Source organism: Carassius auratus, chromosome 28 (assembly GCF_003368295.1).
Source record: "Carassius auratus strain Wakin chromosome 28, ASM336829v1, whole genome shotgun sequence".
Classification (NCBI taxonomy): Eukaryota; Metazoa; Chordata; class Actinopteri; order Cypriniformes; family Cyprinidae; genus Carassius; species Carassius auratus.
The window spans coordinates 6,312,589-6,456,767 of NC_039270.1; the positions used below are offsets into that span (position 1 = coordinate 6,312,589).

At 38.2% G+C, this 144,179-nt stretch overlaps 6 protein-coding genes across 10 annotated transcripts; 2 read left to right on the forward strand and 4 right to left on the reverse strand.

Moving 5' to 3' along the window:
* The first annotated feature begins 2,662 nt into the window (after positions 1-2,662).
* LOC113046587 (ras-related protein Rab-37) lies at positions 2,663-15,768 on the forward strand. The gene is made up of 9 exons (XM_026207425.1): positions 2,663-3,232; positions 4,399-4,509; positions 10,209-10,250; positions 11,280-11,346; positions 12,165-12,217; positions 12,396-12,461; positions 13,902-13,958; positions 14,068-14,144; positions 14,727-15,768. The coding sequence occupies exons 1-9, from the start codon at positions 3,122-3,124 to the stop codon at positions 14,833-14,835; spliced, it is 693 nt and encodes a 230-aa protein (XP_026063210.1). The 5' UTR covers positions 2,663-3,121; the 3' UTR covers positions 14,836-15,768.
* Positions 15,769-17,762: 1,994 nt separating this feature from the next.
* On the forward strand, positions 17,763-45,616 carry nherf1b (NHERF family PDZ scaffold protein 1b). Its single transcript, XM_026207426.1, has 6 exons — positions 17,763-18,441; positions 33,169-33,339; positions 37,349-37,502; positions 41,387-41,430; positions 42,990-43,115; positions 44,299-45,616. Exons 1-6 carry the CDS (start codon positions 17,962-17,964, stop codon positions 44,443-44,445), a joined length of 1,122 nt encoding a protein of 373 aa, XP_026063211.1. The 5' UTR covers positions 17,763-17,961; the 3' UTR covers positions 44,446-45,616.
* Positions 45,617-48,436: 2,820 nt separating this feature from the next.
* Positions 48,437-50,328, reverse strand: LOC113046589 (GTPase IMAP family member 7-like). Its single transcript, XM_026207427.1, has 3 exons — positions 50,246-50,328; positions 50,108-50,164; positions 48,437-49,631 (listed from the first exon to the last, which is right to left on the reverse strand). The coding sequence occupies exons 1-3, from the start codon at positions 50,298-50,300 to the stop codon at positions 48,802-48,804; spliced, it is 942 nt and encodes a 313-aa protein (XP_026063212.1). The 5' UTR covers positions 50,301-50,328; the 3' UTR covers positions 48,437-48,801.
* A 3,454-nt stretch (positions 50,329-53,782) lies between these two features.
* LOC113046590 (uncharacterized) lies at positions 53,783-58,983 on the reverse strand. 2 transcript variants are annotated; one of them, XM_026207428.1, is made up of 11 exons: positions 58,393-58,983; positions 57,598-57,781; positions 57,165-57,384; positions 56,779-57,052; positions 56,519-56,696; positions 56,319-56,395; positions 56,036-56,216; positions 55,652-55,900; positions 55,388-55,559; positions 54,829-54,977; positions 53,783-54,653 (listed from the first exon to the last, which is right to left on the reverse strand). In XM_026207428.1, exons 1-11 carry the CDS (start codon positions 58,663-58,665, stop codon positions 54,424-54,426), a joined length of 2,187 nt encoding a protein of 728 aa, XP_026063213.1. In that variant the 5' UTR covers positions 58,666-58,983; the 3' UTR covers positions 53,783-54,423. The 2 variants fall into 2 exon arrangements, with proteins under 2 accessions (XP_026063213.1, XP_026063214.1); XM_026207429.1 differs by having other exon boundaries at positions 54,506-54,653; positions 54,829-54,870.
* Positions 58,984-60,939: 1,956 nt separating this feature from the next.
* caskin2 (CASK interacting protein 2) lies at positions 60,940-116,828 on the reverse strand. 4 transcript variants are annotated; one of them, XM_026207431.1, is made up of 22 exons: positions 116,501-116,828; positions 112,161-112,694; positions 89,450-89,501; positions 80,879-80,976; positions 79,300-79,445; positions 78,721-78,816; positions 76,933-77,063; positions 74,094-74,202; positions 73,679-73,787; positions 71,820-71,914; positions 71,097-71,214; positions 70,658-70,843; positions 68,629-68,706; positions 68,102-68,235; positions 67,404-67,467; positions 67,036-67,130; positions 66,561-66,671; positions 66,358-66,459; positions 66,133-66,268; positions 63,484-65,121; positions 62,677-62,926; positions 60,940-62,590 (listed from the first exon to the last, which is right to left on the reverse strand). In XM_026207431.1, exons 2-22 carry the CDS (start codon positions 112,252-112,254, stop codon positions 62,494-62,496), a joined length of 3,939 nt encoding a protein of 1,312 aa, XP_026063216.1. In that variant the 5' UTR covers positions 112,255-112,694; positions 116,501-116,828; the 3' UTR covers positions 60,940-62,493. The 4 variants fall into 4 exon arrangements, with proteins under 4 accessions (XP_026063216.1, XP_026063215.1, XP_026063217.1 ...); XM_026207430.1 differs by having other exon boundaries at positions 66,133-66,271; XM_026207432.1 differs by lacking the exon at positions 68,629-68,706 and having other exon boundaries at positions 66,133-66,271; positions 116,501-116,827.
* Positions 116,829-127,065: 10,237 nt separating this feature from the next.
* On the reverse strand, positions 127,066-137,948 carry LOC113046593 (alpha-N-acetylgalactosaminide alpha-2,6-sialyltransferase 2). Its single transcript, XM_026207434.1, has 9 exons — positions 137,700-137,948; positions 135,758-135,809; positions 135,492-135,663; positions 135,238-135,400; positions 129,381-129,519; positions 129,191-129,294; positions 128,361-128,444; positions 128,181-128,277; positions 127,066-128,057 (listed from the first exon to the last, which is right to left on the reverse strand). The coding sequence occupies exons 1-9, from the start codon at positions 137,876-137,878 to the stop codon at positions 127,824-127,826; spliced, it is 1,224 nt and encodes a 407-aa protein (XP_026063219.1). The 5' UTR covers positions 137,879-137,948; the 3' UTR covers positions 127,066-127,823.
* Between the last annotated feature and the right edge of the window lie 6,231 nt (positions 137,949-144,179).

The window sequence follows — 144,179 nt, forward strand, 5'->3', positions numbered from 1 at the left end:
CCATTAACAAACACCTCGACTGATCTCTTGATGAGAAAGCCGTCCCCCCAAACAAACTCTTGTTGACGCCAGTAGCAGGTGTCGACATGAAAGTGACTAATCTGCCTTTACAACTCTAGCTAGGATCATCTCCGCCGTGCTAAAGCTGGGGCTCATTTATTCATCACAGTTCAGCTGTGTGGCAGAAATCACACTATGTGTGTTTGAGTATGCAGCGAAGGGGAAGTTAAGACATTTAATTATTCCCTGGATTTGTCACTTGTCTGAATGTTAGTTCGTGCACTTCACGCTGTATTTTTAGCACATGCTTTGAGAATTTAGTTTTGCTGTATGCAATGTTCTATATTTTATACAGAATACATGTAACGTTATAGGGACTGTTTACCCAAAAATGAAAATTCTGTCATTTACTCACCCTCAAGTTGTTACAAACCTGTATGAATTTCTTTATTTTTCTGGGAACTTTTTTCTACTAACACACTGATCCAGAAAAACCCAGCATCCATGTTTGTTGGAGTTTGTTCCGGCAATGTGAACTCAGCCTAGACAGTATAATAGCAAACTAACAGACATCTGTGTTCAAAAGCAGCAGGGTGTTTTCTCTTCTCTAACTTCAGCTGTTGTTTTGCAGTGGATGCATGAAATCAGTTCCCCTCAAGTTCACGCAGGCGTCCTAACAGAGGAACCGCAGGAGCAGAGAATCCTGATCCACTAACATCTGACAAGCACATAAGAGTCACAATACCTTTGTCTTCATTTGACCCTCCGTCTGTTTGTGCATCTGTCCGTGTCTGTCTGTTGCAGACCATTCTAGTTGGAGACAGTGGAGTGGGGAAGACGTCTCTGTTAGTGCAGTTTGACCAGGGAAAATTCATCTCAGGATCCTTCTCTGCTACTGTGGGCATCGGCTTCACGGTGAGTCTCTCTGCAGAAGGTCACAGATCAGTTTTTTTTTCCTCAGAAGAGTCAGATGACTTCACTGACAAACATAAAGAGAGACAAACATTAAAAGTTAACTGCTTGGAAACTAAAAAAGGAGCACGAGAGGTTTGTTTTACCTCAAATTAAATTGTAAAATAAGTATGCACGATTTTGCATTATATTATAGTGTTACATTTGTATAAATGTAATTTTTTTATACAGTTTGTAGGAATTCACAAGGAACAAATTCTGTAACATAGGCTAAACAAGCTAATGATCCCCCTATCTTCCTCTTCATGCTAACCTCATATCTAAATATGTCACTACTAATATGAAACGCACATGTTTGTGTTGACTGACACATATATGGGCTCTTTCTGCTGTATTTGCTCTTCTTTCTAGTGTGGTAACTCCCTGTAGAGAGCCGCTGGGCTTTCTCAACACAGAGCGTCTGATTACAATAATATGATAATCATCATTTTACTGTAGGCTCTGATTATAATTACAGAGGGATCTGTCTGGCCTCCACTGTATAATCACTGTTTGTTGTTGCTTTTTCCTTCATATTTTGTAATTAGTCTCAGTGTTTTTGTGTGTTTAATATGTGTGCAGAATATGAGCAGAGTACATTGTGGAATTACACACACACACACACACACACACATACACACACACATATGTATATTTTTCTTCTGTGCACAAATACCTATTTAGGTACCTATTTAGGAAGACTGTGCCAAGACTGAGTTTAAAGAAGACATGCAGAGCAATATTCCTGCAGATAATAACGAGAGAGAGTGAGAGAGAGTAAATGGATGACAGTGGATGTCATTACACTCATTGGTCAGTAGGGGGCGGACTAAACACACACTTTTAAATGGGAAATAAAAGCTCGATTAATTTGTAACACTTGTTAAAGTTGTAACGTACACTGTTGGAAATATTACATTTTAAATTTCCCTAATGGATTCAAATGCAGGACAATTCACCGAACATGAATAAAAGAGCAAGAGGTGTTTCTATGAGGCGTTCATATTCCAGGTAAGTTATAATAGGCAGCCTACACAAAAATAAGTGCCCTTTACGCATTTGACATTACAATGAGCCGCATTTTGTCAAACCTCATCTGCACTGACCGCGAGCGCTGCGACAAACCACAATATTAACCCAAACTCTCTCATAGAAAGGAAATGATCTGATAGAAAGAGACTGAAACTAAATTATGAAAAGGGCGGGGCTTGACAGCCCAGGTAAGACGTATAAAACAACAATTCTTATATTTATATCTATATTCTTATAAATTTAATTTACATATATTATTAGTTTCTTAGTATCATTATTCGGTCATAAATAATTAATGCCCAGACCTTATCAATGTCCGCTTCTGAGGCGCCTCAAAAGTGGACACTGTGTTGTCACGTGGTACGTGTTACTTTTCACCGCGGTGTTTAAGATGGATAAATCGCAGTCGTTTGCGATGTCGTTTCTCTCCATGTAATTATTATAGATTGCTGGTTCGGATGTTTGTGTTTGTATTTCAGGTGCCAGCGCTTGAAATGAATACATTGGAACCATTAAAGGTTCTTCAAATGCCTCTATTAAATCAAAACATATTCTCAGATTTGAATGAAGTTAAACGGAGGATTTCGCTTTCTGAGCCCCGAAGCACCCCCTGTAGACAAAAAAAACGGTTTTATTGCACACAGAAAACATATTGGTCATCATTCGCCGCTCAACAGACGCGACGCGACAAAACCACAACGCTCCTATTATAATGAACGATGCGGCGCGAGGTCGCAGATTATAATGGGCTTCTCGCGTCTGGTTTAGTCGCGTCGCGTCGCTTGCTGGGTGTCACTGGTCGCTCTCCTCCTCTCTCTCAATCAGTGTGATCTGGCACCTGTGTGTGTGTGTGTAACCCACGGGAGCCTGTTGCTCATGAGCGATCTTCTTGTGAGATTATGCGCGCAACTGTACGATAACGATCATGGTCTGCGGTTTAAGATGATGAAGAGGACGTTTTTTGGATAGATGCATTTTTTTCTGTGTGTGTTTCTTCATATATCCGCATCCTCAGCCAGCATCTGGTGAAGTTTGGGCGCGTTTAAGATGCACTATGTGATGCATTCGTGATCTAGTCACCGGCGCGTCTTGAGAAGAACATCAACGAAAGCAAAGATCCTCGTTATTTGTTTCCGCGATGTCAAACAGAAAAGCAACACTGAAGGAGAATGGGGTTAAAAACGGAACGTCGAGAAACGTGCTGGAGCGATGCGCCTCGGTCAATGAGTATTTCGATATTGCCTTCAAGGTGTGAGTTATATTTTATTGTTAAGTTTATTTCTGGTGTCATGATTTGTGTTGAGACTGAGAAATGTTCCCATCATTTAGTTGGCACCTGTGGCGCGCGCGCGTGCGTGCGGCTTCTACTTGGAAATCACTTTTCAAAAACGCAAAGGCATGTTCACAGCCATGCAACTGTATGGATTCTCTTTAAATGGCTGCGGACGTGTCGTTTTGCATGCAAATGTCATAGTAGTTCACTGTCTAATAGTAGAATATAGCAGTGGATCTTCAGCACTGGTTTTGCGTTTGGACCAAAGTGGTGACAAACGCAGTAGATAAATGACTGATTCAACAAAAGTAAAGAAAATAGTCATTCAAAGTATAATCAATTTAGTAAAATTATTAATATAACATAGTAGATTTCTCCCATTGGAAAATGAAACCTTTTTTTTATTATTATTATTTGATGCATTACCTTTAATATTTAGGTAATGCAATAGTAGTTTGACTTTTCCCTCACTGGTGGATAAATATTGACTCAGGGAGGGAGTCATCTCAATGCATCTGAGGAGACACAATGATACAAGTCTCAGGGATTCCAGAATGATCCCTTGAGGATTTATTTTCGTCCAATAAGAGGAGCTGTTTTTGCCTCTGTCTTACTGTATTTCAAGTGAAGAAAATGCCTAGCTTTAAAGTGATAAACAATATGCAATGTTGGGATTGAGCAACACTAGTTTCTGCAAAGAACGTGATGAAATGCCAGTAAGACACAACTGGGCAAACACATGTCACAATTTGAGTTTCCTTTCCATTGCAAAGCATTTTCTTCGGTTGAAAACAACTGCATTTTGGTGTTAAAGTCAACATGGAAGCAAACATAAAAACCCTGATTACACTTTAAATGCATGTTTCTGGTTTATTGTGCATGATTTGTGGCTGTATGATACTCTCAATCATTTTCAAACCTGTCACACTTTCCACACTGTGGTCATTTATGACAGATAAAACTGATTCTCTCCTGACAGTTTTGTCTTGTTCCCCTTAGTGTCAATTTATGGAAGTAAAGTGGCTTGTGAATGTCATTCCGTGTTGACTTTAACATAAAGTTGGTGAACAGTTAGAGCTCATTAAACAGAACCAGGATGTGGTTGTAGGCCTAACAGCTGTCTCTGACCCTGATGCCTTTAGGTGATGCTGCTGGGAGACTCTGCAGTGGGGAAGACCTGCGTCCTGGTGCGCTTTAAAGATGGTGCCTTTCTGGGAGGCAACTTCATTGCCACAGTGGGGATAGACTTTAGGGTGAGCCAGCAGTGGATGGAGCTGGTTTGCTTCTCTTTACACAACATGTTTATATCTACTGATGGAGGTCATGATAAATCTGTTCTAAAATAAGCTTCTGATGTATTGTAAGTTTCAGAGCTAAAAGTTTTTTTTTTTTTGAATTGGCTCGCAATGTTTTTATTATGATCAATGTGGTTTGTTTTTGCAGTAATAATTGAAACGTTAGTTGTGAATGTCCTCTAAATGTTCTGAAACCAGAACTAATGTCTAAAAATGTATTAGAAATGGAGTGCATCCTTATTAATTGTTTAAAAAAATTCCATGAACACTATATAAATAATGCATTTTAGAACTTTTAAACAACTTTCAAATGAACATTCTGTTTACATGTTAACCAGTGTTCTGAGAACATTCGTTAGCTGGGTTCTCGTAGAATAAGGAGGGATATACGGCTTTATACAGTGGTTATAATCAACATCATAGTTATCGTCTTTAACGAACAATAGAAGTATGCTCATGATGTCAAAAAAAAAAGAGCTGCTCAAAAAAAGGTCCATGATTGTTTCAGTCTCATCTTAACAGTTTGAGCTGCGCATTTCAGAGCAGATTGTTTTCTGAATCGCACAAATGTCACAATATAATGCCGCTTCGCCAAGAGGCTGTTGTTGAAGGATGAGACCTCACAAACGATATTAGACCCGAAAGCGAACCCGCAGCTCACAGCAAAGTGCTGTTGCTCATTTCACATGTGAAGAGGATGTTTATTCCACAGATGTAAAGAGAGAATTTACCCAAAATTGAAAAATCTGTCATCATTTACTTGCCCTCGTGTCGTTCCAAGCATGTCTTAATTTCTTCGGTGGAACATAAGAAAACAGATTACTTCTTTTGCTTTTTTGTCCATTCAGTGCAACTCACTGGGCACAAAAAACAGCATTTTTTTGTTACCAGCATCCTTTAAAATATTTATTCTTTAATTCTGAGATTATTCATCAAAATCTAATAAAATAAGTGGACCTCGGAGGCAAAAAACATGATGCTTAGAAAAATATGATATGATCCTTTAACACTTACATCCAGCATCTAATCAATAAGCTGTTCTGGCACTCCATCATAGAGAAGGTGTGTGTGTGTGTGTGTGTGTGTGTTTGCTTTCACTCTCCATTGGTATTTAACTGTGCAAATCTCTGTGGTCTTCTGAAGTGGTGCTGGTGCAGTCCAGCCACCTCTCAGACAAATCTGTGAAGCCATTGTGCCACTCAAGATGACTTGGAGTGTTTGGATATAACAGGTCAATCTGATGCTCGTTCACGTTTCAGTCTGGCTAAATGATTAACCTGTCGCCCCATGACTCTTTGGGTCTTGAGCTGCACCTTCCAAGCACTTAGGGAGAAAAAGAGAGTGATTTTGGTTAAAACTGACCTGGGGTGTATTTAAAGGGGTGGTTAGGTGGTGGTGGTGTTGTTTTTTTTCTAGGCTTGATTGTTTTTATGGGGTGCAGTCCAACATTTTTCACATACATTTCCTTTATTCCACACTGCTCTGCCCCTTCTCTGAGAAACGTGCTGGTCATTTCTTTATTTTATGAAGCCCCTCCCTCAGAAACAGGCGATGGGCTCTGATTGGCTAGCGAGCCCAGTGTGTTGTGATTGGCCAAACCACCTCTAGTGCGTGTCACCTCAGTGGCATCAGCTCCAGTTGTAAACAATGGCGTCGTTGATATCGATTAACAGTTTGAGCTTGATTGAGACGCAGAGGATATTATTGAAGAGGATCGTGCAGAACCTGTGCAAGCACGGCTTTTAATGGTAGGCCTATGTTTATTGTTTGTTGTTGTCTCATACTTTTAGATATGCTGTTATATGTAAATGCTACTGCTTATGTTAGCTTTTAATATACGGTTTTATCCTGATTATAGCTTTAATACAGTACGACAACTGCAAGCACGGCTATGTTTAACGCTTCTCATAGCTATGTGAAAATAAGTGTATAATTGTAACAGTTCAATGCAGAATGACAGAGAGAGATGCAGGGCGACGGTATTAAGAACCTCTGCTTTAGAACATTGATTTTGAAACTTGTGAATCCATTAGAAAACAGAATCGCGATTCATATATGATTTCGATTTTTACGTGCACCTCTAGTTTTCTCTTCCTCTTCTCTAAAGCAGCAAAGCATGACCTCGCCCCCTTTACTATCTTTTCCCGATGGCGTTTTTTTACCAGGGTTTGTGATGTCACGAACCCAGGAAGTAACTTTTTAGTTTTTGTGTTTGTAGGCATTAAACTGGCAGAATTTTAAAAGATCTTTCAGCTTTGTAACTTTGCAGATATTATTCATGCTCAAACAGCAACATTACACTCGAACTAATGTTAAAAAAGTGAAATCGCAAAGTGAACCTCCCCTTTAAAGTCAGCCTGAGATGAAAACTCACGTGTACTGTTTTCTAAATGCATGTTATTTGTGAATGATTCATCCATGCATATATCTTTTTTTGACCTTTCAATCTGACATATGTTGGACCTCGAGTAATTTAGTCCACTTAAACCCCGTCCCTCCACAAAATTGACTGCAAGCTACAATTCGATTTTTAGTGCAACAGCCACATCTCAAAATCCAGTAAACAACCAATGGATAGAACACTACCAAGTCTTGCATTACATTACCTTTTACAATAAACTGTTGCACTTTGTCGCAATATGTTAGAAAAGAGCTTTAGCTACTTCAGTATTATCAATACTTTAGAGACCCAGTGAAATGATGCATCTCCTATTAAAACAGAAAGTTTGAGTGTGGCCTATCAAAGAGCTCATTGGCCTGTATATCATCATTCGCTAAAGGTACAATTACTACCGAAATTTTCATTGTAGAGAGCATTTGAAAACAAAAATTGGCATACGCCACTAAATGCAATATTCGTCATCAGTATTTAGGGTTTATTTTTTCAAACTGAGAATTTAAAATGTCAGAGTCAAGTTTTCATTTTTGGTTAATGCACCAACATGCTAATGTAAGAGACTGTGGTCAGTTGACGTTAAGGGTGTGCATGTTAGTGGAGGAAAATAAAGTTTGTCATGCTCCACTAATAGATTTTCGCCCTCAAGCAAAGACAGTCAATTTGGTTTCACAGTATGTGTTTTTGCAAGGAAGTGAACGTTAGCATAAAAGACCTTGAAACGGTCAAGGCTTGACATGTGATGCGGACTGGTTTTGAATGTCAGATTCGAGTCGAAAGTGCCAGAAAGTGCCATGCTTTCAGTTTTAAACCCTCATTCTTTGAAAGCCTGCCAACAACGTCGAAATTGAAAAGAAGCATCTTATCTGCTGTGGCTCAGGGAAACAGTGAAGCGTTTCTGTGCTGGTATTTTTTTTTGAATGGCACAGCGGCAGCACTATAGCCTGTGTCTATTTTGGGCTCTTCCTTGTAGCACTTGCTCAGCATGAGGATGTGTGGGAGCCAGAGCAGAGCAAGTACGATGCCAGAGAAATGGGAAGCCATTACAACAAATTGATTGCTATGCTTGATTTATGCTGGATAGGCAGAGGCCCTGAAAGATGTATGTTTTTCATAAATCCATATCCTTTCCGTTGTCAAAAGAGCCTTGCACCTGAAACAAGGTTGGGTATCCATTTTTCAAATAATAGGTTGAGACTTGGAGAGATCAAGCTGATTCCTAGAACAACTGATAGATGAATATCCTATAGTCATATATCATCACCACTGCAGGTTTGGAAATTGTAAGGAATGTAACGATTCTGGCTTTGATCCCAGTCTTTTAACATTTCCATTATTGATTCTTTTAGGACTTTCAAGGAAGTACCATCAATATTTGTTCATGACTGACACTGATTTAAAGGGATAGTTCACCCCCCAAAAAAGATTGTCATCTCACTTCGTCGCGCTTCAAAAACCAACCATGAAAGAAGCGCAAATATTCATATGACTCACTATGTTGTTCGCTGTAAAACTTTGGTTGTGCGGTAAAGTCAGTTTTAATTATAACAAATGTTTTCGCTCAGTAAACTTGCACTGAAATCGCTTAAGTGATTATAAAAGAAGCATTTTTTGCTCATTATGTACATATGATTTTTATTTTCAAATGTCACTTTTGTGTTCATTAAGTAAAACGCAAAGTGGTCACTATGTCTTTATTATGTTTTTAACTAGTGCTGATTTTGCCATAAACAATTCAAATGTACATTTTAACAGATTTCCACATCATACATCTGGCAACGTCTTTACATTAATCTTTTTTTTTAAATGTGCGTTTATAACATTGTACTTTTGTTTTTCTGTCTGACGATTAAATTACATAACGAGTAATGGAAAATTTACGTCTTCTGACCAACGTAACCCATTTCTCTATTTTTGTTTCTCTTTTGTAGACATAGAAAGTCTTTCATAGATTGTTTTTCCTTGCTATTGGAACAAATAGGACTGCCATAAAAAAAATTTTCCATTTAGCATGATAGAAATTCACTTAACTATGATGACTTCTGCTTAGGAGAGACCCAGAAATGTGAAACTGGTCCATTAGCTATTCCATCCAGCCGAAGAGAAGAAAACCTTTTTGATTGTTCATTTATTTATTTTCGAGAGCAAATACAAAAACATCAACACTTGAGTATTGTTAAAATTTGGTATTCTAAAAGTGAACCCATTTTCAATTCCCAATCCTAATCATCACCCACTTGTAAGTGGATTTCATTTCATCTTTTTCTGCAGCTTTTGTTGGCCTGCCCTTGTAGAAACAATGAGACAGCCGAGCTCTGCTGAAGACACTTCTGTCAAGAAAAAGATTTGTGTTTTCATTCAAGTCCGCTATGCAATGGGGATTGAAGGAACAATGGAGACATACTGTACCTGCGTTCTTACTGAACCGGTTAATGTTCTCCTCGAATTGCTTTGTGCTCCGCTAAAATTTAATTTATGCAGAACTTCCTGGAAGGAGTACGCAGCCAAAGTGTGTCTTAGTGATTACGATTACTCTATAGTCCACCACATGAGCAGTTTTGTCGTCATTTACTCTCCTGTTGCTGAAAATGTGACATGATGAAAAGGTGAATGACGCGGCTTCTGTGTAAATGGTGGCACCTACAAATCAAACTACTTTGTGTTTTCTCTGCATGTTAAGCTGAGAAAGGAGCAAGTGGCGAAAAAATGACATGCTTCAACTTTAAACGCCTACGTTTTTGATGCGTCAGCATTAACTAAAGTCTCTGTGTAGAGATTCAGGATTGAAAGATTGTTGGGACTAAACGGGTGCCTGTATGTGAATGTCTGCGGTTGATAATTACTCATCTCTGAAATTCTCACTTCCATTTGTGTGACTGACGTCTCTGACTGGATTGCCATTTGGTGCATGAAAACATCTGATAAGTCTGGTCCTCTCAGTGTAGAAGGTGTCATTTTTAAAACATTTAGTTTACAAAGGAAGTAACGGCTGACATAAACAGGAAATTAAGCAGCTGGTCTGTTATTTCATCTCAACTGTATAATTAAGTCTATGTGTAGAGCCTTGCAACACAAAAGCAGAAATGTTCACTTTAGTAGCAGCTATATTGTTTTCCTATTTGGCCGTGCTTGATTTCCTTAAATAGCAAACTGTATACTGTTCATTATTTTGTCTTTCACTTGTGAAAAAGGGAAGTGTAATGTGGTTTCCTAAGTACTTTTGGTGTTTTAATGGGTTTCTTTTTCTTCCTGTTGCCTGCAGAATAAGGTGGTGTCTGTGGATAACATGAAAATCAAACTCCAGGTAAGCAAACAAGACAAGCATCATTATTAATTACATCGAGTGTTGAACTCCTGTCTTGTTCTATCTTGCCTCAAATCATGCAACTTGAGCAGATGTCTGCTGTTATGATCAGATGATAAAACGGATTACAAAAATCCCAAATGTCTAGAGGGAAGAAAGGAGTCAGTACGCATTTCAAATAACACCAGATATGTAATCAGATTACTTTTTTCAAGTAACTAGTAAAGAAACACAAGAAAATATGAGTTAGTTTTTCAGATAAGTAACGCAAATTACTTTATTTTCCAATTTATTCACTGATGTATCTCTTGTCTCCATGTTGTGAGAAACTGGGCGTATTGGCATTTTCTTTAGCATGATGTTTATTTATTTCTTTTGTTGTAAATGGGACTTTACAGTCCCCAAAAATTATACTTTTTTTCACTCAATTGTTATTAAAAATGAATGAGCAAGCCCAACTCAGGTGACCAAAAAAAAAAAAAATGCACAAGTAATGTAATGATTACTTTCCATAAAAAGTAACGAAGTAACGCGATTAAATACTTTTTTATGAAGTAACGCATTATTGTAATCCATTACTTTTAAAAGTATCTTTCCCCCACACTGGAGGGAGCCGAGCTGTATCTTCAGACCAGAATGTCATAAAGACTGAGGAGTGAACTCTTGACTTGGAAAATCACTGATAACACCCTAGCAACCAGCTAGGAATGCCCTAGCAACCAGCCAGACTGCAGGTGGTGGTGTGTGGTGCACAGGCAAGCGCCGCTCACATTTTCTTCACAAAATTCAATTTGGCCGGCCTCCTGCCTGTTCAGAGATCAGGTTTATTACATCAGGACGAAATCACAAAACAAATTATTCTTAATGGTTACAGCTTTGTCTCTCTCTATAATGGATTTGGAAACATTTCAGACGTGGTTCAAGTTGATACTCCGGTTCAGTTCAGGTTAACTGGGACAGAACCCCCCCCCCCCCCCCAGTCAAGTGTCCTAAATGTACCGCTTCATGACATCTATGGTTCACCTGCAGATTTGGGACACGGCCGGTCAGGAGAGGTTCCGCAGTGTTACTCACGCCTACTACAGAGACGCTCAGGGTAAATATGCCACCTTCATTTTACTACAGGTCTTTTTAAAGCAGTAAGTCACATAGGGCCTTGCATTACCGTGATTTTTACAACACAACACATTTTATACAAAACAGTGACATAGACACACAACGTTTAAGTTAGAATACATTGCATTAATGAATCGAATTCCTGTTGAGGTAACAGAAGTGAGCAGTGTTGTCTTTGTAGAGATATCTAGTCCGCTCCAGGTGTAGAGTAGATATCAGTTCATCAAACCATAGTTTGACAGCAGGAGGGTTAATTCAAATGTTTTCAACCAGTGTTAAGTATAAATACATGTGCATTTTCCACTTTACAGGGTGGTTCGACTCTCCCATTGTCAATAGTCGGGCAAAAACAAACTTTTTTTTAAATGTTGTATGACAACAACATTTTATAACATTGCACTTTCATTGTGGGATTGTTGTCGAAACAGTGCCACAATGAAAGTGCAATGTTCTAAAAACTAAAGGCGGTTAATGAAGGAGTAGACTGGACAGGCAGTGTAAAGTTGGCTCAAGCACATCGTGTTTTCTAATATATGTGTGTGGGTCGCCATCTGGATTTACTCAAATATGCATAGATACCATATATATATATATATCTCAAAGGGTAAAAACGATATCTCAGCAGAGCTTTTCATTGAGTTTGAGTCTCTGTGGGAGATTCACGTTAAACACTGCGGTCAAATGTTCAGTCACCACTTCTGAAGAACACTGCAGACTTTTGAGTCAGTGTTTAATTACTATAAAGTTCATCTCTGAATCATACGCAGTCATCTGAACATGCTGTCCTTTCCGTTGCAGCTCTGCTGCTGCTGTATGACATCACCAGAAAGTCCTCCTTCGACAACATCAGAGTAAGACAAACTAACCCATCAGGACGTTTTTTGATATGTATTTATTGGAAGTCATCTCCTTGCTGTCGTTAGCGTGGGTTGTGAAATGACACGCATTTCTACAGCTGAAGCGTTCCTTGTACTTCAGAGTGTTTTAATGATTAATTTATTTGTGTTTGGCATGTCCGTCGCTGCACAGGCCTGGCTAACTGAAATTCATGAGTATGCACAGAAGGATGTGGTCATCATGCTGCTCGGCAACAAGGTAAGTGGGACTTCCTGAAAGGAGTGGACAGAAATAAACAGACCCTCTTTAAAGGTGCAAATAATGTTTTAATGGACATGCAAACACGCACACACGGAGAGAGAGAGAGCTTCAAATCAGTTATGCCTTTATGCTTCTCTACCTTTTGTGTTTCAGTGTGTCGTTTCAGGCAGTAATTCATTTTAGACACAAGCATTTTCACCACCTTTAGTCGTGTTTAACTCTGTCTTGATGAGTGATTATGATGTGTTCTGGTGAAACTGCTCTAACTGGTTTTAGCACCCCCTAATGGAGCTAATAGAGCCAGAAATCCTCCTTGTTACACATTACATGTACTTAATATTATAATAACAATTAATTATGCAAAATTACATGCAATTAACCCTAAGCCAAACCCTAATCCTAATCATATATTAAGTACATGTAGTTAATTCATATTACTCGGTACTTAAATGTATAATTATACTGTAACAAGGACAACTTAAAATAAAGTGTAATGAAAAAAAATTCACGTTACATCAGGATTTGACATATAATGCAGTGCAATGCAATGATGATGGAGAGATGAATAAACTTTCTTCAAAAGCCTGATGGAACGTTTGATTCGGTCTAAAATTAATGTATGGAAAATCAAACAAACCTAAGAAGCTCTAGTGCAGTAAATATTACCAACAATATTAAAGTTGTTCTTGCGTTTGTTCTAGAAAAGATTTCCCAGCACATGCATCACAACCTGAAACAGGATGTATTGTATGTACAATAGTACTAAAAGGCCTTTTACTTGCTAAAAAAAAAAATCTAAACTATCAATCAGATGACAGAAGACATGTAATAGACAGGTTTTACAGGAGAGTTTTCAACGTGTTGTTAATTTCAAGCACTTGGGTATTTGCATGTCAAATATGATGCAGAAGGCTTTAATGGAAAGAGCATTTGTGTCAAAATGCAGTTAGCACAGAATATATTTGCTCTTCCCCTGGTGTTTTAAAGTAATGCTTTTACAGTGAAAGTAAACTAGGCCAGCGTTCCAAGTTATAAGGATCTCATTGATTTACAGTGTGAGCTGTCAGAATGTTTTTTTTTTTGCCCTACAGAATTGCATACTTCTGCTCAGTTTGGGCCTCTGATGAAATAATGAAAAAAAAAAATAGTTTTCCTCCTTTTAGCATGAGCACCATATTCTCCTACTGTATATCATACTACACGAGTCGTGAAATTGATCAAATATGATATAAAACATGAAACGCATCGGCAAACCTTTTCTTTTTTTCTTTTGTTTGATAAAATCTCATCAGCTGTTAAAGATCCACAGGACCTCTATTCTTACTTTTGTTGGTTAATTAAATAGACCAGCACATGTACTGTATTTGAAGGGTAGTTTCACTGTAGTCTTCCAAAAACACAAATACGTTGCTGTTTTATATTAATGTGTGATTACAGTCAGACATGACCGCTGAGAGGGTGATCACGCATGAAGAAGGACAGCAGCTGGCTAAGGTATGAGAATAAATTTAATTTAACATGTCCATGTTTACCTGCTATTACAAACGATCAGTAAACATCACAGTTTATTTATCTGCAATACTCTGCTTTTTCTTTATTGAAGGAATATGGAGTCCCTTTCATGGAGACCAGTGCCAAGACCGGTGTCAATGTGGAACTGGCCTTCCAAGCCTTGGCAAGGTTTGAGGATTTTAGCTTTTTTGGTTAAAGTGCGTTGCTGCATTTCATTTATGGTCATTTATTTAAATACATTTGTAATTGCATATTTTTAGCACTTAAAATTTATTAACTTTAAATCAAACATTGAATTAAAATATCTGCACTTTAAAAAATATATATTTAAATGATTTTAAAAGTGTTTTAAAGTAAAACGTTTTGACGCAAGTACACTTTTAAAAACGTCACTGTAATTAAGTATGATTAAGAAACAGTCATTAAAGTGTCATATCTTTTAATACACGCTCTTTAAATGAGTGCTATTTCATAACGTATTACTTTATCTGCATCTACAATACAAGTGCACATTCAGTACTATTACGCGCACTTTAAATTTAAATAAATTATTGCATTTAGCAGACGCATTTATCCGAAGCGACTCATTTAGGCTACTAATTTTTACCTATCATGTGTTCCCGGGGAATCGAACCCACAACCTTGATAGCACAATGCTCTACCAATTGAGCTACAGGAACACTTTGTTTGCGCAAGTTTATTTAAACTTAAGCACTTCAAGATTGTTGATTCTCTTTTGTTTCCACACAGAGCACTCAAGCACAGAAACATCCAGAAGCCCCACGAGCCCAAGTTCAAGATCCACGATTACATCGAGTCACAGAAGCAGAAGTCCAGCTGCTGCAGCGCCATCATGTGACCAGCTCCAGACGTCAGATGTCCATACACAAAGAAACGTGCTTTGTCGTGATCCCCCGAACCCCTGTTTGCTTTATAGTCAGGAATATACAGCCAAATACTGCTGAGGTGCATCAGAGTAGGACGTTTCTGCTTTATGAACTGTATTAATCCAGGTGTGTACAGTACCCAGGTGTGTCTGATTATTACAGGTGTGTGTGTTTGTGTAACGTGGTTTCAGGGTTTCTTCTCTAATGGTTACAGCATCTATCTACACAAAGTATCAAATATATTAGTATTGAGTTACATTATATGCCACACAAATGTGTTTGGGTGGTGAGCTTGTGTCTGTAGTGTTTTGGTAAGTATTATGTTTACAATCAGTGTATATTGACTTAAAAACAATCATAACACAGCTTGACCGAGTCAGGCCTGATTATGAGGTAATATGGGATTTTTTTTGCTTTGGCGTAAAAGCATGTCACACTTCATTCCTGTCACACTCACTGTATGGCTTAGAGATTGATGTGACATGTAAATCTGGATTGTATCGTGCAATGTTTTGATTAGTCTTTACATGTTTCACAGTGTTCACAAAAGTGCCATGTGAAAGAAAGCCCATTGGTTTTTTCAGTGCATCGGGTGTTTTCCATCGTTTCATTTATTTAATATTTAAAGCCACACGGGGGCGGTATTATACTCCTAGAATTACTAATAAATAATAATGACGCTAATGATTTAATTGCCTTACCTTTGCAATTTTCTGTCCTGTACTTTTGAATAATAAAGTGTGTCGTGAACATCAGGTTAACTTATTGGTCTCGGTTTGGGACAAGAGAAGAGGAACGTATTTTATCTGAATGAATAAACGCTTGTGTTGTACTGTTCCTTGTAAGTTGTTTTGCATAAAATCATCTGCCAAATGAATAAATGTTAATGTTATTTGATCTTGGCGGGACAGTCGTCTGGAGGCTTGTGTTTGATTTGTGACATCATGAGTCATGTGACCTCAGACTACACCTGCTTGTTACATATTTGGCTCATAGCAGGAAAGGAATGACCCATATTTGTGGTTTTCTTCTTGACTTGATGAGCCAGAAACGGATCTCCATACGTCTCGGGAGAAAAAGAAGCTGAACTTTTCTTGCATGCACTGCGAATCTGACGTGAAAGTGAAGAGGATCGTTTGGAGGAACCTGCAGATTTGACACTTTTGAATGAAGTGTGGCGTTCAGATTATTCTGATTAAAATGAAACTAAACAAGTCTTTAACAAATTAGCTATTAAACAATACCCTAACAAGCAAATCTTATAACGGCCAGGTCATATTACACCCCAAAATAAATAGAAATAAGAAGCTAAATTCTCATTTTGATATTTACTATGATTTTTAATGTAAGTCAGCATTAACTGAAAGCAGCAAAACCGACACTTTAAGTCACTTAAATGTATTATTTGTTGTACATTACAGTAATGACAATGACATTGTACTGTGCATTATGGTAATGAGATTGGGGGAGGAAATGTGCTTAATTGTCATTAAAATGTCACATATGCATAGAATCTTAATTATCTTAAAATAAGAGTAATATATGCCTCATTTTGAGATCATTAAAATTATGTATATATACAATGTGTGTGTGTTTATATATACAGTCCAGACCAAAAGTTTGGACACACCTTCTCATTCAAAGAGTTTTCTTTATTTTCATGACTATGAAAATTGTAGTCACACTGAAGGCATCAAGGGCTATTTGACCAAGAGGAGAGTGATGGCCTCCACAGTCACTGGACCTGAACCCAATCGAGATGGTTTAGGGGTGAGCTGGACCGTAGACTGAAGGCAAAAGGTCAACAAGTGCTAAGCATCTCTCGGGGAACTCCTTCAAGACTGTTGGAAGACCATTTCAGGTGACTACCTCCTGAAGCTCATCAAGAGAAAGCCAAGAGTGTGCAAAGCAGTAATCAAAGCAAAAGTTGGCTACTTTGAAGAACCTAGAATATGACATATTTCAGTTGTTTCACACTTTTTTGTTATGTATATAATTCCATATATAATTCCACATGTGTTAATTCATAGTTTTGATGCCTTCAGTGTGACTCTACAATTTTCATAGTCATGAAAATAAAGAAAACTCTTTGAATGAGAAGGTGTGTCCAAACTTTTGGGCTGTACTGTATATATAAAATAAACATCACACATACATTTAAGCAAAAACTTTTATTTTGGATGCAATTAATCATAATTAATCATTTGACAGCACTAATATATATATATATACACACACACACACACACACATTTTGTTTAATCGCCCTTTGCAACAAAGATCTGTAAAGCTTTGATTTACAACATTATTTTGAAGCGTATGCATTCAGAAAAGGGGGCATTTATTTTTTACTTTTTTTCTCTCAACACATTATTACAATGTAACAGTTTAAAGCAAACCATTACATGGTTAAATTGTCACAATGGGAACCTGCTGTTTATTGACAGTAATTTGAGAAGAAATCCTCTGGTTTAAATATGGCAAAAAGTATACAACATTGAAACACTGTTGAGCAACAACATTGAAACACTCGAGAAAAATGCATGCTAAAACAATTTCAGTAAACATGAAATGTTTTAGCTTGAAGAAATGAAAAAATTCTCATGCACCACAAAACTGCTGTTAGATAATGAATAATGAATAAAATGGATATATTTGGTAATATGTAACACTACATTCTGACGTGCAGCCCACATTTAATCCTTCACAAAGTAAGAAACCCAAAAGTCTGGCACAAGAAGGCCTCCCTCTGGCACAAGTGGGAGATTTCACTCGTGAAGTGTGTTCAGGGGCGAAGCAGCAAATGTTGGGCCCCTGTCACAGAACCCCTGAATGAGCTGATGACATTAGCCCAGTTCAGTCTGCTCTCTCTCGATGAGTGAGAGAGGAGGAGGAGGTTCTAGAGGAGTCACTCCTCCATGGGCTGGATCTGGATGCTGATGTGCTGCCGATCAAACTCTCCAACACTAGAACTTTCTCTCAACAACAAAAGATTTACTGAGGCCGAGCGGGTTAACATGCTTCACCCGTGAGCACCCGACTCTCACTTCCCCTTCATTTCTATTTATTTGTCAGATTGACTCAACAGGTGACTTCGTGATGCCGAGCCAGACTCTGCGCCCGCGCCTCTGCGTCCTGGAGAAGAGCGAGAACGGGTACGGCTTCCACCTGCACGGAGAGAAGGGCAAGAGCGGTCAGTTCATCCGCCTGGTGGAGCCCGACTCCCCCGCCGAGCTGTCCGGTCTGCGCGCGGGCGACAGACTGGTGTTCGTCAACGGAGAGCGCGTGGAGAGCGACAGCCACCGGCAGGTCGTGGAGAGGATACGCGCGAGCCCCGCGAGCCTGGAGCTCGTAGTGGTGGACGCCGAAACCGACCAGCTGCTGAAGAAACACGAGCTCAAGTGCTTGAAGGAGTTTGTCGCGGAGGGCATCCCGGTGCCCGAGTGCGGTGATGATGATGAGATCAGCGACGAGATGATGCGGGACGACACGCCGCCGCCACCGGAGAGGAACCGAGACATCATCCCCGTTCACATTCCCGCGGTGGAGAAACTCAGGACATCCGTGAGCTCGGAGACGGTGAGAGACCGGCAGAGCTTCGAAACATAGCCTAGCTTATTTTATTGGTTTCCAGATTGTATTATTTTACTAACCTTAAACCTAACAGTCTGCTCTGAGAATTAGCAGACATGGAGTTGAACATTATTAATAATTAGTTACTTATAGTTAGTATCTAAAGTGGACTATCAAAATAAAGTGTAGGCCAAAAAAGTAGTATGGTAGCCTACTTCTAATAGTGTATTATTCTGTGGGTGTAGTTTAATGCATCATACAAGCACATCATTTGTGATTATGATAATAATGGTATTATTATGTGCATAAAGGATGTAAACCTTTGTGAAGTGTGCTTAACTGTATACTTTTAACACATGTAGTGTATTTAAAATCTTAAAAGTCTATATTTTAATATAGTAATATAATATGAATCAGCTAAATAAAAGGCCACTTAAGTTGTTCCATGTAACCCATAAGCAAAGTATGATATGGTCATTTTTAAATCATCCGTGGTATTTCCATGGTAATCCCTGAAGTACCTTGGAGCATCATGCAAATATGTGTAATGTTTATAACTTTAGCATGGTACTGCCACTGTATTTTCTTGTAAAGGGTGAACTTACAGTAGCCTTTGTCTCTATTAGTCATGCTTTATTCACAGAAATTACTCATTACCTCCGCTTATTAAGTTTAATTGGTTTGTTCATTTTTTTGTCCATATGCGCAATTGAAAAACTGCTTTGCATTCCTCAAGCAATTAGAACAGTGTGCTATGACAACTGTGAAACACACACCTACACACTTGTGGTGCACTTGGCAGATCCCACATACCCAGTGCTTCAGTCACTGACTGTGGGTGGCTGGCGTGTTGAGGAGGACCTCCAGCACAGGAAGACTGCTAGTTCTCACAGAACACAAACATCTCCATTAAGCCCAGATCCAAGAGTAAACCTAATCTCGCACCACAAGCTCCCGGATGTGTTAGGAGCACTGTTACCTGGAACAGCGTCATGTAGAGCGACTCACCTGAGGAACAGATCATCTGTGGGTTTCAGAGCTGAAGGATGATATGTTGCTCAGATGAAGTGCAGCTGTCTGAGAAATACATGACTCTATTATTTGTTCAGACGGTTGTAACCACACTGTCTTTTGTGTTTGTGTGTGTGTCTATGTGTGTGTGTGTGTGTGTACTGCACTCATGATAATTATTTGCACATTACTCAAGGAGGAAAAAGGCCAGACTCTACAACAGCTGGGCTCCCCATGTGGACAGTCCCAAACCCCTTTTCATTCTCATGTCATCTGCATAACCAAATTACCCACGATGCCCCTCTGGCATGGTGCTCTCAGTGTGTGGATGTGTTCTCCACCTGTAGTGATTACCTGTGTGGTGAATACACTAAGTCAAACAGTCTGTGAGGGCAGGTGTGTATGAGGGCCGCCAGGACAGAATGTCTTCTCTGAGGATCACACTGATTTTTTTTTGGTCGGCCTCAAAAGAAAAGTAGGGTTGTGATACTTCAGAGTGAATATTTTAAAATATACAGTACTTTAAGCAATATAAGCCTCCACTATAGTTACCTGTACTTTTTGTACTATATTTTCCTATAGCTGATGATAAAAATATTCTTTATATTAGGAATATATAAACTGTCTATCAGAACACCTTAGTAAACGCTTATCAACTGCTGTATATCAAACACTTTAGCAATCACCTAAACACTCTCCCAGAAAAAAGGTCCAAAAGCCTTTACTGGGGTTGTAGTTTTGAATAAGCTACAACATTGTACCACATTTACTCCTAAAGAGTGAATATTAGTACCAAAAAGTACATATTATTACCAAAAGTGTGCATGTTAGTACACCTTTTGGTACCCAAAAGAAAGAAAAAACTACTTATATAATAAAATAAGTATATATAAAAAATAATATAATTAAGTAATAACTAATTGCAGTGATTTGGGAACTTAATTGTATTTTAATTGCAATTTTTTTTAAATTACAGTTTATATTTATGGTAAATGAAATTACTTGAACCCCAAGTGCTTTTTTTTTGACTAACTTAAGGATTTAAGTACATCTTTATGGCCTGGTTTCACAGACAGGGCTTAGGTTTAGCCAGAATTAGGCAATAGCTCAATTAGGACATTTAAGTAGTTTTATAAAATGCCTTAGAAAAAAAAAAAAAAAACAATTCTGGTGTTCATCTTGAGACATGTTTTAAGATCAGCTAGTGCATGTTTCTTTCAGTTGAAACAGCTCAGACTTATATTTTAGTCTAGGGTTAGGCCTAAACTTTATTTGTGAAACTGGGGGTATATGTAATGTTTAAAATGTGTATTAATAATGATTTATAAAGTACTTTAAAGTAAAACTTAAAAAAAAATGAATTTTCAGTGCTTAATTATACTTAATTGTGTTGACACAGTCATGAAAGTTTACTCTCTTTAATAGCACTTAAGTGGCCTATTATTTCAGTGATATCAGCAAGTTTTACTTTTTAAGATTTGACGTGCACATTCAATACAATAAAGCACATTAGCATTCAAACTGATTTAGCTCTGAAAAGTTTTGCAAAGCCAACATTTAGTTTTACTGTATGAAGTATTTGTGAGTACTTCTGAAACAAATGTAAATTTACTGATTCTCTCCTTAAAACAATACAGTCACGTCAGTGGCCTAACAATTAGTTCATGTCCTGCTACTGCTCCCTCTGCGTCTCCAAATCATGTTCTGTCATAACTTTAAACTATAAAGTGGTAAATATGCAGAAAGACATACTACACATAGGACTTTGCATAGAGGTTATATGGGTTAAAAACAACTATGCTTAAAAACCTGCTGAAGTTTCCATCTTTTTGCATTTGTGAACATACAAGAGTTTTTTGTATTACAACAGGAGCATTTTAATGAGAAACTGAGAAAACCCGGACTGTGTTCCGATGTTTTTATGACCACCACACGAATCTTCCCATAGTTTTTCTTGTAAAAGTCTTGTTGCTTTCCTGTGTTGCCCCGAGGGGAAGTCGGAATGAAATTGTGAAGATAGCAGGGCTGTTTATCAATCATGCACAGATGACTGGTCTTACATAAGCCTTCTCTCCGAGGCAATTACCTGCGTGGAAGTGCTTTTGTGTTGGGTTAAATTGACTGTGACTCTCCTGGTCAGCTGCTGTTTCTTACGTAACTCCTCTGTCAGGAAGAACAAGGGTACGTCATCCTTTGGCCGGGCACATATTCTCTGAAATCTCAGTGACCGAGAGAAGATCCCTGATCTACTTCATATTACCTTTATGTAAAAGCAAAGTGACATAAAAAGGACTTGGCGTCCTTGAGCCATCATGATCAAATGGCCATTTCCTCTCAAAAACATGCTGGAGGCTAATATTGTTTTGAATCAAAATATTGATTCAAAATATTTCACGTAAGATCTAGAACTAAGAGTAGATTAAGATTAGGTTGAAATGTAATCATAACAGAAAACAATGTTTGAAGAGCTTTGAAGCTATTCACTTACTGTAAATGGACTGTTTGAATTGATTAATAGAAATCAAAGGGAAATTAGCCCAAAAATGAATAGAATCTGTCATTAATTCCTCACCCTCATGTAAACCTGTTGGACATTCGTTCATCTTCGGAACACACTTTAAGATAGTTTTGTTGAAATTTGAGAGCTTTCAGACCTTCCCATAGGGTTCTTACATGATCAAGACACAGTAAAGTACCAAGATGATTGACAAAGTAGTTCATTTGATATCAGTGGTTCAATTGTAATGTTATGACGCTACGAGAAAACTTTTTTTTGCACGAAGAAAACAAAATTAACCACTTTATTACACATTTTTGCCTCTACTGCGTCTCTTGTGGATGTGCGTTTATGGCAGGACCATGACGTACGTAAGTGCAAATCCGGCGTGATGACATTGAACATTGTCGTTGACGTTGCCTTGTTTACATTCGGGCCCAGTAGCATCATACGTATGTATTCAACAGGGCCTGAAGGCTCTCAGATTTCATCAAAAATATCTTATTAAAATGCCTGTCTTATTACAGATCCTGTCCTACAGGTTATAAAACTAGTGCAATTATGTTTCATTCTGTTTACAATTGAGTCTTTTTTACCTGACATTCAGTATATTTTGATTTTTTAGGTATTAAATATAATCACATTTATAATGAAAAAACTCATGGAAAGACAAGATCATGTGATCAGGGTGTTTTTGAAAAGGGATCTTCAAAGAGGCTGGTAGTCAGTCTGTGGGAATCTGTTCTTGGAGCCGCTGGCAGAGCAGACGCTCCAGCAAGCTGACAGTGGTTTCCTCTGATTGTTTTTCATGGATGTGCAGATATCACACTTCCTCTTTCTGTAAGCACTGATCTAGGAGCAGTGCTCCCACTCTTCTAACGCTTTTCTACTGGATGGTACGGCACGGTACAGTTCACTTTTGGGGGGTTTTCCACTGGGTATAGTACATGGTATCTGGTACTTTTTTCTGTAACATCAGTGAACCGTGCCGTTACCAAAATGTGACGTGTAAACTCTTCTGATCATTGATTGAATCGTCACTACCTGTGTAATTGAACTTGCGACACAAACACAACAGAACCGTAGATTTAAATCAGCAAAGGATCAAATGCAGCTGTTCTGAATGAGCGCACCTTTTTTAACAACTGAAAGTTGCCGTTTCGTTGTCTGCTGAGGAAGTACAGATGCTCCTCTCATTGATAGCAGAGAAGCGGATCCAGTGAGAGCTTGATGGGGCGACGTGTAATGTAAAAGTTCTTCAGGAGTCGTGGCAGTAGAGGCGGTGTAACTATAATGACTTGTGAGTGTCTAAAGCGGTACTTAAAGCTGCACTGCTGCAGTGTAAATGCAAACCAAGCCGAGCCGTGCTGTACCGTACTGAGCCATGCCGAGCCGAGTCGAGTCATACTATGCAATTGAAAAGCACTACCAGCAACAAGAAGAACATCTGACACTGGATCTGACTTTATTAATTACCAAGAAGTTCAGAATCCAGAAAAAGGAAATACTTTTTCGTTTTTCTCTGTGAATATGCAGAAGTATTTGTTAGTTAGAGTGGTCAGCAAAGCTTTTCCTTTCATGTAAATGGATTTCCCCTGAGAACTCTTCTCACTTCTGATGGCTGATTTATTCACAACGGAGCATTTGGTCTGTTTGACATAAGAGATTGTTTTTTTGGTAGGTATGAAACCAGTTTTCCAAAAGGTTGAGTTCATTAGTAAACCAAAACTAGGTGAAACTCATCTCATCAAATTCATCTCAATGTTCAGAACCGTTTTATTTTATTCTTATTGGTCCACCTTAGTTTGATTCACCAGCATCTAGTAATATTCTGTCCTAGATTTGTAGCTTTTTGACCTGCTTGTTAGGGTGAAAGCCAATGATTTTGAGATCAAGTTACACTGTACCTTTAATAAACAAACACCAGTCTCTGTGTGGTATGGCCTGGAACGGATGATTGTTAGCATGTAAACACAGCCTGTATAGATGGAGGTGGGCGGATACAGGTTCCTCTGAAGAAGGCTTGCTTGTGTGTGTCTTCTCTGTCTAGTGTCCAGGGTGGAGATTTGGTCTTTCTATTGTGACATTGGGCCAAACTTACCTCACAGTCGTAGACAGGTCAGTGGTTTTTGGTGGCTGGTCAAAGGAAATTAAGATGGAGAGGGTTTTTTTCCTCTTGGGGTTTGTGGATAGCAGCTACTATGACAATAAGCAAAACCTTTCGTTTAGCAAAGCCTAACTGGAAATGGCTAACTCTGTCAAACTAAAATAGATTTTCATCTCCACTCTGGCCATTGACACTGCTACAAGCACAACAGCACGAAATCAGCATGTATAGACCAGTTATAGACAATGTGTGCTGAGATGGATGAGATAATTAAGTAAAGAATTGTTCCCAGAGAGTGTACATTATCGAGAAGAAGAGGGGGCCATATATCGAACTCTGAGGTACCCCAAGTGGGTCTCCGTTGTATTTTGGGCTGTTTTCTTGCTGTTTGTTATTTTGGGTCAAAACCTTATTGTTGCATCATTAACGTGAATACTGCCATGAAACAGACATGAAAGAGACAATTCTAATTTCACTGAAGTGACTCAATAACACTAGTGTAAATATTCCCATAGACACTCCTCCCTTACAGGACACCACAAAGGATATACCCATAAGGTCAGACTCAGACAAGCTAAGTGCATGGAGAATGATAGATTCGCTCCCAGAAAGAAGGAACAGACTCTACTCTGTCTGGAAATTGAGTTAAAGACCTAATAGTGTTTAGTTGTGGGACATGTTTGTCTATTCAATAGCTCAATACAATTCTGGTCGAGTTCAGTAATACACCACCTGTTACCAGAACAAGAGTACAAGTTCATTATTGACTCATGAACACACACTGTTTGTTTTTGTTTTATGTCATCTGTGGTATTGTAGCCTAAAGCTGGGCAAGCTTGACAGTGAGGTTGATCATTTGCAGGCTATTTAGTCTAATATGGGTGAACTTTGGATCCGACAGGATGAAATGAAGCTGTGAACGGAAATGTTTTTCACCTTGTTGAGAAAGATCTTAAATTTTTGTGGAAGCTGTAATTTGTCTCATCAAGCCTTTATATCTTAGCACAGATGTGACTTGTGTCATACCATGTGGAGATCAGTCCCCTGTAATATGTGAAATTCCTGGACAGGAAGTTCACTAGGGAATTATTTATATATTAGGGCTATGTGTTAATATGTGTTGTCACAGGGTTTACATTTAAGTGTATTCTAGTAAACTGCTAACCAAGATTGTTGTATAAGAAAACCCACAGAGAACATAGTCATCACAACCCATCTACCATATGTGTCTACAGTAGACTTTATGGTGTTTTCCAACCCTGTTTGTAGAGGCACACCAAATTTTTGGATGTCTCCCTTATCTGACTCATCTGTTTCAGGGCTAGGAGTCTCTGCTAACAAGCTGAGTTGAATTAGATGTTTGTTTTGAGAGAGTTTGAAAATAGGGTGTTGGCCTGTTGGCGTGCCACAAAAAAAGCGTTAAGAATCACTGGTATAAACTACCTTAAATCTAACCATATGTTCATGATTGAGTCATGATTATGCTGGTGTCTATCCCAGTATCACGGGCTATAGACAGGTTCCATTTTTCCACCATGGCTGGTGCCCGAGCCAGAGCCCAATTGGGAACCAGGCTGCGCTTTTCCGATCCAAAAAAACCTAGGCCGGTGCCCAGATCCTGGTGTTGTCCGGCCCTGAAACCTTTCTTGTATCAAAAAAGGGAACCTTTAAATGTTATAGTACCACAGACAAGACCAGACTTTGACTCAAGTACACCTCAAGTCCTAGATTATGTTTTTAGGACCATGTGGAATTGGTCTGGAGTTGGACGAGCTGATCTCAACTAGTCATAGAAAATATTGAATTGAGTCAGACTTCTGGTGACACTGGGAAACACTCAGTAGAAACTTTTCCACTGTCGGGCCAAAAGCAGGCATGCTAGTGCATGCCAGGGCCAGTCGCGTTTCCACAGTCACTTCCGGTGCTTGATTGTGCCTTGACGGTGCTTCCTCGAGGCCAACGGCCCTGGTTTTTTGGCCCAACGAAAACTTTAGGGCCAAGCTGGGGCTGTAGGAGTGGTTATGAACAAATGCTGAGTTTCTCTGCGTCTGGGGAGCATCAGTGCTGCGGATCATTTCATAAAGCTAACAGCTATAGACTTTTTAAAATAAAGTCAGCTAAAGATTTTTAAAAATAAGCTGAGCTCAAAACTCACTTTCAGTCAGCAGCGAGTGTTTGAAATAACTTTCTTCCAACGTGGATTATCATACAAGGTCAGAAATATTTATAAGCGATGCAGGAGACACGCACGCTAGCCATTAACATTACCATAGTAAACATGGTAAATTCGACCACTTGAAAAAATCAGACATCAACTTCTTATTCTCTATCACAATCGTGTATTTATTTATTAACATATTTTATCTGTCATAATTCTCATCTTGAGTTTAGCTCCGTGTAGCCTATGTCATAAAAATAAAAGAATGTTTTTTGTTCGGGAGTTTTTTCTAAAATATAGAAATTATAATTCTTTCTAAATGTGATGTATGTGACTACAAATAAACAGAAATCGAATCGACTGAATAAACAGGCTATGTTCTTAATGCTTTATTTCTGTCTGACTAATTTTAAATCCTGATAAATGAATTCATTATGATCAATGTATCACATATCATACTGTAGTAAAACACAGATGCTTTTGTATTAAAAAAATGAAATAACAAAGCATGCAAACAAATGGATGCTCTTATCGTGTTTGTTTTGTGATTGTGCTAGTTTCCGAGACTTATTTCTTATTAGTTTTCTGATAACTTCTCTTTTTGTTGGTGAAATTATGTGGTTGTTCCATAGAGGCATGTAAAGGGTGGGTTTTAGTGAAGCGCAGCGATGCTTCTGACCTGACAGTGGAAATGCAGTGCTATTTTGGCCCCAGTGCTAAAGGGCCAAGGCTATTAGAAATACCTCGGACAGTGCGCGTACACGAGGTGACAGATGAGACAGCAGATACTGCGTGTTGAGCTCGTCAGCCTTTGAAAGTTGTGTAGACACAGCTGTGAACGCGGCGAAATGGAATGGAACACATACCGGGGCTCATGAGGCAGCTTCCTTAATGCACACCTAAAATTCGAATGCACATTCGAATATGGATTTTTATTTTAAATTTCGACTAATATTTTTTATTATATACGATTTTTTTTGTTGTTGTTGACATTTCTAATCGTAAAGACAGCCATGTTGAAGCCTGCAGTAAATGTTTTGCATTATGGCTGTCCATTCTGCTTATTGTTTTTCGAAAATGTTGCACTCATGTTTGTCATTGTGCACGTAACTTCACGCCAATAAATCATCAGAAATATTGGTCTGTACATTCGTCCTGCCTGTTGTCCGTGGATTTACCTATATTTTGTGTTATTTGCTGTATAAAACTTTAGACATGCAAAATCGATTTTACAATCGATTCAAAGAACACTTGTCACTCAAATCAAACAGGATTTTTTTCACAAAAGTGACAACCCAAGAAAGCAAAGTAAACTGTCTCTCATTTGTAGGTTGCATTGATACGTAGCGGTGGATGCAAGTAAAACAATATAACAGTACCTCATTTTTTTTTCTTCTCATCTGAAATTCATGCAATAAACATGTTTTTGACAAAGATTTAAATTTGTTTGTGGTCTATATAGCCTGCATCAAAATGAGGTTTGCAATGATGCGGCCGAAGGTGGGGGTTGAAGACCCAGTCATTGACTTCACGATATGCTAATTAGTGTAAATTCATACCGACGTCATCACCATTTTTTACATTTTTCTTTTACATCGAAACTTGAAAATAAAAAATATAGACCGACCTACTGACCCTTTTTTTTTTTTATGTTACTGCAAACAAAATTATTTTTAAGGATGGCCTGATGACAGGATTGTAGAATTGTACTGTATATTGTTAATACGCTCACATTCTAAACAGGCAGCTACATACAGTACTAGCGCTCCTTTGTTAAATGTTTGCCTAGTCAAAGCTACATACCTGCATAGTATCGGGTACAATCATTTGAATATGCAAAGCTAATAATTAAGGCTGGTTTCGGCCTTTATGATTCATTGTGTCTACTATGTTATGTAATTTTCAGAGCAATACTTTCAGCAGGGAAACACCAGTCAACAAGAAGTGTTTCACAATAAATTATTTCTTAAACATACTGTATTTTTATACATATAAAAAAACAAGCATGAACTATATTTAGTTTTATTTAGTTCATTTCCACTCATCTGCATTTCTGTTACTGTTGCAATGTATAGCATGAGAGTCAGGAAACACACTTCTGCTTTAACATTAAATCAGCTGACTCGATCTTGCTGTGTCATGAAATTTACAGCTGTGAGAAAATATTTATGGACAATTTAGACAATTTATATTCATCAAATTAGAAAATGGGGACATGCCAATCAGCTTCTCAACTCAAAACACCTGCAAAGGTTTCCTAAGCCTTCAAAACGGTTCGTCAGTTTGGTTCACTAGGCTACACAATCATGGGGAAGACTGCTGATCTGATAGTTGTCCAGAAGACAATCATTGACACCCTTCACAAGGAGAGTAAGCTACAAACATTCATTGCCAAAGAAGCTGGCTGTTCACAGAGTGCTGTATCATGTTAAGCATTAAAGCATGTTAACAGAAAGATGAGTGGAAGGAAAAAGTGTGGAAGAAAAAGATGCACAACCAACCGAGAGAACCACAGCCTTATGAGGATTGTCAAACAAAATTGATTCAAGAATTTGAGTAAACTTCACAAGGAATGGACTGAGGCTGGGGTCAGGGCATCAATAGCCACCACACACAGACGTGTCAAGGAATTTGCTGAACCACAGACAACATCAGAGGCGTCTTACCTGAGCTAAGGAGAAGAAGAACTGGACTGTTGCCCAGTGGTCCAAAGTCCTCTTTTCAGATGAGAGCAAGTTTTGTATTTCATTTGGAAACCAAGGTCCTAGAGTCTGGAGGAAGGGTGGAGAAGCTAATAGCCCAAGTCCAGTGTTAAGTTTCCACAGTCTGTGATGATTTGTGGTGCATTGTCATCTGCTGGTGTTGGTCCATTGTGTTTTTTTGAAAACCAAAGTCACTGCACCCGTTTACCAAAGAAATTTCCTTCTGCTGACCTGCTTTATGAAGATGCTGATTTCATTTTCCAGCAGGATTTGGCACCTGCCCACACAGCCAAAACCACCAAAAGTTGGTTAAATGACCAAGGTGTTGGTGTGCTTGACTGGCCAGCAAACTCACCAGACCTGAACCCCATAAGCCCCTTTCACACTGCCAGTCCGGCAAATACAGGGGTAAAGTGTTCCTGTAATTGTTCCCTGGTCGCTAGATTTGGCACTTTCACACTGCCAGTGATGACCCGGTATATGTGCGTGCTTTCACACACAGCCCTTGAAGATCCCGTAACGACACGTGACATCAGCGCGTGACGTGTAATGTAAGAGTCGACAACGCTTGGCACGTTATACTTTAACTGAAGCAAGCAAACGATCTCGGCGTCAGCGCGGAAAGTGAGGAACTAACTGATCTCTGCTTCATTAGTTTGCACATATGTTTTCGTCGCGAATGTTGATCTTCCTTCAAAACAGCCGGTAAAAGAATCGCGCGATAACGCGCGTCATCACTTCGATATGGAATTAGATCTGGCTTTTGTTCACACAGCGCTCGTTCCAGATCGATTACCGCAATGTTACTAGGTCCCCGACCCGGGTTCAATTCGGTAATCAATTCCGGGACGTGGTTGCTTTCACACAGAAGGCGACCAGGCAATGTTACGGGAATATTGCGGGTCCGACGTGCAGTGTGAAAGGGGCTATAGAGAATCTATGGGCTATTGTCAAGAGGAAAACGAGAAACAAGAGACCAAAAAATGCAGATGAGCTGAAGGCCATGGTCAAAGAAACCTGGGCTTCCAGACCACCTCAGCAGTGCCACAAACTGATCACCTCCATGCCACGCCAAATTGAGGCAGTAATTAAAGCAAAAGGAGCCCCTACCAAGAATTGGGCACATGGATAGTAAACTATCCAGAATGCAACAATTCATTTTTTTTTTTGTTTTGTTTTTTGGTATTATGAAGTAGTCTAATTTGTTGAGATAAATTGGTGCGTTTTTGTTAAATGTGAGTAAAAATCATCACAATTAAAAGAACCAAAGACTTAAACTACTTCAGTCTGTGTGCATTGAATCTATTTAATGCACAAGTTTCACAATTTGAGTTGAATTACAGAAATAAACTAACTTCTCCACGACGTTCTAATTTATTGAGATGCACCTGTATATACTATAGGTTCACTTGGCAACTATGACCACAGACAGCTATTTGCTATGTAAGTATTATGCATGGAAAAAAGGTCTCATGAATGCTAATGCTAATAATAATCTCATGCTAATGTAGCATAAAAAAATCTAATTTTCTGGTTGGTTTGTTTAATGTGCATTTGCAGGGTATAATAATTTTGACACTACAACAAAATGAAAATGGAAAGGTATTGTGATCCATTTTTTCCCAGGTGGTTTCTTATGTCTTCTGATATTTTTCCATTTCATATCTTGCTTGAACAGCCTGTTTCAGATCGCAGCACATCATGTCTGTGCTTTTGAGGTCAGCACTCCGATTTGGACGTTGTGATACAGTATATGTAATTTTCTCAATTTGGGCGTGAATAGAGATTTACTTTTGTTTTTTGGATATTTTCTTGGATTTCGACTGATTCAACCTCAGCGGTGTTTCATTCACACCCAAAAAATGTACTAACTCCCTCCATGTTTCAGAGTTCATAAGTTGTTTTTGGTGTTGGCAGTTGCAGTGATTGTTTCGGGTTGGCAGGGCTGATCCCTGGTCAAGGCCGCAGTTTTGTACACAGGATGTTCTGTCAAAGCCAAACCTTAGTTCCTCCCATTTTCATTTCAATGGTGCCTCTTCACGAGATGGACAGGCTTTTGTGATTGCAGCAGATTCCTCAGATTCCATGCCCTCTCTGAGATTCCTCTGCATGGGACGCACAACACATCCTCTGTTGAATGGCTGATGTGGCCGGTGGCCCGGTGTGCATTAGGGATAGAGCAGCGGAGAATATATACTGACATAAATTCAATGATATCAGTCATTTAATTCAGCTTAGATGATTTAAAAAAAATTGTGACATGGCTTAGTAACATTACCAGATTGCTGCGATTTATTTAGATAAACATAAGCATGGTGTTCATTTACTCGTGAGCAGCTCATGATCTGGTGTTTCAGCATCTCACAGTAAACTTTAGCTACTCCATATAAACCCAATCTCTGCTTGAGTTTGGGTCTCTTATAGCATGCACCTGAGAACATAATGAGGCTCAGCCATTTCAACAGATTAGAAATGAGAGGCATTTATAAATCTGTTACTCACAAAGGAGAAGCTTCACTCCCTGTGGGTTTGTGCCAAAATAAAAGCTTGACAGTTTAAAAAAAATAAAAAAATAATAAAAGAAAGGCATAAATGTTACTATTGTATATTTATCCTGTTAAATTAAAGAATTAGTAAATTCTTCTTCACAAAGCACAAAGCAGATTTCATCAAAAATATCTCCGAAGTTGAATAATTTGGTTGAATAATTAATGACAGAAGTTACATTTTTGGGTAGACTAACCCTTTAAAACCTTACAGTTATAGATAACATTATAATTATCAACCTTAATTCTCATTAAACAGACCTATTTAATAATTCAAAATTAAAAAATATATATCTCACAGAAAAACAAAATACTTAACATATCAGTCTTTTTTTTCGATATGCGGGATATATATTATGTAACCAAATGTAGCAACGTTTCACTGATGTTTTGTATTTTAACCACTTTACACAATCCACTGTGTAGTCTGATTTATTCAAGTAGGCAGCAGTATCAGATCATGTTGTGCTGTGATTTATTTATAGATTTCAGAGTGGAGGTTCAGATGTGTCAGAAAAGCAGCAGACCTATGCATCAGGGCAGGTTACACCCCTCACAGACCGATTCGTCTACACAATGTCCACCCATCCTCAAAGTGCCGCCCAGGCCCTGTGATGGAGCGTGTGAGTTGTGCTGTGGTTCAGGGTGGATGGAGGCGGGTGGTGTTCCGCATTGTTTCTGACAGTAGAAAGCAGGTGTGGTCCACAGGAAGTCCAGCTCTTCCTGCGCTTGAGCCCGACATAGAGGAAGAACTGTGTGTAAGAGCAAGAGGACGGCTCTGCGGTCGTGTTTTTATGTGCTTAATTGTATTTGTTCATCCTGTTTTCACAGCCTCATTTAAAAAAAAAATGATAATGTTAAAGTAAATATGACGCCTACCCTGACTTAGGTTTATTGTACCAACTAGGAAAGTGAAACTGTTTCCTCTTATGATTAAGGGTGTGATTGCAAAACTGCTTATGTTGAAATCAGTTTTTTTTTCATTGTAAGGTTCTCTAGGCTAAATATAATCAAGGGCGCATTAAACACAAATAGTAGTTTGAATCACTGTCCGAAAAACTATAAAAAGACCCAACTTGCTGAACGGAGCGGAAAGGGTGTTATTTTCCTGGATGACAATGCACTGTACGTGTGCCGTGTGAGAACAGTGAGGGGCGGCCCCTAATCAGGTGACCTCATCCTGTGCGCTGTCCACTTCTGTCACATTCGGGACAAAGGGAAAACATCCTTCTGTCTGGGTCTATTCCTCTGGCCAGCAGCACACCCCAGCATGAAGGACTTTAAAGTCACATGGAAATTAGGCATTAAGTGCTCTTTTTTTATGTCTTATGCAATATAAATGTGGTCGTTTGGATTTGGTCAGAGTGCAATTGTATAACACAGTCAACTAGTCTGACCAGTTAGCAATTAGTCAGGGGATAAGAGTCTTACTTACTTCAAATTTGAGCTGGTTTACCTTTTTATGTAGCTGACTTTAAAAAGTTACAAAAAATACCAGATGATCTGTCAGAGCAGTTTATGTAACCAGCCTCAGGTTTTAACAAGACCTTCTCTGATTCTGAAGTTAATGATTTCTGCTCTTTAATATACTATATAAGATGGTATCCTTTAAGATGAAGGGCACAGACATTCAGACGCCAAACTTCCTGAACTCCAGTGGCACTGCCTTGTCTTTCATTGAGCTGATGTTGTGTTGTGTGTCTGTCCCGCAGGACCTGAAGACCCAGCTCAGACCCCGGCTATGTGTCATCGAGAAAGGCCCCAATGGCTTCGGCTTTAACCTGCACAGTGAGAAGTCCAGACCCGGCCAGTACATCAGCGCTATAGATGACGACTCTCCAGCACAGAGATCCGGCCTGAGGCCCAAAGACAGGATCATACAGGTAACATCATTGCCATTCATTTTGGGATTGCATTATTCAAATACACAATCTGCTTTCTTTAGACTTCGGCCAAAATCTGTTATTTTTGAAGCGGTTACATAACATGTGGTGAGAAAAATCTTAGGTGTTACAATAAAGCATGATAGATTTATACTTTTCCAAGTATTGCGTTATTATGACTTGGAAAAACACTGTTCCTGGAAGGGAAATTTGTACATTGTAGCATTTTTTTTAGCGTATCCTGTTCGGAACAGAGAAGCAGAGACTCATGGGAAGGAGACAAGGGGCGAGGGCCATGGGATCAAGCACATCAACCTCATGATATTTGAGAGAGGAGATCTTTTAAACAGGAAGAAATGAGTATCACTCAATGATCAAACTACTAATACGTTTCAGATTCTGTGTATTGTGTGTGTTCAGTGCAACATACAACTAGACACATTGAGCTGGATTTAAGCTTTCAGACTGTGACTAAATAGACAAATATGACTGGTTTTCTGCACTGATTCAACATTAGGTTCGCCCAGCTCTTTCTGATTAAGCGCTGCCATGAAAACACTTAGTCACAGTGTAATGAACAGGGCAGGGATGACCAAACGCAACATGTCGTGACCCATTTGAACTTTGTATAGAATTATGCTTTACAAACCCCTGTCAGACTGCAAAATCACACCCCAAATCACACCACTGGTGAATGAGATCATAAAAACAAAAAAATTGATCACATTTTTTCTTTTTTAAGGTCCAATTCTTGCCATTAACAAATCATTAACTATAACTATTGCCCCACTAAACTCCTATTTAACTGATTATTAATTATTAGTAAAGTAGTTGTTAAGTTTAGTTATTAAGATTAGGGATGTAGAATATGCTCATGAATAATATGTACTTTTTACGCGCAGAACTAATAAACAGCCAATATTTTAATTATAAGCATGCTAATAAGCTACACGTTAATAGTGAGAATTGGTGCCTATACTAAAGTGTTGCCAAAAAATGTAACTAATGTATGTATATATAATATATTCCTCCACCAGTTAATTAATCACAGTACATTAAGACAACTGTTTCGTACTACAACATTTCTGAGATGTTACTGTATAAATATGGAAAGCGTGCATTATTATCTAATTAAATATCTAAATATATCTAATTAAAAGCACTATTTCATGCATAATTTTACAGAACAGAAATCTAAACATCAGATAAAGGAAGGTTTAAAATTCTTGTTTCATTTTGGATGCCTATTTTTATTACTCTGTAAATCATAAAATGCTCTCCAAAATAAATAAATAAACTCTTTAGGAATATACTATTATATAATTTACACAAATAATATTTGAACGAACCCCTCCGTAAAAAACCTTTAGAATGTATCATTTCTTTTGTTTGTTTGTCTCTATGCAAAACACATTTTGAGAAAATGGCTTTTAAAGCTACAGACGCAAATATATAATGTGTATTAAAGATGTCATGTGATGTTTAGATGTTATCTGTCGGCTAGTCTGAAAGAAGACAAGTTATTAAAATATTATTTTTTTTAATACAAAATAGCCAAAAATCTAAAAAACTGACTAGTGCATGAACATGAAGTCAAGTCAAGTCATCTTTATTTATATAGTGCTTTAAACAAAATACATTGCATCAAATCAAATGAACAACAGTTCAACTGAAGAAACTGTGCAGTGTCTTACCTTAAGTTACAGTAATAAAACTGCCTTTAAATATGATATGGTCAAGCAGTAAACATGATATTATGTTATGCAGTTGCCAGAACAACACAACTATGTTGTGAAACTGTATTGTGTCAACAAACCGTTAATAATGAGTAACATACATTTTAGACACAGTATTGTCAAAATTGCTCTATTTCCAAATTCACAGCCGAACTGCTGTTTGTCCCCGAGCAGCGCACAATGGTGTTTAGTTCCTGAATCGATTCAAATACGTACAACTTTTGTAGACAAAGTAAACAATACCGAAAATAAACCCCGGGTAGGTGTATATTTCTGTAAGGTTTTCTCTGTCCTGTTCTTGTGCGAGTTGTAATTCTTGAGTTTGGCCGCTTCATCCGGAGCGAGAGTCACAGAAGGGCCAGCAGTGAACAAGTGAAGGAAGGGAAGGAAGCAGAGGGAGGGGAGCGATGGAGGGGTCTTTCTGTTATCCCCGAGGGTCCTCCAGGCCTCCTACTGTGAGCCGGGCTCTTTGTGTTGGACAGGCTGCTATTGTTCCTGCTGAGCGCACATTGTCCGTTTCCTCCACTAACAGACACACCCTCACTCCACATATAGACTGTTCCCATCTGAACATGCCAGCGCGGCCCCTTTCTTCTGCTTAAAGGTGTAGTTCAGTCATGAACATTTAACACACTCTCATATCGTTTGCTGTTGCGTGAAACACAAAATGATATGTTGTCAAACTATAAAAATGAGCAAAATGATCCATAACTGTACTAAAAAACGAGCTCCTCTATATTCCAAGTCTGGTTTGTCCTTCTTAAGCTTGCCAGCATGAATCACTGCATTCCTTGTGTTTGAACGAGGAAATCAAGCTGAAGAGGGAATGATGGCATTTCCATTTCTGAGCAGACTTTTCCTTTAAATGCCACCTGAAGCGAAACGTGCATTGGCTTCTCGCTCTTACTCATTTATTTATGTTTAATAAATCAGTGTTAATGAATATTTAATGTTGTTCGATTTTAAGTCGCTATTTTGCCCTTGACATCCTTCTCTGTTCAGTTCACAGAAAATGATTGTGTGTTTTTTGGCGAATGTGTACTGCTTCAGGGTTTGTGGTTCAAAGACACAGGACATCCTTTCCTCGGACAGCAGGAAAGGAGACTGATAATATTGAAAAATGAATCCTTGCTTTGATAAACTATTTCTTTGTTGGAACAATGAAGATGTAAATAATGCATCTAAAAATTGATTTAAAAATTATGTTTAATTAAAATAATGAATGTCAATAGCTGATATTTACTCCTACTCCTGCTATTGATGCAGTATGTTGTATTAGGGGTGGGGGCGATATGACCAAAATATTCTATCACAATGTGAGTCATTTTATTTCTTGGTAATTATATATATATATATATATATATATATATATATATATATATATATATATATATATATATATATATATATATATATATATATGTAAATATATATATATATCACAATATAGTTATTTTTGCTTTAAATAAGGTCTTTATGATATCAACATGGAATGTTCATAATAACCAATCAATATCACAAAAAATAAAATAAAAATAAGAAATACTAGTCTAAATAAAAAAAAGTAAAATAAAATAAAAAAAATAAACTCAAGCTCACCAAAGACAAGTAAACAATCTAGATTAAAGTAATAAGTATAAGAAACGAATTACAAGCAATAGGACAAAGAACTACAGTAGAACAAATAAATAAGAAATGCTTCATTTGAATAAAGTAATCAAATGTATAAAAATACTGCATGTTCTTCATTGTGTAGAGTAAAACTAGTGGGTGCAGGACCTTATAGTTCATTTATGTTAGTGAAGAAAGCAAAATAAAGTTAACTGTGAAAGAAATTTGTGACCAAAAATTATTCAGACACTTTGACCTGACCATGTTTTGCTCAAGTGTTTTTCTTTAATTGCTAATGCAACCTTTTTACGCTACAGACTGAACAATGTAAAAATGTAAATGTAAAATATAATTGGTTGACCTAAATTGGTATCATCTAATTGTGCACTTACATTTAACAGCTGACCGCTATTCAACTTAATTCATTACATGCCTTTCTATCAACGTTAGCTGACATTATTAAGATGAATTTGTTATGACACAGTTCTTGTCATATGTTATAATCATTTTCTACACTATAGCGAATAAACTGTGAGAACTTATGATACTGTATGTAAGGTGTCTGAATAAATGTTGGTTTGACTGTATTCTTTTAAGGTGTGAGTCATTCAGTCCAGCATGTGTCTCTGTGTGTCTTCAGATGTGTCATTGTTTGTTCTCAGGTCAGCGGGGTTTCGGTGGAGGGGAAGCAGCACGCTGAGGTGGTGGCCGCTATTAAAGCCGGGGGTGACAGCACGACACTCTTGGTCGTAGATCCAGACACCGATGCTTTCTTCAAGAAGTGTCGAGTGACGCCCACTGCAGAACACCTCACAGGTACAAGCCAAACTCTCACCTGACACTAAATGAAGAAGATTTCAGCAGGTTTGCCTCTTGGTGGCGCCTGACACTGAGTCATTGTTCGGCAGGGGTCACTCGGGCTTGCTTGGCTACTTTCACTCGGGTATCTCTCACTGTGCTGGTTTTGGGTTTCCTATTAAGCAATTTAGTTTGTCTGTCTCATTGTGTCACTCAGTGCCAAGGGTCTCCAGTGAAAGCGCATTGCCAACAGCAGCCATGGAAACCGAGTGTGTGTGTGTGTGTGTGTGTGTTTGACACAACTAGATTAGTCATGAGTGAGCGGAGATGCAATGTTTACTCATGTTATTTACCAAGCATGCGTTTGGCGTCAGCACAGTGGAAACTTTACTTAGCTGCTATCACATTTGATCAGTTCCATCGCATACAGACTCCATCTGTTTGAGCGAAAACGGGAGGACTGACCGGACGAATGCTTTCAGACGTCTCAGGTGTTGTGGTTCTCACTCCGAGTCATTTTATACTCATGCCCGGTCTGTTTTCTGCCAGAATCACTCTCTTATCTGAGTTTCGGTGTGAAGGGTTTCTTTTTCAGTTCACAGTCAGGCTGTGGGATTATCTGACAGAACTGCATTGTCTCAGACAGTGGAAAAAGCGGAGTAGACAACGCTGTCTCACAACTACTTCGAATGTATTTTACAAGGTGGTCAATTCTTACAACCTCACTCAGGCAATTTTGTACGTTTTTCTGTGAGGGGTAAGTTTAGGGGCGTGGTCAATCGTTCGAATTTGCCACCTCGCGAAATATGTACGAATTGCTGTGAGATCAGGTTGCAGTATATTGTATATTTTTACATTTTATTGTTGTTATTATTTGTTATGTTTTGAATTAAAGATTTTAAAATCATAGTATGATAAAAAACACGTTAAACTGAGACTTTTTCATTTATTATCATCTGACAATGGCTAGTGTGTGTCTGTGTTCATTGAGAAATACTTACATTATTGATAAATGTTTTTTTTAAGTATCATACATGCATCTCATATCAAAGTACAATGCATTGTTTACATGAAGAAGTTGGTAACACTGTAGAATAAGGTTCCATTAGTTAATGTTAGTTAATGTATTAATTAACATGAACAAACAATGAATAATACATTTATTACTGTATTTATTCATCTTCGCTAATGTTAGTTAAGGAAAATACAGTTATTCATTGTTAGTTCATGGTAATTCACAGTGCATTAACTAATGTTAACAAGCACAACTTTTGATTTAAATAATGCATTAATAAATGTTGAAATTAACATGAACTAAGACTAATAAATGCTGTAGAAGGATTGTTCTTGCTTAGTTCATGTTAACGAAAGTAGTTAACTAACATTAACTAATGGAACCTTATACTTAAGTGTTACCCAGAAGTATAATATCATTTATTTGAAGATAATGTTATCACTACACAAGAGGAAAGAAATACTTCTATGAGCTCAGTACACTTTTAAAGGAGTGTATCTGATGGTAATACAATGGTACATATAGCATGATAGACCTACTGGAATTTATGTACCATAATATTTCCATTTATGATACTTTGTGGTGCTGTGTTCTATGTGACATGTATAATGTGATGAGTCGAGGTGAGTCTATCTTTGGAAACCTAGTAATAAATTGGTTGGGTAGTGGTTACGATATTGGGTGGAACTATGAGGAGTAGCTGTTTGCGATGCTGATAAAGTACTTCAGTAGTGATATAACTGCATATATTTCATAGAGTTTGCAAACATTTAACTGACTTATTGCATTGACTATACCATAATAACTTTCTGCTGTAAAAGTTTTTTACACTGCCATTCAGAGGTTTGGAGTCCGTAAGATTTTGCACTGATTTTGTATGTGTAACTGAATGTGTTAATTCCATTGATTTTTAAATGTGTAAAATGAAACTGCTGTACTATTATTGGTAGCGGAAGGCACAATTCATAAATACTGAGCAAACAAACACTCACACGTTGTAGTTCTTCATAAATCTCTAAAGATTTGAGGAGTTTCTCCTCATGGCTGATCACACTAAACTGAAAAGCTCTTTCAGCCAATTAAACGGTTTCAGTCAGATTATTCCAAATCACTTCAGTCGAATTGGCCGTGTTAAATATAGCATAATAAGATACTACTCCTACACTGTCTCTGCAGTATGTAGTTTGCAATGCTCTCCAAATGATCATCCGTTTCCAGTGAGACAAATGAAACAGAATTAATCTTTTTTAACATCTATTTGAATGGAAAGCCTAAATATGCTTCTACAAAATTTTATTATGTATGTAAACTGGAAGCCAGGTCATATGCCAACAATTTTGCATAGAACATTGCCTATTATTTCTTCTAGTGTTTTTGCAAATGTGTAGGCAGTATATGTGCACTGTACTGTATGTATACTGTGCAGTATTCAGTAGTAAGCTAGGATTCTGTTTTCCACACTGTTTTACTCTTTTCTCTCTCTCTCTGTGTAACATAAGTAAGAATTAATGCACACTTTTTCATATTCAAGTCCTTTACAGTGCATTGAATTCTGTGATAATGCAGCAAGTTATGAATGTTTCTTGGTGACATAAACATTACAATTTCTGTACAGACACAAACGGCTAATGCTAACATGTTTACAATAGAATACTTTCAGTTGTAACCCAGCATGCAGCTGTACAGCACCACAGATACATGTTTAAAACCCGCTACAGTCACGCTTGTTTTGGAAAGTATAACCCTAACACTCTGGATGTGTTAGCATGTGACTAAACTGCTTATTGAATCTTCCCAGCCTACTAGGGCTAAAAGTAATAGCCCTAAATAGGGTTAGACACCATATTAAATTTAATGTGGATGAAAACAAGACTGTGAGGGAAAGACATATGGTCTTTACAATGACACTCACTGTATAAAGGTCCTAGATTATGTAATTAGATTATGTAATTTTGCAAGTACTTTTACAACTGTTTGATGGCGTTTTTAATGAGCTGAACAGTTGGTATGTTGTTAAACAACAGTACAATCCATTGAATGCACTGTACTTCGTTTTCATTTCTGTCAAACATTAATAAAAAATCTATCCACATAACTACTGTTAATGCCAGTATAAAAATCCTCTTTCTAAGACAGCATCCTAATTTAAATAGAGGCTCTTAAGTGACTAATTTGAAACCATATTGATAGGCAGCAACTCTGTCATACAAATAGCACATGTTGGCTGAAATTAGCGTGTTGCTAAGCTAATGCTTTGATTCTCTAGTAACTATAAAATGCACAAATAATGAGTACAATATTCAATTTTCTATACTTTAATTATTCTTACTTGAATATTCTGGTGTTTAATTTTGGTGTTAATTATGTTTTAATGATTATATCTTGGATTTATTTCCCTGTGTTCATCATAAGGCATAGTGTGATCGCCTTCTGTGTGCATTTTACATGTACACTATCATGCCAATCCTAGTGAGAAAGAAGTATGCTTAAATGTATTGAATGTGCACTTTAACTTAACAGTAAGTGTGTGTAAAAATCCTTTTTCACAAGCAAGTCTCGGCAGATCTCTACATACATCCTTTGTCTCTCATGTCAGTTGATTTGTGAATGTGTAATCCAGGATGAAGGCCTCTAGATTTTGTTCCCTATGGTATTTCAGGGTTGGGCAGGTATCCAGGTACCATCGCTCTCACCACGGTGATGATGCTCATCTGAATAATAAATGAAGTACATACCTGTTGTGCAGTATGTAACAGAGTCGACATCTCCTCACTGCAACCCGAGAAGGAGTGAATGTCATACTAGCTCTTCTGTGCTGGAGAAAGTGTCCCATCTGAAGGATGCAGATGTACTAGGTTTGACCTGTTCTGCTTCTCTCTGCCCGCAGGAGCGCTGCCTGAACCTGTGGTCAACGGAGACATGGAGGACAAGGTACGACAACAACTCCGATGATAGAATACTACAGTAGCAGGCTGCATTTAAGGAATAGTTCATCCAAAAATGTTTAATTAGTTTCTTCCTTCTGTTGAACCTAAAAGAAGATATTTTAGAAGATAGTAAATAGAGTACAAGGACACTGAGATCTCTTTTGTTTCTCAGTTTTCAGAAAAGTGCACTTACCAGATTGGGTAAGTGCTCTTTCCTAAATAAATACAGCATCCTGAGTTGTTTGTGTTGACCTGCGTCTGAACCTAGGTTCTCACAGCAGAAAAAACACTGCAGCGAGGTCAATGGAGACCTTTGCATGATTTGATGCCTGTTATTAAAATGTTAGCATATTGTTTAGTGAAGTCAGCTCTCTAGACAAATATGAAGGGAGGTCTGTGGCTGTATTAAATGCAATTATTTCTGATTACGCCAGTGATAAGTGGTCACTGCATGAAAGAAGCCCATTGGAGATTGAAGATACATCTCTATTCAGAGTTTTCAGTCTCTTTTCAAAACGGGTTTTAATGTTTTCAGTCTGGCTTATTCAAAAAGACCTCCATCATTAACCGGGAGTAATTTGTATTACTTTGGTCTGAAATGTGTGAGTTAGTGGCATACAGTACAGATTTCTTGACTGCATGCAGTGCAAGTGAAGAGCAAGACAGTGTTTTATTGACCATAATCCTGAGAGATCAGTGTAGCCTGTCTCTCCCACTGAACAGAAAAAAACAAGGTTATCTCACAAGACTTTTTTTCTCATAAGAAATTAATAAGTGCTTTAGAAGTACTAATAAACAGCCAATATCTTTATGTATATACCATATTTACATAAAGATTTCAATGATTACATTCTCATTCGAATATCCAGCTCAAATCACACCCTGCTTAAAGTTGTTTCTTTTCCACCGGCACATATTAAGTGTGATATTTCTCACATTATGCCACCACAATGAAACATAAGGGACACAATCATGATATATCTGTATGTTTTTGTGGCAGGTGCAGTTTCATATTTGTATTTGTTGCCACTAGTGAAACAATGACTTGCGCTATTGGCACTAATATGCAACACACTCCAGCATACAGACAAAAATAAGTATTTATTATATATAAAAAAAATAGGCAGAATACATGTCCATGGCCTGTAAGACTTATTTACAGCTTGGCTGATACATAAATTCACCATTTTTCAATGACATGAGCAGATCAGGTGTCAGGCGTCTTCTCATTGCTTGAGTTGGTAAGTTTAGAGACTGTGGGGATGGTTTCTCTAAAGAGGATTGTGGGGGAACGTAAGGGCCTCTGGGTGGCTAATGGGTGACGTGTCAGATGTAGCTGGCAGGAGGGAATAAGGGGGCGCTGTCACCTGTCAGAGGAGCAGTGCTGATGCCTGGCTAATGGTGCCCACTCGTACAGTTAATGAAGCTCAGTCTCCAGCAGCCTGAGGTCAGCCCACACACCGCAGCTGACGCTCAGCACTTTACCAGCTCAAGTCTGACCCCTAGAGCACACAGCTGAGCACTGAGCCTCCTGACTGTTTACTGAAACTGTCTGCTTTTCAGGTTAACGGAAATGTGGCCAAAGAGGTGGAGCTGAAGGACTCGAAGATATCAATCAGTCCGTCTCCATCCAACGCATCCTCCACCGCCTCCCTCACGACTCCGCCCACTGGGACTCCGCCCCCTGAGGTGAGACTGACCTATGATGTTCACAATATGCTAATTTTCTACATAAACAGAAAACCCAGGTGACCTATTACAACAGGTGCCAAAATATTCAGAATACTACAGAGCACACTGCATACTGGGTATTCAATCCCATAATGCAATGTGCTCAACCTGAACTTTTTCAGGTAAAGTTCAGTTATTTTATAACGGTTCATTCCTGGATGGCAAATGAAGTAGAAGTAATTTCAGGCACGATTTGTAATGACTTTTTGTTGCTATATTTGACCCAAATGCCAAGCTTTAAGACATTTTTACACCAATAAATAAATAATTTATATATATATCTGTGTGTGTGTGTATATATATATATATATATATATATATATATATATATATATATATATATATATATGTGTGTGTATATATATATATATATATATATATATATATATATATATGTGTGTGTGTGTGTGTGTGTGTGTGTGTGTGTGTGTGTGCCATTCACAGAATCAAATATGCATTATGTTTTATACTTACAATAAAGAAGCATACTTTAAGTTCAAATATTTTCCAAATATACTTCATATAGTAAGTATACTAATATAAGTGTTCTGGAAGTAAACTTGTACTGTACTGTACGTGTACTATTTCAGTATTTCTGGGGACTAAATTTACCTATTTTTTTGTTTATAAAAGTATTCTTTGCCATTTATTTCAAGTTTTTTTGTTTGTAGTGGAATTATATTGTGTACTGTACTGTTGTATTACTAGATATTGTTAATTTGCTAGCTATGTGCTTCGAGCCCACTTTTTAGTTCATGAAATTATTGAAGCATGCTCTCATTGATCTACTACTTTAGAAGTTTTTATACTGCAAGTACACTTGTACATGCTTAAAGAAATTTTGCATGAATAAACATAATGTGACTGTGTGACAACAATCTAGCATACTACTGTTTGGCATTAACCATTGCATTACATAAGCAGCTGGTATTCTATTTCAAACATAGCATCACATTTTCTGAAAGTACCCAAATAAACGTCAACCTTTATGAATAAGTGAAATCATTTCTGGCTTCATAAGTGTTTTGATTGAGAAAACGTATTGGTCAAGTGCAAGTATCCCACTGTCATTTGAGGACATGCTTGTATTAGACTCTGAAAAGGTTATTCACGAGTTTCTGTTTGTTTGTCGTCCTCTCAGACTCTGGAGCCGTCCATCATAGCTGCCATCCCAGAGCTCAATCTGTCCCTGCAGCAGGTGAAAGAGCGCGCCCACCAGAAACGCTCCAGTAAGAGAGCTCCCCCCATGGACTGGAACAAGAAAAATGAACTCTTCAGTAACCTATAGACCTCCGATCATCCATCCGTCAGCTCTGTTTAAGACTTGATAAAACAGAGCAGATCGTATAATGAAGTTAAAGTCATCAATGAAGTAGGCTCAATATGAAGTATGCACAGTGTGTATATGTACACACAGATTTATATCTATATGAATTATGTATATGAATTACTAACAGATTATATTAGGCTGCATCTGCTGTGGGGAAAATGCAATGTAACATTCTACAACTGTGATGTATTTCAATCATTGGCTGTGTTCAGAATGGAGTACTAACTTACTGTAATATTACTGCTCACTGTATAGAGTCAAGTGAAACACAAGCAGGAATGCTGTTGTGCATACAGTGCTATTCTATACTGTCGTCACATAAAAATTACTTTGCATGTTTAATTTAACGAGCAGCATATCAGTTATCATCAAATTAATTCAGTTTTGTGTAAATATGTCATGTTTTTTTTTGTTGAAGTTTGGCAGTTTGATTAAACAGCAGGTAAAAGCTCACGCCTGTAGTTTCAGTTCATTCAAAATGGAAAGCCAGGTCACACTGCATTGTGGGATACATTACTTCAGCATCTTAACAAACTGTGTACAATATTCATTATATAGTAATATTATGTTAGTATGCTATTGCCTATTCTGAACAGAGCCATGCGACAGAACCTAATCGAGCTTGTTTGTCATTGAGCAGATTTGATTCTGCTGTGTTTGTGCATTCATTCAAGGAGTTTTGGTTCTAGCTGGATTTCTGACTGATTTTGTGTAAGCAGCGAATTTCTTGACCACTTCTGTTGAGAATCGTTTCATTGTTTTATAATGAAGGACCACATGAAGAGTGGATAGAAGTGAATCCTGCACTCCTGACTATCAGCCGATTTTAAATGACTGAACGTGTGTAGAAATCAGACTTTCTGTTAAAAACAGATATGGTGGTGCCCAAAAGTCTGAGATTTCCACACTGAAATCTAATCCGCAATGAATTCCTGGTTTTCTGAGACACCTTCTATATATATTTTTCTATGTAGTTCTTGGGTTGAGCACTTACGTTTTGACATGCCTTCCATAATCTGCACTTCTGATCACTGCAGTGTCATGTCCTACATTATATGTGTGCACAAGTGAATGTTATTTCTATATTTAAAAACACATTTTGTTAAGAAAAAAAAATATTTTCACTTTTTGCAGTTGTTGCAAAATCACTTCATTTCTGCAATGCTTTATACATATAATGTTAAATGGTCACAAATGATTCCATGAAGTCAAAGTCCTCTTTATTGCCACTGGATTCGATGGATGACATAACACGGTTTTATCCACCCTTTCCTGCCATAATTAGCTTCTCTTCTCCAAAGTTCTGGATGAGGTCTTCCAGCTCCTTTAGTTTCATCTCACTCACTTAATTTTTTTTCTATATCACCTGTTTGCTGCTCGTTCAACACAGGAAAATCTGCATCCAGCTTCACTTCTACAATGAACTGGGCCTCCACATCGTCTTTACAGTAGCTCCCATTTTTCCATCATCATTAGCTTCCTAACACTAGCTGTCTCTGGGTTCCTCTTCAGACAGTATTGTGCACATCTTAAAAACATTGTTGGCAGGCTGGGAGAATTGGCATTGTGCTGCTGTTCTGTTGGCTTTAAGGATACAGGTAAAGTGATGCTTTACACTTCTTTATACTACAGCAAATAAGATATTTTAAATAACTGAACTATGTAACTAAACCTTACAAATAAATACAATTACTACCAAAAATTCAGCCCATGTCCAAATAATAAAAAAAATAAAAGCAAAATGCAAAAAAGGGAAAAATATGAGTAACACTTTAAGTTTCATTACTAGTGGCCCTGGACAGTGCATTGGCAATCTCATTTTCAGAGCCTCTCAAATTATGAAGATCAAGATTGTACTCTTGCGGAATTAATGCCCATCACATCAAGTGTTGATTTTAATTAGACATTTGGGCAAGGAAGGTTAAGGGGTTGTGATCAATGTACCTCTTGTGCAAACATCAAAATAAGAGAGCAAGAGCCTCTTCCTCAATGGTACTATAGCACCTCTGATAGGATGTAAACTTCTTTGAAACATAGGAGACTGTATGTTCAACACCATGTTCATCTTCTTGCAATAACCCTGCACCTGCCCCTGTGGTACTAGCATCCACCTGCAGTGTGAACGACTTTTCAAAATTAGGGGCCAAGAGTACAGGAGCATTACACAACAGGTCCTTCTCTGCATCAAAAGCTAGTGAACTGTCACGGTCCCAGATGAACTTTCAGCTCATGCTTAAAAGATCAGTGAGTGGAGAAACTACTGCAGAGAGGTTCCTGCAGAATCCCCAGCTGTAACCTTACATAGGAAGAAATCGGCACAATAGACGCTTATTTCTGGGGGTAGGGAACATTTTTTGTTTTTCACTTGTTTTTCTCAAAAATACAATCATGTACATACATGCATTTCACATATTATTATAGCCCAGTTTGTGCTGATTACAGTGAGATTAGACTTTACCCATTTAGATATTTATAAGAAACTGAAAAAAGCACAAATGTCAGGGCTTGACAAAACTTCTCCAGTCCCCAAAAATACCCTTAGACACCAGAGGGTTAACAACCAATTTTTTTATTTTGGTTCAATTTCAAATGTTTAGTTTGTGGTTTACAAACCGGTTTATAGTTTCGATATTTCATTTGCACACACTGTATATGCTGACAGATTTTTTTCTAGGCTAAAGCATTGTATGAAAATGTAATGCCTCATTGGTAAATACAGTGCAAATAGTTCCCTTTCTTTGGATAAATGTGAAGTGGAAGTAAAAAATCAATAATAGGCTGAACAGTACCACGATAACATGTCTGTAACATTTCCCTATTTTATTTTATTTAAATCAAGGCACTAGGTGTGTGGCACAAATAAATAGGCCAAATTACATAAATAAGAACAGATGCAAAAAAGAAGAAATATACGAAATAAACGTGTATATGTGTTTACTTTTTCATTTTGCATCTAAAAAAATGCATTAAGAAAAACAAATAATCAACTGGAAAAATTACTTTAGTGTGATAATTACACATAAATTGATTATTGCAATTCCAAAAGCAGTTCAATCACAAGAGCAGCTAGATAATCTCTTTTTTTCTTTTATTGTTTGATTAACATTAAGGTTAAGCTATGATTTACTGTACTGCACGGACCTAGTATATGATGTTACACATCCTATGTTTTTCCTCAAAAGTTCCCCAAATGTTCACATAAGACAGATTACATTTGCATGAATACTTAAATATTGTGTACATATTGTGTGCCGTTGGTGTCATATTTATGCGGGTGCTTCAGATGACAGCGCGAGAAGCGAGAGCAGAAAAGTTATTCCTCTCAGAAAATATACAAATAAAGATTTTTTAGATGATTACATACTCTTTGGTGCATTGGGATCACTAGACGATGGCTTAATTAACTACTATTTTCGAAAAACCTTAAAAATCAACCAATTATTTTATTTTTTTTTGCCTGTAAAGTAGTTCAATTATTAACTACTTGAATCAATTTGCAGCAAACCTTTACTATGACCACTTTAGAGAGTTATTGGACTGCTTAATAGATCACTGACCAAATTAGCATGTGCTATAGGCTCTTTGCATCTGTGGTTTTGTAATGTCTTTGTGCCCATATTTTAGCAAAATAATGTGTAGGGCTATGCGTATCTTGAGTCTGTGTAAATGTTCACCTCTTTCCCTTCTGCTAGTCTACATGCTTAAGTTATAGTCTAAAGCATTTGCTTCAATTACGTTACCATCGAGGCATACAATTGTATGATGCATTTCTGAAGCATAACTTCCTGTTTTACAGTGGGTGCAAATACACCGGAAGCATCTAGCTCTCTAACTCTTTTAGTTTTTTTTTCTGTTCTTTTTAACACTGCATGTGCATACTGTGTGTTTGATTGCTGAAGTATGGCATAAAGGTTTGTGCCGGTTAAATAAATCCATCACATCCTGCTAATTCAGAAATGAGTTCTGATTTATTTAAGCAGAAAAACATCAGCATCCATACACTTCCACACTGATCACATGCATCCAAATAGCATTTTTTAAAATAATCAATTTCATGTTTTGGTTACATTTCATTATTTTTTGACACATACTGGACACATAATTTCTAGAGTCATCAACTACAAAAACAAAGCAAGCAAAGTAATTTCTTTAAATGCTTTAAAGAATTAAAATAAGCTGGAAACAATAGCTGGAAATGCTCATTTTCATTTCACAAGTACATTGAGGACATGCATATATTAAAACATTTCAGATGATGTAAGACATATCTGAGAATTTACAGTATGTTCTGAAAAGAGTTTAGCTGTTTTTAGGTTAAGATTTGTCCTTTTTGTTTTGCTTTCTTTTGTTCTCTGCCAGTTTCACACCTATTCCCACTCCAGCTAGAGTTACAGCTCCGATTAAAAGAACAGGAAGTGCAACGGTCACCTCTGTTACTCCCAGGAGGACACCTCCTGTTACTGCTGCTCCTGTTCCTAGTGCTGATCCAACCGCTAATCCCGTATCTTTTAACTTTTTTATCGTCTCTTTTCTCTCAATTTCCTTTTGAGCTTCTTTAAACATCTTGTTAGTGAAATATCTTCTTCCATTTTGGGTCATTCTGTCAATCTTCTCCAGCAGCTCGGTGACTTGACTGCGGTTCCTCATGTCGTTATTGTTGAACGAGTGATATCTTCCATCGCAGCGCTCTATCAGACTCCTCAGATCCGGGCATCTTGCTATATACTGCTGCAAAGATCTGCCTCTCAGTTGATCTGCTCTGGTGAACAGGATGATGGTGTGGTGCACAGCACCTTTTCCGAAGTTCTGCTGAATCTGTTCCACTGTGTTTATCTCCTCCGCTGTGAATCTCGCGTCCAGATTGATGACCAGCAGGAACACATGAGGACCAGGAACAGCAAGCTCAACACACTTCTGCATGTGTGTCTTCATGTCTTCTTTAATTAGCGATCCACAAAACCCTGGCGTGTCAACCACACAGACTCTTCTTCCTCCTTCATTCACAAAACCACTGCTGCATTGTGTTGTAACCCCCACAGGTGAGGGCTCAGACTCGAACAGCTCCCGTCTCAGGATTGTGTTTCCTGACGCACTCTTGCCTGTTCCAGTCTTCCCCACCAGAATAATCCTTATGTCATGGTTCTCTGCAAATCAAGAAATATAATTCAAACAGCATTTGCAAAATCCTGAAACTTTGAAGAAATAAGAAATAAAGCTATAAGTTTTTTAAAATACAAATGAAATCAGCCAGGTGACAACTGGGCAAATTCACTGAGACAAAATTGCACCATTTATTACCTTGTTAATATTGATTTGCTAAATGAACTTTAAAAAAAATAAATGAATAGGTCTGGACTAAAAATCCATTTATGTTGATATAATCTTTGAAATTAGTCAGGTTACACTCATCCCATTAAAAAACGCCTGTTTGGTGCATATGCCCCAATATGTTTTCTCTATAAGTCATCCATTAAAAAGTATTCCAATCTTGAGCTATTCAGTGAATTATTTATTAATAGCCAGTCCACATGCTAATAAAACATATAAAGGGGTGTACAGAGTGCATATATTGTATTGTACAATGGCAGCATGACTGTGACGTATTTAATAATCTACTTACGGAATAAGAAATTTGAGTGGAATGACTCTCCGGTGAAATCATTTTGTAGTAATGACTCTGTGGGGAGGAAAACATTATTTACATTCACACTCATTACATAAATACTAAAACAGTTATTTGAAATAGTCAATCACTTACCGTTATCACTCATTTGTAATCTTGTTTCTTGCTCCACTTTGTGTCTGAGGCACATTAAGCACAACTTCCTGTTTTACACTGGGTGCAAATACACCGGAAGCATCTAGCTCTCTGACACTTTTACAGAACTGATCTACTGTTTTCTCCATAAGACCAGGAGTAGTTAATCTGATAAATTGAGCATATTGCGGTTTCGTGTTATTCAGACGGTTTTAATGAATAAGACTTTGGTAGTATCATCTGTAGGCAGATTTGGAATCATATTCTTTCACTCCACCAGTAACCACATCATAATCAGTGGAGAGTTGCAGGAAATTTCTCAGTCAATAAGGTTTCTGTCACCTTTTCACCCAGCACTCGCAAAATCACTCTATAATCAGGACCTGGTAACATACCGTGTGTGTGTCTTCAACACATCTACAAACGTGGTTGGGTTTGATAATGGTGGTAAACTTTTACAAACTACATCAATATCATATACATTTTGGTAGGTATAATAGTAATCTGATTTCCTACTCTAATCCACATCATAGCTGGTTGTGTTCCCACTTAAAATGCTTAATCAAGTAGGTCATTTTATTCTCAAATAATACAATATCTTTCTTCACCTGTGTTAATAGGACTGACAACAGTAACATATCACAGTTTTTGGCTAGATGCAAGTGAATCATATGACATCCTATTGGATCCATAGGTGAAGTCTTAAAGGCTTCACCGTTTCACAGTTTTTTTATGCACTCACTTCACTTAATAAAATGGAGGTTAAACCACTGGAGTCACATGGAGTACTTTTTAACGATTTCTTTTCTACCATTCTGGGCTTTGAATGTGTAAGTTGTTTTGCTTCCTTGTAATTAATTAAAAAGATCATCATTTGTGTTCAGAAGAGGAACAGAGGTCGTATGGGTGTGAAACGACAACAGGGTGAGTAATTAATGACAGAATTTCCATTTTTGGGTTAACTATACCATTCATTTATCCTTGGTTCCATCTTCTACCTAAAGAAAAAAAATGAAAGGAGCTGTTTTGGTGCTCAGTGCGTAAACACCAAAACATAAGCTAATGGAAGTTGAGTATCAGTTCCATATGGACCAGACATCTTTAGGATTCAGAGAAACATTGAAAAATCAGCCAAAATCAGATCAAAACATTGATCTGTCCGATGCTTTTGACATGGTTAACCACCAGATCCTCCTGTCAACCATACTTACAAAGGGCATCTCAGGAACCGCACTCCAGTGGTTTGAGTCTTTCCTATCAGATAGGTCCTTCAAAGTATCTTGGAGAGGTGAGGCATCCAATTCGCTACATCTAACTACTGGGGTGCCTCAGGGCTCAGTTCTTGGACCACTTCTCTTCTCTGTCTACATGGCATCATTAGGTTCTGTCATTCAAAAACATGGCTTTTCATACCACTGCTATGCTGATGACACTAAACTCTACCTCTCATTCCATCCTGATCATCCGACGGTAGCTACTCACATCTCAGCTGTCTTACAGACATTTCTTGCTGGATGAAGGACCATCACCTTCAACTCAAACTTGCCAAGACAAAACTGTTTGTGGTTCCAGCAAACCCATCGTTTCAACACAGTTTCATCAATGTAGGCACATCAACCATAACTCCTTCAAAAGCCAGAAGCCTTGGAGTTGTGATTGATGCTCAGCAAACTTTCTCAGACCACATTGCTAAAACTGTCCGATCCTGCAGATTTGCTTTATTCAACATCAAGAAGATCAAGCCCTTTCTTTCAGAACATGCTGCACAACTCCTTGTTCAAGCTCTTGTTCTGTCGAGGCTGGACTACTGCAATGCTCTCTTGGCAGTTCTTCCAGCCAATTCTATCAAACCTTTACAATTAATCCAGAACATGGCAGCAAGATTAATTTTTAATGAGCCAAAAAGAATACACGTCACACCTGTTTATCAAGTTGCACAGGCAACCGATAGCTGTTCGTATAAAATTCAAGGCATTGATGTTTGCCTACAAAACTACCACTGGTTTTACTTGTGTTTATCACTTCAGACTAATGTGCCCTCTAGAAGCTTGCATTCTGCAAGTGAACATTGCTTGATTGTGCCATCCCAAAGATGTACAAAGTCACTTTCACAAACTTTTAAATGAAATGTTCCTTCCTGGTGGAATCACCTGCCCAACTCAATCCGAGCAGCATCTTCAAGAATTGGCTTAAAACTCATCTCTTCCATCTTTATTTGACCCTCTAACTTTAACACTCACTATTCTAATTCTATTCTTAAATATATATAAAGAACTAGCTTTCTAATCTAATCTAATTGTAATCTATCTATTTTCTTTTCATTTATTAGACAATTATATATATAAAAAAGACCTCTAACATTAGCTTGCTCTATTCTTTTTCTATTCTGTTTTCTTTTTTTCCCAATTTTTTTATATAAGCCCTTGCTACGTTTAAGCTAACTGAGACTTGTTATAGCACTTGTGTATCATTGCTCTTTTGTTGTTTTTGATTGCTTCCATTGTCCTCATTTGTAAGTCAATTTGGATAAAAGCGTCTGCTAAATGACTAAATGTAAAAATCCGAAGCTCTCATCAGTTTGATCGCGTTTATGCCACACAGATTTAAAACTATGTGCCTGGGGTACTTTTAACTCTGATCCCAAGTACCCTGAGAGGATAGGTAATTGGATTTAGAATGCATTTTATTATTCAACATCCATTTTCTGGTTGTCATGATTTCATTAAGTTACAGATTTCATCTGCTCAAGCAGAATGTAAATGTCATCTTGTGGTTCAGCAAGGTATCTCTGGCTAAAACTAGCAAACTTTAATGTTAGTTAGTTGCATGCTAACATACAAACCTAAACCGTTAAAGGAGCTGTATGTAAGAAATCTATTTCAATTAATCATAAAATGGCCCTGATGTGTCACTAGACATTAAAGGGGTGGTAAAACACGGTTTTTCGAAGGCTTGATTGTGTTTGTGGGGTGCACTGTAACATATGTTCATGCTTCGTTTTTTAAAAAAATGCATTATTTTTCATATATTTTACCTTTACTCTACACTGCTCTGTCCCTCCTTGTAAAACGGTCTGATGGTTTCCGGGTTCTATGAAGCCAGTCCCACAAAAATAGCAATGGGCTCAGATTGGTTAGCTGCCCCAGTGTGTTGTGATTCGCTAACCGACTAGTTTTCGGTAACGTCATGCCCCTTACCTTTACCAGTAGTCTGTGCTTTGGGGGTATTAGAAACAATGGCGTCAATAAAACCATACCAATTTGAGCCCGAATCGGACCCAGAAAATTTTGATGAAGATGATCGAGCATTTCCTGTTCAAGAACGGCTGTTAAATGACGTTTCAGAATGTTATGTTTTTTATTGTTGTGATCTAATACTTTTTTAGATACGCTGTTATTTAATTGTACTAATTATAATAGTTGATATTGAATTTATAACAATAATAAGTGTTTGTCTATTAACAAAAGTATTCAAGAACCTTTTTTATTTAAAAAAATATATATATTTTATTAGGTGTACATGTAATAACTGTGCAAAAATGCCAAATGAAGAGGAAAACATCTGCTGCAAAGAAATACAGAAGGTAGTGTAATAAGCTAGTACCAAAATTATGCATAACGTGTTAATAGTTCTGTATAATCCTTTTTTCATATTTAAAAGATGAACATAGGTTAATTGTACAGTATGTTCTCATTGTCTTACATTACTGTTTAGGTTGTAAAACGAATGATGGAGGTTCCAGACCCTCCTAAATATATGGTTGAGCATCCAGGTTTTGAACCAAACTGCTTAAATCCGTATACTTTGCAAAATATCAATAATATTTAGAGCCGACTATGGACCAGTGAGACGCAGAAATGAGGAGGAGTAAGTATTTATTAAATTTAATGAAATTATGTTGTGTAAAATAATATAAATAAAAAACAAATATATATAAATATATATTTACACAAGACATGTTATTCAAAGACAAAAATTAAATCAAAATATCAATTTTTATCAAACATATTTTCACATCACATATACAGGTTTCCAATATACCACTGGTTTTATACACAATATTGAGGTTTTCTGTTCCTGCCATAGGCGCTTCCGTTATCTGGCCTATCGCAGCTTTGTCAGCTGGTGCTGGGGCTACCTAGGACGTAGTGTGAGGGTTGTCATCCCCTCATGTGTTGTTAACCGGATCCGCCTACAGTTTCCTGATCCAGCGGGACAGTATGTTGGGTTCCGGCCACCCCTCGACTGAATCGTGACACATGCTGGGCAATCACCTCTTCTTTGGAAGGTTTTTCATACTGTGATGACAGAGGAGGTGGAATGGGGATTGCATGCAGCTCTTCCGCATATGGCTTGGGGTCCACAAAGACTTTATGTAACAGAAGGCTCATAAGGTCATCGACATAGTCTGTAAAGAACAGAATACTGAGTCCCTCTATGGGTTTATATAATTACTGATAAATAATCTACCTTTGTTTTATAATTAACATTTGTGTAATATTTATAAATATTTTTTGTAAGCTTATATTTATTTCATTATAGCTTTTGTTATATTATTGTTAATAAAACATTTTACAACTTACTGTATGTTGGTTCTATTTTCACTGGCTTTGCTGTGCATTCCCCTTTTTTGGACTTTGGAAAAACGAACTTATACACAGCCTGTCCTTCAGTTGTTGTTGCCTGCTCACGGTTAGCATTTTCATTATAGTGCATTACTGCAAGATACAGCCTGTAATCAGTGGACAATCCATAACATATGAAAAGATTAGTAAACTGTGTTGTGACAAATAAACAAACAATTCAGAATAAGAGACAAATGTTCAATCAATGATTATAATGGTTTCTTTCTTGCAAGAAAGGCTCACAGTCGCACAGTCAGTCAAGAGAATGTGAGAGTGCTCGCCAAGATGGGAGGCTCTCGATCTCTTTATATCTCTGCTACTCATAACATAGATAACATAGGGCCACAGGCAAGGCTCCTAACCTATCTTACCTGTTTCTTCCTTATTAGGAAAGAACATTATTTATTATAGGGAAAGATTATTAATATTAATAAAATAATGAATAAAAAAAACATTTCCATAAAAATTGTTAGGAACAATGTTTATAAATATTTCTGAACATGTCAAAGATTATTACCTGCACAACATTCCTATGAAAGGGAAAATCACGTTCTTTGGGGCAAAACGCAAAATCAGACTGTGGAAAGCCTCCAGTGATGACGTCTGAAAGTTGTGGCTGAGCTTTTCTATATCCTTGAGAACCCTCTTGTTGTATAATAGCTTTTCCACTTTATGGAGCGCTATTGATCCTGTAGCCAAACAGATCAAATATGAAGAAAATCTCAAAATTTTACTATTTTACTGTCATTCTATTGTCATTTGTCTCTCTATACAGTAATACCTGGTTGGAACCATTTTTTTGGATCCCTGGAAACTTTGTCAGGGTGTTCACACTTGGGGAAGAGGTGGTTCTCATGAACATGTACATTTTGTATGTGGTTCTGCAGTGAATTCCACTTCGCCACCTTTTCTGGCCCAGACTCAGAGGAAATCGCACTCCAGTAAACATGGTTTTTGATGCTGTGCAACCACTTTTTCAGCACCTCGCAGTCCTTCATTTTTGAAAGTTTGTCAAGTTTCTTAGATAAACCTGTACAAAGTAAAAGCTTGGTTGTACAATCATTATTTCAAGAAAATCTAATTACCCCAAAAATATAAATGTACAAGTTAGGTTTAACAATTAACTGAATAAGTATCAATTAATAATACAAAGATAAATAATTACCTTTCTCAAAGTGCCACACGTCATAGAACTGAGTGATATTGCGGTCCCTCAGGTATTTCTGAATCTGCGGATGGCGATCGGTGACGATGTAGTCAACAGCTAAACCATGAGACTCCAGGTTATCGAGACAACGCTTCAATCCCTCCTTTTCCATATGATAACTTCCACCAACCTCATTGCTCTGTTGTTGGGTACACAACATTTCAAATGTATAAACAGAGTAGAGTATAAACAATAACAGATAAAAGAAAATGTAACCTTTTTTAAATGCTTAATTACTAACCTGAACTAGTTGAAGATCCAGAATTTTGTTGGTTTCCATGTGCATAATGGTGTAGCTGCCAAATTTTGCTGAGTGTCCTATTGTAAACATCATAATCAGATATAGAACATTACTGAGAACATCAGTATCATAATATTTTAGGAGAACTCAAAGACTATAAAATAAACGGTGTGATTTTTTAAAATATACTCTAAATGTACCTGGCGTGTCAGCACGCATATCTCCAGCCACAGCAACATTTCCTCCCTCTTGCAGCTGTCTTATAAGATTCAGTTGATCTTGGTTCCACTTGTGTATTATGGCAGGCTCAATGAAATTCCTGGCATGAATCCTAAAAGTTACGAAATGCATCATCTGGAGCTTCATGGCTTTGAAAATCTATTAACATAGAAATCATACAGTACATACATACAGAAACAACACAGTATTTTTTTGTGAATTTTATTGTAAATTGTAATACCTTCTCTAGTTGTTTAAAAGATCCACCGGTAAAATACGTTGCAGCAGACAATAGCAGGTTTCCAAGTGGGGTACTCCCAACAATGGGCTGGCTCTGCCACTGTCTGTAGTAGTTACACTTTTCACAAAGCTGGGTGAATGCAACAAAAGTCCCCCTTCGTCTGCTCTGGACAACACACTTTGTCTTACAAATTGGACAGGACACAAACAGCTCTCGAAGACAGCTTTCAAAAACAATGTATTTGTTATCGCTGTGGTCGGGCTGTGGATCTATCCTAAGGCAATATAAAAAGAATAAATATTAGGAAGTTGCTTTCATGTTTTATATATATTTTTAAACACAAATGTATTAGTAAAAAAGTGCGTAAATATGTATTTATATCTTACGCCAATTCTGATTCTTCAGTGACAACAGAATCTGGGTTATATGTGGAATCAGTGGGTTCAACATTTAATTCTGATTCTTCTTCCTCATCTAACACCAGACGAGGTCTCTTACTGGGCCTGAAGACTGAGCCCCTTACTGGTGTTGAAGACAGCTGCACATCAGGAAACATGTCAGTTGTTTGGGTACCCACATCATGACCATAATATGTTGCCTGAATGCCTACAAGTACAAAAAAAAAAAAGTAAAAATACAATTACTCATAACCATCGGTCATGCTATTACAATTTTTTTTACAGTGATAAACATAAGCCACTTTCTAATACACATACGTTTCAGTAGCCGGTATGACAATTATAATAAAAAAAAGACAATATGTACTAGAACTGCATATGATAAAGTAACACAAACACATTTAATGTCTGTATTTCATACCTTTGCTCCTTAAGTGGAAACTGCTCAATGTACCCATTGAAAGTTGTGTGCCCACTGATCGCATCTTCGGCTTTATCTCTGTGGCTACAGTTTCGGTCTCTATAGGGTCTGACTGACATCCAACTTCATGAAGTGTAGATGTAGTGGGGAGCTCTTGGGAACTCGCACCCTGCTGAGATGTTGTCTGTAAGAAATAATGACAATATGTAATCAATGATCAAATTACAGCTTAAAACATACATTTGACATGTAAAAATAGTAAGAAAAAATTACTGGATAATAATCATTGGACCACAAAAAATAAGCTTCATAAGCAAGATTTTCATATAATTGTTCTGACAAATTGTATTAGTCCTCAAAGGGATTTTTTTGATTAAAGAGTGAAGATCTATAGTAATCGGTAGTGAATGGAATCGTTACTTTTGTATTTTTAGAACGCTTATAACCAAATATCTGTCGCTATAACTATTAACCAAAAACATTGGCTTTAATATAGTAGCCAAATCAAACACAGAACCATGTTTAGCATGCCTGCAGATAAACAAACATGTAGATAAACAATACATAAACGCTCTAATCAATTCCAAGTTCGTTGTTGAGATTAAGAAAAAAAGTTCGTAACGTTAGGGTGTTTGTCGCATTAAGTATGAATAAGCATTTAACTAACTGGTTTGCAGAGCCAAACAGCGTTGTTATTTGTTCACTTCCTTGATACAACGCACAATTAGCAATACAGCCAATAGCAATACAAACCAATACAGTAAAACACATCGACGACAAATAAGTCATACTTACAGCTTGTGGCCCGTAAACAGCTTCTGTTTTTAAAGTTGGAACTGCTCCATCTTTCAGGACAAGCCTTTGGGCGAATCCTGCATTGTACTCGCGAAGATTGTGGAAGCTTTCCTCCGTAAAATGTGCAGCACAGAGAGCGAGATTTGGGTAATAATTTTGAGGGACCGAGTTAAAAATAAATTTTAACCATTGATCCCTAACTTCCCCGTCCCTAGGAAGGCTGAACAAAGTGGACCTGCAATCCGGATGAAAATAACAGCGTTTCGTCGGCATCGCGGCAAAAATACTCCAGCATACAACAACTCTTCTCAATCTCCACAGCAATATAAAATGGCCTCGCCCCCCACCTTATCTATTATTCTCGGAGGAGGGGTTTATGTAAATATTGGGCTTAGTGACGTCAGCAACCCTGAAGGAATGTCGTGTAGTCCCTACCGGCCGTTTGCTGTAGTCCTTAGAAATGGATTTCTTTAAAAGCAAATATCTCCCTTTGCTTAAAACTTTGAACGTTGTAACTTTGCAGATGTTGTTTATGCTCAAACAGGAAAATTACACACTAGCTAAAGTTAGAAAAGTGAAATCATGTTTTATCACCCCTTTAAGAAATCATGTTCATTTCAAATACTTTTATCACTGACAACAGTAGTCCGGCCAGGATATTGTCATTTAAAAAGTGGACTTGCAGCCCTCAACTGATGTTGATGTTGTCATTTTGTGTTTTGGCCTGACGCACCTCCCTCCACCAATCTACCAACCACGAAGTCAGTAGTGTTTCGGGATCCATGTTGCCAGCTTTGCTGTAACTTACTCTAACTCCAGTCGGATAAAAATGTCTAATGTTACTAAATCAAAAAGACCTCGTTATAATTCAGAAATTCGTTGTGACAAAGTCCGAAATAAAACCAGAATTTGTATTGGAGATGCTTTTGAAAGAAAACGGAGAAGAATTTGAACACAGATGCCAACGTTGCTAATTTTCTCCTGGACAGGTTAAATTCATCTATGCTTGGCTAACTTGTACTTGATGTAAATGGACATTTCATATATTCATGACAGTCGAACAAAGTTATGCATGTTTGTGCAAAGTAACTTTAGCTCACATGGACGTATGCTAACATTAGCAATGCATTACAGGAGCCCTTTTCTCTGTCATTATGCTTAGACGCTGAGGCAACCTCGAGTCAGGGGGTAGGGGGAGGGGATACACCACTCTACAGTATTTTTATAGTGATTTTAGTACCAGTTTAGGCCACAATCCTACATACGGCTCCTTTAAACTGTTCTCACATCATGTACAGTGTATGGCATTGGTCTCATACTCAGGACTGCACAGTTTAGCTCCAACCCTAATCAAACACACTTGATCCAGCTAATCAAGGTCTTCAGGATTACTAGAATCTTCCAGGCAGCTGATAATTGGAGCTGGTTGAGGCCAAACTCTGCAGAGCTGTGGCCCTCCAGGAATTGAGTTTGAAACCACTAGTGTAGGGCATAAACATAACATATAAATGAAGGTCTACATTAAGTGCCTCTCCATATTAAATTGGTTTAGTGTAAATTAATTTAATTGTACAGTCTGGTACATGAACAGTGAATAGTGTATATCTTATCCCTGACCTACAGTAGTATATCTGCCAGAATCTGCCAAATATAACTAAAGTATACTGACATCACTAAAGAAGCTGTATTCAGAATGGCATACTACCATTCAACTGCTACTATACTTCAGTGCGCTATGTGTATACAGACAAAGGGACACGCGTCATAATCTGAAAACCACGCCGACTGGCAGGGAAAACAATCCAACCCTCTCCATTGACTTTGTATAGCGGCAAGCTGCTATATTAAAAGTAATCGTCCATATCCTGACTTGGTGAAAAGAAACACGTTTTATCTTTAAGGAACATTCAATCTTGTGTCTGAAGTTTAATTACACTTTTTAAATAGCATTATGGTAATCAGAGAGCATATAAAGTATGTATAATAATGATGATAATAAAATTATGTGCATACGACATCGCAGTTACGTTGCTAGTAAGTCATGAAATTACCAATATATTACGAATAGAGTACCTATCTGGAATATTCTTGTTCATCTTGTTTTGTAATGGGATGGTAATGAAATTACGTCATGGTTATGTTGCATATTGGTAAGTCATGAAATTACCAAAAAGTTTCCTACTTACTGGTGACTGTTTACTTTCTAAAACTATTTTGAATAAAGTGGAGGCCAGGAACTCTTCGCTTACTTCTTGGGAGAGAGGCCATTAAATCACATTTTCCCTCGTTTACCTTGTAACCTGAGAGGGGCCCAAACACTATTAGATTTAATAACAGAACAACAGATGAAAAGCAACACATCATCTGCATAGTTACAAGTAGTTAGCTTTAGTTTGGACGTTATGTTCCAATTTAAGTACTTACTAACAGTTGGTGCAACCCTAGTCTGGACGATCTGGAGAAAATCAAACAGTGGAGGAATCTCTTTTGCATTGCACTGTAAGTGCTGAAATAACAGACACATTATTCAGTAATAATAAAACAAGGCAGAATATCTAAATTCATTTAATAGAAAATGTTAACAAATCAGAATAAAGAAGGGCTTGATCCTGAACAATCACATCAGTTGTGTCATATTAACTGATCAAGAACATCACTAAAATATACATAAGCAGAGGCCTGTTCATACCAAGAATGATAACTATAATGCCTATATTGACATCCACACTAGTGGATGGTAACGTTCTGTTTGCTATAAGTGCGTATTGCAGAGAACGATTCAAGTTATTATTTAAACTTTATAGTTGCAGTTATTGTCCTTGGTTGGAATTGGAATTGCAGTTCTAAAATTGTTAAATGTTAAAACGGACTTAGTTAAACAAATGCCTTTGATTATATTTTAGTTCATTGGGAGACAGAACCTGAAAGAAACATCTATTTAAATGTATGGCACACACAAAAAGGATATATTCCACATCAGATACATCATATCAAAATATGTGCAATGGGGAAATGCCACCGGGTTCAATTTCATTAGTTTAGCTGCAAGACAAGTCTGTTAGCGTTAACATTATACAACATTTGAATAAAAATATACATATACTTTGGTACAACAAACAGGTTGCTTCCCAATCAAATATACCTTTAGTGTACAATATACATATTTTGATAAAGTTTAAATACTATTTGGACTAATAAAAGTTTAAAGACTTCAAAAATATTTTGTGGTAACTTAAACCTGAATGGCTTGCTGTACATCGCTGCTGCTCTAGTAACATAAGGCAGTGTAACTGTTTTCAATTTAACAAGTTCCCTTTAAAACCACACTTTCATACAAAAGAAATGTCAGTCATATATTTTAACCTTCAAATCTGCAACGTCATGAAGAAAAAAGAAGGTACAAGCACTAAACCTGCTGAAATGAATGTGACGAACAATGTCTTTCAAAATGCTTTGGACAGTAGTTTTGAACTGTTCACTCAAAAAAAAAAAATCTGTTATCATTTATTATTTGTTTTCAAAAGCTGGTCACGTGGTGATTTCTTGATGAAAAAGAGCTGTGTGAAGTTTATTCAAAATGTCTCGCTTTAGCATAAGGGCGAGCAAAGAATGACAAAATTGTCACTTTTTGAGTGAATTATCCCATTAATCTTTCTAGAAATGTTTGAATCAGCGTATTGTTTTGAAATGTATATTGCTTTAGGAATGATTCTCCTAAGTGCGTTTCGTTTATCTAGGTCCATCACGTAAAGTTCACTGGGGTCACGCTTGGTCAAGTCCACAGTTCATCCCCGAAATACAATGACAGGGAAACAAATATATATGCAGGTTGATTAGACGCTGGAATAAGAATAAACAAACAAACAAACAAACAAATACATATGACATCTAGACTGACATTAGTCAAAAGACTGTGGTCCATGAATGTCTGTGTGGTCCATCTAAATTAAGATTAATGGAGGTTCCCACTTTTGTGTTCAAGAGTTCATCTCTGTTTTCCGTCTGAATTATAAGGCAGAAGAAACCATGCTGCTATACGTAGATCTCCACCCTCCAGTTTTTGGGCCATCAAAAAACAAACATCTCCATCCTTGAGAATCTTTAATCCAGCATTGCATCTAGCTGATCGGCCAGGTCATCAAACATGTTCCCGATGTCATCCAGAATGTTCCCTGCAGACTTGACTACATGAGAAACACTAAAAGAGACACAACAGGTTTGATTAGGAGTGATAAATTAGTGACAATATTTGAAGTGTGAAAGCTGGTGGAGAGTGTCTCTCACCCCACGTTGTTGTTCTCCAGAGTTAGTTTTCTCTCCACTGCCTTCAGTGCTTCCTCCAGGGATGAGCTGGTCTTCTCCAGCCTCTGATGCTTCAGTGTTGACCCTTGATCTCCTTCCATCAGAGCCTGGAGGCTTCCTGATAACATATTCTGACCCATGTTCTCTGGCGAGGGGGAGTTTGGGACTGGAGACTGGGGTGCTGCAAAGGCAACACTCTGTACAACACTCAGTGTCACGCTGGAGCCGACAGCTGAAGACAGAACAAGAATCTCAGATAAATGCAAAAGGATGACAAAAATTGAATAAATACACTGCTTGTACTGTAACCTAGTAGCAAAATGTTGCTACCAATAGCTTTAAAGTAATACATGGAATCTAGCAAAGTATAGAACGTATTGATCAGCGCACTATTTGTCTGAGACGAAAAATTAAGATCAGTGCCTGAAAATGTGCCTGAAGAGATGCATTAAAAGGTATGTGGTTGCTATAACTAGGCTATCAATAACTGCGTATCAAAATAGGCATGATTTTAATGATCATTAAAATCGCACACATTTCAATCATTAAAATTGTGATTTGGTACTTCCTTCTCTTCAGTTAACATAAAATCAGTCATCCCGTTTGAGTTTAAGATGAATTAAGAAGCCTGTTTTGGTACCTTAAATTTATTAGGTCAAATTGTAACTAATGACTTTTTAGTAATGCTTAAAGTAGGGGAATACTTAATGACAGCCTTAAGGTTCCTCAAGTTGACCCTTAGTATTTTTCTTATGAATAGGTTGTTGGTTTTTTATTGGTAGGCTGTACCTGTTACAGGAGCAGGATCTGGTTTAGAGGCGTGCCGTGTTGAATTCAGGGGACTGGGAGGTTTGGGAGCAAGAGGTGGAGGTGCTTTCACTAGTTTGGCTGGTAGCTCCACACATGGCAGACTCATATCAGTTTCACTGATGCGGAGTTTCACCGTGTCCTGAGTCTCTAAAACGGATTTGCCATCTGGGCTGCTGTCGGACGCTGTGTTTGACTGCTCTTTCTCTTTTGGCTTCTGCCGTCTCTTTACTGTGTCGGACTCTTTAAGGTTGAACTCTGGAACTTCAGGAGTTTTGGCCGGTTTGGCCTTCTCTGTCGACTCAGAAGTGGTCTCTGCCTTGAGAGGCCCGCCAACTTTGGGCCTCTGTTTGATAGTGAGGTTGCCTTCCTCCGCAAAGGGGATGCACTCACTGGAGCTGTTCTGAGGTGAGGATGAGGTCTCCAGGCCCGAATCCTTCATCCCTTCCTCCTCCGAGTCTGACTTTGTCGCTCTATCGGTGTCTGCAGACACTGGAGTGGATCCTGTCTGACTCAGAAGTCTGCGTCTGGACCCTTCGTTAGTACCGGAAACAGGTGTAGGGGTTTCCCGAAGGAGCTCCACCGCAGGCGCAGGTAGGACTGTTTCTAGCGCAGCTGCGATGATCTTTACGGACCCAGGTCTGCCATTCTCGACTCCTCCAGAAGGTGATGCTGGAGTGTCAGAGACCATTTCAACACTAGTGCTGCTGCTGACGGAGCTAAGGCGCTTAGGTGGTGGAGGAGGAGGCCCTTTACGCCGAGTCCTGATGGCGAAAGAGTGGCTTCGGCTGACGGACTGCTCGGGGGCGGACTGAAGACGGGCCAGCTGGCCACGGGTAGGCTTGCGGCTCAGTGTGGCATACGAAGGCATAGCCATACTGGCCAGCTGAGCTTCTTCATCATCATCATCTTCATCTGGTTCACCGTCCGACAAAGCATACCTGGACAGACTCTGTGTGCGCTTCTTGGTCACGCTAGGAGTGTGACGGTCAAGCGTGGCACTGTTATATTGTGACCGTGGATAATTGAGGGTTTTATGAACAGGAGAGCCTTGTGGAGAAGGAGCGGAGCTCAGTTTGGGTTTGGCAGGCACCGCGGGGTATTTAAAGCCTGCAGACGCACTGAACAGCTGCTGCTGTGGTAGCTGAGGACGTGGGACCTGGTCGCGGCCTTCTGGAATGTTGCGCTCTTTAGCAGGACTGCTGTCTGGGCTCGTCAAGCTCTCTTGGGAGCGGCTATAAGGGGTCGCAGCAGAAGTGGAGGAGGGGGTGCTGGGGGGATCCTGAGAGCGTCCGGAGCCTCGAGAGCGCGTGTCAATGCTCTCCTGACTGGAGGACATACCTACTGCGTTCTTGATGGCCAGTCCATCCTGACAGCCACTGTAGTGGGAAGACATGGCACTCTGTAGCTCAGTACTCAGCTCACTGTCCTGGAAAGTCATCATCTTGGGAGTGAGGGGTGAGGGGAGGTCGCCACTCTCAGGGGGCGGCTCAATAGTGACCAGGTCGAGGGCCGCGGGGGTTTTGCGCCGCAGTGTGCCCTGCCCTGATTCTGCCTGCAGAAGAGCCTTATGAATATCACACAACCTCTTCACCGCGAGCATCATTTTCTTCTGATGACCTGTCAGAGACACATACACACATGACTGAACACTTCCAGCACGCCACACAAGAATTTAACAAAACAGGATATGCTTCACAGGATAAATAAAAAATGTACACCAAGCATGATACAACATGTCCTTGCACAATCTCAGGGTATATCTGATGCTGAATATACATTTGGAAAATGACTTTAGACCAATCAGATTTATCTGTGGGTAAGACTGCCCAAAATCACACCAGGGAAATAAAAATGAAAAATTCCTTGTCAAGGTCATGGCAAAGTATGAACGAGTTAGGGGAAATATGATTGGCCTTTAATGTTGAAATGTGGTTGAAATAATAAAATGTCTCATTTGAACATCAAACAAAATTGCTACAATTTTTTATGTGAAAAGGGTAATAAAATACTTATAAAACACTGATGAATGTTTAACACAGATCTGTACAAAGATGTCGATATAAATTTCAAAGTTGATCTGATTTGTGAAATCAAAGCAAAATTCAATTTGACTAAATGACAAAATTCAGGTTTACTAAATCCACAAGTCTATTTGCCTTGAGCAAATGGACATTACAATAGCTAAATCACCCTGGCTTCATTTTGCATGTGGATAGAGAGTGAAGTGTATACAGGGTTTCCACAGTTTTTGACCCATATTTCTCATTAATTATGAGTTCTACTTTCATAGCTTTTACAAGCCGGCCTCCATTATACTCACCCCTTAAACTTAACTCCCACCTGGGTCACGGCACCATTTTAACACCTCTGGCTCTACTTGCCCTGCTCCATGTGGCTTTTCTGACATGGAAAGCAGGAGCGCTAACAAGAATGCTAAAGACCACAGCCCCTAGTGTCAGTAGCTAGTGTGCCTGGTTTTCCACAGCTCTTACTATCTGGCCTCCGTTACAACAACAATAAAACTGAATTTTTTCATTTCCAATTATTTCTAGCTTTTCTTTGGTTTTCTTAACACTATGACTACAACCACCACAGTGTACTTTAATACAGTGTCTCTTTTAAACTCACCTAGTTTGGTGATGCCAATCTCCTGCAAGTCTTCCCATGTGAGATCTCGGACAATGTTTATCGAGTCATAGCCATTCTCTGAGAGTTTCTTATGATACTGTGACAGACCTATGGCGCTCAGCCACTCCCCAAGATCCTGCTAAGAGATGAGCTTTTAATTGTGAGTGAACTGAAAACAACACCATAGAGACACTTATATGCATACTATAGCATGTAGTGACTTACTGGTATGTACTCTGGGAGCCATTCTGGAATGCTGAGGTTGCCGATCTCAAGAGAAATCTTCTTACGGTGTCCTGGTTTAGTCACTCCAATAGCCGTGAGATCCTGAAAAATGGAATAATATTTAATCAACATCAACTCTATCTGCAGCAGCAAGAATGAGTGGCATTTCTTAAAGCAACCAAACACTGGTGCTCTGATCGTACCTCTGGGGTCATTCTGCTGATTGTAGGTACATCATAGCCAGCGGTGAGGAAATTAGCAGTGTACTGCTCCAACTGAAACTCACTAAGCCATTGATAGATGGCCTCAGCATCCTGACAATGATAAAAGACATAATAAGCCATGACAGTTAGCTAACAGAATGCAGAATATACTGCTGTTGTATGACACTTTTTATAAAATGTGGCTTCTCTACTTGTATTGTTTCTTTGTATATTATCATATGATATATTTTATATAATCACATTTAATTATTAACAGCCTTATACTTTTATTATTATTATTTTTATACTTGTATACTAATGATATAATGGTGTGGTATAATTATTTAATCAACATTTTGATGTCAGTATATTCATTAAGTTGTAATACAACTTACAACAATAATACAAAATTAATTTGCCATATTAAAATATGATCATGTCAATCTAAGTCTTCACTATAATAGTGTTTTCTGACCTTGCCCTCCAGCAGCTGTTGAGGACGCACAAACTGTTGAGAGAAACCCTGCTCTCCTGGCCTCTGTGTGGGCAACACAGGTCTGCGAGGAACTCCTTCAAAACAACACATACTCATGTTTATACATGCGCCAAGATTCACCTGAAAGCATTTGCAATGTCTTTGAATTAGCTATTGTTTTGCAAGTTTTAAAGTTGATGAATGAAGTCGATTACAACTCAAGTTCACACAGGTGTCCTCTCAGAGGAACTTGGTATGATATTTTGTTATCCATTGCAGTAACTTTCATATATTTTATGACTCCAAATACTGTCACCGTAAGCTTTACACAGATACAAACAGTAAATATGGCACGGGTTACTCTTTACCTGTAGATGTGTCTGGAAGTTTGTTATGATCTGGCTGTAGTAAAGTCACAACAGAGGGCGTTACCTGTTCAAAATGAAATAAAAGTCAGAAGAAACCTTAGCTATTAAACTTTAGTTCACATAGGAACGATAAATGTTTGCCTGAAGCTAAAAAAGTTTAACTAAAATAACAGGAAACAGGTTCATTATGGTCTGATGAAGAGTTGTGGACTTTGAAACATTGCAAAGTTGGAATTTAAGGAACTGGTTTTTCTTTTTGGAGCTGTGATTCTACTTATCAGGTATGAATCCTTGGATTTAATTGAAACATTATAGCAAGTAGTATACAAATGGCTTAAACGAAACAAAGCACAAATACTTTATGCATGGAACAAACCTGCTAAAACAGCAACATTAGCACTTCAAGATGATCACTAGAATGTTCTTAACCCAAATGTACTATTTCAATCTAATTTCTCTTTATCCAAATTAAGAGATTTCGTTATCATTCACTACCTCTAAAAGCACCTGTCATAAGACCATGACTCAATTTTTAATAAAGGTTCAAATTTGTAATAACATCATAATTAGAAAATGTTTTATCAGCTACAGAAACGGACCTGGAAATCACATTTTCCCTGGTATTTCTAAACGGGAACTCTTCAAGTTGTGTTTCTTACAAAGCATCATGCCTGGGACTGAACACGGCGAATGGTTACCTTGCTGGTGTCTGGGCTGGTGGTGTGTTGCTGTGGTCCATTAGGGGCGCTGTTGCTTTCTGTGCTCTGGCCACTTCCTGCACTGCGGGTGCTGCCCACACTACCAGTGCTTCCCACACTGTTCCTGTCCCCAGCTGCGAGAGAGATAGAGGTGTTAGTCCAGTGATTCAATGCAATCATAACTTAATCACGATTATGCCATCACAGCAGCCTGTGCACTGCCATGCCAGTGTGCCACTCCACAGCTGTGCGGACACTGTACCCACTGTGACGAGGGGCTAGATTTCTACTCAAGCGGCAGGCAGGATGGGGTGAGGGTAGCAGAGTAAAGCCACAGGCATGTGGAGATGGGGTTTACAGATGACAGCACACAACCTACAGTACGTTCACAGTACGCTATCATCTGTAGACGGAAACACCGACTGGGTCTGTGTGGTGTCCGACAGGCCAGCCAATCAGAGGGTCTGTCTGCAGCAGGGAGAGGGTGACAGCCAGTAGGGGGCGCAGGGGAGTGCAACGGTTCTTACCAGTGCAGGAGTTCCGCAAAACCCACACGTCCTCCATGCTGGGGGTCATGTGCTGGGACAGACTGCTGGGAGGCCCACCTAGCGGACACAAACACTTTTTGGGCCACTGGCCTCAGTCTTGTGGGCGGATAATGTAAGGGTGTGTGCATCCCAAATCAGGGGCTTCAGATGAGTGTATGCCACTGCATGGTGTTTACATGCAAAGACAGTGTTTCTACTATATCTGTCACACAGAAGAACCAGGAGCCCACCCAGGGTCCATAATCAACCGTTTGCCCCAACTGCCAATGACTTATAATATAATTCTAAATCTTTTGGTTCACATCTACGAAATAAGTGAAGTATTTAATTCAAAACATTTAATATATAAACCATTTATTTAAGCAAAACTAAATATTTTGTGATCTTAATCACAACTGTTACTGTATATAAGATTTTGGTCAAACTGCAAACCCATATTAAAATCCATGGAATCTGTTTTTAAGGATCTAATAACATGCAAGAATAAACCTTTTTACGCCGCACTAGAATTGCACTGCACTAGCAGTGGTTAAGAATGAACAAATTACATAAAATAGCACCGAATCTGTGGTTCAAAACCAGGTTCTTGTCCTATCCTGTTACACTATGGTAAGCCTACAGGTTTTATTTACGCTATGAGTTATGGCAGATTTGGAGAGAATTTGCAAGCTTGCATCATATGTATGTTTACATAATGTCTGCAAACACAAAAAAAGTCTGACTACTAAATCGACTGTGTTGTAGCTGAGGAGGGGTTTAAACCTTTTTTTACCCTGCCTGCAAATCTTAAAAAAGTGCTTGCCGAATTTGGAAGCAGTTTAGTCTCAAATGTAATTCACGCCAAAAACACGATTCACACATGCGTAGACAATTTCACATGCATGAAACATAATTCACGTACACAAAAAAAACAAAAAAAAAACACATGCGTAAAAAAAAAAAAAAAAAATCACAAAAAGCAATTCACATGCACAAAATAAAATTAGATATTTATAAAATACGTTTTACAAATGCAAAAAACTATTTGTAGATATACAACTGTGCAAAAAACCCTTTGAATGTTTAAAATGTACGAGTGTCTGAATGTATGAATCGTTATTTACTACGAATCCACTCGGATTTGTGTGTGTGTATTTTTGAGACTTTCCTGGCAGAGCTCTCTTCCCACGTGGGTCTGTCGTACTCTTTAGCCAATCAGATGCGAGCTTACCATTCAACCAATCATATCATAAGCCACTGAGTGCATTCAAGGAGCATGATTCTGCGCACCTTTTGCAATATGGATTAATTAGAATGGAAAGTAAACCTTTACTGAATTGAATTATATTTGAGACTAAACTGCTTCTATAGGCGAATGGTTCATTTTGAATGCATACCTATTGCATTCTTAACCTTGGTGAAATAGTGTGAGACCACGTTTAGTGGAACAAGCATGTACCATACCTTATATACAGTACCAGTCACTGGTGTGCAACAGAGCATTTTCAAAACAATCTGATCTCTGACGTCAAACACTCAGTTTCGCATCAGTAGTTTTTGGCCTCGTTTACACCTGATGTGTTTTTTCGCCGATCCGATAACAAGCAGACAATATCAAATAAATGCTTAATTGGAGTCTAAAAGGTTTTAAGATTTCCATGTTCAACCACGTGAAGAAATAGTCAAAAATGCATCTAACCTGTTTGTTTTCGTGTGTAGAAGCTTATATGTTTGAATGAATTTGAACAGCCTACTGAACTAACACTGTGGGACGTGTTGTAAGAAAACACACCAAAACAAGCGATTCAACTGCGTTGTACCAAAACTACGCTGAAATCGCAGCTGCTCTCTAGATCCTTTTTATTTGCTTTCCCAAAAACTGTATGTCTCAAGAAAATCCATGGTCACTGAAGATGCATTTTTAAAGCCAGGTGGAAACTGTATGAGTCTCAGCTGACCTTTGAAAACAGATGGAGCAGGTGGAAACGTATGAGAAAGCACCCTTAGAGATGGGACCGAGGGGGTATACCTGGGTTGGTGCTCAGACCGTTGGCGTGTGGGAGGACCAGGTGTGGGTTAGTGGTGTACAGACTGTAGGAGTCTTCAGTTTGGGTGGTCCCGCCCCCGCTCAGACTCAAGCTGGGACTGAGGGCGGACCTGGAGAGCAGCTGCTGCCTATGGGTGGGCAGAGAGGCGTGTCGTGACAGGGTGCCCCCTACAGGACAACACACACATGACAGGGGCAGAGGGTTAATGCAAGCGGATGGAGGTTAGAGATGAACATTTATTACATGGGAGGCAGCGGGATGGAAGAAACAGACACGTCTAGGTAACATCTGTCAGCATGTTACTGATTCAGTAAAGGAAACATTGTTATTTGCAGGGTTAATGGCTGTAATAAAATCCATCATAGGCTGTGAAGCTTCACAACTTTGGTCAACCTGCAACAATTCAAGTTATTATTGTACCTGAGCGTCGGCTGATGACCTCGACTATGGAGGGGGGGAAGTAGCCAATTCGGTCTGTTCCCCTCTGGGTGTCATGAATGTGGCCCTTCCAGCGTCCATCCATGTGCTGCTCTATCACCTGCCAATCACAACAGCAGAACACAGTGATGTCACGGTGATCTCACCCCCTCTGCTGCAAATACAACCCGCTCGATTTTTAATCTAGTTGTTTTTTTGATCCTTGACAACCAGTCAAAACAGAGGAGGACGTCAGGAGTTCAGAGACAATGCATGATCTGAAAGCTTTTGAAAGTGAGATAACAGAAGCCCAGCCGCCCACCCTAAGCAAACACGCATAAAATAGCTGCAGGCCCGACAACAAAACAACGGCGAGAACATTCAGCTCATGAAATACATCTCTAAACCCTCCGGTAAATGACCCTCAGACCGTATTCTCTGCCCACAACTTCCCATGAAACAATGCTGTGTGAAAATGTATGTTAGTTTGAGTTCACAAATAAACACTTGTGAGTTTATCTTTAGCGCCCTCGAAAATCCAAGGCGATGAACAGAAAGAACTCATGGAAGGGGAAAGAAAGAAAAATCTGGCCTCAGTTCAAGTGAAACTGCTAACTAAATATACTGACTAGGAACACAGGGTTTGGTATAGTGCTTAAGAGAAGCGCACACACACACACACACTGACTGTGAAGAGGTTTAATGAAGTCATGAAAGCGGCCGTACCGTGATGACATCTCCGGCGCGTATGGTGAGGGCCGTGGGGTCGTGAAGATTCCAGAAGTCTTTCAGAGCTCTGACCTGAAGAACTCCTGTAGCTTCTGGAAACAGACACACACACACACACACAGTTCAGAGAGTTCAAATACTGGAAGATACCACCTACTGTACATTATATATCTCATGAAATGGTCCAGCTCAAATTCAAAAGGAAGAAATGAGAAAATCACACACACACACACACACACACACACACACACACGCGCGTGCGCACACTTGTTTCTATGTTTTATGGGAACTCTCCATAGCCATAATGGTTTATATACTTTACAAACTGTATTTTCTATCCCTTATAAAGAAAAAGGCCATAAATACTAAATTTAACTTTAAAAACTGTAGTTCTATTGAGACTTGTCCACATTACAAACATTATTTGTATATTCAACCACATTTTCCCCAGTTTCTTCTGAAAAAATATATTAAAAATGTAAAAATTTAGACCAATTATAATGTTACAAAATATTTGTAATCTATTAATATACAAGTAATAATTTTTTTTAATATTTGTAAAATAATTTCATTTATATAGTGCTTGATTTTCTTAATTATTTCAGTAAATTTCCCTGTTATATTTTCATTAACTGAAATTTGTTGGGAGAAATGTTCTAAAAATGCAAATGCAAAAAATGAGTGTTCCTAAAAATAGTTTCGAGAGCTCCCGCCATCTGAAGCTCCCAGCGTGTCATTTCTGTGATTTTATACTAGTGGAAGAAATGTGCTGACACACGGACACACAGCAGGCTCCCTGAATCAATAATGAACTCTGTCAGAGGTTTAGGGAAGCGTTGTGGCCCACACACACACACACACACACACAGAGCAGCGCTGGTTAAAGCAGACAGGCCTGCCTGTGCTCATTATGATAAGAGCTGTCTGTTAACTGCCTGAGTTCAAAAACGCCCCAAACATGATGAGTGTCTCATATCAACAATCACTTCAAATATTTATTTATATCCATCCTCACAAAACGACATTTAATACTGCAGATGTTACAGAATGCATGAAGTTCACACATGACATGTTTCACATTCCCACTCATTAATGTCCAGGACATGCGTCACACTGACAAGTGTGTTTATAAAGACTAAGAGCTTTTAATGTGGAATGAGTCTGTTTTACACTAGACTAAGAGTTCACTTGGGTTTTGTGGAAGTAAAGTTATTTCCACAAGTTGCATTCTGAATTGTGTAAGTACACAGTTCATAACACAACCCAAGCAAGCCCATGCATCCCCTTTTGTGTGAACCACGGTTTACATTTGAAAAAGTATGCCTGCAGGAATCATACATTCTTATAGGTCACATTTATGGGGGCAATTAATAAAGAGTACTTAACATAAAGCTAAATTGGCCAAAACAACAGGATTGTCAATGTTAGCATTTCATTCTGATAGAAATGTTCACATATGACGTCAGAACATGTGGGCGGAGCCCCGTCTTATGTTTCATAGGAGGGCCCCACAGAGTTGTGGTATGCATCTGCACACAAACACACACAGGAGATGTCGTTTGTCTTTTTCATGTACTCAAATCTAGCCAAAGAAAGCAGCCGGTTATATAATCCTGAGTTTAAACAGCTGTTTACTAAACGAAAGCTTAAATGTCTCCAGTAACCATTTACAAACCAAAAGAGGGCCATTTTCAAACACACACACACAAACTTCACCATGTACACACTCTCACATACTGTGTATATGCAGTATGGACACAAACACACTCCACATACACACTGTTAGACACGAGACAGCTTGAGAAGTTAAAATACAGTCAGTACAGTCTTCACATAAATGTCAGGTTTCATCTCACCTCGTAAGAGCTGCTTGATGTCTTTGCTGGCGTGACATGCGGTGAACTGGTTGACGATGTCTAGGGCTGTTTGATTGTAAGTGTTACGGATATTGACATCAACCCCATTCTGCCATCGCAAGAAACAAACATAAAGATGGATAAATGTTGTCTGTCGAATAGCAGAAGCACATTCAGTGTGGATGAATTCAATTCACTAATGCATCTTGATTCTGGATTCGATCCACAAAAATACAGAGGACACAAACATAAAAGAGTTGTTGCTTGTGAAACAAAAAGTTCAAAAAGAAGCGTATGACAGGATGTTACAAAAAAAAATTCTGCTGATCAGCGATTGATTCAAAAGCTAAAATTAAAAGCCACTTAATGTCAGAGAGGTCAGTGACCCCTGCTTTCAAAAAGCAGATGAACTTACGTCCAGCAGTAGCCGCACTACTTCTGTCTTCCCATAGAGGGCAGCCTCATGGAGCGCTGTGCCAGCTTTAGTGGTTCTGTTGATGTCAATACCTGCTTTTAGAAGAAGCCTGGACACAGAAAGAGATGGAAACTCAATGAATGGATTGTATGTAATAGTGTACTACTATTCCACAGAGAGCAGACGACATCCTCTTTAGCATTCAGTGTTATATATACATACTGAAGGGCCTCTAATACACACAGACTTGTGGAATTTACACATACACACACAGCACACAAACACACATACACACACACACACACACACACACACACACATCAGGTGGAATCAGAGACGCTTGTCTGTCGAAATGCAGGATGGAATTTCAGTGGTGCACTGGGAATGTCAGGCATTAGGATGGGATCTGTTAGTGTGACAGCCGTAGGAAACACACACACACACACACAGAAATGCACACAAACAAAAAATGCACAGATATTCAATGTGAAATTTATCTCCAGATTCTATTTCACTTTTTGGAATTGTGCCATTATTTTCCTTCTCACACATACTGTAATGTGAGTTTTTTTGGTAAATCATTGTTTTATTATTATACTAACATTAGAGAATCATAAATTAAAAGCAATAAAGTAAATACTACCATTATTATAATATAAAATATTTACTTCATTTAAGAAATATTTTTACCGTACAAATTGATAATGTCTATGGAAGCCTAAATCTGTCTAGTAAAAAAATATATATATTTACCAAAGCACTATTTTCTATGACATGAATATATATATATATATATATATATATATATATATATATATATATATATACACACACACACACACACACACACACACACACACACACACACACATCACAGAAGTTTGACTTTATTTTGGTAAAAAATTTCATCATTATGATTTACCAAATATTATTCTTTCTTATGAGGCAGAAATGGGCTTCCACTATAATGATATCTGAAGTGCCTCATGTCCTTGTTAATTAAAGTGATGAGTCACAACAGTGTTTAATGGTCTCAGAAACGCACTCTTCCCAGACATCCTCACACATATTTAGGGAGACTGGGACGCTCCTCTCCCTCGGGATGATCATGTGGGGGAACGTGAGTCAGAGAGAACACTGACTGTCTGTTGGCACCAGGACTTTCCCAGCCTCATCCTGTGCTGTGTGGGTACAGTGTCTGTCTGCTGTGCTGCTGATGACACAGAGGCTGTGCTCATGTCCAAACAAAAAAACCTACTCATCTATATTCAAAAGTATATGTTATAATCTACAGGAATCATTCAGAGAGTACTGCAGCTCTGGTAAGGTCTTATGAAATATAAACCATTGTATCCGGCCTACTGCCACACAAGCGTTCCAGAGAGTTTACAGATTACGTTTGACATAAACAAAAGTGCAGTGTAAAGCAGCAAGCAAGCACGTAGTGAAGCTTCACACAAGAGTATAATGAAGAATGCTGCGAAGCGTGATGTGTTTCAAAGTATTATTTATGTGCATTGTGTTGAGAAGTATTATATAAGCATGTTAAGAAGATTCATATAAGAGTGTTGTGAAGCCTGACATTAGTACATGAACACAAAGTCAATGCAAAGACACAGATAGATTCAAATTTGTGCTATTGCTTGAACATGCGATATATACGCCTCAATCGCATCTTCTGCGCAAGTTCAAAAATTTCAACAGGAGTGGAAAATTAGCATGATGCGTGATTAGCATGATGCAAGCTAGGTAATTGCTACATCCAGCTGTATTAGAAAATGGAGGAGAGCATTACGCAATGTTTTTATTATTATTATTTTATTATTTATTCACACACGAAAAACATCTCCCAAGTAATCTAGAACAATAATGTGATATGAACATTCCCTTCGCTTTTGGTTATGCCGAGTTCTCACTGCAGGATTTTAGCCTAGAGTTTCACTTGCCGACAGGTTTTTGCAAATTCTCCAAATACCCAAAATTGGAGGCAAATCAGTGCTCGTGTCCGTGAGTGAAAATCACACAGTGTGAATTATCAAAGACAAGACCTGAGAGAATCACAGATGCCAGTGAAATTTTTGGCACGCTAAATATCTGGACCTTCCGACAATTCCAAATCCTGCTGTGTCCTACAGCCAATGAAAGAGCAGGATGCGAAACAGGTTTGTTTTTGCGAACAGCGGGAAGTTCTGGGAGGAGTTATATGAAACGTAGTTTGCAGACCAGACAGAGTTGGACATACAGTGTGAACTCAGCATAAGTGTAATGTGTGTTGAGAAGCATAATGTACGCATGCTGAGAAGCATCACCAACGCGTTGTGAAACTGACACAGAAGAGGACCGCCAATCGTTTGACTTAAGATTTTACTGGTTTGATCCATCCACTGAGGTCCATGGATTATTGTCATGATGACCATATGTGCTTTTAAGCTGTTAAACATTTGGCCACTCATTCACCCTCATTACATGGACTCACAGAGAGGGATTATTGTTCATTCTTTGTGTTTATCTGAAGAAACAGTCAAATCCACTAGGGACGGTGTGAGTGCAACGTGGTGCATCAAAACAGAATTCAATCCATGTGTGTTCAGAGGTGAGCATATTCTTTTTGAATGTGGGTCATCCAATTACAATGTATTGTAAGGGTCATTATTACATTATATCAGCAGTGTTTCTGTACTAACAGCTGTGGAAAACACCTTAGCTCAAGAGAATCAAGCGAAGTGTAAAAACACAGCAGGGCTGAGACACGCATCTCTCCAGAGAGGAAAGACCGCCGGAAACAGCTGAGACTGATGCCTACAGATGTGCTACACACAAGAGGTTTCCAAGAGCTCACCGAATGACGTCCTTGTGTCCGTTGCGAGCAGCGAGGTGCAGAGGAGTGTTACAGTTTAGGTCTGACCCGTCCTTCCGATCGCCCTCTAACAGAGATGCAACCATATTACTGTTTAACAACAGCTGAGCCACCTACAAAAGAGAAAAGAGATCATTGGGGTATTTTGCACCAGTACGGTTAATTAAAACTAGTATCTTAGTCATTTAATCAAATAAAACATAGATATTAGAATAAATACAAGAAATAATGCCTTGGCAAATAATTTAACTAGGCAATATGTACTACTAAAATGACTGAAAAAAAGCTAAAACTGAAATGCAAATTAATTAATTGAAGAAGAAAAAAAAGCATTATGAAAGCACAGCGAACAAAATGTTAAACAAAACCAATCTTCTGAAAACTGTGGCTTTAAACAGAATATATATTACACAAGTAAGGTACAAACACTCTTGTTAATGCCATGTACAGTTTAACATTAAACTGACTTGAGAGCAAGACTTTTGAATGAAAGAGTAGGGACAGAAAAGAACAGGGGGGAAAGAAGAGAGAGTCACACATGCACACACACAGAGGGCTCTTGGGAAGGTGATTGTTGGCTCTCAAAGGATACTAATGTATCCTACAGTATGTCCATTAACAGCCAAAAACATCTGGGCCTCAAACACTAATGGTGTTTTCCAGTGAAGCATAGTTAGCGGAGCTGAATAGACGAGTCATTTCATTTTCTACGGTTTGGAAGGCGAGCGTCAGACTTGCACTGGGGATTGTGGATAGTGTAGAGTATAGAAAGTAAAAATGGAAAAATGTTGCACAGCAGCCAAACGTTGAGAGACGAGCCAAGGTTGTGACATCTGCCAATGTTTCTGATGGTGGACGTAAATGTTTTCACAAAACTTCGAAGTCGAATGAAATGAAGAAGACGGCCAGTCAAACGGCCAGCATACATGGAAAAACATCATGACATTCTTTGAGCTTTCATGACTTTAACTGTTGTTCATAAATGTGGAAAAGTTACAAAATTTGAAATTATGGGTTACCATTTTTCTATTTATAATCATGTACATGATGACTCTTTTGACCATGTATTGAAATCGATCATAGATCACACTGAAGACAGCCATAGCGGGCAGTACTGAGTGGATTTCCTTCACGTCAGCACACACGTGGGGCGAGAAAGACATTATCCAGTTGCTTCAGCCTCACCCTGATGCCTCAATACAGCAGCTGATTAAATACCACACATACACACTGCCATTAAAGTAACACCTCGAGAAAAAGCCCTAAATATACAGCTGAAGTGAAATCACACACCACTGGACATGTGTGCGCCAGAGCATGTAAAACACAGCCTCTCCTGAAACCTGAGCTCTTATTCACCTGGTACATGAATGATGAATGACACACAAACACAGACGGGGAAACAAATCACAGTCAGGGCAGAAGGAGAGACGAGGAAAATCATTCAATGAAATACAGACAGGTGTCTCCGTGGACTGTGCTTATCTGTGTTCTCAAAAAAAATGTCAAGAACATGATAGCATTTCTCTGCAAAATCAATCAATTCATATATTTTTTTTCTTACTTTTCTTTAGGACTTTAAGCTGAAATATGACCTAGACATGTTCTTGTCAGATTTTGTGAGATTCACCCACACATCAGATGTAATATATGAGATCACTGTAACCATAGTGACATTGACGTAACGAATGACATCTGGCGTGAAGAACGAGCACAAACACACTAGCACTGAAACACTGATAAGAGTCTGAAAGAGATGAGCTCACTGACCTTGACTCGGCCGAACTCACAGGCCAGATCCAGAGGAGTCTTCTTGGCCTTATTTAGAATGCACGGGTTCGACTGGTGCTGCAACAGCATCTCAGACTGATGAACAGAGACGGAGAGAATTGAAGAATTATGTGTTTTGGAATTTATTTGGGGTCACTTGTTGATTTTGCAATGCAGATATCATATTTCTTTGCATTTCAGAGAGCTGATGTCAGTTGATTCACAGGTGCTGTATCCAACAACTGGCCAGTTTTCCCAGTGGCCTTTTAGAACAAAATTTACAAACAGAGCAAATATGGAACAATTTTCAGTTGAAAAATATTGTCAGGCCTGCCAATTTAAGCCATAGAGGTGCTTTGCTCCGTGTGACATGTTTGTTCACAGCAGTCTGTTTTGAAGCATCTGGGTGTGGTCTAACAGATTTTGCATGTCTCTTTTGTCTGACACACCCATTTCAGCTCTTGGAGCCTCTACAATGAGCTTTAGTTAAATCAGGTGGGTTTCATTAAGGAGACATGCAAAATGTGTAGTGTTGGGGGGGGGGGATGCTTGGGAACTATTGGTCTAATGGGTACGCACCACTTCATAGTGTCCATACTGAGCAGCCAGGTGCAGTGGAATCTGGCCGTCATGAGACGCATTGTTAACGGCGGCCCCCGATCTCAGCAGCATGAGCACTGAGTCAGCTTTACCCTGCCATGCTGCGTAATGAAGCGGCCGCATTCCTGCAGAGCAAATCAGACCCAATTACATCTCTGACACACAGTTATGCAATCTCTGCACAAGACTGAACAACATTTTGTTAGAATGCAAATTAACGGCATCTAATGTTTGAAGAAATACTCAATGTGTTGGGTATTTTAAAACGTTTACATTTATATTATTCTGTGTCCTGTTCGCAACCTCAATTCCAATGCATTTCAATTAAGAAACTGATTAGTAATCTATTTCACTTAAATGGATAGTTCATCATTTACTTACCATTAAAACCCGTGTGAATTACTTTCAGCTGTGAACAGAATTGAACGTAACAAAACAGCTGATAGTGACTACGTTTACATGGACATCAGCAATCTAGTTATTTACCTCATTCCAAATGAGACAATATTATGATTAAGGTGTTGACATGAGTTGCTTTAAGAATATTTCTTTCATGTTCCCGTTTTACAGTACATAGTTCGATTAAAGGGTTATTTCACCCGAAAATGCAAATTCATCTGTCTTCTACTCATCCTGGAAGCATCCTAGGTGTACGCGACTTTGCACTGACTCAAAACACTGGTCACGAATTAGAAGCACAAAACAAGGATTTGTAAAGAAAACTCAGAGGATTTTGAAATAAGCCAAAAGGAGACTTTCATTTGCTCCTACATTTCCCAGAGGCACATGTGTGATGCACACATCTTCCATCTTCCACCTGCACTTTCTTCCGGTTCCCAACAGTCAGCAGAAGTGAGAAAAAGTGTTTATTATGTTTGAAATCTGGGGACCTTTATTCATCCCCCGTGGCCATGTGAGGGACATTTTATTACAGATGCGTGCACTTTATTTCACTTCTTTTCAACAGTTGACAACAAACACCCACTTACCCCCAATTGAAAGGTTTGGAAGAGCAAGGACAATTTTTTATTTAACTTCGATTGGATTATTCTGAAAGAGGAAATGGAACATACACCTAAGATGCTTCAATGGTGAGAAGAAGATGAACAAATTTTCATTGTCAGGTGAACTAACCCTTTAATGGCACATGTCATTAAGTTCCCACGCATATATAATTTTGGGTGTTTCATTTTTAATTTTACAAAAGCTTCAAGAGTAGTTAATATATTTGTCATGCTGTATGTGCAAACAGACAACAGTGTTGTTGAAGCCCTTTTGTTCGGCTGACCACTGCCGTGTGTGTATCCTGTCGCAAAATGCGGTGAAAAATCCTACATGACTCTAATAGTGTGATTGAGGTGTGCACTTGTCTATGCTGAACTTCGATCTCCACATGTCTTGATTCGATCTGAGTTGTGTAAAGGTCAACAGAACTAAAAAGCTTAGGTCTTCTATCAGGCTGCAGTTATGAGGTCCTGGATCGAAATGCAAGTAAATCACAACCAGTTGATAGTTTTACTCAGTGTAGAGCTGAAGGTAATGAGGAGTTAGTTCTAACCATTGCAATCCTTGATGTCCACAACAGCCTGAGCTTCCAACAACAGAGAGAGCAACTCTGTAGTTCCTGTGAGAGCAGCATGATGCAACGCTGAAAACCTGATGGGGGAAAAACATTGAAATCTTAAAAGAGATGGAGAGAATAGTGGAAAGAGCAACTTTTGACATCTTAAGAACAACACTTTTGGAAAAGATGCAGGCTACAGCCAAATAATAAAGAAGCCACTCTATAACATTTATCAGCTTATTTTGATAGCAGAGCACAGTTACACCTTCATTATTCCCCACTTGAGTCCATGTGTGGACATACAGAAAATGGAAAAATAAAAACTCAAGTACATGTGAGGTTGCCAACAAACCAATGTCTTGTAAAAGTGCCTTGTATTGCTCAAGCTGTGGCACAATTAGAGACTGAAGTCTGACTTTTACAAGGCTTCATGAGGCGAATAAAAAAAAGAAGTGTGATAAGAGGGATATATACAATATTCATTTCAGTACAAGCTCAGGCAACAAAAAACAGTGTCCTCTGGGCACAGACAACCACACTCGTATTATCTGATGTTTACAGAAGTGTGACAAATGAACATGCTACTTGTCTGGGGTGGATGTATTGTGTTAGGACATGCCGAAATCAAAGCAAGACCTCTCACAGGTGAGTAACAGGCCTGTCTTCCTCAACCCCCTCAAATGCTTCAGACACCTCAGATGTAAATCTCCTCCAGGATCTTGTCTTAGTGAGGTCCTCACTGTCAGCCGTTAGTGCAAACGTATCACTTTAGAAGGGGAAGCTGTCACTTGAGGTGCAAGTGGCCCTATAGAGAATGAGCCAAATTGCACTGTGGTGCTTCTGGAATAAACTGTGCACCAGTGACTAAGTAGCTTAAATTCCCCACTTTAGTATCTTTAAATGTCAAGTCACAGATTGGCAGACATTACTTAAGCAATGACCATTTCATCAGGGTGCATGAAAGCATCCCGTAACACTAAAAAAACAGCTCTTTTCTCTAATGTATGAGAGGTCAACTCTGCTACAAAGCCTTGCTATAAATTGCCTACATTTAGGGTTGCAAAGTGGGAACATTAGTGGAAAGTTTATGGCAACTTTCCTAAAAACAAAACCTGAGAGTTTCAAAAAATTTTGTGTGTTTGTGTTTGTTTTTACCATAAATTACCAAACTTTTTCCACCCCTTTGCAACCCTCCATACACTACAGTATTTTTTACCATATGTTTGGCCTGATTTGCAGTCTGGACAAGTCAATGCTATGTGCCAAAAATCAGAGCGTATGCAGATTTGAGGCAGTCAGAGTTGACATACTTCATAGAAAATTGTATAGTGTATGATAGCCACAGTCTCAGATTTGTTTTTAAAGGGGGAGTGAAATGCTATTTCATGAATACTGAGTTTTTTACACTGTTAAAGAGTTGGATTCCCATGCTAAACATGGACAAAGTTTCAAAAATTAAGTTGTACGTTTGAAGGAATATTTTTGTTCCCAAAATACTCCTTCCGGTTTGTCACCAGTTTCGGAAAGTTTTTTTCGAGTATGGCTCTGTGTGACGCGGAATTTCCTTATATGGGTCCTAGGGCACTTCTGCCAGAAGAGCGCGCGCTCCCGTATAGCGAGGCTGAGCAGCACAGACATTTCACTGATCAGAGCGATTCACTGATCAGAGCGAGAGCGTCGCGAAATGTCACAAAAGAAGTGTGTTTTTGGTTGCCAGGGCAAGACAACCCTGCACAGATTACCAAAAAAAAAACAGCATTAAGGGACCAGTGGATGGAGTTTATTTTTACAGAGCATCAATGGAGTTGTGCAAGTGTTTGTGTTTGTTCCCTGCATTTCGAAGATGCTTGTTTTACAAACAAGGCCCAGTTTGACGACGGATTTGCGTATCGTTTATTTCTTAAGGATGATGCAATCCCAACGAAAAAGGGTCACGATCGTGGGTTGGAACCGCAGGCGGTGAGTAAAACTGCTTAAAATATCTCCGCCTCCTTGTTAGTGCGTCCGTCTCCCATGCCGGAGACCCGGGTTCGAGCCCCGCTCGGAGCGAGTCGTTGCTGCTGCTGCTCTCGTTCAGTTCATCCTCGGGATCTGATTCTGGATCATAAATAAACGGCTGAATCTGACTGTAAGCCATGGTTTGTTTTGGATGATGGTTTTTCCCTCACGGTAATGTCACAGTTTCCACATGCTCTCAACGTAAAAGCCTACTGGCGCTCGTGAATCTTTAGCTCCGCCCACACGTCACGCCTCCAGCCGGTCGTGTTTTTCCGGGAAAAATCGGTACAGACTATCTTTCTCTTTTGAATATAATAAAACTAAAGACTTATTGGAGTTATGAAGGATGCAGTACTACTCTATAGGTACTCAAGATTAACAGGATATTGAGTGAAAACGAGCATTTCACCCCCCCTTTAACTTCGGAATATGATTCCATACAGTCAGATGAACTTTACAGCATTAAAGATATTTACAGCAAGGCTTTCAGCATTCTACCAGAACCTTGTAAAGGACCTATTTGAAACCCTTTGGAAGGCTCAACTTACTGCAGAGCTCGGTTTTGTTTGCAATTGGGGATGGATGTTCCTTTCAGTGCATTTTGGTTTTGCCTTTGTGAAGATTTTATGCAATGCTGCTTTAGAAATCAGCCAAAAGGCGGCATATTTAAAGGCAAAAAAGCATCTTAAAAGGCAAAGTCATGCTGCCAGTCTTTGAGAAAAGACATTTTGTCCTGAGTAGCTACGGTGAGTCAAATAGATGCCTAAATTGGCAGCTCACAAAGTTTTGGAAGTCTCAGGCAAGAATTAGAACTTCAATTTGTCTGCAGCGTCAGTCCGGAAGCTTTGCCTATTTGTGGATTTTAACCCACAACAACCCTGACTCATCTTATCAAGAATCATGGAGGAACATCTCATGCGGTTTGTTTAGCAATGCAGGTATTTTGGCTCAGCATTTTTGTTTTTAATGAAAAGCAGAGAGTCGGAGGCTTTTTACTCAATCCACATGGAGCAAGCCAAAGGAGCTGTTCATTTCCTGAACCCATGGCCTCAGACGGGCTTCTCAGAACTGACTGCTGTGTCTATTAGATGGGACAACATAGACAAGTAGAGCGGAAATAGATCAGACAGGATAAATATGACCGCTCACGTTGATTATTTTTACGGATGCACTGAGACTCCAGCTGAGGGCAGACACTTTGCCGACTGAGCTTCTGAAGAACTGGAACTTTACAAGGTCTTCCAACCCTCTGAATCACAACCTGGTGAAAAACTTTCACATTGTGTCGAATCACACAGGACACAATGTTTGCAGTGCTTCGCAGAAACGCTCTGATGTAAATCAGCTTGACGTGTGAGTTTCTTCACAGTGGATGTACTCGACACTCATGAGAAATGGCATGACAGCTGTGAAGGTCTGAAAATGAATAATTCATTCTAAGGTTTGAGTGGAGGATGAAAGGGGGTGCTTTGGCAAAGTGGTTAAATTTTAGGATTAAAAACCAGAAGTTGGCCGATTGGATCCCTGCAAGGTCCTTTCTCCAAGAGGCAATATCTCTTCTATATTAGGATTTTGAAATAAAGTTCCAGAAATAAATTCAACTAGTATTAGTAGTTTGCCAGTAAATAATCCTATTAATCCTATTAAAGTAGAGTTAATTATACTTAATTACACAGAAATCTCCAGAGTCGAGAACATTCCATGGCACTACAACAAGAGGGCAGGTTAAGGCAAGAAATGGAGACTGCCAGAGGCTCCGTGGCACAAAGCCATAGGCATAACATCACTTTTTTAACTCTCCAGAATCTAGGGTGGCAATGTCAGCCTCACAACTGGGACATCTGTGTTTGAGGAGGGGAAGAGAGTCAGTTCATGCCCTCTCTGTGTTATGAGCAGGCCCGCACAGGACCCGTGCCCACACAACTCAATTTCACGCAGAATTGAAAACCCCATCTTGGGGGTCATTGTATAACAAGCATTTATTTGAGTATGCACTTTTATATCCACGCTACAGTGCACAGATATCATCCCAATAAGAGTGCATGAGAAGCCTGCTTGTTCCGTGTAGGTCTGGTTTTGAGGTGCGGGGCTCTTGGGTAGGTGGCACAATCACTGCTCTGTGCTGTCTTTTTAGCTTCTTTTTACCTGACCTGCCGAGGGCTGGACCTGAGAGCCCTGCGAGGGGATGTAGACGCTGAAAGAAGCCTGTGTTGTGAAAGAGCTCTCTCTCTCACGAAAACACTTCTACACACGCTATCATCATCCTTCTAGGAAAAAAAAAAAAAACTAAAAGAAACTGGGAGCTAAGAAGAGAGACAGTTTATTGTAATGACAGGTCTTCCTTATCCCTAAACTGGACCTGAAGTGAACCCCACTTTACCAGGCAACTGGTCACTCTCCATGCAGAAGATTTTCAGTAAATAATAATTTACATTTCAGTCCATTCCTCAAACGTCTGAACTGAACTGAGCTGTAATTAAAGTTAAATGAAATTAAATTACATTACATTTAAATCAGCATGTTTAGTAATCATTTTGGACATGTGACAGAAAACTAAATGTAATAACAAACAAACATAATATTTTGTGACAAGCAGCACTGGCCCGACCGGACAAGTGTGGTACCGCAATCTGTCCTTAGGCCATCCTTATTGTTGAGCATGGCCTACAATAATTATTTTAGGGAATCTGTTAGTAAGGTACACCCAAGACATAATTCAGCAACAATTAAATGTCATTAAGCCTTAATTACTGTCCTTAACACTTAGTAATGTTCACACATACAATGAAAATTAATTGGAATATTGTCATGTTCTTCATCAGCTTACACGAGTTGGCTGCATTTGGCCATCATACCAGACAAAAACACAGTTTTGCACCCCAGGAGATATCAAGAGTGGGTCAGACCGTCCAGTGGCTGCCCGCAGCGATATTGAACAGTTGTTGATTTATCCACAAACACACAATTCGGAAAAGTTCCCAGAACTCAGCGAGGGTCTTGTGTTACAAGCCCTGTCCACTTTCACCTTCATTTCTCGGGATGTCAGAACGGATTTGATGCGTCCTGGCAGCGCTGCCCTGGGAGGACAAAGGACAGGGCTCCAAAGAGTCCCTCTCACACCGGCTTTGCCATTCATTCACACACATTCCAGCAAGTTTGCCATGGAAACACCCCCCATACAAATCCTAACAGTTCCCCAGAAAGTCAAAGGCGGCTCAAATACTAATTTGTCTCACAGACAAGCAAAATCTTTGACGCTACACCACTATTATTTGCTGAACCAAGCCAGCCCCCCCAACCCAATTTAATTTTTTCTCTTTTACCAACAGACCTGGGCATGCAAAAGCATTAAAAACTTTCACAATCAAAAGTACAAGCTTATGATGCATGCTGAGGTCATCATTAAGTGGCATGCAGAAACAAGGCTTTCCTAACAGTGTCACAACTCTCGTGTCTTTAAGATGGGTGTATCTGATGAAAACATGTTCGAAAAATAATAAATTAAATATCATTTTGAAATATATATATATATATATATATATATATATATATATATATATATATATTAGAACTGAACATTACAACATTTTTTATATACTTTTATATTGCAATATTTATATTATATAAATATATAAATTATTATATTCAAATAAATGGACAAAGAACATAATTTATGTTTTTTATTACTTAAGGCGAGTATCACTGATACCAATAATACTGATGTCTCTTTGAAACTGAACATTGATTACAGCCATTCGACATTACACTGTAAATGATAGCTATAAAATTTAACATTTACGTAAAAAAATATCAACATTTATTTTAACCTAAAACAATCTTCACATAAAACCCATTATAATAAATGTCATATTCAGCTACCTGTGAGAAAGTAAGAAATACACAGAATATTTAGAAAATTATCCGAATAAATGGTGGTTGAAATTACAATGCTGCGGAAAATCAACAGAAGCCCCCCCCCCCCCTCCCCCCCCCCCATGACGCGAATTTGTGTCTGTTGTGAAGTGAGTTTCACGTGCGAATAAAGCAAATTTCCCGTGCGAATAAACTCTAAATGTTCAAGCGTCCAACTACGCGCAAATAGAACAATTTATTTGCGCAAATCGCGTCTGGTGTGAACGCACTGTAATACTAACCCTACCCATAGTAAGTACATGTAGTTAATTAATACTAAGTACTTAAATGTACTGAGTAACTCATATATTTAGTATATGACCCAAATATGTTATTTTGTAAGATTCAGATTCCAGACAGCCTGAAGCTTCTGCCTCCACACGGGCGAGTCTAAGTACTTCATTTCCATTAATAAGCTATACAGGTCTCTGCATAATTGGGTTACATACACTCTAAGTGAGCCCGACTACATCCTTTAGCCCCTTTTCCTGTTTTCCTATTCTGTCAGTAAATTTCCATTAAATAGATATGTTATATAACAAAACCCGGTCAGTAGATACCATGGCAACTTAACAAAACAAAATAAAGCAACATGACTGATGCATCTTGTTCAAACTAAAAGTGGATCGTTTTAAAGACCTGAGACGTCAGCCAATCTAACCCGAGAGTTTATCTTGAATATTTTTCCGTTATCTATTTATAGTGCAGATTTGTTCACACCAGCCATAAAAGAAAGCACAAATCAGCACTCAACAACTTCCATAAATCTTCATCCATCATTCCCTGTTTTCCTCTTGCCTTCCCCATCCGGCCCCTATAATGGCTGTTCGGTGCTTTGTAAACACTCCTATCTAATTCGTTACGGTCCTTATCCACGAATGGCCATCTCTGACCCCTTTGACTGACCCACCCCCCTTTCTCTTCTTTATGACAGAGAGATGGGGGGCAGCCCAAAAACAAGCACCTAAATGTCACAAGAGTCTCAAGTTTAATATACGAGGTCAATGTACCATTTTACAGCCCTGCGAGAGGCCCATCTTATCTCAAAGACACTGTTGACATAGCATGTTTTAATGGACTGTGTGAACAACGATAGTGGTCAGTTTAAGACGAGACACAGGTAAAGCATCTGGCTCAAAGAATTCGGACTTATAAACACTGCTTTTAAGGCTAATAGCTTGTAGCGCACTTAGTGTGTACATGAAGTTGGCCAAACATGATTATTATAGCAAAAACTGATGAGTTATTTCAAGGCATCTGGGGAAATTTGCACATTCAAAATGTTAAAAGCTTACATGAAAGTGCACAACTTAACAAAGTGTTCAGAAAAATAGGATTAGATAAAGAATGGCCACACAATTCAATATAATAGAGCCAAGTGAAAAATGGATCATAGTCACGAACCCTTATTATGAAAAGTGGTGTAATCCAGAGGTTTGATTGCTGACTCAGATGTCTGTGTGATTCAGCGACTTGCAAAAAGCGTTCCTGTCAATTTCCCAACGAATCAAAGTGGGATGATAAATCACACAGGAAGTGGACGTGCCTGCACATGATCATACTGACACTCTCAAGTGACGGGACCAGGATGTGATGCTGTCAGTGGAGAGGACATGAGCAGCTCATTTGTACTCCCTTTTCAAAATTTTGGAATCCCTATATTTATTTATTTATTCATCATTTTAAAATAAATTAATGCTAAGATACATTAATTTGATAAAGAAAACGTTTTAATGTTACAAATAATTTATGTTTCAAGTAAATGCTGTTCTACTGTAGTTGATAATAATAATAATAATAATAAATGTTTCTTGAGCAGCAAATCAGCATATTAGAGTGATTTCTGAAGGATCATGTGACACTGACTGGAGTAATGATGATGAAAATTTAGCTTTATTTTAAAATATATTCAAATAGAAAACATTGCAATAATATTCTCAAAAAAAAAGCCATCTTTTAATTCAGCCTTGGCAATGTAAATATCAAAACAGATTTCAACACCAAATTAAGAATTTGTGGAAATTATGGTCACACTTCATTTTTAGTGTTTAACACATTAACTACGTCTTTTGTCTCAATAAACGAACTAATTAATAGTTAGCATGATAGTTGTAAAGTTTAAGTATTGGGTAAGATAAGATATGTAGAATATGGTCATGCAGAAAAAGTACTAATAATCAGCAAACAATATTTTAATAAAAGGCATGCTAATAAGCAGCAAGTTAATTGTGAGAACTGGTCCCTATACTAAAATGTTTCCAAAATTGTACTTTTTTTTAATTCATTAACCATTAAGAACTCACTGAACTTTGACATTAAATGATGATGTAATGAATTAATGATGTATTTTAAGATTATTTTCTGGGGAACTTTTCATCCATTGACTGCTACCTACCATCCACTATCTGCCATGTTTGCATTGTCTTTTGAGCCCAGTGTTCATTAAACTATGATATACTTGCAATAATACTAGTGCACTGAGGTGTCAATAAACAAGAAATCCTAAAGCTTTTCTAATCAGATGACTTCTCAGTTTTTGTGACCTTATGGGAAAGTGTTGACCGGCTGCAAACACCAGAATGTCTGTGTCCTGACCTGATTATTATGTCATTGACCTGATTTCTTATGACATTCACCAAAGCAACAATGACTCACCCGTCTGGATCCTGATAGTTGATGTTCAGCCTCTTTGTGGAGCCCAGTAACTCTACAGCACAAGAGAAAGAACACAGAACACAGATGTCACAAGTATATAAAGCCATAGTGGTTTAAATCTAATGACAAACTGATGACTAGAAACAAGGGAGCCCAATACTGTACACTGTAAAAAAGGACCTTTCATTAAATGGCCTGGCTGATATTTCAACTATCATCATTTACAACACAACCTCAATATATTCAGTATGAATTCCCTTCCCCAGCTTCTCTGTTGTACTAAAAGCTCATAGCTGATCATAAGTGTCAAATGAAGCATATTCGCTTGAATTGCACAACAACCTGTAACTAGAAAACTGAGCAGTCTGAAGAGAGGGGGTCTGAATGTAGTCTTGCTAGGTAGTGGTGGGTGGTTACTAGGGAAAAGGCCACCAGCAGAGCAAAAATGACAAACTGCTCACTTTAACTTTTAGGACTAAAGTTTTGAGTCGCTGCTAGGCAGTTTACATTGGTCTTTCCCATGAGAGCCCCAGAGGGAGTCTGGGATCCAGACTGATGAGAAGGTCTGAGGAGATTCCTGTTAGGAGATACAGGACTAAATAACACGGTCTCTTCCTGTGAACAACAAAGGGCACTTCATTAACCTCTGACCTCTGCCTGACCTCACTAGCCAGCTCAGGAGGCGTTAAACTGACAGGGGGATGGAAAATAATAGACCACTCAATAGTGATCTTTGGGTCTTTGATCTTCAGCAATTGTGGCCCTCAAGGGAGACAATTCTGTCACTGCAAAAAATGGACAGTGTCTCAAGATCATTAGTAAATATTTTAAAACCCTGCTATAACTAATTGTTTGCTTCTTCTGTCAAAATTAAGACATCTCAGTGCAGCATGTTTAACAGTGCATGCTTTTGTAACATAAATTTTAGCAATTTTAGAAAACATCTAAAAACATCTTCTGAAAGGGATTGCTTTCCTCAAGTTTCCTCAAGAATCTACAATGGGGGATTTGTTACAATTATATTCTAAAACAATTTAGCAATTTTAGAACAAACACAAAAGCATTGAGAAATATAAAATGAATACTGTCCGAAAGCACAAAAATATGCTACATCCCCAATCTCACATGTGGTCTAAATGTTTTTCAATGCCAGGCCTACGTGACAATATTATGTTTTTATTATTCAATCTACATGTTCGTTTTACACCAGATTCTATTTTGTATCTTTCCCAGTAATGACAAAACAATTTAACCTGATCACAGGAACGTCAGAGAAACCCACAGTGTCCGCAGAAATCAGTGTCTGTATGCCCAGCTTGGCGAGGTCAGAGTTCAAGGCATTGGGGGCATTGAGGTAGAATGGGACCTAGAACGCAGACACTGGATACACCCACGATGTGGAGTCACAGTGACGATCCATCAATCATCTTTATTATGAAGATGTCACAGCAATGAGTAACCGAAACGCACACACACACACAAAAAAAACTTTGAAGTGAAGCTCTATAACCTCAATCCACAGGAGAAGTTAATTGACATGGTCTCAAAAGAACCTAGATACCTGCCATACATAATGAGAAGCTTTGAAGTAAAGCACTGGCTCTTACTCCCTTACCTAGGGAAATAAACCATTTTGAGTGACAATCTTTTAACCACTATTTTGTACTTTCGAGAGTGCTGATTTGTATTTGACAAATTACTGAGGTTTTTAACCATTTAATTAAAAAGAACCTTCTAAAATGAGTCATTTGTTTGTGAACCTGATTACACTGGCTGTACAAAAAAAAAAAAAAAAAAAACCTAAAAAAAAAAAACCCTCTCTTTAACATTCATGTGCAAAATGTTTATTTAAGTTATTTTGAATGCAGTTTATGAGCAAGAAAAAGCACCTCTTTTTTGGTTACCACATTGGTAAGACTGAAAACAAATACTTATTGTTTAATGCCAAAACTGGCAGGCATAAAGCATAACGGGTTCCCACCACAAGAATGCATTTGGTAATTTTTGTTAAACTCTGCACAGTCAAGGATTTAGTTGAACTGTAAAGCCGACTTCAGGTTTCTGCTCATTTCTGTGGAGTGAAGCTGGTAAACTTGAGAGTCTTAAAAAAAGAAAGAAGGAAAACACTAAATTTAGGCAACCACTGCTTATATCAAAAGTACACAATTATATGTTCAACTACAAAAGAGCAGCCAACGCCTTTCACTACTATAACTGACAATGCGTTGGAGCCAACCTGTAAACATACACACCCAAAGGAAAAGCAAGGCTCTCATGATTTTACCCTGCCTCTGGTTTTGGAGTCACACAGATTGTGCTCCATCTGAAATGACCCATAAGCACTGTCATATTAAAATATGACACTTCCTAAAAGCTTTGTCGCACAGGTAGTCGAACCAAAACTGCTACAAACTCCCCACATGTAGTACACTTCAAGGACAGCTATTAATGCAAAATCCACTTTTACATGGTGTTTGGACATAAATGTGTGTTGGCAGTGTGTGAACACAGACACTCTACAGTACAATGATAAAAATCCACCCACTCCTTATTTTTCAAGGTAATGTGCCTCAAAATCTACCTAAATACATGTATCGCTCCAGACTCCTTTGTGAATGCCATGTCGTTATAGTTCTTAGTGTTTTAACCATATTTGTGTGCATACATTATTTTTTAATGAAATTTGTGAACTTGTGAAATTAGTTAGCATCGTTCGTAGTACCTGATTTGTTCAGTAGCACGTTCGCGCTGCTCTGTAACATTGCGCTTCTCTCGCTCTTAGTCATGTTGCTTTTACCAGCTGTTTATTGCTGTAGATATTCAATGCAGAGAGACGTATACGCAAATGCCCTCTTCTGGAGACAAGGCTGGAATATAAAGCTCATTTGCATTTAAAGCGATATCTTCCAAATTAGGTATTTTTTTTAGACACTCCAAAAATGACATTTTCCAGCTGTTATAATAAGTGGGTATTTTTGGCTGAAAATTCACAAACACATTCTGGGGACACCCAAGACCAATATTATATATTGTAAAAAGGGGTATAATAGGTGCACTTTAAATACTAGACTGAGCTGTATAATCTGAAACATGCAGACAGAATTATAAATGAGAACCTTGTGACTGATGAGTTGCACTGCTAACATAGTGGTTAAAGATATAAGTTGGGAACCCAATGGGTCTGTTTTTTTGTCTACTTTGGTCCATTTAGTTGAAAAAAAGTGGTCATGGTTTTTCTGCATGTGCTGTCTTATTGGAAGCCATGTGATCAAATTGGCGTCTCTGCATGGCAGTATTTTTGGAAACTTTTTTTTTTAAGTTGTGCAATATGAAACAAAGTTGACTTTAAGTAGTAGTTTTTTATAAGATGAATTTTTGGGGTATTTTTGCCTTTCATTTAAATAGGAAAGTGAGTAAAAAAGCAAAGTGGGAGAGAGAGAGGAGGCGGGATCAGGACAGGTCCACGAGTCGGGATTCAAACACCCATAGCGCAATGGCCCAATGGGGCGCTGACATCTTCTTGTAGTTTAAAGTATGGCTGAAATCTCAAGAAAACATTATAGCAGCTATAGGAGAGACCATCTCACCTCTCACAAGAGCCAATCTTGAAAAGCCCAATGCTGCTCCACGAGAGCCACTCCTGCCCTAGTTAAACACACCTGAACCTCTAGGAACTTTGAGGCAGGTCAACTCTACAGGGTCTTGGCCCACCAGGAGCAGGCTGGAAACTTCTGTCCTATTGGTAAAAGTATAACTTTTTTATTCCAGAAAATACAGGTGCAATACATAGTGCAATCCTATGTTTCCCTATTTAAGAAGCTGTGCTTGCATTCCCAGCAGCTGTATCCTACAGACTGTTATCAAGTGTGTCTTTGATCTTTGAGCTGAATGTTTGATGTTTGATTTCTATACATCGGCTCCTTCCTGCATACCAACCCCCACCCCGAGCAGTAATACCCACTGAAACAATGGCTTAATGACTGACAACCTTCCTCTTTGGTAATGACTACTCAAGAAAATTCTACTTGATTAAACAGAAGGAAGGCAGGGGTGGACTGCTTAGCATCTGTGGCCGTCTCAAATGTTTGAGGCCTGAAGAATTTCAGCAAAAAGTCAGAGGTGGCAGATTCCAGGAAGTTCACAGCTCCATTCCAGTCCTCTTGACTTGACAATGGAAGGCTGGGGAGATTACGTGTTTGGAGAAAGAGAAACACACTTCCCCTGGTCCTCTTATCAATTGTGTAAATGAAGATGGCGACAGCTACCACTCTGGATTTTGCACCATATCAGAGCTGATAAACCGAGAGGCTCGCTCACATGGCTCTTTTAGAGAGCTGCTGCTAACACAACAGAGCAAGGAAATGCCCAAAATCTCAAAAACCGAGTACACTACTTGGGTAAAAGTATGTGAACTGTACAATTTAGGCTACAATAGGCAAATGCCTGCAGCCATGTCCCAACATATATTAAATGAAATGCTCAACAAGAACTTAAATGTAGGTTTTGGGAGCACATTTGTACACATTTTGACTGTTTACTTAGCACTTACTGGATTATGTCATAGGAAGCATGAGATCATAGGAAGCAGGAATTAGGGTTTCTCTAAAGAGTCCTAGATTGTACTTTAGGTAACATCATATCCTGTCATCAAGACTTCCTCCAGCACTTCATTGAACATCTGGGCTCTTTTCCACATCTGCAGACAGAAATCTTAGACTCCGATCAGAGCAAATGCACGGTCCCTTTCAAACCCTTTCTTTTAACCAGTCTAAGGTTACATGATGACACCAAATTCCAACCCATCTTCATTGTTTTGCTCATCTCTCCGGCTCTCCACACGGATTTGTAAAGCGCACACAGTGTCCACAGTGAGAGACAGGGTGTCGCAGCGCACTTCTGCTCCAGCAGGCAAAGACAAACCCATCTCAGTTCACCTACCATGTCTTTGGTGGTCTTCTTTGTTTACACGTTGTTTTCTGCATGGAAGAATGCACTTCCCTTTGTGAGCCACTTTTCCGGTTTGTGCCATCCCAAATCAGAGGTGAGGGGGGTCGGGACTCCACACAGATGGAGGGATTGTTCAAGTGGGGATGGAGGGTGCAAAAGCAAGTGTGACCCTTGGCGAGATTAGGTGGGGGGACTGTTGACACAGGCCCCATCGAGAGCAGCCAAGCTTTCAAGGACTAAGGATAGGCCCCTTATTGCACTTCCTTCCCTAGACCATTGTTCCAAAAAGTATGATCGCTTAGACTATTGTGTTCATTCGGTCCTCCCAAGTAAAACACTTCCAGATCTCCAAGCAGAGGGTGAGAAGATCTCCTAGAGAGGTCATTCAAATAACGCTTTTGCTCCTAGTGGTTCGTTCATGTGCTGTGGTGCTTTATTGAGGGCTTGGATTCTTCTATGGATGTTACCTGTGTCACAACTCATGACACAAAAGTCACTGTGACATCATGATTCTGTAAAACAGCTTGTTTGTCTCATCACTCATGAATGTCTCTGCACTCCATTTTATATGCTTTAAAATGATAAGATTCCTCTCATATAAACCCAAGAAAGAAAAGGAAAATAGGAAACCTGGACAAATATGGACAAATATGTTTAAAAGAACCCTATAACTTTACAACCCACTAACCCCGGCAGTTCCCATGAGATGATTACTGAAGCAAAACAGGCAAAAATATGCCTGTGAACAGAGATAAAGGTGAAAAACTGATCCAGCTCACAGTGATTATTGTTTAGGAGAGATGGCAGACCTTTGACACACTTAAAGCTCTCCACGCTGGAATGCAGAGACTCATGTCGGCCTGTTCTCAAGACCCCTGATGAAGTCCTGATAACAGGGAAGGCAGGTCCTACATGAAAGATAAAGCCGGTCTTCTTCTGTGTCTTTCCAGTATTGTAGGTCATAAACATTGCAGTTATAATCAAATCTCCAGACTGCAACTAAAATGATTGCAAATGCGACAAAAACAAATATATGCAGCCATAAAACCTAGTCGCCAATGGCTACAGTCAGGAAAATTTGTGTCTACACTTTATTTTTGCCAGATCTGATAAGCAGCTGTTTGTTTGTTAGTTCCAGTGTTTCCTGTAGCACTAACGTAACCCTAAACTTGTTTTGGTCACCCCTAGATGACACTTTTTCTAAACCACCATCTATTTAGCACTATTCTGTAATGTGCCAAAAAGGATACTAAGATGTTTCATTTTATGAGGCAAGGGCTTGTTTTTCTTGAATCTGGAGTCTTGGGAATGTCAACAGTGACGTCTGGGAAGAATCAAGAGGGCTCAGCGTATTATTGAGAGAGGTACAGAAGATAGATTCGAATTGAGTTTAAAGAGAGGCAGGATGCGTACAGAGTTCATCCTGCCCCGCTGCTGAGGTTTGGGATGCCCTTGCCTGCTCGGGGTTAAGCATCACAGCGTGTAAATAAATAATCGTTTCAGATGGGCCCAGAGGAGCATGTGGTCACACGTGCAGCCAACTCAAACACACGACAGAGCAAATGCATCAGAGTACTTTGAAAAGAGTCGAAAAAGTCTAAAGTTCTTATTAAAACTGGGACAGAAAGTTCACACTAGGGGCTACTACTTACCATTGGTTAGTGTAAGGAGCGTGCCTTCTCAAAAAATGTATGAGGAAATAATCCACAGTAGAAAAATAAAACAACACAAATATTACGAAATATGATATTAAAAAACTAAAACTTCTGTCGAGCAGCGGTTAAAGTTAAAGCGGGAAGCATTGTTTCTTATGCCTCCTCGAATAATATGTATACTTAATATGATGTTTAAGAAAAAAATTGAAATTTAAATCTCTTAAAAGAGACCCTTAAATGCATGAATGTTTCACCAAGACATATTCGGGTCTTTATTGATCTGGACCTATATATGCAACACGGATGGATCTGCTGCAATAGCAAAAAATAAACATAAATAAATAAACGCTCTTGATATTATAAGAACAATTACAAAAGAACAAAACCTTATTAATGAAATGAAATGAATTATATTGATGAAACCTCATTACCTTATACAGAACTTATTAGGGTTCAATTTGAGCTGATGATTTACCGTCACTGTCATCGTCAGTATATGCTAATAACCCGATATATGCATTTAAGGGTTAAAAATCACCAAATAATACAGGGCGCTAGATGTGGAAAGTTAATCTATTCACTAGATTGAGGACAAGAGCAAACTTTCATAAGTCTTGAAGGATTAGGGTCATTTCATCCACTGCAGAAGAGGAGATCAGTACAGGGCTGTGACATCCCAATAATGGTCAGTAAATTTAAGATGGATATGATCTCAGTGGTCAGAGGGCAAAGGTTAAGCACAAGATTAGATTTAACACCAAAGGCCTAAGCTTAGGAAACAACAACTTCCAATGGTTTTTGTGGAAGAGCGGTCAAACTCAGTCCATGCTGGCAAACCAATGCCAAGACAAACAAATCAAATGACCGTTGGCCTTTTTCGGCACAATGTAAAAGTTCAACATCTGATCATTCTCTAAAACAGAACTGAAGTGAAAGAGCACTGTGTTCCAGCAGCGTCCTCAAAGTCCCGCATAATCATTGACTTCTCAATGAAGCCATTCACATTATTACAAACTTCTTTAGTGCAAATGCCAATGTAATTTACGATGATTCAATTTGTTTTCAAGCTCCGGCCCTTCTGTGTTAGATCAAATGCACAGCTGTAGCATCCAATTTCACCAAAAGCCATACTTGAGATCAAGTCCTGAATGCAAAGAGGAAAGCAACAGAATTCACATTCGGTCACGCCTTCACTATAAACACAAGGCTGCATTTTTGAAATGGCAGCAAGTCACAAAACATTTCAAAGAGCTCTGCCACTCTACAGAGAGATTGTGGCTGACTGTTGCTGCCAAGGCCTGGATCTGAGGCCTCTGGAAGCCTATGCATATCCAAACCAAACACATTCCATGTTTTTATGTCCTGAAGAAACCAATCCTGGTTTCCCTTTAAAGTCGGATAAAAAATTATCTCTGGAAATGGAAGAGGCCAATCCCATGCTAATATATCAGTAATGGAAGTCCGCTGGTGTTGCGAACTGTCCGTATGACAGATTTCCCAGCTCCGGGTGTCTGTCGTGTCAGCGGAGTCGTGCCGCCACAGGGCCAGCGGTTCAGTTAATGGTCACATCTGTGACTGTGCTGCGGTCAGGCTGTGTCACAGAGGACAGAGCAGAGCACGAGACATGCTTTCATCTCCGTGCCAAATGACGGGGTCTGGCAGCTGCGGGGCCAGCCGCCGGGGGAGAGACTTTTTTTTTCTGGTTAAACAACCATAAATTCAATGATGGGCAGGTCCTTTGAGAATATGTACGTGCTGAAAGCAGATTTTTCAAAGAATTAGAATGGCTGTCATTCACAAAGTTCTAAACATTCCACACCCCTTGTGTTTGTATTAAATTTATTCTCTAATTTGATTATGCACCTACCAATAAAGCCTGTTCAGACATTATTGAGTGTACACAATATTCTTGAGTATGTGTAGTAGAGAACAGAACAGCATGGAGCACATGTACAGTATATTTTCATCAAATAAAGGGATAAGGGGTGTCGCGATATTGATAGAAACAGTGATATTCAAAGCAACAATTATCGATATTGTGTTCATTTAGTGTGTGATGATATACCGGTATTAGCGATCACCGCAATATTTAAAATAAACAGTTGTCTTATGATAACATCACATGTAAATACTCCAGTGCCAGTACCTGGTTGAGTGCCCAGGTGGCAGTATTTTGCCTTAAAGTGACACCTGTCACACAAGAAGAAGACGCAGCGGCACACAGCTACTCTGAGGCAAGGGGCAAGGAACTCGACTGGAAGTTGAAGTCGGGTGGGGGCTGCCATCTTTTAGCAGAACTTCACTTGCGTTAGCATTCCCATTGACTCCCATTCATTTTGGCATCACTTTGACAGCAAATAACTTTACATCTGAGGCGTTTAAAGACTCTGTTTGTCCATTATTTATTTCTAAAGATACACGACAATGTATAACGGGCTCCATTACCTTCTGTGTTACATTATGGCCCCGTATAAACAGTTTTTGTAAAAAATAGGCTAACGATTGCGTCATAACCACTCGGCTCTCTGTCGCATTACCGTACAGACAGGGGGAGAAGCTCGCAGGCAATTAACTTAATATGGCGTACTGGCGTTACATTTTAAAATACTATACAAAATAATTAATCAGAATACTTACTCCTGCTCACTCATGCCAAAAAACTCCCCGCTCAAGCTCGCCGTCTCTGCAAGATTAACGATGGCAGTTTGCACGCACAGCTACTAGAAGATTTACATCTGTCAGACAGGTTGCTGACGTCGTCAAGCTTCGTTTGAGTCTGCGCGTCAGAAACGGAAGTGCTAAAAAATGCTAAAACTGGGCTTCATTTGTCTCAATTGAGTTCCAATGGGGTCGCTGTGTCCATTTCTTTTACTGTCTATGGTCTGAGGAGAGCCGTGTTCGCCAGAGGAAGTTGCCATTATTTTACTATTCATAGAATGGGAAACATTACATTAACCTGTTTTCTGAGTAAAGGGTTACTATATTTTTATGTACATTAACAAAGATCAATAAATTGTGTAATACATGTATTGTTCATTGTTCATTCATGTTAGTTAATACATTAATGTTGACAAATGCCATCTTATTGTACAGTATTACCATTAATATTTATTCATCATACTGTTGAACTTGACAGTATTTTCTCTCATGTTTTTCATAGGAACTTCAAAGAAGTAATAAAGTAAAACAATATTTGACTGATATCTTTCCCTCCAAGGTTTCTATAGATATCACGATATATCAACATTGTGAATTCTTATGGCCACAATAACTGTGATAAGAAAACTGCCCTAAAAGGGATAATTCACCCATAAATGAATATTCTGTCATCTATTACTCACCCTCCCATCATTCCAAACCCCATTTAATGTGGTCAACAGCATCTTAACTGTACTTACTTGACATGCGGAAAAAAACATGTTCGCATACAGTAGCATGTGAGGACAAACCATATTGGTTCTGGCACGTCAAACAATGCATTTTGAAGCTTTTGTTTACCATATTTGATGTTCTCTGTACACTTATGTTTATATGTGAATGAAAGACTTAACTCAACCTGTACAGTATATGAAGTGATTGTCTTTTCAGAAGCCTTGGATTAAATTGTTTAATTCATATGGATTACGTTTAAAAAGTCTTAATGAACTTTCTGAGGAAAGATTTGGTGGAATGGATTTTTAGATGAACTTAAAAATATCTTTATGTGTGTTTTGAACATGACTTCAAGTTTTATGGGTTTGGAACGACATTTCATTTTTGGGTGAACTATCCCTTTAATCCAAGTACAGGACTGGTGCATCACCCAAAAAAATAAAATGGCAATTACATTTAAAAAATGAATGACTTAAACCGCTGTCAGTTCATTTAACACAGTGTACCATGGTTAAATCCATTAGGCAGACTTTCCCCAAAAATCAGCATGGAAAATAGTTCACAGATTTTGTCTGGGGCTGCTGATGAAGTGTTTTTGCACGTTTCAGAAGTGTAGACCCATTACATTTGATGAGAAAATAGCACTGAGTAAAGGAAATTTTCTTGCCATTCCAAATGAGGAAAAACTTCTCAACTGCTTCATGACAAGAGGTCGCTTTAATTATATGTGTGCAAGAGCTCAAAAACTACAATTTGATGAGTAAAGTGCAAACAGGTTATGAAGCTAGTAATAAAACAAACTATAGCTTTAAAGTGCAGCATGTCAAAACGGAGAAAAATAAGAGGCTGTCATTTTAAATTACGCGAAAACGTCACAGCTGCTTTTCCAAACAAACACCTTGGATAAGAATGTTGAATACACAATTTTAGAAGGGCTGAACTTTGCTTTCATTAATATTTGTAATGGTACAAACCACCATCCAGGTCATTGGGGCAAGGTTGTGCCAGTGGCCACAAGGGGAATGCATTTCAACTAGGATTAAAACAAGTGGTAATTTCCTCCCACCGCTTCCTATTATGTCTCAAAAACAACAACAGGAGAGGGAAAGATTATTCAACAAGAGGGAAACATCTGTTTCAGCCATGGGTTTTTTCCACTACAACCAGAACATACACCAAGGAATATTATGGTGCTGGCATGTGAGAATAACCTGAAAATAGCAATCCAAATTAAGCAATCTGCTCTTGAATCTGCAACATGTATTGCATTTGCATACAGAAAACAATTGATCTTGAATCAGTTTCTAACTCAAGCATTGAAGTGAAATGATTTATCTTCAATTGGCTGAAGCTTCATTGAGCTTATGTCAAGAACTGTGGTATTTCAGAAGATGTGCAGTGCAGTCCCTCAGATTTCTGCCAGTAGTTAACGACGCAGTAATTGTTTTGAAACTTCACTCACAGCCACCGCTTTAGGTTTCGAAACCATATTAAGGGTTAATAAGGTGGAATGCAAAGCAAGATGATGACAGAGGCTATGTAACATGCAAATGATCCGTGCTCTTAATGTGGGTGTGAGTGATACACATGGAAAAGGCAAATAGTCAAAGCTCCAGTGTTGAGCATGAGTAAAACTACAGCAGGCCTGTTTGTGTGTGACTTCTCTCAATCCAGCATTGAAGGACTGTTGACTCTGCAGAACAATCATTCTGTCATTTCAGCACAGGTGACCACACACACAGATGATGATTATGATGTAGGAAGAGACCCAGAACTGCTGACAGTGTGGCACATGATGATGTGGAGGTGGTTTATAAGCATGCTTTGCCAGTAGTCATTAAGCTTGACTAACAGTATACTTATTACTGGTTTATTCCTCCAAGAGTAACCTGGGGCTAAGGTGTCTTCAACAGGGGTGTACTGATGACAGCTGATCATGATTTCAAATCAGAAAACTTCCATTTATCAGAGTTTTGGCTACTATTTTGACATTTTCATCAAAGTTGAAATTCTTGTTTCTATTTACTGCAACAAAAAATCTATTTAAATGATTATAAAGATGCTGTGTTTATAACGTACATCTTTACATTTAAACTTCATTTAATGTATTAATTTGTATTTTTTATATTTAAAAAAAAATTGTATTACAGTAACACGAAATAACTTTTTTTATTCTTTCTTTTGTGTTCTTTTGGGTTTAAATACTTCTATAATACTTTCTTGGACAAAAGAAGTACTTTTTTTAGAATGCATACGTCAGCTTAAACTCTTATTCAACACCACACACACACACACACACACACACACACAGGAACATGCTACACATTTTGTTCTCAGGACGAAAAGGAAATGCACACCCCATGCTTTGTTCAGTAAAGCCTTTTTCCTCCTAACCCAAACTTTCATCGGTTTCCCCAGAATCCACTCCCACTCTATTCCACCGAGATCACGTGCCGCTGGCATGTGATTGACCGTATCGTTTGAGATACGCAGGCGCTGCAGGAGATAAGGTGACAGATTAACAGCACCAGCGATGCCAGGAGCTGTGCTCCTGTTCTATCTGTGCTTTGGCTCAAGTCCGTTCATCATCATTTGAAAAGAGCTGGAGCGTTTCCATTTCTCCCGTTAAGGCACTTTAAAGAGCCCATAAAAACAAAATTAGTGTTTTGTGGCTTTAAGTCCACATCTATTAGCTTTGAGGTCAGTTCTATGCTAGAGGGGTTTCTGAAATTCAAATAAACTCTTTTAGGAATTCAGGCCAAACATACAGAGCTTGTTTGAAGGGGTCTTTTTCTGAATAAAAGGATACTATATTAGAATCAGAGGAATTAAATAGCATTTCAAAATATAATTTTATAATAAGCATCACTAGACAGTTGGAATTTATAATGAACAGCCTTTAACCAAATTTCATATTTTATCAAGTATAGTAAAGTAAATATTAGAATGTGATTTTGTATATCACTAGAAAAACTATGTTAAGTGGTCATTAAAAAAAAATTAATGCAATGAATACTTTCTCAATGCTTTTAAGCTACTTCAGTTCACTCACCTGTAAAGCTATAAATACAATGTTACAAAAAGATGTACAGTATTGTTCAAAATAATAGCAGTACAATGTGACTAACCAGAATAATCAAGGTTTTTAGTATATTTTTTATTGCTACGTGGCAAACAAGTTACCAGTAGGTTCAGTAGATTGTCAGAAAACAAACAAGACCCAGCATTCATGATATGCACGCTCTTAAGGCTGTGCAATTGGGCAATTAGTTGAAAGGGGTGTGTTCAAAAAAATAGCAGTGTCTACCTTTGACTGTACAAACTCAAAACTATTTTGTACAAACATTTTTTTTTTCTGGGATTTAGCAATCCTGTGAATCACTAAACTAATATTTAGTTGTATGACCACAGTTTTTTAAAACTGCTTGACATCTGTGTGGCATGGAGTCAACCAACTTGTGGCACCTCTCAGCTGTTATTCCACTCCATGATTCTTTAACAACATTCCACAATTCATTCACATTTCTTGGTTTTGCTTCAGAAACAGCATTTTTGATATCACCCCACAAGTTCTCAATTGGATTAAGGTCTGGAGATTGGGCTGGCCACTCCATAACATTAATTTTGTTGGTTTGGAACCAAGACTTTGCCCGTTTACTAGTGTGTTTTGGGTCATTGTCTTGTTGAAACAACCATTTCAAGGGCATGTCCTCTTCAGCATAGGGCAACATGACCTCTTCAAGTATTTTAACATATGCAAACTGATCCATGATCCCTGGTATGCGATAAATAGGCCCAACACCATAGTAGGAGAAACATGCCCATATCATGATGCTTGCACCTCCATGCTTCACTGTCTTCACTGTGTACTGTGGCTTGAATTCAGAGTTTGGGGGTCGTCTCACAAACTGCCTGTGGCCCTTGGACCCAAAAAGAACAATTTTACTCTCATCAGTCCACAAAATATTCCTCCATTTCTCTTTAGGCCAGTTGATGTGTTCTTTGGCAAATTGTAACCTCTTCTGCACATGCCTTTTTTTTAACAGAGGGACTTTGCGGGGGATTCTTGAAAATAGATTAGCTTCACACAGACGTCTTCTAACTGTCACAGTACTTACAGGTAACTCCAGACTGTCTTTGATCATCCTGGAGGTGATCATTGGCTGAGCCTTTGCCATTCTGGTTATTCTTCTATCCATTTTGATGGTTGTCTTCCGTTTTCTTCCACGTCTCTCTGGTTTTGCTCTCCATTTTAAGGCATTGGAGATCATTTTAGCTGAACAGCCTATCATTTTTTGCACCTCTTTATAGGTTTTCCCCTCTCTAATCAACTTTTTAATCAAAGTACGCTGTTCTTCTGAACAATGTCTTGAACGACCCATTTTCCTCAGCTTTCAAATGCATGTTCAACAAGTGTTGGCTTCATCCTTAAATAGGGGCCACCTGATTCACACCTGTTTCTTCACAAAATTGATGACCTCAGTGATTGAATGCCACACTGCCATTTTTTTGAACACACCCCTTTCAACTAATTCAACTAATTGCCCAATTGCACAGCCTTAAGAGCGTGCATATCATGAATGCTGGGTCTCATTTGTTTTCTGAGAATCTACTGAACCTACTGGTAACTTGTTTGCCACGTGGCAATAAAAAAATATACGAAAAACCTTGATTATTCTGGTTAGTCACATTGTACTGCTATTATTTTGAACAATACTGTATGTTATGTAGTGTCATACAAGAAACCTACTCACCAGGAAAAGCTTTTGAAAACAGCTACTGTCGCAATAATCAAAATCACAAGACGAGTGTTGTTTGACTATTAACATGGCCTAAACACTGAATGAATAGGTTGAGTCAATGATTCAACGACTCACTCTTAAAGACCAGTAGGTGTCCTAAAGCTCACTGCTTGCCATCAACTATTGAGAAAAGTCTCAGTGCTGTTGGAATATTACATCAGAACTCTGGGAGCTCTCAACCAATCAAATTCAAGGACTTGGAACAAACTTCAGAATAACAAAATAGATAGCTCAATTACTAATGTTGATTTTTGTAGTTATTCTCCAATCATGCCATTGCCATTGCTGCATCATATTACAGTTAATTGTACCGACATCTGTCAATGATAAAACATAACTGGTCTCTACTAGAACATACTGCACAGTGCAGTGCACTAGTATTGTGTTGTAAAGTTCACAACCCCATCCTCTACAGCTCCAAGGCTGTCTCAACACAGAAAGTCTTGCAGTACCTGTTGAACGCATTAATTCAAACGCCATTAGAGGAAACAGTGAGCGCTGTGGGGCGTACATTCCCTCCAACTGACATCATCTCTCCTATTCTTGTGCATTTTTTCCCTCTCATTCAAAGTTTGGGGTATTATGTCGCAGGCTGGACAATGGTTGGCACGCTCAGAGAAGTGGGAATGCCAGAGAAATATCTGTGAAATACTATTAAGCTCCAGCTCAAGGCAGCTGCGGCTCATAAGTCACTGCATACAGTGTTCTGAGGTAATATTGACCCTCTTTCTACACTAACTACCAGATTCTGCTCCTGCATTCCTGTGTGGAAAAGAAACGTGGAGAATTCACACACGGCCTCGCTCGTATGCGGCAGAGCTCAGGCCTTAATTGACTGCAGTGTTATGGAGCTCTGCTGGGGTCTTACTTCAGAGCTGTGTGCACTTATAGTAACTTTCCATTCCTAAATACAGCCAGAAAAAAAAAAAAAACAGACAAGCTGTTTGTCAAAACTGCACCAGAGTAGAGATTGAGGCACACACTGTTCTCTGGTTTATTCAGCATTATTCTGGCCTCAGGCATGACTGCAGTACTCTTCCGAGTACAAGTCATCTGTGTAAGGAAGATAACGCTTGTATACTCATTCAGAGGCAGAAAATAATTGCTGAAATCTCAAAGCTTATCTGTGACACGCCAAAGACTCTGATGGACACAACAAATGCAGGATAAGGCGATACGATCCAACAGAAAATAAACAGTGTGTGGGTCAAATACACACAAACAGGATGATTTCAGCTTGAATGCTGATTTACTGTTCTCAGAATGTGATATGAAACGTTTCATGTGGAGGTCACAACAGGGTCACTATTTTTTTTAGACCATCATATAGGGATATTTCTCTTCTTCTGAACAGCACCTGACATGCTCTCAAGATGTTTCTCTTTAGCGAGCCAATTAAGAATTTAACAGGCAAGTGGCAGACTCGACAGACAACTGCCGTACAGAGACTGAATTTCACAGTCTGTCACAAGAGGTTTTAACACGTCCCCTTCAATATGTGGCCCCCTACCAAAATGAGAAAATCTCATTAGTTTCCCCTGCTGCCATTAGTCGTGGTGGGGGACGTTTGATATTAAGGAGCATCTCATAAACATGCAGTTAAACCACTAACTAATGAATGAAAAACCACTACACAGTGGCTCTTTCAGAGGATCTAATGAAATCATCTGTGACTCCGATGTAGAGCACCGTCATTACAAACTGAGAATCCACCACCGGCTCTTTGAGACACACAAACATGCACCCCATCTGGTAGAAATGATAAAAAAAACACATTCATTGAAATGAGTATTAAACACTGATGGGGAACTTGATGAATTGTCTGCACCCTGAATGCAAGGTGCTGGAGGTTACCAGTGGGTGGTATGACCAAGATCTTATTCTGTAATAAAAACTATGAGGAAATTAAAAAGACAATTGGTTTATATATTGAATAACCCTAAGTTAAGAGCTATTTTTGGTTAATCCATTGAATTAAATACAATCACAATGGCACTATATCTCAGTTCATTCTCTGGAACGAGGATAAACATACTTTTTTATGTTGACTACAATGTGTTTTGTGTGGAGTGCCAAGAGCACAAAACCAAAGAAGTTCAAGAAACATTCAGAAACCTAACTCTCAAACTATAATGACTGTAAATGATACTTTTGCTGTTGTTTATGCATTTACACAATTGTTGATTATTGTTATGCATATTGCTGAGCCGGTGTAATTCATTTCAAAGTGTATTTATGTCACCATAAACAATTTTAGTAAAGTGTTTGATCTTAATCTAATGAAGTGCTTCTCAATCCTGGTCCTGGAGGCATCCCAGTACTGCAAGATTTGAATGTCTCCTTAATCAAACACACCTGATTCAGCTCGTCGGCTCATTAGTAGAGACTCCAAGACCTGAAATTGGTGTGTCAGAGAAAGGAGACAGAATGAGAAAGAATGCAATATGTGCAGTGTTGGGGTCCCTCCAGGACCAGGGTTGGGACCAACTGATCTACTGCATACACAACTGTTCAAAAGTTTGGGATCTGTAAAACTGGTAACATTTTAGTATCCACCTTATTCCTAAAGGTGGAAGTAAGCCTATGGGTGAGATTTTATGGGAAATAACCAGAAGAATAACAACATGCAGTAAATGGTAAAACTGTTTGCATTACAAACCATTGTTTTCATAAGTAAGATAATACACTAAAATAATATGGGAAGACACACCAATTTGCACTACTTTTAGGCAGTTTTGTTCATCTAAAAAATGTTGGAAGCAAATGAGAAATTGACAAATGGCCATGCCCATTTTTACATGAGGAATAAAGTGGATAGGAACCAATTCTCACTATAAACTAGCATGACTTTTAATATCATATTGGCTGTTTAGGAGTACTAAAGCACATATTATTCATGACCATATTCTACATAACTAATCCTACACCTAAATTTAACAACTACTTTAATAACTATTAATAAACAGCAAATCAGGAGTTTATCGAGGCAAAGGTTGTAGTTAATGGTTTATTAATGGTGAGAACTGGACCTTAAAATAAAGTGTGAACATAAGACTTTGTAAAAACAATTTTTAAAGCTATTTTCATTTGATTAAAATTAAAAATAAACTAACAGTTTTCTATGTGAATATATTGTAAAATGTAAAATCTGATGCAAAGCTGAAATTTTAGCATCATTACTCCAGTCTTCAGTGTCACATGATCCCTCAGAAATCATTAAAATATATTCCTTTGATGCTCAAGAAAAAAATATTATTGTAATCAATGTTAAAAACAGTTGAGATGCTTAATATTTTGTGAATTTATTCCAGGATTGTCCAGTTCAAAAGGACTGAGTTTATATGAAATCTTTTGTAACATTACTACATCGTTAATGTATTTTTTTTTTTATCAACCTACTGCCTGCATGATAAATAAAACTATGAATTTCCTTTTTTTATATCTTACTGAACCCACTTTTGAACAGCAATGTACATAAACTGTTGACTAACTGGATGTGACACATTTTTCTACACTGACAGAGGAAATTCTGCACGTACAACAGGATTTTGGATGAAATTTCACTCTGGGTGGAGACATTGCAGTTGAAGCAGCCTGTCAGTCACAGCAGGCTACGACAAAAAAAGAAAAAAAAAAACGTTATTGTTTGCTGCTTCATCATGTTGCATCTAGTTCCCTTGAACAACATATATGCCAACAAACATCCCAGCACTAAAAACAACAGGACTTAAAGGATCAAACATCTGGGATACAATCTGAAATAATAGAGGATTACACCACAGATTTAACACAAAGCATTATCACACACAAACAAATTACTGTACAATCCCACCCAACATCAAACCTCCATCTGTCACTGAAACGGTGGAAAGGAAAAAGGTCAGGGAGCAAAAAAAATCCATCCAGCAAAATCCAAAGTCAGCAGTAGGCGTATATCGGATGTGCTCCTGACTCACCAGGAGAACTTTCCACAGCCTTTTACTAGATATAAACACAAAGATCTAAGGGGCTGTTAACATGACAATGTTTTCAGCCAAAGACTGGAAACTTTTTATGTATTTTGCCTGTTCGTTTACACCACAACTGCGTTTTTGGGACTGAAAACGCATATTTTTGAAAACGGGTTTCAAAGTGCAAGTTTTTGAAAACACCACCAGTATTGTTTCCATGTAAACACCCAGAACGGAAATCTTTGAAAACGGTGACGTCATGTGCGTGTTTAGTACGTGTTAGGTATGTAGACACGCACAGTACGTGTCGATTTTAAAGGTAAGCGTGAACAGACTTACACAAGAATGGTGGATTAGATGGCACTGTTGTTACTGCTCAAGAGTTTGCTAACGCTTCTTCAGCAAAGTGTGGATTTACTTCACCAATATTACAACCAACCATTAATCATCACTCCTCTACAGGTAATGTTCACTAACAAGGTGACAGCGCCAACTACTGGCCTGGCATACCCAATACAGAGTTTTTGGCTGTTTTCACGGAAATGTATAAACGCAAATCATTTTGAAAACGTTCATGTATACGTGAAACTTATTAAAAGCACATGGGAGAACTTTTCCGTTTTTGACTCCATCATTGTCATGTAAACAAAGCCTAAATTAGGTCATGATAAGAACAGCACATGATAAGAAGCGCCCATGTGCCGGGGTCTCTCTATTGCCTATAATCTGTATGACCACCATCTGGGTCTTCATCGTGATTTATGAGAGTCTGGGGAGAAAGCAAACCTGCGCTGGCAGATGTCAAGGCGAGCAGAGCAACGAATGCTTGGATGCAATAGAGGGTGTTGTTTTTGTTGACAAGCCTTGATGAGCACGTGTACCAAGCACAAGGTGATGAATTAGTAAAGCTGCGACTGCGAACAAAGGATCGTGGGTAATCTGACAGACTGCGGCGCAGGCCCTCGGGGACTGAGACAAAGCGGCAGGGACGTGGGGCGGAGGCATGCTGGGTAGGCTAGTCAGCTGGCCGGGTCTCCTGCAGCCTAAAGCATGAGGGCCACAAAAGCCCACCGCGTGTTAATGACTGTATGAAAGCATTTATGACCCTTAGCGCACTAAAGATGACATTATGGCGCAATTACTCAGCCTGCGTGCCACTCACACAATAGGCCAGGAGTTGATTCTGGTCTGAAAAGACAAAAGAAGAGGTTATACACAAGATCGAGTCACGACCTCGTCCTCTCTTGATGTGGCTGTGTTATCTGCGAGTGTTTACACACACTCGGGTAAAGAATAGCAGAGGTGGTGCTGGGTTATCAAACTGACCTCTCGCCGGCCTTGGAAATCAAACCCTGAAGCTTAAGAACAAACTAACAAAAGCCCAAGGGAGAAGACTTGGTGACCAGGTGTTCAAACGGCAAGTTCAGGATGTGTCGAGAAAACAAAAAACACTGTGATGTTCATTCAAGATGCAAGATTGGTTTCGTTACTCTTTCCCATGAAGTCTGCACAGCCAATCTGAGATAACTACAGACACCTGCCCAACAAGAGGACACAAACTTCAAAAGACAAAGTCCCCTGTGTTCTAGTGGATAATTACAAGCACCTTCCCAAACATGTGAAAAGGTCATCTGCAAGGTGCAAAGTATATTTTGGGACTAAGGTTGTTCCAGGTGTGAAGGTGCACTATTAGCCAACACAACTGTCTCAATGATGTAGCATATAGATATAAAGGTAAATAAGTGCAGGAAATAAGTTAATTCAACTCTTACATTATTATTTATTTATTTAATATTACATTCGATTTAAATGTTCTATTATTACTATTATTATAACATACACTACATTGAAAGATTTGTGGGTGGTATGTATATTTAAAGTATCTCATGCTAATTAAAGACACATTCATGTGATCAGTAACAAAGTAAAAATTATAATGTTGCTAATATTGTTACACTTTAAAATAACCCATTTCTATTTAAATATATATATATATATATATATATATATATATATATATATATATATGTTCAAATGTAATTGATTCATGTGATCAAAGCTGAATTATCAGCATCAATACAGCGTCATATGATTCTTCAGAAATCCTTCTAATATGCTGATTTGACGCTTAAGAAACATTTCTTGTTTTTCTTGTTGAAAACAGTTTGTCTGCTTAAAATTTTAAAGGAAACCCTGATAGATTTCTTTAGAATTCTTTGATGAATAGATAATTATAAAAAAAAAAAAACATTTATTTAAAGTAGAAATATGTTATAAACGTTATGTTCTTGCTGAATTAAAATATGAATTGCTTTCAAAAAAATAAAAAAGGGGGAAAAAAACTTGCTGACTACAAACTTTTTAACAGTACTGTATATTATTAAATTAAATTTTAACTATCGCTGAACTTTTTTTACATTTAAAAAAAACAATAAGCCACTCTGTATAATAACGTTGTGCCTAACAACACTTTAAACCACTGTAATATACAGCTTTTAGAGGCATATTGCTTTTACAACTGTCTTTATATGTTATCACATCAGTCTCATACAGAGAAAAGACGCCTGGCAGTTTGGGAGGTCTTATTGGGGCAGAGCATCTTTTCGCCTCTCCAGACTCCCACCGCACCACATCACAGAAAACATGGGGTCTTCATGCTGGAGTTACATGCCTAGCATTGCCTACAGCTCACTCTCAATGTACTGCCATAAAGAGATAAATGCACAACGTAAACACAGAGTCTATTTATGTTATCAGGACCCAATTCAGGACACTGCTCTTACAGAGATCCCAAACCTGGAGAAACAAAAAACTTCAAGCAAAGACTAACTGGTGGGACTGGGAAAACAGGCCTCAGTGGGGTCCTCCAAGCACTTCATTCATGTTAGACCATTAGAAAGCTAAAGTGCACAGAGATACGCTTAACCAAAACAACGGTCGCCATTGATCACCGTTGAGCAGACAAGCTGTTCTGAACTTTGACCTTCTGAAATAAGCTCTTATCATCAGCCAATGAAATGAAAAGTAAATTGGCTCTGTGTGAGTAAATAATGGCAAATATGGTTGATCAAAGTTTCTAATGACTTTATTTGTATTGAATATGTCTGCATGTATTCTGCAACAATTCTGCAGAAAGTGCAACAGATTTCCACAGAATTTGAAGATCTTCATATCGCAACGCATTGCATGTTTGTTAATTAAATATTGTGGCTAATCTTGTCATCTGATCATGCTTTGAACCATCAATTAACAGGCGGCTTACTCATATTCAAAGGGAAAGTTAACCCAAAGGCCTCATTGACTTACCATTATTCCGAACCAGCATGAACTTATTTCTTCCATGGAGCAAAACAGGAACATTTTACCACACAGTAGTCTAAATATTTAAGTCTGTTCCTCAGTTGAAGAAAGAAAACGTGGAATATAGTGTACAAGCAATATGGACCACTTTTATGTTGCTTTTTTGGTCATTTGTGGATCTTTAATGCTGCTGAACACCATTAACTTATACGGTATGAAAAAATAGAGCAGCATGAACATTCTACTAAATATCTTCTTTTGTGTTTTATGGAAGAAGAAAGTCATACAGGTTTAGAATGACTTGAAGGTGAATAAATCATGACAAATTTCTGATTAATGTGTGAGCTATTCCTTAAAATCCATCTTGCAGAATGTCCCTCACGACTCATGGAGAAAATGTGGAAAGATACGCTGAACCTGCACAGCCACGAGCACCACTGTAGATCTTTTAAGAGAAATACATGCATACTGAGAATTGTTTTAGGTAGATCACCCAGCTCTAGTCATGGGTATATAAATAACAGGATCTCCAGTTCTAACTTGTTCACACAGAGGACTCTTTAGCACCAAGGTGGTAGAACAATTGCCAATGATGGTCTGCAAAAGCAAAGATCTTCATGGATATACATGATGTCAAATGCAGTAATAGGAGGTCAGAGAGGTAATGTACTGTACTGTTACTCACTGCTTTTGCTGGCTTTGACCTTGGCCAGCAGTTTCTGCGTAGTAGCTAGATCTCCATTCTTGACCGCTTGCAGAAGGTCCTGCTCTTTTCCCATGATCTCCACCAGCCAGAACTCCACCAGCGTCCCACAAGAGTCCTGCTCCTCCCTTACACCCCCATACAGCAGCGCAACCGCGGCATGAACCTATCCCAGAATCCTCTCTTTCAGTAGTGCTACAGTCGGGGTAGGTGACAGCCAGACGTCTGAGGGAACCACAAGCAACCAGAAATCTGTGCTTCTCCAACAATCACGTCATCAATTCAACAGACTTCAGCTCTCCGTTTGGTAATGGACACGGAAGGCCAGAGAGATGGAAAATCTATTTCGCCTTATAAATTGCCTTCCGGTTTTTCGCTCTTAAGTTTCCAGAGTCTTTTCAGGGTAACAAAGTCCGTTTTGGTCGCGTGGAGCTCAGTTTCTGGGAACGCAGAGGCCCTGCTGATGCTGTGGTTTAGAAAGCTGAGAAGACCGGAGTGGCACAAGCAGACCAAAACCTGAAAAAGCAGTGGGCAAGAAAAAAAGTACTGTTAATACATCAGCCAAGTACAGTGTATGAGCAAAGCAGCAAGAGGGAGAAAGTAATGCTGAGAACAGAAGCCCACTATGAGGCTCGGACAGCAAGCCTTTTGTGATCAAATAAAGACTCTTTTCACCTTTCAAACAATTTCTTCTCAAGGAAAGGTTACAGGTGGATTATTCATGCTTAAAGGGATATTTCACCCAACGCTGTAAATTCTGTTATCATTTAGCCATCCACATGTCATCAGTGGAACCCACAAAAAAGATATGGTACTGTTCAAAAGTTTTTTAAAGGAGTTCATTATTTTTATTCTGCTTGGAAGCACAACAAATAATGTCTTTAAATGTCTTATAAAAGACAAGTCTTATAAAAACATATTAAGACTATAAGAAATCTATTTAAAAAAAAAATCTTTATATTCATTTAAAGAATCCTAAAATGTATCACCGTTTCCAAAATAAATAAAAAAAATGCAGCACAACCATTTTCAATAATGCTAAAAAACAAAACAAAACAAAAAGTTCCTAGGGCGGCAAATAAGCAAAGAAGAAGAATTTCTGAAGGATCATGTGACACAATAAAAAATATTACTGAAACTCATTACTTATTCAATTCATTTAGATTTTTTTTTGGGGGGGGCACAGAATGTCAGGGTAGTACAACCTGTTATGATATCATATCAAAGGAAAAAAAAAATGCCTTGGTAGAACCGCATTACTGCGTGTCAATAAGTCAATAAAAGTCTCTTAAAATAGAAGATTTTAGCCATAAAGCAATTGAAAAAAGTTAGCTAGATCCGACAGAACAAGGTACGATTTCCACAAAAACTGTTGGTAACTACAACAGTAAAATGTTGCCTTAAAGTATGCCACTACACATTTATAATGTGTTGGTCAAGCATTCGTATCTGTGTTTGCATGCCTAACCCCAAATATGAGCAGCTGTAGTAGTAGTAGTAATTGCCTTTACTATTTAAAAAACTGCTGACGCTAGTATTTTCTAAGTCTCAAATAACATTTTAACAAGCCAAAAGAAACATGTTAACTAAAAAAAGTTTAGATGGCATGCCATCTCAAACATACATGCTGTCAAACCCCCCCAAAAAATGAAATCACAGGCTTCAGTGTGGTCTGTACAGGCGAAGAAAAGAAAAACAACAATAACCATATGCAGCGCAGCACATGGCAACTCCATATTCAGCGGTCAGGCTGCCCTGTGTCTCGGTCACAGCATGAGCATTAAACGAGCAGCACACGGTCGTCGCATAATCACTCCTCCATTATATAACACTGAACAGTCTTGCTTTCTCTACACACCCAAAAGACTCTGAGGGAGTAAGCAAAGCTGTCACTCTCAATAGCTGTAATCACGTCCTCTTTTGTTTCCCTCAGGGCCAGTAGTCTTTATGCAACGTGTGAGTTTTTGAGCCAGGGTGGAGCGCTCTTATGATGCTTTTAAAGTTTGATTGAACTTTATGAGTGAGTTTACAGATGCTCTTTATTGTAAGGAGATCCACAGTTTGAAAAAGAAAAGAGGGAACGTGAAGACTGGACTGAACTGCGTTTACTGATGAAAATAACTCACAAACAGGAATAATGGTTAGACAATGTTTACAAACCATCCATTTAATTCCAGGGATGCAAAAACATAAGCAATGGGTTAGTCGCTAATCATGGTTTTCTCAAGTGCTTCTGGGAAGTTTGTATTTAGGAGATTGGAAGCTGTAATTACGACGTCAGATGTATTCAAAACATGTTGCTCGAAGCAAGATGACAATGTAGCTACTCTACAAAAACAGCAAGATTTTTCAAATCTACAACAAAAAGGGATGATTGAAAAAACTGTTCATTTAGGTGTTTTTGCTTTGTGCTTTTACTCAGCTTCTGAAGATGTTGTAAATGGAACCATTATTTCTGGTGTGATCGTACAACGCTATCATATTTTGTACATGCAACGTTTATTGTAAAGGAATGAATGAATGAATGAAATATTACATATCAACAAATTTACTAAATGTACAAGAAGCTGCACCCATCCATCCATCCATTGTTTTCTGGGTTCAAAGACAATCCAGAATTTTCCATCATAATTGCATTCGTGTGCATTTCACTGATATGCAATCTTTTCGACATGACTTGAACACATTATCAGTCTTTACGAAACTCTGTAATAATTAGGCAGGTTTATGATTAACCCGATCCTCTAAGAAGATGCGCTTCCTAGAGAACATTTACATGGAACGGGTTAAAAAGGAAAAACTACTCGGAGATCAATAAATGGCCGTTTTTCAAAGTTGGACAATGTTTAACTTGACACCGTCTTTAAAAACTGGCTGGAAAAATGCAGGTGCCAGAAATGGCCTTCTGAACGTGTAGTTGGCTGTAGATGTACTGCTTTAAAATCAGATCCATTTAATAAGATGCAACTTCTCTCTTCTCTTCAGCATGCAAATTAAAGCGCAAAGGTTTGAAATGAAATCTCAACTAGTCGCCCTCACTAACTGACTGCTGCTAGACAACTAGTTGATCAACCATCATGATGACCACCAATAATCCTAACCCAAGGGTTCAAGGTTTGGCTGGTTGGTGTAATCCAGTTAGCCATTGCTGGTAGATGTAAATCCCAATTACAAATATTTTGTTCTTCTATTGGAAATGATCTGCCAGCGACTGATATTTTTGAAAGGCTCCACAGCTCAGGACAGTCTTTAGTTAGTGCTGAAATTATGATTTTTTTCTTGCAGTTTAAGAATGATCAGTCTCTTGGCTTTCAGTGACAAATAAAGGTTCTGTACTGGTTCCATAAAGAAACTTTAACGTCCACGGAACTTTTCAAATGCACAAATGATTCTTAAAATGTTCTCCAGATAACTTCTCCCGACTGCGGCGCAGAAATACTCATTCTTTGCAACTGCTGCAAAACTCCTTTTTAGCACAGTTTATTTTTAAGAGTGTGAGATCAGGAACCGAGCAAAGACGACGGGTGAGAGTTGCATACTTCTGGGGCTGCGTTTGACAGTGAGTAACCTCTAATGAGATGAATGGGGATGCTAATAGATGGCTTTCTGCAAGTATTATAGGCCACCGTGTGCTGACCAGACATTTCTGAACACTTTAGGTTCCGTGCTGGAGTAACCTGAGGTTGATCGAGGATGCAGTGGTGACAGATCAAGTCTTCTGGGGTTTAGAACTGTATTCTTTAGGTTACCAGAGGTTTAAAACACAACCCCATCAGTGCATGCAGTAGGTGAACAAGCACAGACATCACATGTGTGCCAAAATAAACAAACAATGATATCATATTTCTTCATTACACCATACAACCATAAACCAAACTGTAATTGCTGCTAGTTTAAGTTAAAAGCACATCTAACAGAACACACTGAAAACTGTGCAGTTTGTAGAGTTGATATAAATTTGGAAGATTTCAATTCAATCTGCAGAGATCCTTACGGAAAGAAAATCACCATGGTAACCCCCAGAGTCCGCCAAAATATAAGAGTTGGTGTATGTGTTATAAAAAAAAACAAATACATAAATAGACAGAAAGCTTATTGCACTATCTACAATATAAAAAGTAGGCTATTGTATAATCGCAGAAACCCTTTATTAGTATTTTTGTGTGAGCTAACTAGAAAATGAAACCACAAATCGGTGAAGTATCACATCTATCAAACAGCGCTACAACTAGCGATGTAAACCCAGAGTAACAAAAATAAACTTGTTTTTACAATATTGTAATATTATTTAGCATCAGAACTAATTCTCTCTTAATACTTACCATTAATTTAGTGTAAAGTATTCGTTTTCGATGTAGCTTGCTGCCATAAGAGCGAGTCCAGGATCAGTCGCTGGTTCACTCTGTCCAGTCCAGACACTTCTACAACAACAACGAGCTCAAAGTCACCTTTACTCAACTCCTTTAGTCGATAAAAACACTTCGCTGTAAGTGTGAGCACTCTTGACCGCTTCTACTCGCGCTCGAGTCATTCATAAGCTGTTTTCTCGGCAGTCCGTGTCGACAAACTCCGAACTGAGCGTCGGCTTCGGTCTGCACGCGCGTGTTTTGAGAGCTCCAGTAGTGAGTGGAGTCGAGCGGAGCACAGCGGCAGAGCAGCTCCAGAGCGGCTCGGTCTCGGTCCTCCCTCCCAGTGGGAGGGGGCAGCTCTGCCGCCAGACGACACTCCGTCGTCTCCAGTCTCTTCTGATCTCATATTGACTATTGGTGAAGTACAGTATAATAATGATTTCAAATAAAATAAATGTTCAGTATGTAGGCCTATCTATAGCATTAGCAAATTGCTTCAATTTAAAATGTAAAATTACACGTTAATCCAGGGAATACTTATGTCTTACAGTGCTGTTCAAAGGTATGTTTTTTACATGCTTTTTAAAGTTTCAAGACTGCCTTTATTTGATAAAAATTACAGGGAAAAAAAATAATTTTGTGCAATATTTTGCACAATAGTTTTCTATTTTAATATAGCCTACTTTGAAATAGAATTTATTACTGTAAAGCAAAGCTGCATTTTCAGCATCATTAGTCTTCAGTTTCATAACATCCTTTAGAAATCATTCTAATATGCTGATTTATATTTAGTGTTGCAGATGTGGTGCTTAATATTTTTGGGGACCTGTGATTTTTTTTTTTTTTTTCTAGGACATTTCGATAAATAAAAATTTTAAAGGAAGAGTGTTTATTCAAAATAGAAATGTTGTGTTACAATGTACAGTACTATTAAAAAGTTTGGGGTAAGTAAATTTTTTCTTTCTTTTATTAAAAAAATAAATTATTTATTCAACAAGGATGTGTCTATTTCTATTTAAGTTGTTCTTTTTAACTTTTTATTCATCGAAGAAAAAGCATCACAGGTTCCTATATATATATATATATATATATATATATATATATATATATATATATATATATTAAGCAGCACAACAGTTTCAACACTGATAATAAATCAGAATATTACAGTGATTTCTGAAGGATCATGTGACACTAAACGAGTATTGCTTGATGAAAATTCAGTGTGTCACAGAAATATATTTTTATATTATAGTATATTACAATAGGAAACCGATATTAGAAATAGCAATAATATTTATATATTAAATATTAAATAACACAATATTGCAATTCTTTTCTGTATTTTTGATCAAATAAAAACACCCTTTATAAGCATAAGAGAATTAATTAAAAAATACAAAAAGTCTTATGAACCTAAACTTTTGAACAGTACTGTATGTATGTGATACCAAATGATATATCAAAAATATTTAAGGAATATGGAAAACACTTTTACATCAGTTAGACCATTCGAGCAACCAACATGTAGCCTAAATTAAACAATACAAATAAGGCAAACATTGACATGCATGCTACATCAATAGCGGCATAAAAAGTTCTGCAATTGTTACTGCTATTGATTTAACCTGCAAAAATTATGTTTATTTTGTTGATTCTGTGATGTTAAATGATGTTAATTTATTTAATATTAGTTTACAGTTCAGTTTGGCTGTTAATTGAGTTCATTTATATTTTTTATTTATTTTTTATTGAGCAATAAGTTGAGTGTAGATAGCATCAGATAATTTGGTGTTGGGAGAAGTTGATGTAAAAGAGTTGAGTTCACATTAGCATACAGCTATTTGTATGTGAATTTTGGGATATTGCATATAAAACACTGGATGGAAATGCCAAGATGCATATGTGATCCTTGACCACAAAACAGTCATAAGGGTCAATTTTTTAAAAATTAAGATTTATACATAATTTGAACGCTGAATAAATAAACTAATGGTTTATTAGGATAGGACAATATTTGGCCTAGATACAGCTATTTGAATATCTGGAATCTGAGGGTGCAAAAATAAATAAATAAATAATAATAATTAATTAAAATATTGAGAAAATAACCTTTAAAGTTGTCCAAATAAAGTTCTTGGCAATGCATATTATTATTAAACAAAATGTAAGTTTAAATTTAAGTTACAAAATATCTTCATGGAACATGATCTTTATTGAATATCCTAACGATTTTTTTTGTACAAAAAAAGATAGTTTTACTAATACAATGTATTTTGAATATTGCGACAAAGTATACCTGTACTATTCAATTCAATTCAAGTTTATTTGTATAGCGCTTTTTACGATACAAGTCATTACGAAGCAAATTTACAGAAAATTAGTTGTAGCCTATCAGTGGTGACTGTCAGTTTATGTGCATACAGCAGAAATGTACAGCAATTTAAGACGTAGTCAAACAGACGATTAACACTATTAACAGTAATTATTATATGATGCAATCACGTTTATAGCTAAATTTGGTAGTTCTGTATGTTGTTTCAGGGTTGGCATCATCTCTTCTCATGTGTTCTGGATCCAGACTGAAGCTTGTGTAAATCCTAGTTAACAAAAACAGGCAAAACAGATGAACAAATAGAGACATAATTAGCATAGCTTCTGTTCCAACCAAGTAAAAGTTAGGTTCGCAGGAGATAAACAATTTAGGGCCTTATAGGTAAGTAATAATATTTTATTACTATTACTATTTTTAGTTCACTAGGATCTAGTTGTGGTTTTTTAATAAGAGGCTTAATAACTGCCAGTTTGAATGGTTTTGGGACGTGACTTAAAGATAACGATGAGTTTATAATATTGAGAAGTGATTCTTCTGCTACAGGTAACAGCTCTTTCAGTAATTTAGTGGTTAAAGGATTTAACATGTTGTTGGTTTAGATGTAGTGATAAGTTTATTTAGCTCTTCCTGTCCTATAGTTGTGAAGCATTGCAGTTTATCTTTGGGTGCGATGGATGAAACTGAAGTATTAGACATTGTTGAATCTACATTTGCTATTGTATTTCTGATGTTACCTATTTTATCAGTGAAGAAATTTATAAAGTCATTACTATTAAGCGTTGAGGGAATATTTAAATCGGGTCGCATCTGGTTATTTGTAAAGCTACTGTGCTAAATAAAAAAATCTTGGATTGTTTTGGTTATTTTCTATAAGTTTGTGAAGCCTGTCTATAGCTGGACATACTGTTTTTCCATGCAATTCTAAAAACTTCCCATTTAATTTTTCTCCACTTGTGCTCAAAACTATGAGTTTCTTTCTTGAGAGAGTGAGTATTACTGTTATACCATGTTTAAATCTCTGACAATTAGAGCTTTATCAACTGTAACTAGAAGGTCTGAAAGGAAATGTGCAAATTCTTTTAGGAATTCTGTATACGGCCCTGGTGGTCTATGCACAGTACCCAGAGCAAGAGACACTGGCGGCGCCAGGGGGGGTCCTGGGGGGTCTCAAGACCCTGCCAAAAAACGCCTTGACCCCCCATTTGACCCCCCACCCTCTTCCTGATTATATATTTATATATATATATATATATATATATATATATATATATATATATATATATATATATATATATATATATATATATATATATATATATCCGGGATAAATATAAACAAAATTATCTCCAAACTACGATAATAATTAGTTCGACATTTATTCGTACACTGAACGAGAACCGTTTCTGTTGGAAGCGTCTGATTCGAGAACCGAGGAGCTGATGATACTGCGCATGTGTGATTCAGCGTGAAGCAGACTGACTCATAGCCTATGCTCATAGCTCGTCTGAACCGATCTGATTCTTTTGATGATTGATTCTGAACTGATTCTGTTCTACTGTTATAAGCGCGGGTAAACCGAAGGCTTGAATGAAGGGCGGTCATCGCGAATGACATTACATCGAGCGCAAAAGAACCGGTGAACCGAATTGTCCAAAAGAACCGGTTCACTTGAGCACCTGCTCCTTTGCCCCTTAAGTGCCCTTTTGTCAAAGCAAAATTTCCTCGAATTTTTTTTTTGTAATAACATTCCCTTTTGTGAATGCCTGCCCACGCCCAATTATAATATTAGTACAATTTCTTAATAATAATTTAGCCGTAAATAAAATGACCAACATGATGATCTCATGACCTCATCCAACCGGGACGATTCCTCACGAGCATTTTTTAATTGCTAAAGGATATTTTCAACACCGTGGCAGCTGGTAAGTGGTGTTTCATTCTCAGCGAAGTGATTTTGGTTTTGATTTACTCTTTATTATTTTACAAGAACGATTTGATGTGAGAACATACAGATATGTTTGTATATATTGCTGTGTGTAGCCTGTAGTGTAGAAGAACACTAGCGTGCTTTTTGAGGGAGAAAAGTTTCAAAGGCATCGAGGGGTCTGGTCTTTTTTATGTTATTTGACTAAACTATTATTATATTACAGTACTTATTTATTTTTTAACACATAGAGTGCCTTAAAAATAATTATCACAACACTGGTAAGGCTTATTCAGATGTTCTCATTCTCTGAAATATCATTATAAAAATAAAAACAATTCAGAAATGAATTAAAATATAATTATATTTTAAATGTGACGCAAATTTATTTTTTTCTACAATAGCAACAGTGTTTACCACAGCAAGACCACTTTAACCTGTAAACTCAATAATATCTCTCTGGAAATAAATGTAAAAATATCAATGTCAATAAAAACTGCATAATATACCTGACATCAAAGTGCAGTGTGAAGGATATGAATAACAAATGTAGCCTGTCATTTGTTTACATTGCAAAGGTGTTCGATTTTAGACAACAACAACTACAACAGTAATAATAATATCAATCACTATATTCCAGTGTATCAGTTTTTTAATGTTTTGTATCAATATTTAAGGTGGACTTATTAATTAGGTGCAAGAGTAGTAGTAATGGTTAAAATAATAGATTAATGCTGAAATAGCAAATAGAGCCTTGTTCCTAGATGGACAGAGAGTGGAAAGTAATAGATCAAATGAAGAGATGGAGAAAGAGGAAGAAAAAGAGGGAAATGTAGAGGCACAAGTTACAGAAAGAGATCAGGTAACAGCAAGCCAGGAGAAAGAGGAAAATGTAGAGGCACAGGTGTTTTCTATAGTTTTTATTATAACCGCTGTTCTTAATTATTCTGTAGAACAGAGAAGAAAAAGCCATCAGGTTGGGACAATTTAAGACATTTCAGTTTCTAATCCCAGAGGTATTATTATTTTAAACTTAAAAGTGTCTTCTCTATTGTTTCTTTTTCAAAACTGCATCAAAGCATTTGCAAAATATATTGCTGTATTGATATTTTGAGCAGCGCCATTTAAAGCCTTATTCCATGTGCCCCTTTTATACTTTGAGCACCTGCCCCTCCAAAGGTCTCTGCACTGCCCAGTTCAGAGGGAGTGTCAGCCACGTTAAAAAAGTTAACCGCTTAAGTCATTTGTGGATTAATGCGTATTGGTGACGCGAACCATTTAAAGTGCCAACCCTTTAAAGTTTGAGCATATTGTTTGCAAACTGCAATTGATTAATTAATTAAATTATCAACAAAGTAGTTGATATGCTGTGTTGTTTTTGTTGTTTAGTAGCAGTAATATGCAGTTATTAGCCGTGTCCACTGTATTTTTTGTTGGTTTTCATGAGACCCCCCTTGAAATGACCAGGACCCCCCATTGCCCCCCCAATCAAAATTGTCTGGAGCCGCCAGTGGCAAGAGATACGAATTATGTGCATAAAAACTTGTACACTCAATTGAATCTGATTTATTAATTTTTTTGATAAGAAAACATGCACATAAACTACAATGACAAAACCTCAATTTGCATCAAAAAATCATGATTTTGCCTCAGCAGATCATATGATTGGATAAGTGAACTAACTACTGCACTAGCACCGATCTCATCACACATATATATTGTAAAAATGCCTGAGCCATTTGGTATAATCACCTCCCATTACTGTCTCACAGAAATGTATTCCAGGATGCAAAAAAAGGTGTCAGCTTTTGTTATTATGCAGGGAGTTATGAATATTTTGTAGGAAAATAGAAACCACACGCTTCCCTGTTTGCAGCAACTTTCAATCCCTTTCAGTCAATCACGTTTGATGTTATGTCGACTGACATTAGGGTCTCACTCGGGAGCCCTAATCACCTCTGATCTTAAGAAGAAGAAGCCAATGAGAATTAGCAAGTGGAATTTGCCCCGTACATTCAGGTATATAAGATGGCGGTGTGCATCCACTCATTCAGATTTGTGTTTCAGATCCAATCGCTTCGTGAGCGCTGCTTCTCTCAAGATCAAGAAAAAGAAGAAATAAGTCGAATCTGCAGGTGTTTCTCTGGTGGAGTTCTACCTTCCCCCGTGCTTTTTGCCATGTTAGAGTACAGATAAGTGCTGAGACGGCATTCATGCATGGCTCATGCACACATTGTGAGTGCATGTCCGTGGATACGCTAAGGTTGTGGCTCTCATTCATAATGATGCTTCCCTCGAGCTCTACCCAGTCCAGTTCGTCGAGTCATAAACACTCTTTGGCTGCGTTGGTTAGGGACAAGCAGGACCTGAAGTTCACGTTCAGGAATGCTCCATCGGAAGCACCAGCCCCCGTGGAAGTCTGACACCTCTCACTGTAGCCCTTTGAGCTTCTGGAAGATGGCGTCTATTCCTCCTGCGGTGGACCCAGTGTCTCTTTCGAGGATCCGGAAGAGGATAAGATGTCTATTGTTGCATCAAAGGAGGGGCCACATCTTTGGAAGCTGAAGATACTGCTGAGCAGCCCCCCGCCACGGAGTTGAAGACCATGCTCCTCCGGGGCAACCAAGAGCATCGGGCTGGAGGTGAACTCGCTACCTTTCTTCCCACAGCTGCCCCACCGCTGGTACATTGGTAACTGCTCGACTGATTCTGCTTGTACAGAGGCTTGGAGCATGGTAAGTGCTGCACAGCCCATCTTGCTGGCTTATCTGGATAGTCTGACTCGACTGTCCCTCCTGCTGAGATGAATTCAAGTTTCTACAGTCCCTACTTCATTGCGGTAGGGGAGGGATATCTTGTAGTTCAAGCTGATAATGGGGGGTGGGCATCAGAACATTCCGGAAGCTCCTCTGGGTTTTAAAGTTTGTATTTTAGACTTTCATATGCCTCTGGCCAGTCTGCTTGATCCATGAGTTAGAATTGAGCGCTAAAGCTGCGTCCTCCGCATCTGGTGAATTCAACGTTGGCTGAGACTGGAGGATGGTTACTCCTTTTTGTGAAAAGGATATTTGTTTATTTTTATTTTTTGGGGGATATTTATTTTTCCAAAGAAAGAAAAAAAAAATTAAAATGGGGGAAAATGTTACATGTGCATGAAGTTTTATTTTGTTTCATTTAATGGCTTGTACTAATTACAACTGCCCCCTAGTGGCCAAGAGTTTTTGTTACGTGTCTTTTGTTTATTAGGTGCCAATTTCTTAAACCTGTTCCTAATGAGCAGAGTGGTATAAATGCTGTTGTGATGCTGGAAGCAAGCACGGGACAAACAAAAGGGAAAACTGGACCATGGGACTGAATCTGTCGTTTTTGGTGTAACATTTCCTCTCTTTAAATATAAATAAACCTTTAAATATCCCCCTTTTTTAAACAAGCCTTTCCATGCCTCCGCCTCTATGTTATGTTTATGCACATTCTTTGTCAACCAATCATGCCTTGGGATTGAGTTTAGCATTGTCACATTACCTTGAGACCCTGGGCTGGTTATGTGCCTAAAGTTCCCAGCACTCCCTAACGAGAACAGGTGGTGAGCCTGCAAGTGCTGCCCTCGGAAGAGACAGACCTGGCCCTTGCATTGCTTTGTCCCTGCTGCATTGCTTCTGTCACGGTTGGATTCCACCATGTTCCCCAAAGTAAACTCTGGCACTCCTGGTGGGCCCGCTTATCTGGCTTACATGGCATTTGGTAGGGTAATGATTTGGGATCCTTTTTTTTTCTGATACGCTTGTCTGTCATTTTTAACATCCTTAAATTATGTAACACACTTCAAGTTGTGGAGTTTTTCATAGGGACTAACAGTCGACATTACATTGAAAGTGACTGACTGAAAGGGAACATCTCGGTTACATATGTAACCCTCATTCTATGAAGGAGGGAACATCCCTCATGCAACAACCTCGAACTGTGCTGAATGCCAAGATGCCTTGCGGCTCCTCAGCACAAACCTGAATGAGTGGATGCATGTTGCCATCTTATATACCTGTATGTATGTATGGGGGAGTGGCTTCACTCACAAAATTCACATTGGTCTTTTCTTCTAAAGCTCAGAGGTGATTGGGGCTCCCAAAAGAGACCCCTAAAGTCAGTCGACATAACATCTCCATTCCCTCCTTCAGAGAACGAGGGTTACATACGTAACCAAAACTTTGTCCCAGTTTCTCAGGAAGTGATATTTTTTTTATTGTATATTATTTTGTGCATAAATCAAATTCACAGCTTTGGAGATCAGCATAGCTATTGAGATCTTCCAAGTCGATTTCACTCTTTAGTTTACTTCAAATGTGAGCATGGTTTGAGACAGTTGAAATTCCTCTTGAGACTCGAAAGGAGACCTTAAATTACTTGGGGGGTTTTTTTCAGGGAAAAAATCAGAGAAGCAGAAGACATGAGCAAAGGTCTCCATTTGCTCCTCATTTTATCTTACTGCTGTGTACGAGAAAGAAATGATCTCATTTGCTATATCATTTATGGCTCAATTGCTCATCCCCAAAAACATGCATTCAGTTGTTGTGTGTTGTGCAGTAATTAAAAACTAATGGAAATCAAAGTTTGTTTTGTTCAATTTACTGAGCATATGCTAACGTGAAACTGAAGTTCAACAATCCATGGCCTCATTTATATGCTTAAACTTGCATGTGCACAAAAACACAGTCTCTTTCTTCAGCCAAAGATCAAAGTGCTTCCTGTCTCCTCTCAAATGAAGTCATCTGGAACAGTATAGTGAATATGGCTCTGACAAGTGCCTGAATGAAAAGGTGTGCTGTGGAGATCCAGGTGAAACTGGAGAATAAGGCTTGTGGTTCTGCATCCCTTCACCTGCTCCCACAAAGATAAGGGCACGTGGTGATCAAAGGATCAGAGACTGCTATCACCTTCCGGATATCCCACAAACAGATGTTGCACACCTGGGGCATGTTTAAATAAAGCAGTTAATGTCACTATCACAGCAATCAGAAGCTTAAACATAGGGGGGAACTAGTACCTTGAAGCAAAAAACAGTTTACTTTCTTTTGAAAGTATTTTATAGAGTAAGATCTATTGCACAAACCAAAGGATATTTTGAAAACAAAATGAAGTGCCAACAAGTCCATCACTGTGACATATTTGGAAATAGTTTCGTGATGCAACTGTTTTTTTTTTTTTTGTTGTTGTTGTTTTTTGCGTCTATTTTGTGTCACATTCATTCTTTTATTTTATAAATTTACACCAAACAAGGGTTGTGTATCATGGTTTCCACAAAACTTTGATGCAACACAACAGTTTTCAAAACTGACACTAAAGACTAATGACGATGAAAATTCTAATTCAAATAAATTATTTTATAAAAAGAAAAAAGAAATCCGTCTGTTTAAATTATAATTGCACAATATTACTGTTTTATAGTATTTTTGAGCATAGAGACTTTCAGGGCTAGTGTCATGAATCTAGCCTCTGTAGATCCTCTTCCTCACCACCGCAGGGCTCCCTCACCCTCTGTATTGACTGTTATCAATACAGACTGTAAAAATATGGGTTATTTTAAAGTGTCATTTATATTGTAGTTATATTGTAGTTAATTTGCCATAGACTTGTAAATGTATTTTCTTGTTCGTATTTTAATGCTTTTTTTTACATCTTGGCCAGGGGACTACAGATGAAAAATAGTTTATGGCTTTTTAAACCACGTTTGTTCATGTGTTTTATGAAATTGCACTGTCCCATTTTAAATAAACCATTAAATCAAATCAAATCAAAATTATCTCCCATAAACCCCATACCTGGAACTGATTCCCTTGACTCCACCTCACCTCCTAATTAAAATGGTTCATCCGTTGATCGACTCCAAGGGATGAAGTTTTGACTGAAATGCCAGGTTTACTTCCATAGTTGAGGTAGAAAGTGTGAAATCACCCTGTATTCTAAATTCATTTTTAATCATTTGCTTTTAATTATTTGGCAGATGCTTTTATCCAAAGTAATCTACACTTTATCAATTCATGCATTCCATAATAAGTACAGCCATGATATTGCTGTTGCAAGCACCAATTTCTGTGTGAGCTACAAGAATGCTAAACTATACCAGAGAAAGTGCATATTACATATTTGGCATAACAATACACATTATTTTTGTATGTGATGGTGCTGGTCACGGGAAATAAATTATGTGCAATATGACATAATTCATAAAATAGACCTCTGGATACTGTATATCTGTCATGTTGCTTAAAAAATTCAGGAGAAAAATAAACAAAAGAGTGTCTTTTAATAATGAATCTGCATAAAAAACCAGGCAGGAGATAAACAGAAGATAAACAATCAGGGAGAAACAGAACAGGTGTACAGCTATTTCATAATTTAAATTTAATACATAAATAAAGAGATTAACAAAGGAACTCAAGAAAATGTGAATACAAAAACAATACCAAAACAGAACATAATTGTGACAATATCTAGTTGTCGCAGCTCTAGCTCTTTAAGTGCATTTAGGTTTTAATGATATCATATCAAATCTATTAATATCTGATCTGCTGTTAATGAGCTAGTTTGAACTGCTATAGCATGCTATTTTGTTGTTCCACATTATTTAGCTTAGTGGACATATATACAGACTGAATAGGAGAGGACCTAAGATTGAACCCTGGGGACCGCCATGTCATTGCAGTTCATTTAAAGGCACCTGTGTTCACACAGAATTTCTTGCTTTCTAGATTTGGCCAAAAGAGCCAAACCCAGTTTTCAAGTTTGTCTAAGTGTGTATTGTGATTGAGAGTACAGCACTAAATATCAGTAAAATCAGCACTTATATTTACCTTTCTCATTATTTAGTTAAACAGAAGCATGTTCTCTGTGCTGTAATGTGACGGGAAACCAGATTGGAAATTCTCCAAGTAACACTTTGAGTTAAACAATTAATTTAGCTTATTAAAAATGCGATTCTCAATTTTGTCGCCTATGCAACAGAATCAGGGCACACCAGAACAAATACTGCTTTGGCAATTTCACTATGCATTCTTTCTTTTTTTTCTCTCAGATGTCCCAGGATTCACTGAAGTGTTCATGTCATTTGTTTGTCTCTGATATAGCCACAATACTTTTTTAGAGTGTAGCTGCTTCCACAGACTTCCCTCCATCTTCATGTCATGGTTGGCATAAAAGATCAGAGGCTTCGTCACCTTGTCATAGTAATGGTCTGAGAAGTCTTTGTAATTTTCTGTGATAAAGCCATATGCAGAGACCTGAGGAAAAAGACAGCAAGCACAACATCCTTTTAACAACAGCTGGACAAATAGAAATCCTAACAATAAATAAGAATTTCAAATGCTGTTTTATTAATAAAAAAACATTGGAGGTTTGTTGACCTGGTCACAGTTGTGCAAAGCTACCAAAAGCATCAGTGCACCCGTGCTGGGCATGTAAATATCTCTAAACTGCTTCAGCAGTGGAGATTTTAGGAACCTGTTAATTAATAACACCATGGCATTACATTAAGGGAGATGGAGGGAAAAGTGACAAAATAATATGTAGAAAAAATTTCCCACCTTTGAGTCACATATTGAATGAAGGATGGATGGATCATCTTAAACTGATGTATTTCAGGATTATATCCAAAAAGTTCTGAGGGCCTGTTTTAATAATCAAATAAACTCAGCAGTTAGTTAGTATGCAAAGGACAAGCTAATGTTGAAATAAAAACAAAATAAAACACAAACTGGTAGAATGCCTTTTAGAATTCCAATGTAATGCAATTTAATTAAATGTTTAAATTTAAGGAAGCAAATAAAACAAATGGAATCAAATGTAAAGAAATTCATTACACATTTCATTTGTTCAATATTATTACTATATAAACAAATGATCATAACATTTTCCAGATACATAAATCATTAATATTTTAATTGAAGTGTATGGCTCCCAATTATAAAGAGTGAATTCGGGTACATGTGTCCATTTATTGCCTTTAATTTCAACATCGACAATGAATTCAGCATAGTGATCATGTTATTTCCATATTTTTAATCACTTTGGAGCTGAGCTTGTATTATAAGTATAACTGTTCCTCATTTATTTTAAACAACAATTAATTACCTATATTACTGGATGTTCTGCAAGTGTTTATTATTAGTAGGCTTTATATGTGTTATATCCACATTTTGTATTAGTACATATGGCTAGTTCATTATATTATGTAGGCTAATAATCAGTAATCAGTTTTAGTAAATTTTAATAGTTTTTTAGGAGACCTGGCCATTTCAACTCTAATTTATGAACTGTAAAGGAGGAAATGATTACAATAATAATAATAATAATTTCTTGTAACCTATTATGTGACATAAATTGCAACGTGTAGGAATCTTATTGTTAGACCTACCTGTCCCCTTTATCAGGTCCCGAGGTTACAGAGACACCCTGGATGGCAGCTGCCAGCATCACGTAGTCTCGAGTCTCGGCAGGGATAAAAATATACCCGATGTCCTGTGACGTCAAAGACTTCACTGTAGTTCATCGGCATGCAAATAATTAATAATAAATCCTAAATTGTGAATGAGAGGGTCAATTACCGGATCACGTGGCACTTTGTGGAAGCCGTCTTGGTAATAACCAATTAAGGAGTTCTTGAGAGAGTTGGTGGTGAAGCCGTAGAAAGATGTCTTTGTCCCAACATCATCCTCAAACCCTTGGATTATTGCCCCATTTACCCTATAAATAATGATCATTATTATTAGAATCATGATTATGCTCTTGGGTCAGAAATTGACTAGGGCTCAGGGGGTTTTGTTCTAGTGATTGGTTTAGTGTATGTTTGATTATGCAATAGAAAAACCATTAATCTAACAATTATTTACAGTGCATTCTAGCTAAAAAAAAAAACAGCCAATATTAACTGGGATTTTTATGTAAGAAAATTATCTTTAAATTAATTTAAAGGAATAGTTCACAGAAAAATGGAAAATAGCTGAAAACTCAACCTCAGGCCTACCATACAGGTCCTTCTTAAAAAATTAGCATATTGTGATAAAAGTTCATTATTTTCCATAATGTAATGATAAAAATCAAACTTTCATATATTTTAGATTCATTGCACACCAACTGCAATATTTCCGGTCTTTTATTGTTTTAATACTGATGATTTTGGCATACATCTCATGAAAACCCAAAATTCCTATCTCAAAAAATTAGCATATCATGAAAAGGTTCTCTAAACGAGCTATTAACCTAATCATCTGAATCAATTAAAATTAACTCTAAACACCTGCAAAAGATTCTTGAGGCTTTTAAAAACTCCCAGCCTGGTTCATTACTCAAAACCGCAATCATGGGTAAGACTGCCGACCTGACTACTGTCCAGAAGGCCATCATTGACACCCTCAAGCGAGAGGGTAAGACACAGAAAGAAATTTCTGAACGAATAGGCTGTTCCCAGAGTGCTGTATCAAGGCACCTCAGTGGGAAGTCTGTGGGAAGGAAAAAGTGTGGCAAAAAACGCTGCACAATGAGAAGAGGTGACCGGACCCTGAGGAAGATTGTGGAGAAGGACCGATTCCAGACCTTGGGGAACCTGCGGAAGCAGTGGACTGAGTCTGGAGTAGAAACATCCAGAGCCACCCTGCACAGGCGTGTGCAGGAAATGGGCTACAGAGAAGCAGCACTGGACTGTTGCTCAGTGCTCCAAAGTACTTTTTTCGGATGAAAGCAAATTTTGCATGTCATTCCGAAATCAAGGTGCCAGAGTCTGGAGGAAGACTGGGGAGAAGGAAATGCCAAAATGCCTGAAGTCCAGTGTCAAGTACCCACAGTCAGTGATGGTCTGGGGTGCCATGTCAGCCTCTTGTGTTGGTCCACTGTGTTTTATCAAGGGCAGGGTCAATGCAGCTAGCTATAAGGAGATTTTGGAGCACCTCATGCTTCCATCTGCTGAAAAGCTTTATGGAGATGAAGATTTTCAGCACGACCTGGCACCTGCTCACAGTGCCAAAACCACTGGTAAATGGTTTACTGACCATGGTATTACTGTGCTCAATTGGCCTGCCAACTCTCCTGACATGAACCCCATAGAGAATCTGTAGGATATTGTGAAAAGAAAGTTGAGAGACGCAAGACCCAACACTCTGGCTGATCTTAAGGCCACTATCGAAGCATCCTGGGCCTCCATAACACCTCAGCAGTGCCACAGGCTGATTGCCTCCATGCCACGCCGCATTGAAGCAGTCATTTCTGCAAAAGGATTCCCGAACAAGTATTGAGTGCATAACTGAACATAATAATTTGAAGGTTTGCTTTTTTTGTATTAAAAACACTTTTCTTTTATTGGTCGGATGAAATATGCAAATTTTTTGAGATAGGAATTTTGGGTTTTCATGAGATGTATGCCAAAATCATCAGTATTAAAACAATAAAAGACCTGAAATATTTCAGTTGGTGTACAATGAATCTAAAATATATGAAAGTTTAATTTTTATCATTACATTATGGAAAAAAATTAACCTTTATCACAATATGCTAATTTTTTTAGAAGGACCTGTATAGTTGAATTAGTTTTTTTCATCAGAACAGTTCCTTCATTGAAAGTGTTATTATGGATTATGGACTGATATTTTAGCCAGAAGTGACAGAATTTCAAACTGCGTCCTCTAGGGGTCGTTATGGGGAACTCCTCATCGTGTCCCATGTCTGAAACATACATGGAAAAACACCAACAAAACTGTGGCGAGTGGGGCAGGGCCGAGAGGCGTGGGAACGAGGAGTGAGGCCACGTGTAGTGATTGGAGATGAGCTACACCTGCGCCCCACCGCCAGTATCGAGTCCCACGTAGGAGATGGAAGGATATAAAACTGGAGCGACTATAGTGAAGGACTAGAGAGGACCAGGCCTGGGACATTATTTTATGTTTTGGTTATTATTTGCGCGCACCAGTCCTCCACGAGGGGCTGGTGCGCTGTTTTGTATTTATTTTTGAATTATTAAAATGGTTTGATTGTGTGCCGGTTCCCGCCTCCTTCTTCCCGATGAGTACAAAGGTCTTAACGTTACAAAAACATTGGCTGGACGACTGCCCATGACGTCACTAACCATGCAACTATAGTATAAATAGACTCTGGGAGATTACGTCAACCACTTTGCGCACTTTCTAAAATCCACATAAGGGGTGAGTGTGCACGCAAGACTCTTTGCACTTTCTGAAATCCTGTACAGTAAGGGTTAGGCATATTAGCTTTGTTCCCTTTCTCTGAGTTGGTTAGACCCGGTACCTTGGGCTCCACTCTACCAGTGTGTCTATCACTTTGAAGCATCGCTCCCCTCACCATTGACAGTTATTATGAGCATGGTGCTTCCTTTCGGGCGCTCGAGTTCTCTCCCCTTCTGAGGAGTTGAATTCCTCACTCCGTGGGCTGTTTTCATGGTAGTTTAGCAGCAATCCCCTTTACCAAAAGGTTTGCCTATGGGCACGCTACTGCTTTCTGAATTCTGAGTTCTTCTCTCACGTGAGAGTTGAGTACTCCATTTTTTCAGTGCATCTGGAACCAGCAGCATCAGTTGAACTAGGCCCTCCCACAGCCTCTCTGATGTGCTGAGTTCTTGGGTAGCTTGCAGTAAGCTAATTCTGTGTTATAGCATGTCTAATTATTTAAATGCATAAAAACAACTAAATGTATTCATGTTTTTCTTAAAATAGCCTTTTGAAACTTTTCCCCCCTCAGAAATTTTGTTGCGTATTTGCATTTTTTTTTTTTTTTTTTTAGTTATCAAATGAAGGCATAAAACATTCATTTAACTTATCTTTTAATTAATAAAAAATTAACCGACTTTATTTTTTGGTAAACAAAGGGGATTTACTAATAAAAAATAAAACATGAAAGAAATGTTGTGATTATTCCTTAAAAAAATAATGTTTGTTTAATTTTAGTAGTAGTAGTAGTAGGCTATGTACATTCTGTTGAACAATACTAATACATTTCTGGCAAATGCTTAAGTATTTAGTGAGACGGCAGATACTGAAGTAACGTTCTTTTGATTAATTCATTCAAAACTGGACATATTACGTGAAATTCCGTTAAACTGTAAATTCCATTTTCATGACTGGATTACGCAATTCCGTCTGCGTTTTCTGCATCGTGGAAATCATAGGGCCCTAGATGTACCATTCCATCTGTGAGCTGCTCTTTCAGAGTGCCACGAGAGCCCTTTAGAACGGTATCCTAAAACCCATGTTATGGTAACTCTGCACATGAAGTCTTTGCACATTTTATAAAAACCATACTGTGGTAAGTTTACACACTAATACTCCGAGGTCTTTCTAAAAACTTATATAGTAAGAGCTTTGCGTGGTTGCTTCATGTCCTTTCTTGAGCTGGTAAAAGCCCTGTTCATCTTGGGTGCCACTCCACCTATGTATCCTCAGGATACCTATTTAAACAGGGTGTTGCTACTAGGCATCTGTTGAGACAGCTCCTTCAGAAAGCTTATGCAAGAGCAAGTGGTTGCCCTTTTGTGGCAGGCCAAGACTTAATGTGATGCTATGCTCTAGGTCATATCCCTTTAAAGGAATCTATTCTTGATTCCAAGCTTTGAGCTCCACCAGAAGTCTGGCCCTAACAGGTAAGTTTGGGGATGTGGCCTAGGCCCTTGGCCATTAGGGATAATGTCACAGACAGCCGTCTAACATCCCAGGGGCAACTCCCATGGAAATGGTAGAGTTGGAACTTAGTGCTCGCCATGATTCTGACCTGTGCTCCCCTCAGTATGGTGGCGTTGGTATACTGCTCCCCATAGCGACCCTTAGAGGATGCAGTTCGAAGTTCCCTTAAAAGGGTACCTCTCAGGTTACTTATGTAACTATGGTTCCCTGAGAAGGGAACAAGACACTGCATTATCTAGCTTTCTGCTATGCTTCGGATGCAAGCTTCAGATGAAGAATTGGATGATGTGTTCTATTAATATTTTAGTCACAACGGTAGTTTCCTACTCAGGGAACCATGGTTACATAAGTAACCTGAGATTTTTTTCTTGCAAACACACAGCTTATAATTTGACTATATGATAATTAATGGGCAGGATAAGTGATATATTTAAACCATTTAGGTGTGTGTGTCTGCTGCGCCCTGACGACACAGGTAACGTTAACAGTCCAACACAAAATATAGCTTATTTCTTTATGGATGTAATTATTCAGGAATTATCAAACATGAACATATTAGTATCAGAAATTGATTTGAATATATTACAATGAATAATACAATAGCCTCTGTTAATATTGCTCTATAATGAAATGAAAAGCTTAACCTAACCTACTATGTTGGAAATAAAGCTTTATGTCTTTAAATCCTTACTGTATATAGTCAGTTATTTCTCTGAATAAATTATGTGTATATTTTTAATGTCCTGATTGAGCAACATTTATTTCAGACTTTCCAAGATCGCTCAAATGTTTATTACCGTTTCCTTGTAGATGTTGTATACTAAATTAATAATTAATTTAACCACCATTTAAATCATCATCATCATTACCTGCTTTAATATGAATGCTATTAACGAAATCATTGTTAGCTAATGTATGAATAAAAACACTATAACTAAATTATATAAACAATGAAAAATACAGATATACAGATAAAACAAAGCATAAATCTTTCTTCAGATTTCAGAATGAGCAGTTTGTCATTTGTTATATGTTGAGGTACTTCTGATGTTTATCATCTTCATGATGTTCGCTACTGTAATGAATGTAGCTTTTTAATAAGTAGGGGAAATTCCCGACATTTAAAAAAATAACTGTTTACGTGACTAGGGTACTTGCATTGTAATAATGTACAGAGATACTTCAGATTTATGTGATGTTTTCTCATTAAAATCACACAATTTCCTATTAATTCAAAAGAACATTTACGCACACTAGGGATTACGAATTTGGCGGCGCGCCAGCTTCACTTTCATGTGATGAGCAATCCAGTTCTATATTATAGATCAGTGATGTCAGTACCAGTCAGTACCAGCAGGAATTGGGGGAAGTGAATAAAAAGTGCTCTCCTTTAATAACCTCAATTGAAGTGCCCTTGAGCAAGGTACTAATTAATTTGTAGCAATTTGTAAAAGCTTTTTGGAATCTATTAATTCCAGTAGTTGGAAAACCAACATGATTATGAAAAGGTTGTTACCAACATGGCTTGAATGCACTTTTATTCCAAGATCAGGGGATTGCAGTGACGATTGGTCATGTGATTCTAACATGTCTAAACCCATGAGGCGTAAAGTACTATTTATCTTGTTTTTACTGAAAACATTTCTGAGTACACCTTTAAACTGGGGTTATAGAGAGTTTGATAACTTCAGCTTAAAGGGATTAAAATTAAACCCCAAAATTAAAATTCTGTTATGTTTTGATTTAGGTATAATGATTTTTTCTAATAGAATGCACAAACCTGAAAACATAATCGTGACTGTCTATGGTTTTCCCCTGCCTGGATCCATTCAGAATACCTCCGTTACCCACCACAGCACAACGCACACAGGTATCTGACGTTTTCCGCTCAAACAGACGACTGTTGGCAGGATGTGAGAGCAGAGAAAGTGTCTTGCCTATTTCTGTGTTAAAAGAAGGGGGGGAAAAAATGTTTTGAGAAGTTTTATGGCTTTGTTTCCATGCTTGTAATGGTGATTTTTACAGTAAATTTACCATAGAAAGGCTGGTCCTTCCAGCCATATGGCAACGGTTCATTCTGGAGCTTTTGCCAATGTGAATTCCTAAAAGAATCACGCCACTGCAGAACAGGCACCAAGAAGCTAAACTTTCTCTTCAGATGATCGTCTTTCTTTATGGTATGTCTCAAGGAGCAGGCTGGCGCTGCCTAATGAAAGAGTTGATATAGATTGTCTGACTTTAGTTATTGTTTTGCTCTTTGCCAGCTTTAGGCCATGATTTAGTACACATATTCGGCTCACCTCCTCTTCAGCTTTGTTTTCAAACCAGTTTACTTCAGCCTCTAATCCAGCCCTGCAGAGCAAAGAAGATCAAAACAGAAGTGAAGTCAGTACTGCAGCAAGAGCAGAAGAGGGTGTGATGGAGTATATAGGAAACAAGAGTAAGCAATACAGAGGACATGCTGAAAACTTAAAAGACTAAAATGAGTGTAAATGTTTTACCTTTTTTTTATTCTTCATCTTTAGGCCACTCAAAATAAAAGTGTATGAAAACATAATAATACCATAGCACAGTAAAATGTAATTCACTTTGGTAGATCCATATCATACTGTACATTAATTCTTCATACCCAATTACCCTCTATAAAATTAGATTTTATATGATAACCCATTAAGCCTTACATATGATACCATACCCCATTAACCCTTACATACGTACCATACATTAACGAAACATATCATACCCAATTAACCCTTACATACCATACAATACCCCATTAACCCTTACATACCATACCTTAACTATTCAGATCATATCCTATTAACCCTTACATACCATACCTTAACTATTCAGATCATATCCCATTAACCCTTACATACCATACCTTAACTATTCAGATCATATCCTATTAACCCTTACATACCATACCTTAACTATTCAGATCATATCCTATTAACCCTTACATACCATACCTTAACTATTCAGATCATATCCTATTAACCCTTACATACCATACCTTAACTATTCAGATCATATCCTATTAACCCTTACATACCATACCTTAACTATTCAGATCATATCCTATTAACCCTTACATACCGTACAATACCCATTAACCCTTACATACCATACCTTAATTATTCAGATCATATCCTATTAACCCTTACATACCATACCTTAATTATTCATATCATATCCTATTAACCCTTACATACCGTACAATACCCCATTAACACTTACATACCATATATTTATGATTCATGTCATACCCTATTAACCCTTACATACTATACCACACCATAACCAATTAACCCATACATATTGTTTCCTTAGCATATTATGTAATACCCCATTAATTCTAACATGTGTAAAGTACCCTATTCATGCTTATATATCATACTATATTCACTACATATACTACATTTAACAGGATATGATGTGATGACGTCACATTTCTATTTCTGTTCTAACAAAATAACAAATACATTCAAAACTTTACCACTATGCATCAGCGGAAATCATGCAAATTTGAGGCTAGGTTTTGAGGCTATGGGAAAAAAGTATATGAGCTGATATGCAATTTAAAGTATGCATGTGATGTGTTTCTATGTGTCAACACCTTAGCCTTGAGGTAAAAAAACAAAAATTTTGGCAAGTCACATCTGTGTCGCAAAGAACTGACAGTCACAAGGATATGAATATTTCTTTTGTCTTTTGTTTTTGTTGTGTGAGTGATAGACAGAACCAAATCTGTCAGTAAAAGACTGGTCAGGGTGTTCAAAAAAATTGCTTAAAACAGTGCAGTCATTAACTTGGCATGTGAACTATACAATGGATCAAATAACTGCAGAAAATTATAACATAGCAAAGTAATGACTAGTCTGCCATTGTGTTCAGTCTTACTGTCATCAGTGTTATCAGACAAACCTAGGTCACTAGTATCGCAAGGTACAAAAGCTAAAATGCAAATATACCCCTAAACTGTACATATTGGGATTTTTTAAATCTTTTGTACTGGTGTTCTGACGTGTGCCACATCTGACCTGTAAAAGATGAGTGGCTATCACCCCAGTGATAACTCTTTATCAAGCTATCATCTTGTCTTATCAAGATGTCACAGTCTTTAAAAAAAAGTTAACTTTTGCGTGAATATTTTTATGTTTTCAAATCACTTGTTTTCGTCTTATAGATTTAGTGTATGAGAATAACGCTGATGTTGGATGGAAGTCTGTCTGAACCTACCTGTAAAATGTTGTGCTCCAGTCTTCTGAAGACATCAAACCCAACACATTCCAGTAGATAAAGCAAACGCATGCTGCCAAAATAGATCTACAAAGCCACAGTTTTGTGTTCCGACTGTGCTGTGCAGAGTAAACGCGTGGTAAGACAGTACATGTCTTCGAATAATCAGTTGACTTCATAATAATAACCAAACACAGACCTGTGACTGAAATCACTGAACGCTTTTAAGTGGAGAGTCACTGCAGGTTTCGTTTATCAACCCACCAGAAATTTGAACAGTTGCACAACCAGTTTTACAACACACATGGAGGAAGAGATCTGTGGCCAATGAACAGGGAACTTCACATCTGAGTTCATCTTTAAATAAATTGACATGACAGTGTAATTTAATGAGTGATAGGAATCTGCAATTGGAACTGAATGAAAAGAGGAGGTTAAAGGAACTATATGTGAGAATTCTAATGAAAAGTCTCACACCACATTAACATCATGCTGGAAGCAAAATCAGAGAGGTAGCACAAATCATCACCAGATTACTGAATTTAACATTTGAGGTGGTGAACCAAGAGGGTGCGGTGCCTATAAAATGAGAAATTAAATTCAATTGCATATTGAGCAGTACAATTAACTGGTATTAACAACAGTTACTGTAAAAAGGTATCTATAAAACCATATAGTCATAATTATAAAGTAGTTATTAGAAGTAGTATTAATTAGTATTTAAGTAGTAATAGCAAAGAATTCTGACCAGTGTTGGTGTAACACATTATGTATGAGTTTCAAAAAACTAGTAAAGTAAACTGTTACTTTTTAGATTTTCAACAAAATATCTAATTGTTTTTTGTTTTTGTCTTTTGGTTTGTTTGTTTGTTTGTTTTTAAGAAGTAACGCAGGTTACTTTGTTTTCCTGTTTATCCACTGACAAATCAGGAGAGAGGTGCGATGCTTCAGTCTGTGGGGCTTATTAATTGCACTTTTGGTGTTAAAGGCCTTTACAGTGGTCAAAAAGTATAATCAAACTTACAGGGTCCCTATAATGTTCACCGCTGATATCTGTTGAAGAGCACTTTTCTGACAATCACTCATTTGGAATGCCCTGAAACATCAACAGAGAAAGGCAACAATGTGTTAAATAAATACTGTAATTTACTTCTATAGATGTTTTATGAAGTCATATGTAATTAAAGTCTTAAAGAATAATCTAGAAAAATGTAAGGGTGTTGGCTATTCCAGTAACTGCAATGAAAACAAATCATTCCAATGTTTTGACAATGTGATTCCATTATAATAGCACATACTACACACATACTTCTGAAGTGTGTTAAAGACTAGCGATAAGAATCAGGTTTGAAATGTTGTGCTGCTGTGAACCCATCCGAGCTCTTTGCCCACAGGCTTATTTGATTAGAAGTTCATAGTGTTGACAGCATTTTCTAAATTTATGGACTGATGAAAAGGGATGTACAAGATCCACCCTGCAGGTCAATAAAAAGAAAGAAGAACTTTAAACTTGGCTTGTAATGTAATGTAGTGTTGTAGTGTTATATAATGTCCAACATTGTACTTGCATAAATATTAACTTTCAGATAAAAACAAGCTAAAATATTTCATACTGCAATGGTTCATCAATAGGCATGCAATTCATGTTAATCTTTGTATTTTATATATATTTTTTTAATTTATTTATTTTTCTATTTTGAGGATCTTAAAGCACTTGCAAAATTTAGTTGCCTAGCTAATGCAGTTTTTAGAAGTTTCTCTCTTTTGGATCAAATTGGACCCAATTTGACATGAGGGTTATACGGAGGGTTTTTCCTTCTTGTTTTCTCGTTGTAACGACTTAATTTTCTCGTTATCTCGACATAACGCAAGTCGTTTTCTCGTTTTATAACGAGAAAACAAACATTTGTTATGTCGAGATAACGTCGAGATAACGAGAAAATTAAGTCGTTATAACTAGAAAACAACTTTTCGTTATGTCGAGATAACGAGAAAATTAAGTCATTATAATGAGAAAACAACATTCATTATGTCAAGATAACCAGAAAATTAGGTCATTATAACGAGAAAACAAGAAGGAAAAAAATCATAATACATGGCTGCTTAGAACTTCCATAGGGTTAAACAAAACCAAAAGGAAAAAAGAATTCCAATCTGATTTCAAACACAGTTGTTTAACCGCCTGTGAAGATCATGCTAATCATACTGATTTTATGAATCAATATGTTTTAAATATATACAAATAAATGATACATCATTTTAAAGTCACCATCTCTTTTAGTAAAGGTCATGGCAGTTCGACAAGCTAATATTTGGAATACAAATTAATTGTGCATTTTATATCCGATAGCAGATCATTTTGCTGATAAACTGGTTTGAGGAAACATGGAGAGAGAGGACACATTGTTCTTGTACACATACTGGCAACAATGTAACAATACAAAGCTTGTTGAAAACTGGCAAACATATCCTTTAAATCTGCCAACAATTTTCCTGGTTCAATACATGTGACATGAGATGTGAATAACGTGTTGGAGGAAGCATAGAAGGGGAGCGTCCCACAGAAACACTTGAAACCCTAAATTACTCTTATAAAAATTATGAATATGATAAAAGTAGAATTTCAATCAATGTCGAAAATGTAAATCAAAAAAGTTACACCAGATTGTCAAATTCATAATTTTTGTTAGAGTGTGTTCTAAATTATTTGTTTCTTAGTATATAATATAGATTTATGCTGTAAATTAAATTATTAGATTATCAGAATGTTAAATGATCAGAATGCATCTATGACAAAGAGTTCAAAAAAGTTGGTTTCTTATAAAAAAAAAAAAAAAAAGTGTTCCCATGGCTCAGTTTGCCCTGGGCTAGGGACAAGTTGACCCAAGTCGAGTCAGTGGGTAAGATGGTGTAAAATTACCATCTGACCGAATCTGATTCAAACCCATGTAAAATAAATAAAATAAAAACTAATTTCATCATTTCCTTTAACAAAGTCATATAATTAATATTTATTTTCATTAAATGAACTTTAACAACATAAAACCAACCAAATTAAGTTTAAATTTCAATATTAAATTGTTCGCATTACTGAAACAATATGTTGAAGACCAAAAGTTGTAGCCTTCATAAAAACAGATTAAAACGGGGGTGAAATGCTCGTTTTCACTCAATATCCTGTTAATCTTGAGTACCTATAGAGTAGTACTGCATCCTTCATAACTCCAAAAAGTCTTTAGTTTTATTATATTCATAAGAGAAAGATAGTCTGTACTGATTTTTCCCGGAAAAACACGACCGTCTGGAGGCGTGACGTGTGGGCGGAGCTAAAGAATCACGAGCGCCAGTAGGCTTTTGAGTTGAGAGCATGTGGAAACTGTGACATTACCGTGAGGGAAAAACCATCATCCAAAACAAACCATGGCTTACAGTCAGATTCAGCCGTTTATTTATGATCCAGAATCAGATCCCAAGGCTGAAACTGAATGAGAGCAGCAGCAGCAACGACTCGCTCCGAGCGGGGCTCGAACCCGGGTCTCCGGCATGGGAGGCGGACGCACTAACAAGGAGGCAGAGATATTTTAAGCAGTTTTATTCACCGCCTGCGGTTCCAACACACGATCGTGACCCTTTTTCGTTGGGATTGCATCATCCTCAAGAAATAAACGATACGCAAATCCGGCGTCAAACTGGGCCTTGTTTGTAAAACAAGCATCTTCGAAATGCAGGGAACAAACAAAAACACTTGCACAACTCCGTTGATGCTCTGTAAAAATAAACTCCATCCACTGGTCCCTTAATGCTGTTTTTTTTTTGGTAATCTGTGCAGGGTTGTCTTGCCCTGGCAACCAAAAACACACACACACTCCTTTTGTGACATTTCGCGACGCTCTCGCTCTGATCAGAGAATGAATGTCTGTGCTCAGCCTCTCAGTGCTCTGCTATACTGGAGCGCGCGCTCTTCCAGCAGACGTGCCCTTAGGACCCATATAAGGAAATTCCGCTCCATCTAACGTCACACAGAGCCATACTCGAAAAAAAACTTTCCGAAACTTGTTGGGAACAAAAATACTCCTTCAAACGTACAACTTAATTTTTGAAACTTTGTCCATGTTTGGCATGGGAATCCAATTCTTTAACAGTGTAAAAAACTCAGTATGCATGAAATAGCATTTCACCCCACCTTTAAGCAGATTGTTTGGTGGCCATTAGGGTCTACAGGTGGAAAATTTTTCTTATTATAAAGTGATAAATCATTTTATGGTTTTTATCAGAGAAGGATTTGGAGAACTTGTACACTGTCCCTATCGAATAAACAACAAATAATGTGTAGCCTGCCTATATGATAAACTAAACCACTAATATCACATTAAAATAACAGTTTGTAATTCAGAGATTTAACTCAACTAAAGTATGATTGGGTGTCTGATGTGACTCAATTTACCCCACAACATTTGGCTCACTTTGACTCATAGATGCCAATTTGTGGAATAAAAATACAGGAGACACAGAAACTTCAGAGCTGGGCAGAACCAGCAGAGACACAGGAAATTCAGAGCTGGGCTGAAACAGTGGAGACACAGAAAATTCAGGGCTGGACGGAACCAGCGGAGAAACAGGAAATTCAGGGCTGGGCGGAACCAGCGGAGAAACAGGAAATTCAGGGCTGGGCGGAACCAGCGGGGACGGAGCATAGGAACTGACTGGAGGAGGAAGGAGTGGGAGACTGAGAGGGTATACAGGGGGATCAGGGCTGGACGGAACCAGCGGAGAGACAGAAAAACTAGGGATTACCTACATTTTTAGGTTAGGTTACAATAATCACGGACAAAGAAGAACTAAACAGGCAGGGTATTTAAGCACACAGAAGGTAATGAGGGAACTGGAGACAGGTGGGGAATAATCAATTAACAAAACAATAACAGGAAAACCAAATAAGGAAACTGAAAGTTCCAGACTGTAACAGACGGCTGAAGGTCTGGAATTCATGGCAGCTTTCATTGTCCAAGGCCCACCCATGAGGCCATTTGACTGACATGTCAAACAACCAATCACAGTTGGTTTTATTCATTGTCAGGTTTCGAGGCGTTGAAATTTCGCCACAATAACAGACCGCTGTCTAAAACTCTCTGACATATTTTAATGATTATATGCTGCGAACTTTAAATATTTCACAGAATTTTGAAAATCCAGCATTTAGTTGATCCCTAGCTCCAGTCATAAGGCTAGTGTCACGGATCCAGTCTCTGTAGATCTTTCTGCTCAGCATCAGAAGGCTCCCTCACCTGAGTGCTGACTACAGATGCATCTAAAAAAAAATTATATCATGCAAAAGTTCTTTATTTTTTTGTAATTTAATTTAGAAAAAAAAAATCTAATATTCTAGGTACATTGCACACAAATTGAAATATTTCAATTTTTTTTTTTTTTTTATTCTGATGGTTATTGCTTACAGCTTAGGAAAATTTTTAATTCAGGATCTCAAAGTTGTTTTATATTTTCTCAAAGATCAATCAAAAAAATATTTACAAAACAGAAATGTTCAAGATCTCCAAAGCAGGTTTAATTATGGACTCAATACTTGGTTGTGGCTCCTTTTGCATGAATTACTGCTTCAGTGTGATGTTGCATGGAGGCGATCTGCTGAGGCGCTATTGAAATCCAGGTTCCTTTGATAGCAGTCTTCAGGTCCTCTGTATTATTTGTAAGATGTTACTTATCTTCCTCTTCACAATTCACCATAGATTCTCTGTGAGGTTCAGGTCAGGTGATTTGGCTGTATATATTAAGCACAGTAATATTGTGGTCTGCAAACCACTTGGAAGTGGTTTTTACACTGTGGGAAGGTGCTAAAGTCCTGTTGCAAAATGAAATCAGCATCTCCATAAAGCTTGTCAGCAGATGGACTTTAGAAACTTTAGAAACTTCACACTGGACATCCGATTCGGTGCCTCTCAGGTCTTCCTCCAGACTCCAGATCTTGATTTCCATAAGAAATGCTAAATTTACTTTCATCTGAAAAGAGGACTGTGGACCACTGAGCAACAATCCAGTTATTTGTCTCCTTACCCCAGGTGAAATGCTTCTGAATTTTTTTTTTTTCCTGGTTCAGAACTGGCTTGGTTCTAGGAATGTGACAGCTGCAGTCCTTTTCCTGAAGGCGTCTGAGTGTGGTGACTCCGGCTTCAGTCCTTATGGCTCTCCTAAGTTCTTGAATCTGCTTTTCCTGGCAATATTCCCAAGGCTGTGGTTATCCCTGTTGTTTGTGCACCTTTGCCTATCACACTTTTTCCTTCCAGTCAATTTCCAGTCAATATAATGAATATATTTTGATACAGCACTCTGTGAACAGCAAACCTTATCAGTCATAACCATCAGAATTAAAACAAAACAAAAACCCACTTGAAATTTTTCAGTTTGTGTGCAATGAATTTGGAACATAAACATTATTTTATTTTAAATTAAATTACAAAAAATTAA

Coding starts and splice junctions, on each gene's coding strand:
- nherf1b (XM_026207426.1), top strand. CDS start 17,962: ATGCCGAGCCAGACTCTGCGCCCGCGCCTCTGCGTCCTGGAGAAGAGC. Junction 18,442..33,168: donor CATCCGTGAGCTCGGAGACG/GTGAGAGACCGG, acceptor TCTGTCCCGCAG/GACCTGAAGACCCAGCTCAG. Junction 41,431..42,989: donor ACGGAGACATGGAGGACAAG/GTACGACAACAA, acceptor TCTGCTTTTCAG/GTTAACGGAAATGTGGCCAA.
- LOC113046590 (XM_026207428.1), bottom strand. CDS start 58,665: ATGCCGACGAAACGCTGTTATTTTCATCCGGATTGCAGGTCCACTTTG. Junction 57,385..57,597: donor TTTCCACTTAAGGAGCAAAG/GTATGAAATACA, acceptor TTGTACTTGTAG/GCATTCAGGCAACATATTAT. Junction 56,697..56,778: donor CTTTTAAACAACTAGAGAAG/GTATTACAATTT, acceptor CTATGTTAATAG/ATTTTCAAAGCCATGAAGCT.
- caskin2 (XM_026207430.1), bottom strand. CDS start 112,254: ATGGGAAAAGAGCAGGACCTTCTGCAAGCGGTCAAGAATGGAGATCTA. Junction 74,203..76,932: donor GGACACAAGGACGTCATTCG/GTGAGCTCTTGG, acceptor TTCTGTGTCCAG/GCTTCTTCTAAAAGCAGGTA. Junction 71,915..73,678: donor CATCAAGCAGCTCTTACGAG/GTGAGATGAAAC, acceptor GTCTGTTTCCAG/AAGCTACAGGAGTTCTTCAG.
- LOC113046589 (XM_026207427.1), bottom strand. CDS start 50,300: ATGTGCCTCAGACACAAAGTGGAGCAAGAAACAAGATTACAAATGAGT. Junction 50,165..50,245: donor ATTACAAATGAGTGATAACG/GTAAGTGATTGA, acceptor TCCTCCCCACAG/AGTCATTACTACAAAATGAT. Junction 49,632..50,107: donor CCACTCAAATTTCTTATTCC/GTAAGTAGATTA, acceptor CTTGATTTGCAG/AGAACCATGACATAAGGATT.
- LOC113046593 (XM_026207434.1), bottom strand. CDS start 137,878: ATGAAGTCAACTGATTATTCGAAGACATGTACTGTCTTACCACGCGTT. Junction 128,445..129,190: donor GGACCTGATAAAGGGGACAG/GTAGGTCTAACA, acceptor TTATTAAAACAG/GCCCTCAGAACTTTTTGGAT. Junction 128,058..128,180: donor CTTTGCACAACTGTGACCAG/GTCAACAAACCT, acceptor CTTTTTCCTCAG/GTCTCTGCATATGGCTTTAT.
- LOC113046587 (XM_026207425.1), top strand. CDS start 3,122: ATGTCAAACAGAAAAGCAACACTGAAGGAGAATGGGGTTAAAAACGGA. Junction 10,251..11,279: donor ACATGAAAATCAAACTCCAG/GTAAGCAAACAA, acceptor GTTCACCTGCAG/ATTTGGGACACGGCCGGTCA. Junction 13,959..14,067: donor AAGGACAGCAGCTGGCTAAG/GTATGAGAATAA, acceptor TCTTTATTGAAG/GAATATGGAGTCCCTTTCAT.